At 45.5% G+C, this 144,179-nt stretch overlaps 3 protein-coding genes, 1 long non-coding RNA gene and 1 pseudogene across 4 annotated transcripts; 2 read left to right on the top strand and 3 right to left on the bottom strand.

Annotated features, from left to right (window-relative positions):
• Positions 1 to 52,428: 52,428 nt before the first annotated feature.
• On the top strand, positions 52,429 to 56,214 carry LOC125535032 (protein N-terminal glutamine amidohydrolase). Its single transcript, XM_048698098.1, has 6 exons — positions 52,429 to 52,595; positions 53,381 to 53,486; positions 53,638 to 53,715; positions 54,355 to 54,488; positions 55,403 to 55,527; positions 55,788 to 56,214. The coding sequence occupies exons 1-6, from the start codon at positions 52,474 to 52,476 to the stop codon at positions 55,949 to 55,951; spliced, it is 729 nt and encodes a 242-aa protein (XP_048554055.1). The 5' UTR covers positions 52,429 to 52,473; the 3' UTR covers positions 55,952 to 56,214.
• Positions 56,215 to 73,223: 17,009 nt separating this feature from the next.
• On the bottom strand, positions 73,224 to 75,953 carry LOC125516161 (serine/threonine-protein kinase-like protein At3g51990). The gene has a single exon (XM_048681648.1). The coding sequence runs from the start codon at positions 75,659 to 75,661 to the stop codon at positions 73,832 to 73,834; it is 1,830 nt and encodes a 609-aa protein (XP_048537605.1). The 5' UTR covers positions 75,662 to 75,953; the 3' UTR covers positions 73,224 to 73,831.
• A 24,616-nt stretch (positions 75,954 to 100,569) lies between these two features.
• LOC125516156 lies at positions 100,570 to 101,291 on the bottom strand. The gene is made up of 2 exons (XR_007287255.1): positions 100,892 to 101,291; positions 100,570 to 100,789 (listed from the first exon to the last, which is right to left on the bottom strand). It is a non-coding gene; the product is annotated as an uncharacterized LOC125516156 (long non-coding RNA).
• Positions 101,292 to 101,892: 601 nt separating this feature from the next.
• Positions 101,893 to 103,645, top strand: LOC125516148 (annotated as a pseudogene).
• A 27,488-nt stretch (positions 103,646 to 131,133) lies between these two features.
• LOC125516139 (UDP-sulfoquinovose synthase, chloroplastic) lies at positions 131,134 to 134,911 on the bottom strand. Its single transcript, XM_048681619.1, has 3 exons — positions 134,691 to 134,911; positions 132,572 to 133,645; positions 131,134 to 131,779 (listed from the first exon to the last, which is right to left on the bottom strand). Exons 2-3 carry the CDS (start codon positions 133,604 to 133,606, stop codon positions 131,378 to 131,380), a joined length of 1,437 nt encoding a protein of 478 aa, XP_048537576.1. The 5' UTR covers positions 133,607 to 133,645; positions 134,691 to 134,911; the 3' UTR covers positions 131,134 to 131,377.
• Between the last annotated feature and the right edge of the window lie 9,268 nt (positions 134,912 to 144,179).

The raw sequence follows: 144,179 nt of genomic DNA, 5'->3' as shown, positions 1-144,179 counted from the left end.
AATTGAAAATATTGAATCTGATGATACTGATGAAAGTGATGATGCAGAACCACTTGCTATTCCTAAGGGTTATGTATTTGATCAAGATGCTTCTTTAGCCATTCTAGCTTGCAAAAATAGAACTGAACTTAAAAGATTATTAGCTAAATGGAGTAAGCAATCCCTAAATGATAGAATGAAACCTGACCCTGCTTTGGCTACTTCACCTATCTTTGTTACTGATAATGATTATGAATTCTCTGTTGATCCTGATATAATTACTTTGGTTGAATCTGATCCTTTTCATGGTTATGAATCTGAAACTGTTGTGGCACATCTTACTAAATTAAATGATATAGCTACCCTGTTTACTAAAGATGAGAGAACTCGCTACTTTTATATCCTTAAAATATTTCCGTTCTGATTAAAGGGTGATGCTAAGATATGGTTTAATTCTCTTGATCCTGGTTGTGTGCGTAGTCCCCAGGATATGATTTACTACTTCTCTGCTAAATATTTCCCTGCTCATAAGAAACAAGCTGCTTTAAGGGATATATATAATTTTGTGCAAATTGAAGAAGAGAGTCTCCCACAAGCTTGGTGGAGGCTTATCCAATTACTTAATTCTTTGCCTGATCATCCTCTTAAGAAAAATGAAATACTTGATATCTTTTATAATGGACTAACCGATGACTCCAGAGATTACCTGGATAGTTGTGCTGGTTCTGTTTTTAGGGAAAGAACACCGGATGAAGCTGAAGTTCTATTGAATAATATGTTGGCAAATGAAAATAATTGGACACCTCCGGAGCCAATTCCTGAGCCTATTCCTAAACCAACCCCGAAGAAGAGGGGTATTCTATTTTCTCAGTCTCGAAGATATGCAAGAGGCAAAGAAATCTATGAAAGAAAAAGGTATTAAAGCTGAAGATGTTAAGAATTTACCTCCTATTGAAGAAATACATGGTCTTAATTTACCGCCTGTTGAAGAAACATATAATCCAAATCCTTTACCTATCGAAGAAACTCATGGTCTTGATAACCCGACACAGGTAGTAAAGGTTAATTCTCTCTATAGATATGATCAAGCTGTAATCCCATTTACTAAGTTTGCTAGCCCGTGCTTAGATGAGTTTGATAAATTTATGGCTAAGCAAGAAGATTTTAATGCTTATTTTGGTAGACAACTGAAATACAATTCAAATATGCTTGGACACTTGGGTGATTATATGGCTAATGTTAAAAGTGAACTTAAACTTATTAGTAAACATGCCTCTATGGTTACCACTCAAGTAGAACAAGTACTTAAAGCTCAAAATGATTTGCTCAATTTCTTGAATAATAAGAATAATGATAATGCTGTTAGAGTGGCTACCAGAACTGGTAGAATGACTCAGGAACCTTAGTATCCTGAAGGCCATCCGAAGAGAATTGAGCAAGATTCTCAGAGAAATAATTTAGATACACCTAGTTCTTCTAAAAAGAAGAAAAATAAAAATGATAGGACTTTGCATGCTTCTAGTGATCCTATTGTCGAAACACCTGAGAATCCAAATGATATTTCTATTTCTGATGCTGAAACACAATCTGGTAATGAACTTGAAACTAATGATAATGTTAATAATAATGTTCATGATGATGCCCAACCTAGTAATGATAATGACGTAGAAGTTGAACCTGTTGTTGATCTTGATAACCCACAATCAAAGAATCAATGTTATGATAAGAAAGACTTTGTTGCTAGGAAACATGGTAAAGAAAGAGAGCCTTGGGTTCAGAAACCCATGCCCTTTCCTCCCAGCCATCCAAGAAAAAGGATGATGAGGATTTTGAGCGCTTTGCTGAAATGATTAGACCTATCTTTTTGCGTATGCGATTAACTGATATGCTCAAAACTAATCCTTATGCTAAGTACATGAAAGATATTATTACAAATAAAAGAAAGATACCGGAAGCTGAAATTTCCACCATGCTTGCTAATTATACTTTTAAGGGTGGAATACCAAAGAAACTTGGAGATCCAGGAGTACCCACTATACCATGCTCCATTAAAAGAAACTATGTTAAAACTGCTTTATGTGATCTTGGAGCCGGTTGATAACCCACAAGTATAGGGGATCGCAACAGTTTTCGATAAGTAAGAGTGTCGAACCCAACGAGGAGCTAAAGGTAGAAAAAATATTCCATCAAGTTCTATCGACCATCGATACACTCTACGCACGCTTGACGTTCGCTTTACCTAGAACAAGTATGAAACTAGAAGTACTTTGTAGGTGTTGTTGGATAGGTTTGCAAGATAATAAAGAGTACGTAAATAAAAAGTAGGGGCTGTTTAGATAAAGAAACAATAAAGTAAATATAGCGAGTGTGGAAAAGTGGTGGTAGGAGTTGCGAAATTGCCCCTAAGCAATTGACTACTTTACTAGACCGATAGCAAGTATTATGTGGGAGAGGCCACTGCTAGCATGTCATCCCTTACTTGGAATTCTATGCACTTATGATTGGAACTATTAGCAAGCATCCGCAACTACTAATGTTCATTAAGGTAAAACCCAACCATAGAATTAAGATATATTGGCCCCCCTTCAATCCCGTATGCATCAATTTCTATGCTAGGTTGAAGCTTCTGTCACTCTTGCCCTCCTATCAACATACAACTAACCCTATGGTATGATCCACGCACGCGCTCATATTTTGGGCACCAAAGGACAGCAACATAACCACAAGAAAATTAAATCAATAATAGCAATTCATCAACCACCGATAGGACAACGAAAATCTACTCAGACATCATAGGATGGCAACACATCATTGGATAATAATATGAAGCATAAAGCACCATGTTCAAGTAGAGGGTACAGCGGGTTGCGGGAGAGTGGACCGCTGTAGATAGAGGGGGGAAGGTGATGGAGATGTTGGTGAAGATGGCGGAGGTGTTGGTGAAGATCGCGGTGATGATGATGATGATGGCCACGACGGTGTTCCGGCGCCATCGGAGGAGAGGGGGAGAGGGGCCCCCTTCTTCCTCTTCTTCCTTGACCTCCTCCCTAGATGGGAGAAGGGTTTCCCCTCTGGTCCTTGGCCTCCATGGCATGGGAGGGGCGAGAGCCCCTCCGATATTGGATCTATCTCTCTATTTCTCTCTGGTTCTGCGTTCTCTTCTGGCTCTGTTTCACCGTTTCGTATATATATGGAGATCCGTAACTCCGATTGGCCTGAAACCTTCGCCGTGATTTTTTTCTGAATATTAGCTTTCTTGCAGCAAAAGAAGAGCGTCAATCGCCTTACGGTGGGCTCACGAGGGTAGGGGGCGCGCCCTAAGGGGGGCGCCCCCTGCCTCGTGACCACCTCGGGCACTGGTTCGCGTTGATTTTCCTTCCGAATTTTCCATATTTTCCAAAAATAAGCTCCATCCATTTTTATCCCGTTTGGACTCCGTTTGATATGGATATTCTGCGAAACCAAAAACATGCAACAGACAGGAACTGGCACTGGGCACTGGATCAATATGTTAGTCCCAAAAATAATATAAAAAGTTGCCAAAAAGTATATGAAAGTTGAATAATATTGGCATGGAACAATCAAAAATTATAGATACGACGGAGGCGTATGAGCATCCCCAAGCTTAATTCCTGCTCGTCCTCAAGTAGGTAAATGATAAAAACAGAATTTTTGATGTGGAATGCTACCTAGCATAATCTTGATCATATGTCTAATCATGGCATGAATATTAAGACATGAGTGATTCAAAGCAATAGTCTATCCTTTGACATAAAAATAATAATACTTCAAGCATACCAACCAAGCATTTATGTCTTATTGAAATAACATAGCCAAAGAAAGCTCATCCCTACAAAATCATATAGTCTGGCTATGCTCCATCTTCACCACACAAAATATTCACATCATGCACAACCCCGATGACAAGCCAAGCAATTGTTTCATACTTTTGACATTCTCAAACCTTTTCAACTTTAACGCAATACATGAGCGTGAGCCATGGACATAGCACTATAGGTGGAATAGAATATGATGGTGGAGGAGACAAAAAGGAGAAGATAGTCTCACATCAACTAGGCGTATCAACGGGCTATGGAGATGCCCATTAATAGATATCAATGTGAGTGAGTAGGGATTGCCATGCAACGGATGCACTAGAGCTATAAGTGTATGAAAGTTCTAACTGAAACTAAGTGGGTGTGCATCCAACTTGCTTGCTCATGAAGACCTCGGGCATTTGAGGAAGCCCATCATCGGAATATACAAGCCAAGTTCTATAATGTAAATTCCCACTAGTATATGAAAGTGATAACTCAAGAGACTCTCTATATGAAGAACATGGTGCTACTTTGAAGCACAAGTGTGGAAAAAGGATAGTAGCATTGCCCCCTTTTTTTGCGGGCTTCTTTGGCCCCTTTTTTATTTAGGCTTCTTTGGCCTCTCCTTTTTTTGGGCAATGCTCTAATAATGATGATCATCACACTTTTATTTACTTACAACTTGATACTAGAACAAAGATATGACTCTATATGAATGCCTCTGGCGGTGTACCGGGATGTGCAATGATCTAGCATAGCAATGACATCAAAAAACGGACAAGCCATGAAAACATCATGCTAGCTATCTTACGATCATGCAAAGCAATATGACAATGAATGCTCAAGTCATGAATATGATGATGATGGAAGTTGCATGGCAATATATCTCGGAATGGCTATGGAAATGCCATGATAGGTAGGTATGGTGGCTGTTTTGAGGAAGGTATATGGTGGGTTTATGGTACCGGCGAAAGTTGCGCGGTACTAGAGAGGCTAGCAATGGTGGAAGGGTGAGAGTGCGTATAATCCATGGACTCAACATTAGTCATAAAGAACTCACATACTTAATGCAAAAATCTATTAGTCATCGAAACAAAGTACTACACGCATGCTCCTAGGGGGATAGATTGGTAGGAAAAGACCATCGCTCGTCCCCGACCGCCACTCATAAGGAAGACAATCAATAAACACCTCATGCTCCGACTTCGTTACATAACGGTTCACCATACGTGCATGCTACGGGACTTGCAAACCTCAACACAAGTATTTCTCAATTTCACAATTACTCGACTAGCATGACTCTAATATCACCACCTTTATATCGCAAAACTATTGCAAGCAATCAAACATATCATATTCAGTGATCTACAAGTTTTATGTAGGATTTTATGACTAACCATGTGAATGACCAATTCCTGTCATCTCTCTAAACAGATATAAGTGAAGCAAGACAGTTTAATTCTTTCTACAAAAGATATGCCCACGCTCTGACAAATATAAGTGAAGCAAAAGAGCATTCTGCAAATGGCGGTTGTCTAAGTAAAGAGAAACAGGAAATCCAAACTTCAAATGATATAAGTGAAGCACATGAAGCATTCTATAAAGCCATACTCAAATGATATAAGTGAAGTGTAAAGAGCATTCTATAAATCAACCAAGGACCATCTCATACCAGCATGGTGCATAAAAAATAAAAACCTAAATGCAAAAGACGCTCCAAGACTTGCACATATCGCATGAACGAAACGAATCCGAAAACATACCGATATTTGTTGAAGAAAGAGGGGATGCCTCCCCAGCATCCCCAAGCTTAGACGCTTGAGTATCCTTGAATATTTACTTGGGGTGCCTCGGGCATCCCCAAGCTTGAGCTCTTTCCTCTCTTCCTTCTTCTCACATCGAAACCTTCTCAATCATCGAACACTTCATCCACACAAAACTTCAACAGAAAACTCGGTAAGATCCGTTAGTATAATAAAGAAAATCACTACTCTAAGTACTGTTGCAAACCAATTCATATTTTGTTTTTTCATTGTTTCTACTGTAATATAACTTTTTCATGGCTTAATCCACTGATATAAATCGATAGGTTCATCAAAACAAGCAAACTATGCATCAAAAACAGAATCTGTCTAAAACAGAACAGTCTGTAGCAATCTGACCATTCACCATACTTCTGATACTTGAAAAATTCTACCAAAATTAGGAAAAATAAACAATTTGTATAGGAAGACAGTGCAAAAAGAATCAGAACCATTTGATGTTCCAGCTAAAAATGTAAAATTGCGAACTACAGCCAAAGTTTCTGTCCTGCACCGTACAAACCATCAAGCAAATGTAAACATCCTAAAGGCAAACCTTGGCATATTATTTTTATAATACTGAAAGTGCAACTATCCCTAGGTGGTTTTGGTAATTCATAACAACATATAGCTCATTGAGCTAATGCTATTCCAAGATGACTATTTCAGGAAAGCTCAATGATTGGCATGGCATGGATGTGAAAGTGGAACCCTCAAAATGCTAAGGACAAAGGATTGGCTCAAGCTCAAAAGCTCAAGACTCTTCATTTTATATTTTAGTGATCCAAGATCACATTGAGTCTTTAGGAAAAGCCAATACTATCAAGGAGGGATGAGGTGTTGCTTAATGAGCCTCTTGCTTCATGTGCTTAGTGATATGCTCCAAAACCCTCAACTACTTTCCCATATCCACATATGACCTAAACCCTAAGCCAAACTCGGTCCTACCGATTCTTTCTATCCGGCGCCACCGAGTTTCACTTGTCATAAGCCACTGCCAAACCCTAGCAATTCAGTTCTACCGATAGGGATCTCGGTCTCACCGAGATGGGATTGCAAACTCTCTGTTTCCCTTTCGTAACTTTTCAGTCTCACCGAAAGAGCGAATCGGTCCCACCGAGATTGCAATGTAAACTCTCCGTTTCCCTTTTGTAACTTTTCGGTCTCACCGAAAGAGCAAATCGGTCCCACCGAGTTTACCTGACCAACTCTCTGGTTAGCTTATTACCAAACTCGGTCTCACCGAGTTTGTGTAATCGGTCTCACCAAGATTACGTTATGCCCAAACCCTAACCATATTGGTCCTACCGAGTTGCATGTCAGTCCCACCGAAAATCTCTAACGGTCACTAGGTTTACCTTTTCGGTCCGACCGAGTTTGTTGATTCGGTCCCACCAAGACTGGAAAACTATGTGTAACGGTTGGATTTTGTGTGGAGGCTATATATACCCCTCCACCTCCTCTTCATTCGTGGAGAGAGCCATCAGAACACATACACAATTCCAACTCATATGTTCCGAGAGAGAACCACCTACTCATGTGTTGAGACCAAGATATTCCATTCCTACCATATGAATCTTGATCTCTAGCCTTCCCCAAGTTGCTTTCCACTCAAACCTTCTTTCCACCAGATCCAAATCCTATGAGAGAGAGTTGAGTGTTGGGGAGACTATCATTTGAAGCACAAGAGCAAGGAGTTCATTACCTACACACCATTTGTTACTTCTTGGAGAGTGGTGTCTCCTAGATTGGCTAGGTGTTACTTGGGAGCCTCCGACAAGATTGTGGAGTTGAACCAAGGAGTTTGTAAGGGCAAGGAGATCGCCTACTTCGTGAAGATCTACCGCTAGTGAGGAAAGTCCTTCGTGGGTGATGGCCATGGTGGGATAGACAAGGTTGCTTCTTCGTGGGTGGTTGCTTCTTCGTGGACCCTTCGTGGGTGGAGCCCTTCATGGACTCATGCAACCATTTCCCTTCGTGGGTGGAGCCCTCCGTGGACTCGCGCAACCGTTACCCTTCGTGGGTTGAAGTCTCCATCAACGTGGATGTAGGATAGCACCACCTATCCGAACCACGGGAAAAACATCCGTGTCTCCAATTGCGTTTGAATTCTCCAAACCCTTCCCTTTACATTCTTGCAAGTTGCGTGCTTTACTTTCCGCTGCCAATATACTCTTTGCATGCTTGCTTGAATTGTGTGATGATTGCTTGACTTGTCCTACAATAGCTAAAATCTGCCAAGAACTAAAATTGGGAAAAGGTTAAGTTTTTATTTGGTCAAGTAGTCTAATCACCCCCCTCTAGACATACTTTCGATCCTACAAGATACAATGAAATTGTACAAGGGGATAATTATTTTTGTTGAAAGGTTTCTGTAATTAAGATTCATAAAGTTCCCATGGGCATGAACGAAGTTCAAGGACGTCCCCCACTTTCACAATGCTCGTCTCTCTCACTTTCACTTTTCTTTTTGAAAAAGCTTTGGGTTCCCCTCTTTATTTTTGTTGTTTTTAAACTATATGCAAGCACTCAATAGAAATAAATGACTCTCTAAAACTTCCGGGTTGTCTCCCTGGCAGCGCTTTCTTTAAAGCCATTAAGCTAGGCATATAGTGCTCAAGTAATGGATCCACCCGGATCCCAAGGTATATCAAAGCCAATTTTAATTAGCAATGATTTGTAATTTAGTAGTGAGCACAAAGTAACATATATCAAGCAATTACGAAGTCTAATTCTCTTCCTATGCATCGGCATGTCATAAAAGAACAATTCATGCACACATAGTAAAGGCCAATGCATAGTATAAACAGTTTCTTGCAATTTTATCGTATTGGAAACATAGAGAGGTGGAGATATAGTTCCTCTCTCATAATAATTGCAAGTAGGAGCGGCAAGCACATGCATATTATATTCATCAAAATCATGATGTGTAACGGTAAAAGGCAACCCATCAATGTAATCCTTAATAAGTGCAAACTTCTCTGATATAGTGTAATCGGGAGAATTCAAAAAGATAATAGGACTATCATGCGTGGGTGCAATAGCAACAATTTCATGTTTAACATAAGGAACTATAGCAAGTTCATCTCCATAAGCATCATTCATATTGGCATCTTGGCCACAAGCATAGCAAGCATCATCAAAAAGGGATATTTCAAGAGAATCAATGGGATCATAACAGTCATCATAGCAATCATCCTTCGGTAAGCACGACGGGGAATTAAACAATGTATGAGTTGAAGAGTTACTCTCATTAGAAGGTGGGCACGGGAGATCAATCCACTCTTCCTCCTTTTGTTCTTCGCTCTCCTCCTTATCTTTTTCATCCAATGAGCTCACAGTTTCATCAATTTCTTCTTCCATAGACTCCTACAAAACATTAGTCTCTTCTTGGACAGCGGAGTATTCCTCAATATATTGTTTAACATAGGTATTAGAAGCGTAATTCTCATAACAATATTTAAGTATAGCAAAATTTTCAGATTTTTAAAGAGTAGCATCATACTTTTCAATCAAAGAAGAAATTTCAAAAACACCCTTAAAAGCAACAAATTCTTCAATTTGTTGAACATCATAATAATTATAAACACCCTTAGCATACGAAGATACGATTCCATTATTACTAAACTCACATTGATAGGGAAGGTGTTTCTTAGGGTTTTCAGAACAACAAGTAAATCATATATTTCACATAAATTCCAAGCATAGCATTGTAAACGTTGAATTTGACCCCATAAAATTTTCCCTTTTTCAGATATTCGGTGTCGCACATAACAAGCATGCTCATCTAAAGATTTTCCCTCAACTAAGCTAGTTGGGGTTTCAGCACGAGCACATAGGGATCGAAGATGATCCAAGTAATAAGCTTCACCGGTGTGATAGATTTTGAGTGGTTCTTCAACCATTGGTTCAGTAGGTACCACTATTTTTTTGGTATTTTGCGTTTCCTGCCCATGACTAAAGATAGAAAACAACTAAGAACAGCAAATAAAAATTACTTAGTGATAAAGCAAACAAGCACACACGAGAATATTCACCCCACGCTATTGCTCCCCGGCAACAGCGCTAGAAAAAGGTCTTGATAACCCACAAGTATAGGGGATCACAACAGTTTTTGATAAGTAAGAGTGTCGAACGCAACGAGGAGCTAAAGGTAGAACAAATATTCCCTCAAGTTCTATCGACCACCGATACAACTCTATGCACGCTTGACGTTCGCTTTACCTAGAGCAAGTATGAAACTAGAAGTACTTTGTAGGTGTTGTTGGATAGGTTTGCAAGATAATAAAGAGTACGTAAATAAAAAGTAGGGGCTGTTTAGATAAAGAAACAATAAAGTAAATATAGCAAGTGTGGAAAAGTGGTGGTAGGAGTTGCGAAATTGCCCCTAAGCAATTGACTACTTTACTAGACCGATAGCAAGTATTATGTGGGAGAGGCCACTGCTAGCATGCCATCCCTTACTTGGAATTCTATGCACTTATGATTGGAACTATTAGCAAGCATCCGCAACTACTAATATTCATTAAGGTAAAACCCAACCATAGAATTAAGATATATTGGTCCCCCTTCAATCCCGTATGCATCAATTTCTATGCTAGGTTGAAGCTTCTGTCACTCTTGCCCTCCAATACATAGTCCTATCAACATACAACTAACCCTATGGTGTGATCCACGCGCGCGCTCATATGATGGGCACCAAAGGACAGCAACATAACCACAAGCAAATTAAATCAATCATAGCAATTCATCAACCACCGATAGGACAACAAAAATCTACTCAGACATCATAGGATGGCAACACATCATTGGATAATAATATGAAGCATAAAGCACCATGTTCAAGTAGAGGGTACAACGGGTTGCGGGAGAGTGGACCGCTGTAGATAGAGGAGGGAAGGTGATGGAGATGTTGGTGAAGATGGCGGAGGTGTTGGTGAAGATCGCGGTGATGATGATGATGGCCATGGCGGCGTTCCGGCGCCACCGGAGGAGAGGGGGAGAGGGGGGCCCTTCTTCCTCTTCTTCCTTGACCTCCTCCCTAGATGGGAGAAGGGTTTCCCCTCTGGTCCTTGGCCTCCATGGCATGGGATGGGCGAGAGCCCCTCCGAGATTGGATCTATCTCTCTATTTCTCTCTGGTTCTGCGTTCTCTTCTGGCTCTATTTCACCGTTTCGTATATATATGGAGATCCGTAACTCCGATTGGCCTGAAACCTTCGCCGTGATTTTTTTCCGAATATTAGCTTCTTGCGGCAAAAGAAGAGCGTCAACCGCCTTACGGTGGGCTCACGAGGGTAGGGGGCGCGTGTAGCAACCAGACCTCAAACAGTCTAATCTCTGTGCTCCGGTGTCATCCCTGGATCAGTAATGCTGACACCACACAGTACTCGGAGGATTTATAGCAGAGTAGCAATCACACACCTATTACATCGAGTGTCTCAAAAGAGAACTTATTACAATAAATATGGCTTAAGGCCATCTAATAACGATAACAGCGGAAGGCTTGGAAGATAAGTGAGTCCATCAACTCCAACGGCATCACTGAGTATAGAACCACGACCTAAAACTCCTTAATCGTCGTCTGAAAAGTCTGCAACATTAACGTTGCAGCCCGAAAATGGGTCAGCACATGGAATATGCTGGCAATGTAACACATAGAGAGTAATGGAAAGAAACAGCTATACTATATGCATATTTGGCTGGTGGAAAGCTCCATGGTTACAGTTTTTGCGTAAAGCCAATTTTTCCCTACTTCAAAGGAATAAATTTATTTAACTATCATGGTAGTTGTTAAACATTGAGAATGGTTGACAGCATTCTCAATCCCAATTAAGCATCATCATTAAACATAACCCAGCCAAAATTAATTTAGAGTAACATGTTGAGATTCACATGAAAATCCAGGTACTAGATACTCAAGATGTCCATAACCGGGGACACGGCTAATCATGATTAGTTTATTACACTCTGCAGAGGTTTGCACACTTTTCCCCACAAGACTCGATCGCCTCCGTTTGGTTTCTCGCACTACATGGTGTTTGAGAAGACGGATGACCGAGACATAGTCTTTCAGAAGCGCTAGCACCTTACGATCGGGTAGACCGTACCACCTACATCCCCAACATCTGCTAGTCTACCACTGTAAGAGTTCTCACAACTTAGTCAACTATGCTAGAGCCCATAATAGCTTGTGGCTGCACACGGAAGTTTCTAGTATGAATAGTCTCATGATCCCTTTGAGCCTGGGTGGCGGTCCAAAAGAAATCAGGCAAGTCCTGGAATACCCAGGTGCCTCAATCCACCCAGATGTGTGTTTAAGTTTCCACCTTAGATAAACCATTAATTAACAATCTCACATCTGTCATGGATTTCACTCACCCAATCCACGTCTACTAGCATAGCATGGCATAATAAGCAAACGTAGAAGTAACTCCCAAAGGTTTGAAAATAAACCGGTAATAGGTACTACCTCATCTACTTCCCATCCCACAATTTAATTAGATCCTAATCATGCAATGTGTGAGGATTGATCTAATGCAATAAAACTAGGTAGTAGAAAAGGTATGATCAAAGTGTTACTTGCCTTGCTGATGATCTGGGAAACCTAACGATTCGAAGTAACAAGCGGCGCCCTCTGGGTACTCTATCGCAGACAAACAAACAAGCATACAATAAGTACTCATCTAATGCACAGGTAAAGCTCGAATAAGAGATCTAACCAGAAGGTTCAACTTAAGAACTCTGGTTGGCAAAAAAAGAATCAAATCGAATGAAGCAACGAAACACAAACGGCGAAAGAAAACAACTTTGTTCTAGCAATCTGGATCTAGGGCAAATTTTACAGTAGCAAAATCTTGTTTAAGTTGGTTAAACGGATAGAGGGTTTTGAGACGAAACTCTAGGCGCTTGAATCGCCTGATTCCGATAAACGAGCTAAAAGTTAAACTAAAACGAAAATCGGATCAGGAATCGCGATCAGAAAAATCATGGATTTAATCCGAGAAAAAGAAAAACGAAGAACAGATTAACGAACGAACGTTCGTTATCTGAAACTAAACGATGAACGCGTTCGTTAAAATGAACGAACGAGCGAACGCTCGCTAAATAAAAATAAACCGAAAAAAAGATCTATAAAAAAAACGAAAACTAGGGTTTTCTAAAAAAACCAAAGCGGTTTCTACCTCGGCTCGGGCTCCGGCGAAACTCCGGCGGGGCTCCGGGCGGCGGCGGTGGCTATGCGGGGCAGCGGGGCGACGCAGCAGCGACGGTGGCGGCGGTAGGCGACGTGCGGCGCGCGACGGCGGCGGCAGCAGCAGCGCAGGCGGCGGGGGCGGGCTGCGGTGCGGGGCGGCGGGGTGAGGAGAGGGCGGCGGTGGGGCGGCTATTTAAGAGAGGGAGGGGGGCTGACTTGGGGAAGGGGTCGGGCGGCGGCGAGGCGGCTCCGGCTCGGACTCCTCCCGAGTCCGGCGGCTACTCGAGCGGGAGGCGGTGGCGGCTGGGCCGGCCTAGCTCGGCTGGGCCCTTGGCCCAGTCGGGCGCGGTTTTTTTTAAAAAAAATTCCGCTCGGAAGAAAAGAATAAAAAGAAATACTAAACGGACTCCAAAAATTCCGAAATAAATTTTCACGGGCTTCTAAAATCAAGCCTCACAAGGTGAACATTTATTTGGGACCTAAATGAAATTTTGAAAAACGCACTTTTTTCCTAAATTCAAATAAAACACCGAAAAACTCTGAAATAAAAACTTATTTGATTTTATTATTAAATCCTCAATATTTCTTTATTTTGGGAAAGTCATTTTATTCCCTCTCTCATATTTTTGTAATAGAAATAATTGATGATAAAATAAATAAAATCAAATGATCCTATTCTCAAAATTTGAGAGAACTCAAATCTGAAAATATCGAAATCCCCAACTCTCTCCGTGGGTCATTGAGTTGCGTAGAATTTCTAGGATCAACCAGAATGCAAAAGAAATATGATATGCATTGATGATCTAATGTATAACATTCCAAATTAAAAATTTGGGATGTTACAAACCTACCCCCCTTAATATGAATCTCGCCCTCGAGATTCGGGTTGGCTAGAAAATAGGTGAGAGTGGTCCTTGAACAAATCTTCCTCTCGTTCCCAGGTGGCTTCATCCTATGAGTGGTGGCTCCATTGAACTTTGCAAAACTTGATAACCTTGCTGCGAGTAACTTGGTTGGCAAACTCGAGGATCTTGACTGGCTTCTCCTCATAGGTCAAATCGTTATCCAACTGAATAGTTTCCAAAGGCACTGTATCTCTCAACGGTATGTCAGCCATCTCCGTGTGACACTTCTTCAGCTGAGAAACGTGGAACACATCATGAACTCCTGACAATCCTTCGGGCAATTCCAACTTGTAGGCCACTTCCCCCATACGTTCGAAAACTCGATATGGTCCTACAAATCATGGTGCTAACTTCCCTTTAACTCCAAAACGCTTTGTTCCCCGAAGTGGAGATACTCGAAGATAAGCTCTATCTCCAACTCCGTAAACTGTCTCCTTGCATTTAGAATCTGCATAACTTTTCTGTCTAGACTGGGCTACCTTGAGCCTATCGCGAATCAACTTCACCTTCTGTTCAGACTCTTTAATCAAGTCAGGACCAAACAACTAACGGTCTCCAACTTCGTCCCATGACAATGGTGTCCTGCACCTCCTTCCGTACAAGGCTTCGAAAGGGGCCATCTTTAAACTGGTTTGGTAACTGTTGTTGTAAGAGAACTCTGCATATGGCAAATTATCGTCCCAACTAGATCCATAATCTAGCGCACAAGATCTCAGCATATCCTCCAAAATCTGATTTACCCTCTCAGTCTGTCCATCTGTCTGTGGATGAAAAGCTGTACTGAACTCTAGCCTGGTACCCAAAGTTTCGTGCAACTGCTTCCAGAACTTTGAGGTAAACCGGGTTCCTCTATCTGATATGATACTCCTTGGAACTCCATGCAGACATACGATCCTGGTCATATATATCTTTGCCAACTTAGCACTGGTGTAAGTGGTCTTTACTGGGATGAAATGAGCTACTTTCGTCAATCGATCAACTACAACCCAAATTGAGTCATAGCCTGAACGAGTCCTGGGCAATCCCGTGATAAAATCCATGCCTAGCTTATCCCACTTGCATTCGGGTATCGGCAATGGTTGTAACAATCCTGCTGGCTTCTGATGCTCTGCCTTTACTCTCTGACATACATCACAAACGGCTACATACTCCACTATATCCTTCTTCATTCCGGTCCACCAGAAAATATCCTTCAAATCCAGATACATCTTGGTATTTCCTGGATGAATTGAATATGGTGAATCGTGTGCTTCTTGCAAAATCAACTTCCTGATCTCCGGGTCATTGGGCACGTAAACGCGGTCTTCAAACCATAGGGTGTCGTGTTCATCCTCACGAAATCCTTTAGCTTTTCCTTTGCTCAGTTTCTCCTTTATAGCGGCAATCTCTTTGTCAGTTTTCTGAGCTTCTCTAATTCTATCCATCAAAGTTGACTGAATCTCCAATGCTGCTACATAGCCTCTCGGAACTATTTCCACACATAGTTCACGAAGATTATCTGCTAACTCCTTGGGTATTTCTCCCGTCATTAATGTATTGACATGGCTCTTATGGCTTAATGCGTCAGCTACTACATTAGCCTTTCCGGGGTGATGATGCAATTTCATATCATAATCCTTGATAAGCTCCAACCATCTCCTTTGTCTGAGATTCAACTCCTTCTGGGTGAAAATGTACTTCAAACTCTTATGATCCGTGTACACCTCACAATGATTACCAATGAGAAAATGTCTCCATGTTTTCAAAGCATGCACTACGGCTGCTAACTCCAAATCCTGCGTAGCATAATTCAACTCATGAGGCTTCAGTTGTCTTGAGGCATATGAAACAACTCTCCCTTCCTGCATAAGCACTGCTCCAAGTCCTCGACGTGAAGCGTCGCAGTACACCTCATAATCTTTGGTCTGGTCTGGCAAAATCAACACTGGTGAGGTAACCAAACGTTTCTTCAACTCCTGGAAACTAGCCTCACACTCCTCTGTCCATATGAACTTGGTATCCTTCTTTAATAACTCTGTCATAGGCTTCGCAATCTTTGAGAAATTCTCAATAAATCTCCGGTAGTATCCTGTGAGTCCAAGAAAACTCCGGATCTCTCCAACTGTTGTTGGGGCTTCCCACGTGGTCACGGTTTCAACTTTAGCGGGATCTACTGCTATACCTTCACCAGATATAACATGTCCAAGGAATCCTACTTCCTTTTAACCAAAACTCACATTTGCTGAACTTGGCATATAATTGATGTTCTCTGAGTTTTCCAAGTACCAAACGCAAATGCTCCTTATGTTCCTCTTCATTCTTCGAATAAACCAGGATATCATCAATGAACACTACGATGAACTTATCCAAAAACTCCATAAACACTTTGTTCATCATGTTCATAAAATAGACAGGTGCGTTAGTCAGACCAAATGACATAACGGTATACTCATACAGCCCATATCTGGTAGTAAAAGCTGTCTTCGGAATATCCTGTTCTCGAATCTTCAACTGGTGGTATCCTGATCGCAGATCGATCTTGGAAAATACCTTAGCTCCTTGCAATCGATCAAACAGATCGTTGATCATTGGTAATGGGTACTTGTTCTTGATCGTTACTTCATTCAATCCTCGATAATCAACAACCATCCTTAACAATCCATCCTTCTTCTCCACTAGAAGTACTGGCGATCCCCAAGGTGAAGAACTTGGGCGAATATATCCCTTATCCAGTAACTCCTTAATCTGCTTCTTAATTTCCACCAAATCCTTTGCTGGCATCCTATATGGTCTCTTTGATATTGGCCATGTGCCTGGCAATAGCTCAATCGAGAACTCAATATCTCTATCCGGTGGCATGCCTGGCAACTCTTCTGGAAATACATCAGGGAAATCCCTTACCACTGGTACTTCCTCTTGCACAACTCCTGTTAGGCAATTTACTTGGGCCCTCTTTGGCACATGCCGGGATACATACTTGATCCTTCTCCCTTCTGGGGTAGTAAGCAAAATTGACTTACTAGCACATTCAATATTCCCTTCATACTTTGATAACCAATCCATGCCTAATATCACATCCAATCCTTGAGATTCCAATACTATTAGGTCTGAGGGAAAAACATAGTTACCAATCCTTAATGGTAACCGGTCACACCATAGACTAGCCACATACTCTGCTCCGGGCGAGGTTACTAACATGGGTGACCTAAGGGCTTGGGTTGGTAGGTTATACTTATCCAAAAATCCCTTGAGATGTATGAATGCGATGCACCAGTATCAAAAAGAACTAGTGCAGTAAATGACTTAACCAAAAACTTACCTATTACTGCATCGGGCTGAGCTTCAATCTCCTCCACGCTAACGTGGTTCACCTGTCCCCTGTTGAAAGGGTTCGGCTTCTTCCCAGAACTTCCATTGCCATTTTGGCCTTCAGGACATTCATTGGCATAATGTCCTATCTTCGAACACTTAAAACAAGTGACTTGACTTAGGTCCTTCTTGGCTGGGGTTGAGGGATTGGTGCGGTTCTGGCCGTTGCTTCCTCCATTGCCATTACCATTTTTGGTGCCATTGTGATTGTGCGAGCTACCTCTTCCATGGGTATGCTGAAAGTGTCCTCCCGGTCTAGGGGTAAAACGTGGCTTCTGCTGAGCTCCTAAATTATACTTTCCTTGTCCATATTTCCTCTTGCGATTTTCAATTTGCTGCTGCTTCCCTTCAATCATAAGAGCACGATCTACCAACTCCTGGTAGTTGTTGAAGGTGGCTACCATCAACTACATCCTCAACTCATCATTCAGTCCTTCCAGAAACTTCTCTTGCTTAGCTGCATCCATAGCGACGTCATCTGGGGCATAACGTGCTAACTTACTAAACTCCTCCACATACTGGCCAACTGTCCGTCCTCCTTGGCGCAAGTTACGAAACTCACGCTTCTTCATGCCCATAGTTCCTGCTGAAACATGGGCAGTACGGAAAGCCTGCTAGAACTGGTCCCATGTGACAGTGTCTACATGAAAAGTGGATGTGAAATTCTCCCACCATGATGATGCGGGTCCTTCTAGCTGATGTACGGCAAACTTCACCTTCTCCGCATCTGTGCATCCTGTTGTGGTCAACTACCTAGCTATCTTGCGGAGCCAATCATCTGCTACTATCGGCTCGGTGCTACTGAAAACACTGGTGGATTCAGCCTAATAAAACGGGCTAAGTGGTCAACAGGTGGTGGTGGTGGTGGTGGGTTGTTGTTGTTCCCCTGATTCTGATTTTGGACTACCAACTGCATCAATGTGTTCTGCTGCTGGATCAACTGGGTGAGCTCCGGTGGGAAAGCAAATCCGGGGTCACGTCTCGGAGGCATCTGTGGGTTTAGAAGAGATGAGATCTAAGAATAGAGGGGGTCTAAAGAGAAAACACTACCCATATGCACATGAGGCAAAACAAACAATTCACTTCAATCAATCAAACAAAGGCATACAATCGATCTAACTATCGCAAAAGTGCTTGGACTACTATATTTACATGGTGGACTACTACTACTGATGAGGTGGTCTACTAGAAATATTCTTCGGTTGCAGATTCCATGATATCTGCTCCAGCTTCATCAACATAGTCATCATCGCTACTATCTGCTTCCGAGTCGGTGTCGTCGATGATGATGTAGTCTTTCAGGCTAATTTCCTGGGGTTCTTCGTCTTCATCTACTGGCGTAGGGCCTCCCATAAATATTCCAATCTTCTTGATCAGGTCGTCATTCTTCTGCACCAATACTTCAATTTCTTCTTCATAATCTTCACGTGTAGCCTTGAGTTCTTCCTCCAGTTCCTTGATTCTAGTCTTAGCCTTCTTCAGATCTATCATGTCGGCACACATCTGGTTCTCCTGTCGTCGAATGTGCTGGTTTAATTCCTGGATAAAAGTTGCGATTGATCTATCCTTCCTGGTGCTGATCATCTCCCAGTGTTCATCTCGGCACCCACAAATCTGGTAGATAGTATCCTTGAGATCCTTGCGGTAGACTTCTCCAATGCATCCCATGGCGATGTGAGCTGCCATGCTCTTTCCTAGACTCCAAGTTGGTGCATCAAATGAAAACTCTATGGGCTCAGTGACTGGCATGAACGTCCTGCCTGGAACTTGAACTTGAATCATCCAGCGCTCTTCTTCAGGTAAAGTGGCTTGGTAGGTTCCCGTGAAGCTTGGTACTCCTATGTTCAGGTATCTAGTGACTTCCTTCAAGTGTCGTCCAAAGGTTGTATCTTCATCCGGTTGTGTGAACTTGTTCCTTGCATCCGTCATCCTAAAGAGTAGAAAAGATGAGAAGTCAGAAGAGAAGAGAGTGAATAGTGATCTAGGTCTTTTAGCTTAGTGGTCGTGTCCTACAGTCAGCGTGTGCTCTGATACCATCTCTGTAGCGACCAGACCTCAAACAGTCTGATCTCTATGCTCCGGTGTCATCCCTGGATCAGTAATGCTGACACCACACAGTACTCGGAGGATTTATAGTAGAGTAGCAATCATACACCTATTACATCGAGTGTCTCAAAAGAGAACTTATTACAATAAATATGGCTTAAGGCCATCTAATAACGATAATAGCGGAAAGCTTGGAAGATAAGTGAGTCCATCAACTCCAATGGCATCACTGAGTATAGAACCATGACCTAAAACTCCTTAATCGTCGTCTGAAAAGTCTGCAACATTAACGTTGCAGCCCGAAAACGGGTCAGCACATGGAATATGCTGGCAATGTAACACATAGAGAGTACTGGAAAGAAACAGCTATACTATATGCATATTTGGCTGGTGGAAAGCTCTATGGTTACAGTTTTTGCGTAAAGCCAATTTTCCCTACTTCAAAGGAATAAATTTATTTAACTATCATGGTAGTTGTTAAACATTGAGAATGGTTGACAGCATTCTCAATCCCAATTAAGCATCATCATTAACAAAATTAATTTAGAGTAACATGTTGAGATTCACATGATAATCCAAGGTACTAGATACTCAAGATGTCCATAACCGGGGACACGGCTAACATGATTAGTTTATTACACTCTGCAGAGGTTTGTGCACTTTTCCCCACAAGACTCGATCGCCTCCGTTTGGTTTCTCGCACTACATGGTGTTTGAGAAGACGGATGACCGAGACATAGTCTTTCAGAAGCGCTAGCACCTTACGATCGGGTAGACCGTACCACCTACATCCCCTACATCTGCTAGTCTACCACTGTAAGAGTTCGCACAACTTAGTCAACTATGCTAGAGCCCATAATAGCTTGTGGCTGCACACGGAAGTTTCTAGTATGAATAGTCTCATGATCCCTTTGAGCCTGGGTGGCGGTCCAAAAGAAAACAGGCAAGTCCTGGAATACCCAGGTGCCTCAATCCACCCAGATGTGTGTTTAAGTTGCCACCTTAGATAAACCATTAATTAACAATCTCACATCTGTCATGGATTTCACTCACCCAATCCACGTCTACTAGCATAGCATGGCATAATAAGCAAACGTAGAAGTAACTCCCAAAGGTTTGAAAATAAACTGGTAATAGGTACTACCTCATCTACTTCCCATCCCACAATTTAATTAGATCCTAATCATGCAATGTGTGAGGATTGATCTAATGCAATAAAACTGGGTAGTAGAAAAGGTATGATCAAAGTGTTACTTGCCTTGCTGATGATCCGGGAAACCTAACGATTCGAAGTAACAAGCGGCGCACTCCGGGTACTCTATCGCAGACAAACAAACAAGCATACAATAAGTACTCATCTAATGCACAGGTAAAACTCAAATAAGAGATCTAACCAGAAGGTTCAACTTAAGAACTCCGGTTGGCAAAAGAATCAAATCGAACGAAGCAACAAAAATCAAACGGCGAAAGAAAACAACTTCGTTCTAGTAATCTGGATCTAGGCAAATTTTACAGTAGAAAAATCTTGTTTAAGTTGGTTAAACGGATAGAGGGTTTCGAGACGAAATTCTAGGCGCTTGAATCGCCTGATTCCGATAAACGAGCGAAAAGATAAACTAAAACGAAATTAGATCAGGAATCACGATCAGATAAATCACGGATTTAATCCGAGAAAAAGAAAACGAAAGAACAGATTAAGCGAACGAACGTTCGTTATCTGAAACTAAACGGAATGAACGCGTTTCGTTAAAACGAAGAGCGAACGCTCGCGAAGATCGAACAAACACGCTCGCTAAATAAAAATAAACCGAAAAACATCTATTAAAAAAACGAAAACTAGGGTTTTCTAAAAAAACGAAGCGGTTTCTCTCAGAAAATCGGTGGCGGGGCGGCTACCTCGGCTCGGGCTCCAGCGAAACTCCGGCGGGGCTCCGGGCGGCGGCGGTGGCTATGCGGGGCGGCGGGGCAACGCAGCGGCGGCGGCGGCGGCGGTGGCAGCAGCGCAGGCGGCGGGGGCGGGCTGCGGTGCAGGGCGGCGGGGTGAGGAGAGGGCGGCGGTGGGGTGGCTATTTAAGAGAGGGAGGGGGCTAACTTGCGGAGGGGGTCGGGCGGCGGCGAGGCGGCTCTGGCTCGGACTCCTCCCGAGTCCGGCGGCTACTCGAGCGGGAGGCGGTGGCGGCTGGGCCGGCCTAGCTCGGCTGGGCCCTTGGCCCAGTCGGGCGCGGTTTTTTTTAAAAAAAATTCCGCTCGGAAGAAAAGAATAAAAAGAAATACTAAACGGACTCTAAAAATTCCGAAATAAATTTTCACGGGCTTCTAAAATCAAGCCTCACAAGGTGAACATTTATTTGGGACCTAAATGAAATTTTGAAAAACGCACTTTTTTCCCTAAATTCAAATAAAACACCGAAAAACTCCGAAATAAAAACTTATTTGATTTTATTATTAAATCCTCAATATTTATTTATTTTATTCCCTCTTTCATATTTTTGTAATAGAAATAACTGATGATAAAATAAATAAAATCAAATGATCCTATTCTCAAAATTTGAGAGAACTCAAATCTGAAAATATCGAAATCCCCAACTCTCTCCGTGGGTCATTGAGTTGCGTAGAATTTCTAGGATCAACCAGAATGCAAAAGAAATATGATATGCATTGATGATCTAATGTATAACATTCCAAATTGAAAATTTGGGATGTTACAGCGCGCCCTAGGGGGGGTGCGCCCCCCTGCCTCGTGACCACCTCGGGCACTGGTTCGCGTTGATTTTCCTTCTGAATTTTCCATATTTTCCAAAAATAAGCTCCGTCCGTTTTTATCCCGTTTGGACTCCGTTTGATATGGATATTCTGCGAAACCAAAAACATGCAACAGACAGGAACTGGCACTGGGCACTGGATCAATATGTTAGTCCCAAAAATAATATAAAAAGTTGCCAAAAAGTATATGAAAGTTGAATAATATTGGCATGGAACAATCAAAAATTATAGATACGACGGAGACGTATCACCGGTGTTAGTGTTATGCCTCTCTCTTTATATCGTAGACTTGATTTGAATAAGTTGACACCTATTGAAATATTTTTGAAAATGGCTAATAAATCAACTGCTATACCTATCGGTATTTGTGAGGATGTGCATGTTGTAGTTGCAAACGTTACTATTTTAACGGACTTTGTTATTCTTGATATTCCCGAGGATGATAGTATGTCTATTATTCTTGGAAGACCCTTTTTGAATATTGCATGGGCTGTTATTGATTGCACTAAAGGCAATGTCACTTTTCATGTTAATGGTAATGAGCACACAGTACACTTTCCGAGGAAACAACCTCAAGTTCATAGTATCAACTCTATTGGAAAGATTCCATCGATTATATTTGGAGGTTTTGAATTTCCTCTTCCTACTGTCAAGAAGAAATATGATATTCTTATTATTGGGGAGGTGCATATCCCCGTTGAGGTAACATAGTGTTATTCGAAATTTCTCCGGTTCCATGTTATTCGGAATGAGTTCGTTAACAAGACTTGATCAACCTTGTTAGTGGATTCCTTTTGATGATCATGAGATGGATAAAACTAGAAGGCACAACCTTCTGTACCACACTTTTACTTTCTGTTATTTATATTAAATAAAATAAAAATAAATATTTTTCTGTCTGTTATCTGATTATCCGTGCAATATAAAAATACCTTGAAAATAAAAGTTCTCCAAATGCCCTGAAAATTAAATATGATTTTTTTTCTAGAATATTTGAGGATTTATGCAACAAAGAACACACCAGGGGGGCCAACCACCTTGCCACGAGGGTGGAGGGTGCGCCCCCTGCCTCGTGGGCCCACGGAGGCCCTCCTCCACTTATTCATGCACCCACACACTTCATCTTCCTCCCCCAAACACGAAAAACCAGCTCAAACCCGAGTCCAAGCTCGTTTGCTGCCATTTTCGATCTCCTTGCTCAAAGCACCTCTCACAAAACTGCTTGGGGAGATTGTTCCTTGGTATGTGACTCCTCCATTGGTCCAATTAGTTTTTGTTCTAGTGCTTTATTCATTGCAAATTTTTGCTGCTTAGGTGACCCTGTTCTTGAGCTTGCATGTCAAATTTATATGGTTCCAAGTAGTTTTGATGCATGATATAGGCCCTAGGCACTTGTAGGAGTAGTTGCTATCAATATTATTGAGTTTGGTTTACCTCTATTTTGAAGTTACTAAAAAAATTCAGAATTTTTCAGAGGAAGAAAAATTCTTAGGAAAATTTTCCAAGGTGGTTCTTCAAAGAAGCAAGGACCCAGGCTTGCAATGCGTGATGCTGACAAAGAGCCACCGAGAGACGCTCCAGTGCGTCCTTGTGAGTGGCCTTCTGAAAACTTTATGGATCAAGCGGGAATAAAATAAGAATTCAACGCATATTTGTGTAACGCTGATCTCGTGAGCTTCGAGGAAGAGAAGTGCAGTCAGTATCATGAACTCACTAGCTCCTTTGTGAGGAGGTTTGAATTTTCCACTTCACATAATTCTCCAACTGTCCTGTTTGATCTTTATGATAAATCTTATACCATGGACTTAGAGGATTTTACCACTGCATGCAAACTTCCACAATGGGGTAGTATAAGGGATCCTCGCAAATCTGAATTTAGAGATTTTCTTGCTGATATAACTGTGGGAGAATCTAGAGATATCACACCAGCTACCATAGGGAGCATTCACTTTCCTTCCATACATTATTTTGCTCTCTTCATAGGCAGATGCATAAATGGTAAAGATGAAGCATGTCACGTGTGTGTCCCTGACCTCAGTATTCTTAGGAGTGCTGTGTTAGGAGACAAATCATATAATTTGGGAGCCATTGTTACGCGTAGGTTGCATCTTAATAGACGTAATGGAGATTTCTTTGGTGGAATTTATGCAACCCGCGTAGCTAATTTTCTTGGTATAGATGTGCGTGAAGATGATATTGAATTACCACCTGCTTGTCTAGATTTTAATGCTATGGTTCACCATCAGTTTGTTGAGAGGAACAAATCACCTCTCCAGTATCGACTAATCTTTGACAGACGTCGTGCTGTCTGTATTACTCTCCCTGCTCCTGCTTTCTTTGATTATCAGGCAAGAGGAGGATATACTATTACCAGAGAGGAGGCAGATGAGTACGAGAGGAGAGAGGAGGCCGCTCGTCGCCACACTGCAGCTCAGCAGGCGATAGTTGCTGCATCACAGTACGACCCCAACAACTATTATTATGGATATCCGCCAGGCCAGCCGTGGCCATAGACCAACTTAGGCCAAAAGCCTAAGCTTGGGGGAGTACGTATTTCTCACCGACATTACATTTATGCTCACACACTCATTGCTAGATGTCGGTGCTCATACTTTTTCATTGTATCATCCATTCTAGTTTAATTTCCTTTTTTGTGCTTTCTTCTTGTGTGTTTAATAAACCTTAGGAAAAACAAAAAAATAGTTGTAGCTTTTAATCAGTTTACTTTCCATGCTTGTAGTAGTAATTAAAAAGAAAACCCCAAAAGATTTCATGTTCTTCTTTTGCTTGTTGGGAGCTTTCCCGTGTAAATAGTTTTATTTCTTTTCTTTTCTTTGGGGGTCGATAGGAGAAGATCATAATTAAATTGTTGAGGTGGCTCTTATATGCATTATTGTTGATCTGACAAAAGAGCCCATATTTCCTTGTCTTCTCCTGTTTATTGAATGCTTGCAGATTCCAGCTTAGTCCAATGCACGTGCACTATTATTATTATTCACATTGTTCAGTCGTGCAAGTGAAGGGCAATTATGATGATACATGATGGACTGACTGAGATGAGAAAAGATGGTATGAACTCGACCTCTTTTGTTTTTGTAAATATGATTAGTTCATCGTTTCTGATTCAGCCTATTATGAATAAACATGTTTGCAATGACAACTAGAGATCATAGTTTCTTGTGCCATGCTTGATTAGCTATGAGTTATAATGGTTCACCTTGCGTGCCAACATGCTATTAAAATGGTTATGATGTGGTATGATAGGGTGGTATCCTCCTCTGGATGATTTAAGTGACTTGACTTGGCGCATGTTTACGCATGTAGTTGAAACAAAATCAACATAACCTTCACGATATTTATGTTCATGGTGGATTATATCCTACTCATGCTTGCATTCGGTGTTGATTAATTTTAATGCATGTTCATGACTGTTGTCGCTCTCTAGCTGGTCGCTTCCCAGTCTTTTGCTAGCCTTCACGTGTACTAAGCGGGAATACTGCTTGTGCATCCAAACTCCTTAAACCCCAAAGTTATTCCACATGAGTCCACTATACCTACCTATATACGGTATCTACCTGCCGTTCCAAGTAAATTTGTATGTGTCAAACTCTAAACCTTCAAATAAATATCCTGTTTTGTATGCTCGAATAGCTCATGTATCAACTAGGGCTGTCTGTATCTTCCATGTTAGGCGGGTTATTCTCAAGAGGAGTGGACTCCGCTCCTCACTCACGACATAAATGGCTGGTCACCGGGATGCCCAGTCCCATGCTTTATGCAAATCAAATCAAAATAATTGCAAACAAAACTCCCCCTGGGACTCTTGTTAGTTGGAGGCACTCGTTGTTTCGAGCAAGCCATGGATTGATGCTCGTTGGTGGAAGGGGGAGTATAAACTTTACCATTCTGTTTGGGAACCGCCTATAATGTGTGTAGCATGGAAGATATCGCCATCTCTTGGTTGTTATGTTGACAATGAAAGTATAACGCTCAAAATATTATTCACCTATGTTTCAAAACCGAGCTTTGGCACCTCTACAAATCCCTGCTTCCCTCTGCGAAGGGCCTATCTATTTAATTTTATGCTGAGTCATCATCCTCTTATTAAAGAGCACCAGTTGGAGAGCATTGTTGTCATTTGCATTCATTATTGTTAGTTTACATTGAGTATGACTTGACTGGATCTCTTTTACCATGAATTACAATGTCTAGTCAGTCCTTGGTCTTTAAAGGTGCTCTACATTTATGTTTTGCGGTCTCATAAAGGGCTAGCGAGATACCACCTTGTTATATCATATTATGATTGCTTTGAGAAAGTGTTGTCATCTGAGTTTTATTATTATGGCTCGCTAGTTGATTATGTTATTGATATGAGTAAACTTGAGACCTATGCGTTATTGCAAATGTGGTTAGTTATAATATTTGCTGAAAACTTGAATGCTGGCTTTACATATTTACAACAACAAGAGCAAACAGAGTTTGTAAAAGTTTTTCTTTATCACTTTCAGTTTGTCAACTAAATTGCTTGAGGACAAGCAAAGGTTTAAGCTTGGGGGAGTTGATACTTCTCCAACGTATCTACTTTCCCAAACACTTTTGCCCTTGTTTTGGACTCTAACTTGCATGATTTGAATTGAACTAACTCGGACTGACGATGTTTTCAGCAGAACTACCATGGTGTTATTTATGTGCAGGAGCAAACGTTCTTGGAATGACCTGAAACTTCACGGAGACACTTTTCATAAAATAAGAAAAATACCTGCCAAAGATGAAGGCCAGGGGGCCCACCACCTTGCCACGAGGGTGGGGGGACGCGCCTGCCCCCCTAGGACGCGCCCCCTACCTCGTGGGCCCCCTATTGCCTCTCTGACTGCAACTCCACCTCCATATATTGAGTTTCGATGAGAAAAAAATCAGAGAGAAGAAATCATCGCGTTTTACGATACGGAGCCGCCGCCAAGCCCTAAAACCTCTCGGGAGGGCTGATTTGGAGTCCGTTCGGGGCTCCAGAGAGGGGAATCCATCGCCATCGTCATCACCAACCATCCTCCATCACCAATTTCATGATGCTCACCGCCGTACGTGAGTAATTCCATCATAGGCTTGCTGGACGGTGATGGGTTGGATGGGATCTATCATGTAATCGAGTTAGTTTTGTTAGGGTTTGATCCCTAGTGTCCACTATGTTCTGAGATTGATGTTGCTACGACTTTGCTATGCTTAATGCTTGTCACTAGGGCCCGAGTGCCATGATTTCAGATCTGAACCTATTATGTTTTCATCAATATATGAGTGTTCTTGATCCTATCTTGCAAGTCTATAGTCACCTATTATGTGTTATGATCCGTTAACCCCGAAGTGACAATAATCGGGATACTTACCGGTGATGACCGTAGTTTGAGGAGTTCATGTATTCACTATGTGTTAATGCTTTGTTTCGGTTCTCTATTAAAAGGAGGCCTTAATATCCCTTCGTTTCCGTAAGGACCCCGCTGCCACGGGAGGGTAGGACAAAAGATGTCATGCAAGTTCTTTTCCATAAGAACGTATGACTATGTTCGGAATACATGCCTACATTATATCAATGAACTGGAGCTAGTTCTGTGTCATCCTAGGTTATGACTGTTACATGATGAACCGCATCCGGCATAATTCTCCATCACCGATCCATTGCCTACGAGTTTTCCATATGTTGTGCTTCTCTTATTTACATTTCCGTTGCTATTGCTATCATCACTACAAAATACCAAAAACATTGTTTTTACTACTGTTACCTTTTGCTACCGTTATCACCACTATCATATTACTTTGCTACTAAACACTTTGCTGCAGATATTAAGTTTCCAGGTATGGTTGAATTGACAACTCAGCTGCTAATACTTGAGAATATTCTTTGGCTCCCCTTGTGTCGAATCAATAAATTTGGGTTGAATACTCTACCCTTGAAAACTGTTGCGATCCCCTATACTTGTGGGTTATCAGTTGCGGAGGTAGAAATCAAGAAAGAGCATCAAGTGTTGATGGTCAACAAGACCACCAGTTTCAAGTAAAAGGGCAAGGGAAAGAAAGGGAACTTCAAGAAGAATGGCAAGCAAGTTGCCACTCCCATGAAGAAGCCCAAAGCTAGACCCAAGCCTGAAACTGAGTGCTTCTACTGCAAAAGAAATGGTCACTGGAAGTGGAACTGCCCCAAATACTTGGCGTATAAGAAGGATGGCATACTGAACAAAGGTATATTGGATATACATGTTATTGATGTGTACTTTACTAGTGTTTATAGCAACCCCTCGGTATTTGATACTGGTTCAATTGCTAAGAGTAGTAACTCAAAATGGGAGTTGCAAAATAATCAGAGACTAGTTAAGGGCGGTGTGATGATGTGTGTTGGAAGTGATTCCAAGGTTGATAAGATCACCATCGCATACTCCCTTTACCTTCGGGATTAGTGTTGAACCTAAAATAAATGTTATTTGGTGTTTGCGTTGAGCATGAATATGATTGGATCATGTTTATTGCAATACTGTTATTCATTTAAGTCAAAGAATAATTGTTGTTCTATTTACATGAACAAAACCTTCTATGGTCATATACTCAATATAAATGGTTTATTGAATCTCGATCGTAGTGATACACATATTCATAATATTGAAGCCAAAAGATGCAAAGTTAATAATGATAGTGCAACTTATTTGGGGTACTGCCGTTTAGGTCATATTGGTGTAAACGCATGAAGAAACTCCATGCTGATGGGCTTTTGGAATCACTTGATTATGAATCACTTGATGCTTGTGAACCATGCCTCATGGGCAAGATGACTAACACTCCGTTCTTCGGAACAATGGAGCGAGCAACTGACTTATTGTAAATAATACATACTGATGTATGCAATCCGATAAGTGTTGAGGCTCGCGGCGGGTATCATTATTTTCTGACCTTCACAGATGATTTGAGCAGATATGGGTATATCTACTTAATGAAACATAAGTCTGAAACATTTGAAAAGTTCAAAGAATTTTAGAGTGAAGTGGAAAATCATCGTAACGAGAAAATAAAGTTTCTACGATCTGATCGCGGAGGCGAATATTTGAGTTACGAGTTTGGTCTTCATTTGAAACAATGTGGAATAGTTTCGCAACTCACGCCACCTAGAACACCACAACATAATGGTTTATCTGAACGTTGTAATCGTACTTTGGATATGGTGCGATCTATGATGTCTCTTACCGATTTACCACTATCGTTTTGGGGTTATGCATTAGAGACAGCTGCATCACGTTAAATAGGACACCATCTAAATCCGTTGAGATGACACCGTATGAACTATGGTTTGGCAAGAAACCAAAGCTGTCGTTTCTTAAAGTTTGAGGTTGCGATGATTATGTGAAAAAGTTTCAAAATGATAAGCTCGAACCCAAATCGGAGAAGTGTCTCTTCGTAGGATACCCAAAGGAAATTGTTGGGTACACCTTCTATCATAGATCCGAAGGCAAGATATCCGTTGCTAAGGATGGATCCTTTCTAGAGAAGGAGTTTCTCTCGAAAGAAGTAAGTGGGAGGAAAGTAGAACTTGACGAGGTAATTGTACCTTCCCCCTTATTGGAAAGTAGTTCATCACTGAAATCAGTTCTAGTGATTCCTACACCAGTAAGTGAGGAAGCTAATGATGATGATCATGAAACTTCTGATCAAGTTACTACCGAACCTCGTAGGTCAACCAGAGTAAGATCCGCACCAGAGTGGTACGGTAATCCTGTTCTGTGCTACCTCTTGAGCACTGCGTTGGTTTTCCCCGAAGAGGAAGGGATGATGCAGCAAAGTAGCGTAAGAATTTCCCTCAGTTTTTGAGAACCAAGGTATCAATCCAGTAGGAGGCTATGCGCGAGTCCCTCGTACCTGCACAAAACAAATAAATCCTCGCAACCAACGCGAATAGGGGTTGTCAATCCCTACACGGCCACTTACGAGAGTGAGATGTGATAGATATGATAAAATAATATTATCGGTATTTTTGTGATAAACATGCAAAGTAAAATAAAGGCCAAGTAAAAATCAAAGGAAATAACTAAGTAGTAGGAGATTAATATGATAAAGATAGACCCGGGGGCCATAGATTTCACTAGTGGCTTCTCTCGAGAGCATAAGTATTCTACGGTGGGTGAACAAATTACTGTTGAGCAATTGACAGAATTGAACATAGTTATGAGAATATCTAGGTATGATCATGTATATAGGCATCACGTCCGAGACAAGTAGACCGACTCCTGCCTGCATCTACTACTATTACTCCACTCATCGACCGCTATCCAGCATGCATCTCGAGTATTAAGTTAAAAACAGAGTAACACCTTAAGCAAGATGACATGATGTAGAGGGATAAACTCATGCAATATGATGAAAACCCCATCTTGTTATCCTCGATGGCAACAATACAATACGTGACTTGCTTCCCCTACTGTCACTGGGAAAGGACACCGCAAGATTAAACCCAAAGCTAAGCACTTCTCCCATTGCAAGAAAGATCAATCTAGTAGGCCAAACCAAACTGATAATTCAAAGAGACTTGCAAAGACAACCAAACATACATAAAAGAATTCAAAGAAGATTCAAATATTGTTCATAGATAGACTTGATCATAAACCCACAATTCATCGGTCTCAATGAACACACCGCAAAAAGAAGATTACATCGAATAGTTCTCCACAAGAGAGGGGGAGAACATTGTATTGAGATCCAAAAATAGAGAAGAAGCCATCTAGCTAATAACTATGGACCCGTAGGTCTGAGGTAAACTACTCACACTTCATCAGAGGGGCTATAGTGTTGATGTAGAAGCCCTCCGTGATCGATGCCCCCTCCGGCGGAGCTTCGGAACAGGCCCCAAGATGGGATCTCGTGGATACATAAAGCTGCGGTGGTGGAATTAGGTTTTTGGCTCCGTATCTAATCGTTTGGGGGTACGTGGATATATATAGGAGGAATGAGTACGTCGGTGGAGCAATAGGGGGCCCAGGAGGGTGGAGGGCGCGCCTGGTGGGGGTAGGCGCGCCCCCCTACCTCGTGGCCTCCTGTTTCCTTTCTTGACGTAGGCTCCAAGTCTCCCGAGTCTTGTTTGTTGAGAAAATCACGTTCCCGAAGGTTTCATTCCGTTTGGACTCCGTTTGATATTCCTTTTCTTCGAAACCCTAAAATAGGCAAAAAACAACGATTCTGGGCTGGGCCTCCGTTTAATAGGTTAGTCCCAAAAATAATATAAAAGTGGATAATAAAGCCCAATAATGTCCAAAACAGTAGATAATATAGCATGGAGCGATCAAAAATTATAGATACGTTGGAGACGTATCAAGCATCTCCAAGCTTAATTCCTGCTCGTCCTCAAGTAGGTAAATGATAAAAACAGAATTTTTGATGCGGAGTTCTACTTGGCATAATTTTAATGTAATTCTTCTTAATTGTGGTATGAATATTCAGATCCGAAAAATTCAAGACAAAAGTTCATATTGACATAAAAATAATAATACTTCAAGCATACTAACAAAGCAATTAGGTCTTCTCAAAATAACATGGCTAAAGAAAGTTATCCCTACAAAATCATATAGTCTGGCTATGCTCTATCTTCACCACACAAAATATTTAAATCATGCACAACCCCGATGACAAGCCAAGCAATTGTTTCATACTTTTGACATTCTCAAAAAAATTTCAATCTTCACGCAATACATGAGCGTGAGCCATGGATATAGCACTATAGGTGGAATAGAGTGGTGGTTGTGGAGAAGACAAAAAGGGAGAAGATAGTCTCACATCAACTAGGCGTATCAACGGGCTATGGAGATGCCCATCAATAGATATCAATGTGAGTGAGTAGGGATTGCCATGCAACGGATGCACTAGAGCTATATAGGTATATGAAAGCTCAGAAAGAAACTAAGTGGGTGTGCATCCAACTTGCTTGCTCATGAAGACCTAGGGCATTTTGAGGAAGCCCATCATTGGATATACAAGCCAAGTTCTATAATGAAAGATTCCCACTAGCATATGAAAATGATAACATGAGAGACTCTCTACTATGAAGATCATGGTTCTACTTTGAAGCACAAGTGTGGTAAAAGGATAGTAACATTGTCCCTTCTATCTTTTTCTCTCATTTTTTTATTTGGGCCTTTTCTCTTTTTTATGGCCTCTTTTCTTTCTCTTTTATTTGGGCTTATTTGGTCTCTTATTTATTTATTTTCATCCGGAGTCTCATCCCGACTTGTGGGGGAATCATAGTCTCCATCATCCTTTCCTCACTGGGACAATGCTCTAATAATGATGATCATCACACTTTTATTTTTCTTACAACTCAACAATTACAACTCGATACTTAGAACAAAATATGACTCTATATGAATGCCTCCGGCGGTGTACCAGGATGCAATGACTCATGAGTGACATGTATGAAAGAAGTATAAATGGTGGCTTTGCCACAAATACGATGTCAACTACATGATCATGCTAAGCAATATGACAGTGATGGAGTGTGTCATAATAAATGGAACGGTGGAAAGTTGCATGGCAATATATCTCGGAATGGCTATGGAAATGCCATAATAGGTAGGTATGGTGGCTGTTTTGATGAAGGTATATGGTGGGTGTATGATACCGGCAAAAGGTGCGCGGTATTAGAGAGGCTAGCAAAGGTGGAAGGGTGAGAAAAGTGTGTATAATCCATGGACTCAACATTAGTCATAAAGAACTCATATACTTATTGCAAAAATCTACAAGTTATCAAAGCAAAGTATTACGCGCATGCTCCTAGGGGGATAGATTGGTAGTAAAAGACCATCGCTCGTCCCCGACCGCCACTCATAAGGAAGGCAATCAAAAAATAAATCATGCTCCGACTTCATCACATAACGGTTCAACATACGTGCGTGCTACGGGAATCGCAAGCTTCAACACAAGTATTTCTAAAATTCACAACTACTCAACTAGCATGACTTTAATATCATCATCTTCATATCTCAAAACAATTATCAAGTATCAAACTTATCATAGTATTCAACACACTCATAAGAGATTTTTTTTTTATTCTTGAATACCTAGCATATTAGGATTTAAAGCAAATTACCATGCTATTAAGACTCTCAAAATAATCTAAGTGAAGCATGAGAGATCAATAGTTTCTATAAAACAAATCCACCACCGTGCTCTAAAAGATATAAGTGAAGTACTAGAGCAAAACTACATAACTCAAAAGATATAAGTGAAGCACATAGAGTATTCTAACAAATTCCAAATCATGTATGGCTCTCTCAAAAGGTGTGTACAGCAAGGATGATTGTGGCAAACTAACAAGCAAAGACTCAAATAATACAAGACGCTCCAAGCAAAACACATATCATATGTTGAATAAAAATATAGCTCCAAGTAAAGTTACCGATAGAACTAGACGAAAGAGGGGATGCCTTCCGGGGCATCCCCAAGCTTTGGCTTTTAGGTGTCCTTAGATTATCTTGGGGGTTCCATGGGCATCCCCAAGCTTAGGCTCTTGCCACTCCTTGTTCTATAATCCATCAAATCTTTACCCAAAACTTGAAAACTTCACAACACAAAACTTAAAGTAGAAAATCTTGTGAGCTCCGTTAGCGAAAGAAAACAAAAGACCACTTCAAGGTACTGTAATGAACTCATTATTTATTTATATTGGTGTTATACCTACTGTATTCCAACTTCTCTATGGTTTATAAACTATTTTACTAGCCATAGATTCATCAAAATAAGCAAACAACACACGAAAAACAGAATCTGTCAAAAACAGAACAGTCTGTAGTAATCTGTATATAGCGCAAGATCTGGAGCCCCAAAAATTCTAAAATAAATTTCTGGACGTGAGGAATTTATCTATTAATCATCTGCAAAAATAATTAACTAAATAGCACTTTCCAAATAAAAATGACAGCAGTTCTCGTGAGCGCTAAAGTTTCTGTTTTTTACAGCAAGTTCAACAAGACTTTCCCCAAATCTTCCCAACGGTTCTACTTGGCACAAACACTAATTAAACACAAAAACACAACCAAAACAGAGGCTAGATAAATTATTTATTACTAAATAGGAGCAAAAATCAAGAAATAAAAATAAAATTGGCTTGCCTCCCAACAAGCGCTTTTCTTTAAAGCCTTATAGCTAGGCATTGACAATTTTAATGATGCTCACATGAAAACACGAGAATTAAATAACAAAGAGAGCATCATAAAACATGTGACAAACACGCTTAAGTCTAACATACTTCCTATGCATAGGCATCTTATAGGCAAACAAATTATCAAGGCAAGCAAAAACTAGCATACGCAAGGAAGCGGAAAGAAACAATAGCAATCTCAACATAATGAGAGGTAATTTAGTAACATGAAAATTTCTACCACCATATTTTCCTCTCTCATAATAATACATGTAGGATCATAAGCAAATTCAACAAAATAGCTATCACATAAAATATTTTCAACATGATCCACATGCATGCAAAGTTGACACTCTTCCAAAATAGTGGGATTAACATTAACTAAAGTCATGACCTCTCCAAACCCACTTTTATCAAAAACTTCATAAGATTGAACATTCTCCAAATATGTGGGATCTAAAGTTGACACTCTTCCAAACCCACTTTCAATAATATTGCAAACACTATTATCAATCTCATATTCATCATGGGGCTTAAATAAATTTTCAAGATCAAAAGAAGAATCACCCCAATCATGATCATTGCAACAAATAGTAGTCATGGCAAAACTAGCATCCCCAAGCTTAGGGTTTTGCATATCATTAACACAATTGACATTACAAGAATTTATAATAACATCATTACAATCATGCTTTTCATCGAAGGAACTATCAAGTATGGGTGCAATAGCAACGATCTCATGTTTAACATAAGGAACTATAGCAAATTCATCTTCATAAATATTGGCATCATGGCCACAAGAATAGCAAGCATCATGTTCATCAAGGGATATTTCGAACAAATCATCAGAATCATCATTATCTATAGATTCATGCATATCATTATTTTCTTCCAAAGCAACGGTCATTCTTTCAATAAATTCTTGGACATAGACATTATGAGAAAAGTTTTCATTGCAATATTTAAGTATGACGGAGTTTTCAGATTTATTGAGAGTGAAATCATACTTTTCAATCAAAGAAGAAACTTCATGAGCACCCTTAAAAACGACAGATTCTTCAATTTGTTCGATATCATAATAACTATAAACACCCTTTGCATAAGAAGATAAGATTTTATTATCATTGAACTCACATTGGTAGGGAAGGTGTTTTTTAGGGTTGTTAGAGCAACAAGTAAACCACAAATTTCACAAAGATTCCAAGCATAGCATAGCAAACTATTTATATGATACCATAAGAGCTTCCCTTTTTCAGACAAACGATGACGCACAAAATGAGCATGCTCATCTAAAGATTTCCCATCAACTAGGCTAGTTGGGGTTTCAGCACGAGCACATAAGGATCGAAGATGATCCAAGTAGAACACTTTAAGTGGATCCATATCAATAGATTTTTAGAAAGCAAAGATGCAAGAAAATAGAAGGCACATGGAAACACAAACAATGATAGATACGGGAAAAAGGCAAACAAAAGAGGAGGAAAATAAAACGGCAAGGGTGAAGTGAGGGAGATGAAAACGAGAGGAAAATGGCAAATAATGTAATGCGGGAGATAAGGGTATGTGATGGGTACTTGGTATGTTGACTTTTGCGTAGACCTCCCCGGCAACGGCGCCAGAAATCCTTCTTGCTACCTCTTGAGCACTACATTGGTTTTCCCCGAAGAGGAAGGGATGATGCAGCAAAGTAGCGTAAGTATTTCCCTCAGTTTTTGAGAACCAAGGTATCAATCCAGTAGGAGGCTACACGCGAGTCCCTCGTACCTGCACAAAACAAATAAATCCTCGCAACCAACGCGAATAGGGGTTTTCAATCCCTACACGACCACTTACGAGAGTGAGATATGATAGATATGATAAGATAATATTTTTGGTATTTTTGTGATAAAGATGCAAAGTAAAATAAAGGCAAAGTAAAAAAGCAAAGGAAATAACTAAGTAGTAGGAGATTAATATGATAAAGATAGACCCGGGGGCCATAGGTTTCACTAGTGGCTTCTCTCGAGAGCATAAGTATTCTACGGTGGGTGAATAAATTACTATTGAGCAATTGACAGAATTGAGCATAGTTATGAGAATATCTAGGCATGATCATGTATATAGGCATCACGTCCGAGAAAAGTAGACCGACTCCTGCCTGCATCTACTACTACTACTCCACTCATCGACCGCTATACAGCATGCATCTAGAGTATTAAGTTAAAAATACGGTAACACCTTAAGCCAGATGACATGATGTAGCGGGATAAACTCATGCAATATGATGAAAACCCCATCTTGTTATCCTCGATGGCAACAATACAATACGTGCCTTGCTGCCTGATACGTCTCCAACGTATCTATAATTTTTGATTGCTCCATGCTATATTATCTACTGTTTTGAATGTTTATGGGCTTTATTATACACTTTTATATCATTTTTGGGACTGACCTATTAACCAGAGGCCCAGCCCAGATTTGCTGTTTTATGCCTATTTCAGTGTTTCGAGGAAAAGGAATATCAAACGGAGTCAAAACGGAACGAAATCAACTGGAGAAGTTATTTTTGGAAGGAAACCTACCGGATAGACTTGGACCCTACGTTAGAAGATGAAGGAGGTGCTCACGAGGGTAGGGGGAGCGCCCACCCCCCTGGGGCGCGCCCACTGCCTCGTGGCCCCCCCTTCGGTCCACTGACATACCCCTTGTACCCATATATACCTACGTATCGTAAAACTTCCAGGGAGCACAATAGATCGGGAGTTCCGAACCGAAAACCAATCTAGACCCATTCCAGCACCCTGCCGGAGGGGGAATCCCTCTCCGGTGGCCATCTTCATCATCCCGGTGCTCTCCATGACGAGGAGGGAGTAGTTCTCCCTCGGGGCTGAGGGTATGTACCAGTAGATATGTGTTTGATCTCTCTCTCTCTCGTGTTCTTGATTTGGCATGATCTTGATGTATCGCGAGCTTTGCTATTACAGTTGGATCCTATGATGTTTCTTCCCCCATCTACTCTCTTGTAATGAATCGAGTTTCCCCTTTGAAGTAATCTTATCGGATTGAGTCTTTGAAGATTTGAGAACACTTGATGTATGTCTTGCCGTGGATATCTGTGGTGACAATGGGATATCACGTGATTCACTTGATGTATGTTTTGGTGATCAACTTGCGGGTTCCGCCCATGAACCTATGCATAGGGGTTGGCACACGTTTTCGTCATGATTCTCCGGTAGAACTTTGGGGCACTCTTTGAGGTCCTATGTGTTGGTTGAATAGATGAATTTGAGATTGTGTGATGCATATTGTATAGTCATACCCATGGATACTTGAGGTGACATTGGAGTATCTAGGTGACATTAGGGTTTTGGTTAATGTGTGTCTTAAGGTGTTATTCTAGTACGAACTCTAGGGCTGTTTGTGACACTTATAGGAATAGCCCAACGGATTGATTGGAAAGATAACTTTGAGGTGGTTTCGTACCCTACCATAATCTCTTCGTTCATTCTTCGCTATTAGTGACTTTGGAGTGACTCTTTGTTGCATGTTGAGGGATAGTTATATGATCCAGTTATGTTATTATTGTTGAGGGAACTTACACTAGCGAAAGTATGAACCCTAGGCCTTGTTTCCTATCATTGCAATACCGTTTACGCTCACTTTTATCATTAGTTACCTTGCTGTTTTTATAATTTCAGATTACAAATACCTTTATCTACCAACCATATTGCACTTGTATCACCATCTCTTCGCCGAACTAGTGCACCTATACAATTTACCATTGTATTGGGTGTGTTGGGGACACAAGAGACTCTTTGTTATTTGGTTGCAGGGTTGCTTGAGAGAGACCATCTTCATCCTACGCCTCCTACGGATTGATAAACCTTAGGTCATCCACTTGAGGGAAATTTGCTACTGTCCTACAAACCTCTGCACTTGGAGGCCCAACAATGACTACAAGAAGAAGGTTGTGTAGTAGACATCAAGCTCTTTTCTGGCGCTGTTGCCGGGGAGGTGAGTGCTTGAAGGTATATCTTTAGATCTTGCAATCGAGTCTTTTAGTTTCTTGTTTTATCACTAGTTTAGTTTATAAAAAAACTATAAAAAATGGAATTGAGTTTGTCTCATATGCTTCACCTTTTTAATATCTTTCGTGAGTATGATGGAAAGGATAATTGTGCTCAAGTGCTAGAAGAAGAAATCTATAAAATGTTTGGCACTAAATATTTGAATGATGAGCATGATTGCAATGTTGTTAGTATGAATTCCTTGAATATCCATGATGCTAATGATATGCAAAGCCACAAGCTTGGGGAAGCTATGTTTGATGAAGATGGTATTTTTTGTCCCCCAAGTTTTGATGAGCAAATCTATTATGATGAAAGCATGCCTCCTATCTATGATGATTATTGTGATGACACGTATGCTTTAAAGAACAATGATAACCATGAAACTTGTCATCTTGATCTTAATTTTCAATCACATAATAGTTATTTTGTTGAGTTTGCTCCCACTATTATTCATGAGAAGAAATTTGCTTATGTGGAGAGTAATAAATTTTCTATGCTTGTAGATCATGAAAAGAATGCTTTAGGTGCTGGTTATATTGTTGAATTCATTCATGATTCTACTTAAAATTATTATGAGGGAGTAATATATGCTTGTAGGAATTGCAATAATATCAAGTTTTCTCTCTATGTGCTTAAAGTTTTGAAGTTATGCTTGTTTTGCCCTCCTATGCTAGTTGATTATTGTTCCCATAAGTTGTTTGCTCACAAAATCCCTATGCATAGGAAGTGGGTTAGGCTTAAATGTTCTAGTCATATTCTTCATGATGCTCTCTTTATGTTTCAATTCTTATCCTTTATGTGAGCATCATTGTCATTATCATGCCTAGCTAGGGGCGTTAAACGATAGCGCTTGTTGGGAGGCAACCCAACTTTATTTTTGTCCCTTGCTTTTTGCTCCTGTTTAGTAATAAATAATTCATCTAGCCTATGTTTAGATGTGGTTTTACACTTTTAATTAGTGTTTGTGCCAAGTAGAACCTTTGGAAAGACTTGGGGAAAGTCTTGTTGATCATGCTGTAAAAAACAGAAACTTTAGCGCTCACGAGAATTGCTGCCATTTTTATTTGGAGAGTGCTATTTAGTTAATTCTTTTTGAATATGATTAATAGATAAATTACTCAGGTACATCAATTTATTTGAGAATTTTATGAGTTCCATAAGTATACGTTTGATCCAGATTACTACAGACTGTTCTGTTTTTGACAGATTCTGTTTTCGATGTGTTGTTTGCTTATTTTGATGAATCTATGAGTAGTATCGGAGGGTATGAACCATAGAGAAGTTGGAATACAGTAGGTTTAACACCAATATAAATAAATAATGAGTTCATTACAGTACCTTGAAGTGGTCTTTTGTTTTCTTTCGCTAACGGAGCTCACGAGATTTTCTACTTTAAGTTTTGTGTTGTGAAGTTTTCAAGTTTTGGGTAAAGATTTGATGGATTATGGAACAAGGAGTGGCAAGAGCCTAATCTTGAGGATTCCCAAGGCACCCCAAGTTAATATTCAAGGATAGCCAAGAGCCTAAGCTTGGGGATGCCCCGGAAGGCATCCCCTCTTTCGTCTTCATTCATCGGTAACTTTACTTAGAGCTATATTTTTATTCGCCACATGATATGTGTTTTGCTTGGAGCGTTAATTTATTTTGTTAGTATTTGCTTTCTGTTATTTAGAAAAAAAATTTGAATCTTTTATTTCAATAAAAGTGGCCTTGATAGCCTTTACTATGCCTATGTTACAAGTATACATGTTGCTGTTTGAAAACAGAAAGTTTACCGCTGTTGCAATAATTCCCTAGAAAACTCAGAATGTGATAAAATGTTGAAACCTTTTGCATATTAAGCTCTGATAAATTTACTACAGTGGTAATTTTATTTCATAATTTTTGGAGCTAGGGAAGTGTGGATGTTGCTGTATTCTTTACAGACTATCCTGTTTAGGCAGATTGCTGTTATGTTTGCATTGTCTGCATATGTTTGCTTCTTTAATGTTTCTATTTGAGGATAGGACTATTAAATATGCAGATGCATTTAGTATGCAATGTTTAATAATAATTTTAGTGATTTGATACAGTAGAGTATGATAAGGTTTTGGCAATGGTTTATACTAACTTATCTCACGAGTCCTTGTTGAGTTTTGTGTGGATGAAGCTTTTGAGATTTAGGGAGACCGTGATATGAGAGGAATTAAGGAGACACAAAAGCTCAAGCTTGGGGATGCCCAAGGCACCCCAAGATAATATTTCAAGAAGTCTCATGCGTCTAAGCTTGGGGATGCCCCGGTTGGCATCCCACCTTTCTTCTTCAACAACTATCGGTTAGTTTCGGTTGATCCTAAGTTTTTGCTTCTTCACATGATGTTTGCTATTCTTAGATGTAATTTTATTTAGTTTTGCTTGCTGTTTGAATAAAGTATCAAGGTCTGAAATTATTGAATGGGAGAGTCTCCACATAGTTGCACAATTATTCGACTACTCATTGATCTTCAGTTATATCTTTCAGAGTAGTTTGTCATTTGCTCTAGTGCTTCACTTATATCCTTTAGAGCATGGTGGTAGTTTTATTTTGAAGAAATAGATGAACTCTCATGATTCACTTAGATTATTTTGAGAGTCTTAAATATCATGGCAATTTGCTTAAAATCCTAATATGCTAGGTATTCAAGAATAATAAAATTCTCTTATGAGTGTGTTGAATACTATGAGAAGTTTGATACTTGATAATTGTTTTGAGATATGGAGATGGTGATATTAGAGTCATGCTAGTTGAGTGGTTATGAATTTGAGAAATACTTGTGTTGAGTTTGTGATTCCCGTAGCATGCACGTATGGTGAACCGTTATGTGATGAAGTCGGAGCATGATTTATTTATTGATTGTCTTCCTTATGAGTGGCGGTCGGGGACGAGCGATGGTCTTTTCCTACCAATCTATCCCCCTAGGAGCATGCGCGTAATACTTTGCTTTGATAACTTGTAAGATTTTTGCAATAAGTATATGAGTTTTTTATGACTAATGTTGAGTCCATGGATTATACGCACTCTCACCCTTCCACCCTTGCTAGCCTCTCTAGTACCGCGCACCTTTCGCCGGTACCATAAACCCACCATTTACCTTCCTCAAAACAGCCACCATACCTACCTATCATGGCATTTCCATAGCCATTCCGAGATATGTTGCCATACAACTTTCCACCGTTCCGTTCATTATGACACGCTCCATCATTGTCATATTGCTAGCATGATCATGTAGTTGACATCGTATTTGTGGCAAAGCCACCGTTCATAATTCTTTCATACATGTCACTCTTGATTCATTGCATAACCCGGTACACCGCCGGAGGCATTCATATAGAGTCATATCTTGTTCTAAGTACCGAGTTGTAATTCTTGAGTTGTAAGTAAATAAAAGTGTGATGATCATCATAGAGCATTGTCCCAGTGAGGAAAGGATGATGGAGACTATGATTCCCCCACAAGTCGGGATGAGACTTCGGATGAAAAAAAAGAGGCCAAAGAAGCCCAAAAAAAAGAGGCCATAAAAAAGAGAAGGCCCAAATAAAAAAAATAAAAAATGAGAGAAAAAGAGAGAAGGGACAATGCTACTATCCTTTTACCACACTTGTGCTTCAAAGTAGCACCATGATCTTCAGGATAGAGAGTCTCCTATGTTGTCACTTTCATATACTAGTGGGAATCTTTCATTATAGAACTTGGCTTGTATATTCCAATGATGGGCTTCCTCAAAATGCCCTAGGTCTTCGTGAGCAAGCGAGTTGGATGCACACCCACTAGTTTCTTTTGTTGAGCTTTTATATACTTATAGCTCTAGTGCATCCGTTGCATGGCAATCCCTACTCACTCACATTGATATCTATTGATGGGCATCTCCATAGCCCGTTGATACGCCTAGTTGATGTGAGTCTATCTTCTCCTTTTTGTCTTCTCCACAACCACCATTCTATTCCACCTATAGTGCTATATCCATGGCTCACGCTCATGTATTGCGTGAAGATTGAAAAGGTTTGAGAACATCAAAAGTATGAAACAATTGCTTGGCTTGTCATCGGGGTTGTGCATGATTTAAATATTTTGTGTGGTGAATATGGAGCATAGCCAGACTATATGATTTTGTAGGGATAGCTTTCTTTGGCCATGTTATTTTGAGAAGACATGATTGCTTAGTTAGTATGCTTGAAGTATTATTATTTTTATGTCAATATTAAACTTTTGTCTTGAATCTTTTGGATCTGAATATTCTTGCCACAATTAAGAAGAATTACATTGAAATTATGCCAAGCAGCACTCCGCATCAAAAATTCTGTTTTTATCATTTACCTACTTGAGGACGAGCATGAATTAAGCTTGGGGATGCTGATACGTCTCCAATGTATCTATAATTTTTGATTGCTCCATGCTATATTATCTACTGTTTTGAATGTTTATGGGCTTTATTATACACTTTTATATCATTTTTGGGACTGACCTATTAACCGGAGGCCCAGCCCAGATTTGCTGTTTTATGCCTATTTCAGTGTTTCGAGGAAAAGGAATATCAAACGGAGTCAAAACGGAACGAAATCAACTGGAGAAGTTATTTTTGGAAGGAAACCTACCAGATAGACTTGGGCCCTACGTCAGAAGATGAAGGAGGTGCTCACGAGGGTAGGGGGCGTGCCCCCCTGCCTCGTGGCCCCCCTTCGGTCCACCGACGTACCCCTTGTACCCATATATACCTACATATCGTAAAACTTCCAGGGAGCACAACAGATCGGGAGTTCCGCCGCCAGAAGCCTCTGTAGCCACCGAAAACCAATCTAGACCCGTTCCAGCACCCTGCCAGAGGGGGAATCCCTCTCCGGTGGCCATCTTCATCATCCCGGTGCTCTCCATGACGAGGAGGGAGTAGTTCTCCCTCGGGGCTGAGGGTATGTACCAGTAGCTATGTGTTTGATCTCTCTCTCTCGTGTTCTTGATTTGGCATGATCTTGATGTATCGCGAGCTTTGCTATTATAGTTGGATCCTATGATGTTTCTTCCCCCCCTCTACTCTCTTGTAATGAATCGAGTTTCCCCTTTGAAGTAATCTTATCGGATTGAGTCTTTAAAGATTTGAGAACACTTGATGTATGTCTTGTCGTGGATATCTGTGGTGACAATGGGATATCACGTGATTCACTTGATGTATGTTTTGGTGATCAACTTGGAGGTTCCGCCCATGAACCTATGCATAGGGGTTGGCACACGTTTTCGTCGTGATTCTCCGGTAGAACTTTGGAGCACTCTTTGAGGTCCTATGTGTTGGTTGAATAGATGAATTTGAGATTGTGTGATGCATATCGTATAGTCATACCCACGGATACTTGAGGTGACATTGGAGTATCTAGGTGACATTAGGGTTTTGGTTGATGTGTGTCTTAAGGTGTTATTCTAGTACGAACTCTAGGGCTGTTTGTGACACTTATAGGAATAGCCCAACGGATTGATTGGAAAGATAACTTTGAGGTGGTTTCGTACCCTACCATAATCTCTTCGTTCGTTCTCCGCTATTAGTGACTTTGGAGTGACTCTTTGTTGCATGTTGAGGGATAGTTATATGATCCAATTATGTTATTATTGTTGAGGGAACTTACACTAGCGAAAGTATGAACCCTAGGCCTTGTTTCCTATCATTGCAATACCGTTTACGCTCACTTTTATCATTAGTTACCTTGCTGTTTTTTTAATTTCAGATTACAAATACCTTTATCTACCAACCATATTGCACTTGTATCACCATATCTTCGCCGAACTAGTGCACCTATACAATTTACCATTGTATTAGGTGTGTTGGGGACACAAGAGACTCTTTGTTATTTGGTTGCAGGGTTGCTTGAGAGAGACCATCTTCATCCTACGCCTCCTAGGATTGATAAACCTTAGGTCATCCACTTGAGGAAAATTTGCTACTGTCCTACAAACCTCTGCACTTGGAGGCCTAACAACGTCTACAAGAAGAAGGTTGTGTAGTAGACATCACTGCCCCTACTGTCACTGGGAAAGGACACCGCAAGATTGAACCCAAAGCTAAGCACTTCTCCCATTGCAAGAAAGATCAATCTAGTAGGCCAAACCAAACTGATAATTCGAAGAGACTTGCAAAGATAACCAATCATACATAAAAGAATTCAAAGAAGATTCAAATATTGTTCATAGATAGACTTGATCATAAACCCACAATTCATCGGTCTCAACAAACACACCGCAAAAAGAAGATTACATCGAATAGTTCTCCACAAGAGAGGGGAAGAACATTGTATTGAGATCCAAAAAGAGAGAAGAGGCCATCTAGCTAATAACTATGGACCCGTAGGTCTGAGGTAAACTACTCACACTTCATCGGAGGGGCTATGGTGTTGATGTAGAAGCCCTCCGTGATCGATGCCCCCTCCGGCGGAGCTCCGGAACAGGCGCCAAGATGGGATCTCGTGGATACAGAAAGTTGCGCCGGTGGAATTAGGTTTTTGGCTCCATATCTGATTGTTTGGGGGTACGTGGATATATATAGGAGGAAGGAGTACGTCGGTGGAGCATCAGGGGGCCCACGAGGGTGGAGGGCGCGCCTAGTGGGGGTAGGCGCGCCCCCCTACCTCGTGGCCTCCTGTTTCCTTTCTTGACATAGGGTCCAAGTCTCCCGGGTCTTGTTTGTTGAGAAAATCACGTTCCCAAAGGTTTCATTCCGTTTGGACTCCGTTTGATATTCCTTTTCTTCGAAACCCTAAAACAGGCAAAAAACAGCGATTCTGGGCTGGGCCTCCGGTTAATAGGTTAGTCCCAAAAATAATATAAAAGTGGATAATAAAGCCCAATAATGTCCAAAACAGTAGATAATATAGCATGGAGCGATCAAAAATTATAGATACGTTGGAGACGTATCATTCTGGAAGTCATGTTACTTGACCATGACGAACCTACGAACTATGAGGAAGCGATGATGAGCCCAGATTCCGCAAAATGGCTTGAGGCCATGAAATCTGAGATGGGATCCATGTATGAGAACAAAGTATGGACTTTGGTTGACTTGCCCGATGATCGGCAGGCCATAGAGAATAAATGGATCTTCAAGAAGAAGACTGACGCTGACGGTAATGTTACTGTCTACAAAGCTCAACTTGTTGCAAAAGGTTTTCGACAAGTTCAAGGAGTTGACTACGATGAGACCTTCTCACCCGTAGCGATGCTTAAGTCCGTCTGAATCATGTTAGCAATTGCCGCATTTTATGATTACGAAATTTGGCAAATGGATGTCAAAACTGCATTCCTTAATGGATATCTTAAAGAAGAGTTGTATATGATGCAACCAAAAGGTTTTTTCGATCCAAAAGGTGCTAACAAAGTGTGCAAGCTCCAGCGATCCATCCATGGACTGGTGCAAGCATCTCGGAGTTGGAATATATACTCTGATAAAGTGACCAAAGCATATAGTTTTATACAGACTTTTGGAGAAGCTTGTATTTACAAGAAAGTGAGTGGGAGCTCAGTAGCATTTCTGATATTATATGTGGATGACATATTGTTGATCGAAAATGATAGTGAATTTCTGGATAGCATAAAAGGATACTTGAATAAGAATTTTTCAAAGAAAGACCTCGGTGAAGCTGCTTACACATTGAGCATCAAGATCTATAGAGAGAGATCAAGATGCTTGATAAGATTTTTCAATGAGTACATACCTTGACAAGATTTTGAAGTAGTTCAAAATGAAACAGTCAAAGAAGAAGTTCTTGCCTGTGTTGCAAGGTGTGAAGTTGAGTAAAGACTCAAAACCCGACCACAGTAGAAAATAGAAAGAGAATGAAATGTCATTCCCTATGCCTCAGTCATAGGTTCTATAAAGTATATTATGTTGTGTACCAGTCCTATTGTATACCTTAGCATGATTCTGGTAAGGGAGTACAATAGTGATCTAGGAGTAGATCACTGGACAGCGGTCAAAATTATCCTTAGAGGACTATGAAAATATTTCTCGGTTATGGAGGTGATAAAAGAGTTCGTCGTAAAGAGTTACGTCGATGCAAGCTTTTTACATCGATCAAGATGACTCTAAGTCTCGATCTAGATACATATTGAAAGTGGGAGCAATTAGCTAGAGTAGCTCCGTGCAGAGTATTGTAGACATAGAAATTTGCAAAAATACATACAGATCTGAATGTTGCAGACCCATAGACTAAACTTCTCTCACAAGCAAAACATGATCACTCTTTGGGTGTTAATCACATAGCGATGTGAACTAGATTATTGAATCTAGTAAATCCTTTAGGTATTAGTCACATGGAGATGTGAACTAATCACATAAAGATGTGAACTACTGGTATTAAATCACATGACGATGTGAACTGGATTATTGACTCTAGTGCAAGTGGGAGACTAAAGGAAATATGCCCTAGAGGCAATAATAAAGTTGTTATTTACATTTCCTTATATCATGATAAATGTTTATTATTCATGCTAGAACTGTATTAACCGGAAACTTAGTACATGTGTGACTACATAGACAAACAAAGTGTCACTAGTTTGCCTCTACTTGACTAGCTCGTTGAATCAATGATGGTTATGTTTCCTAACCATAGACATGAGTTATCATTTGATTAATGGGATGATCGTTTAGTTTGTTGCTATTGCTTTCTCCATAACTATACATGTTCCTATGACTATGAGATGATGCAACTCCCGAATACCGGAGGAACACTTTGTGTGCGACCAAACGTCACAACGTAACTGGGTGATTATAAAGGTTCTCTACAGGTGTCTCCGATGGTGTTTGTTGAGTTGGCATGGATCAAGATTAGGATTTGTCACTCCGATTGTCGGAGAGGTATCTTTGGACCCTCTCGGTAATGTACATCACTATAAGCCTTGCAAGCAATGTAGCTAATGAGTTAGTTACGGGATGTAGCATTACGGAATGAGTAAAGAGACTTGCCGGTAACGAGATTGAACTAGGTATTGAGATACCAACGATCGAATCTCGGGCAAGTAACATACCGATGACAAAGGGAACAACGTATATCGTTATGCGGTTTGACCGATAAAGATCTTCGTAGAATATGTAGGAACCAATATGAGCATCTAGGTTCCACTATTGTTTATTGATCGAATACATGTCTCGGTCATGTCTACATAGTTCTCAAACCCATAGGGTCCGCACGCTTAACGTTCGATGACGATCGGTATTATGAGTTTATGTGTTTTGATGTACCGAAGGTAGTTCGGAGTCCCGGATATGACCACGGACATGTCGAGGAGTCTCGAAATGGTCGAGACATAAAGATCGATATATTGGACGGCTATATTCGGACAGCGGAAGTGTTTCGAGTGATTTCGGAGAAAACCGGAGTGCCGGAGGGGTTACCGGAACCCCCGGGGAAGTATTGGGCCTTAGTGGGCCTTAGGGGAGAGATAGGGCAGCAGCCCAGGAGGTGGCGCCCCCCCAAGGGGAGTCCGAATAGGACTAGGGGAGGGGGCGCGGCCCCTCTTTCCCTCTCCCTCTCCCTCTCTCTTCCTTCCCCCTTCCTCCTTCCTAGTAGGACTAGGAAAGGATGAATCCTACTCCTACTAGGAGGAGGATTCCTCCTCTCCTTGGGCACCACTAGGGCCGGCCGGCCTTCCCCCTTGCTCCTTTATATACGGGGGCAGCGGGGCACCCTAGGACACACAAGTTGATTGTTCCAAGCCGTGTGCGATGCCCCCTTCCACCATAATCCACCTCGATCATATCGTAGCGGTGCTTAGGCGAAGCCCTGTTCCGGTAGCAACATCATCACCATCATCACGCCATCGTGCTGACGAAACTCTCCCTCGAAGCTCTACTAGATCGTGAGTTCGCGGGACATCACCGAGTCGAACGTGTGCAGATTGCGGAGGTGCCATACCTTCGGTGCTGGGATCGGTCGATCATGAAGACGTACGACTACATCAACCGCGTTGTCATAACGCTTCCGCTTACGGTCTACGAGGATACGCGGACGATACTCTCCCCTCCCGTTGCTATGCATCACCATAATCTTACGTGTGCGTAGGAATTTTTTTGAAATTACTGCGTTCCCCAACAAACATGGCCAAAGAACCACCGCACCGCTAGCAGTAGCCAAACCACCAGCTCCAATCAAGCCACAACGCAACGACCGCAACCCTTCAGCCCCAGATCGGTAGCAACAAGACCATGCTAGCCATGCGCCCCAGATCCAGACGACATCTTTGTCTCTCTTATCCTCGTACCTGCTGATCTCTTCGAGAGGGAACGATATTTTTAGGCATGAGAGCTCCTAATTATCGCCCTTTGCGCCAGTTACCGACCCAGCTCTCACGCGCCCTTCTTGCCTGGGTCGGCCCTGTTGGGGAACGTAGCATAAATTCAAAATTTTCCTACGTGTCACCAAGATCTATCTATGGAGTCATCTAGCAACGAGGGAGGAGTGGATCTACATACCCTTGTAGATCGCGCACGGAAGCGTTCAAGAGAACGGGGTTGATGGAGTCGTACTCGTCGTGATCCAAATCACCGATGATCCTAGCGCCGAACGGACGGCACCTCCGCGTTCAACACACGTACGGAGCAGCGACGTCTCCTCCTTCTTGATCCAGCAAGGGGAAAGGAGAGGTTGATGGAGATCCAACAACACGACGGCGTGGTGGTGGAAGTAGCGGGATTCCAACAGGGCTTCGCTAAGCGCTGCGGGAGGAGGGAGATGTGTCACGGGAGGGAGAGGGAGGCGCCAGGCCTTAGGTCTCGTTGCTCCTCCTTTTCCCCACTATATATAGGGCCAAGGGAGAGGGGGGAGGCGCAGCCCTTGCCCCTTCCTCCAAGGAAGGGTGCGGCCAAGGGGGGGGAGGAGTCCATCCTCCCCAAGGCACCTCGGAGGTGCCTTCCCCTTTTAGGACTCTCCCCTTTTTCTCTTCTCTTGGCGCATGGGCCTCTTGGGGCTGGTGCCCTTGGCCCATGTAGGCTAAGGCGCACCCCCTACAGCCCATGTGGCCCCCCGGGGCAGGTGGCCCCACCCGGTGGACCCCCGGGACCCTTCCGGTGATCCCGGTACAATACCGGTGACCCCGAAACTTGTCTCGATGGCCGAAATAGCACTTCCTATATATAATTCTTTACCTCCGGACCATTCCGGAACTCCTCGTGACGTCCGGGATCTCATCCGGGACTCCGAAAAACTTTCGGGTTACCGCATACTAATATCTCTATAACCCTAGCGTCACCGAACCTTAAGTGTGTAGACCCTACGGGTTTGGGAGACATGCAGACATGACCGAGATGACTCTCCGGTCAATAACCAACAGCGGGATCTGGATACCCATGTTGGCTCCCACATGTTCCACGATGATCTCATCGGATGAACCACGATGTCAAGGACTTAATCAATCCCGTGTACAATTCCCTTTGTCTAGCGGTACGATACTTGCCCGAGATTCGATCGTCGGTATCCCGATACCTTGTTCAACCTCGTTACCGGCAAGTCTCTTTACTCATTCCGTAACACACATCATCCCGTGATCAACTCCTTGATCACATTGTGCACATTATGATGATGTCCTACCGAGTGGGCCCAGAGATACCTCTCCGCTTACATGGAGTGACAAATCCCAGTCTCGATTCGTGCCAACCCAACAGACACTTTCAGAGATACCTGTAGTGCACCTTTATAGCCACCCAGTTACGTTGTGACGTTTGGCACACCCAAAGCACTCCTACGGTATCCGGGAGTTGCACAATCTCATGGTCTAAGGAAATGATACTTGACATTAGAAAAGCTTTAGCATACGAACTACATGATCTTGTGTTAGGCTTAGGATTGGGTCTTTGTCCATCACATCATTCTCCTAATGATGTGATCCCGTTATCAATGACATCCAATGTCCATGGTCAGGAAACCGTAACCATCCATTGATTAACGAGCTAGTCAACTAGAGGCTTACTAGGGACATAGTGTTGTCTATGTATCCACACATGTATCTGAGTTTCCTATCAATACAATTATAGCATGGATAATAAACGATTATCATGAACAAGGAAATATAATAATAACTAATTTATTATTGCCTCTAGGGCATATTTCCAACAGGCCCAACAAGTGAGCAATTCGCGCTGCCAGTAAGAGAAAACTTCACTCGATCAACGGTTGGTGGTCGACCGTTGACTTTTGAAAAAGGTTCACAAATTTGGAAAAAGAATTTGTGGGTTTGAAAAAAGCTCATGGATTTTAAAAACTTCACAGATTTTTTAAAAGTTCGCGCATTACAAAAAAATGTGAATTTGTAGAATGTTCATGAATTTGGGAAAGGTTGTGAATTTGAAAAGGTTTCATGAAATTTGTTTTAAAACACAAAATTCAAAAAAAAACTCATGAATTTGAAAAAAAAAATCATATTTTGGTGGGAAAAGTTTATGAAATTAAAACCCTCAATTCCGGATCATCCTCCACTACCAACATGGCCAAAGAACTGCCGCACCGCTAGCAGTAGCCAAACCAGCAGCTCCAGCCAAGCCACAACGCAACGACCGCAACCCTTCAGCCCCAGATCGGTAGCAACAAGACCATGCTAGCCCTGCGCCCCAGATCCAGATGGCATCTCTGTCTCTCTTATCCTCGTACCTGCTGATCTCTTCAAGAGGGAACAATATTTTTAGGCATGAGAGCTCCTAATTGTCACCCTTTGCGCCAGTTACCGACCCCGCTCTCACGCGCCCTTCTTTTCTGGGTCGGCCCAACAAGTGAGCTATTCGCGCCGCCAGTAAGAGAAAACTTCACTCGATCAACGCTTGGTGGTCGACCGTTGACTTTTGAAAAAGGTTCACAAATTTGGAAAAAGAATTTGTGGGTTTGAAAAATGCTCATGGATTTTAAAAACTTCACAGATTTTTTAAAAGTTCGCGCATTACAAAAAAATGTGAATTTGTAGAATGTTCATGAATTTGGGAAAGGTTGTGAATTTGAAAATGTTTCATGAAATTTGTTTTAAAACACAAAATTCAAAAAAAATCATGAATTTGAAAAAAAATCATATTTTTGTGGGAAAAGTTTATGAAATTAAAATAAGTTAATTTAAAAATCATGGGTTTATTTATTTTGCAAATTTTAAAAAGGGTTCACTAACATGAAAAGGTTTGCAAATTTTTAAAAAGAACAAAAATGAAAGAATACAGACCAAGAAAACCAAAAGAAAACCGTCCTGGAAGAAGACTAGCATGGACCGGTCCATTTATCATGTAGCGAAAAGCTTCCTGTGCGCCGAAATCACTAATTAAAGAGTATTCGTTGCAAAGAACACTCCACTTCCCCATGTTGCGACAAGTGGCGCACACGCAGCGCGCCACTTGTCGCAACCTGAGAGTTTTCCCTTTTTTCGTAGATCCGTTTATTCAAAACGTTTTATCTTTTAAACCGTGCGTCCAAATCTCGAACCGTTTTCATCATTGGATTCCTCGCGTCGAGATCTTCAAAACTAGATCCTATGTTAATAGGTTTTGATGAACTTTTTTATGAAAAAAATCGAAGGAAAATAACCAACCGAATCGGGAGCACGGTTTTTTTCCCTTTCCAAAAGAGGCACGTCTGTGCCTCTCGTGAAATCACACCCGTGCCTCTTGTGAAAGCAATACCGTGACTCTTGTGTAAGGAAAAAAATAAAAAACACGCTTTTTTCGTTTCCGAGAGGCACGACCGTGATTCTCACGAAAGCACAACTGTGCTCTCGCGGAAAGCAAAACCATGACTCTCGCGAAATAAAAAAAACAGAAAACGCGTATTTTTTTTCCCTTTCCGAGAGGCACGGCCGTGGCTCTCGCGAAAGCACAACCGTGCCTCTCGCAGAAGCAAAACCGTGACTCTCGCGAAAGAAAAAAAAAAGAAAACGCGCTTTTTTTCCATTTTCGAAAGGCACGGCCGTGACTCTCGCTAAAGCACAACCGTGACTTTCGCAGAAAAAACGTGTTTTTTCGTGCAAAAAAATTTCAAAATTTTTTATCGAAAAGCTAAGGAAGACCGGGAGAAAACCAAAACATCGAAAAAACCCAGAAAAAATCCGTTTAAAAAGTCGAAAACGCATGCAGAAAAATAAAAAAATATAAAATCCGGAGGGAGCGTCTAGAGCGCGGCACGTGGCGAATGGCTGAGAGCGCGCTAAGTGGCGCTAATCATTGCGAGGCTCCCGAAGGAGCGCTCGTTAACTAGTTACTCCCCCTGTGCGCTCTGTACCAATCTAACCAGCTTCTGAAGCGCTAATATTGTTTTTTTGAGAAATTCTGAAGCGCTAAATTGGGATTAGAACAGTTGCTGGGCCCGAATAAGCCCATAGTTGCCTTGACACCCCCCAGCCCACGAGCGACAAGCCCTTATTCTTCTTGGCTGCCGCCAAGCACTCGCGTCTCTATGGCTGACGACGGAGCAGCCGCCGGCGTAGACCCCTCTCCTTCCTCTCCCCCTATCCATCCGGCGGCACCGGACAACCCGCCCATCGATGCCGCATCCTTCACCCACACCCCGTACTACTGGTAATCGATCTCTCCGCCCTGATCCATTCTTGCTCAGATTGGGTACAACCATGGCTCCAACACATATTGTTAATTCTTCCTGCCGTGCTCGGCCACAGGAGATTCTGGGCAGGAGGTGGAAAGGTTTCTTAATGATGAGGATAGACCTTTCCTACCCAGTTATTTACCTGTATAAAGATTTTACTGATTCTGTTGAAGATGCTTGAGTGTGTGAGTGATGTGCTGAATGGGAATGGAGACTAGGGTTGAGATATAGGATTCAGTTCATATTTCTCGTTCTAGGCTTAAAACCTTGACTCTTAGAGTGAAATCATATTTGAAGTTGAATGAGGCACTTGCTAGGAACAAGATCGTGCTGAAGCTTGTAACCATAAACTACTCTAGTTGCTAATTGCTAGTACCTACAAGCAAATATGCAATTTATTTTGTGTGCAATTGGAGATTAGATTGATTTAATTAATTATTAGCTTTACTTAGTGATTCAACATTGCTTTAAAAGTCACCCTTTGGAAGAAGCTTGTACACAATGAGGATGATTCAACAACTACAGTGGTTATCTTGTTATTGGTTTATTGCATGCCACTTCTCCTAAACCATCATATATAATGTGCAATGGGCAGATTTCCTTATTTATTTCACGTGTGTTGAATTATCGATTTTCGTTCTCTTGTTTTACTCTCTTCTAAAGTGTGTCTCTCAAGCTTATACATACCACAGTCAAAATTCAAGTATTTTTTTTATTTTTATTCATTGAATAACGGTTGCGTTTAATTTTCACTGTGTAGTGAAGAAAATGTGTACTTGCTATGTAAGGAACTGATTAGAGCTGGACTTGCTGATCCTGCGGGCAATGACCTTTATGCTGTTTTCATATCAAATGAGGAAAAGAAGGTGATTTTATCTTATATTCTGTACTATGCTTCTATTCTTTTAGTGTGTGTATTTGTTGCTTTTGTTAGCTCCATTTTAGTTCGTAGTGCAGATATTTTCCTTTTTTATATTGATTTTTATGGTTTATGTTGTATTTTCCTTGGAATTTCAGATTCCCCTCTGGTATCAGAAAGCAAGTCGTACTAATGATGGATTTGTCTTGTGGGATTACCATGTAATCTGTATCCAGGTAAAAGCTATATTAGATAAGTGTCGCTTTTCTCTATAGCTTGGTATTATGATTGAGCTCTACGAGAATTTAATTGTTTTTTTTGTGAATTGTGAGAGGTTTTAGATGAAGTAAGAGACCTTAATTGTGAGAAATAAATTAGAAGTAAGGGCATGTTTGGATCTTCGCGCACTTAGCCCCACAAATATAGGCTAGCATGACTATTTGGGCAACGATTTGGTTTACCATAACATGTTTGGCATGCCAAAGTTGCTTAACACCATGGTTTACGTGTCAGACACGGTTACTAGCCAAGAGTTGCCTAATCTATTTGTGATGGCCAACCAATTATCCCATTTACCATGTTTTGTTTCTGGTTTTACAAATGAAACTTATCCTAAGTAAGAATGGTAGGCTTTGGAATCTAGATTTGTTTTCATGTATGGGTTCCCATATGTTTTTATTATGCTTTATTGATGTCTATAAGATGAAAAATGGACAGTAGGGAGATGCTGTGATCAATGTGGCATTCTGATACATCATTGTTAGTACTCAGCTTTGATATATGCATTGAGATTTGCATTTATTGCTTATATAAAATCATTGCTTTTGTATGAGTAACATTTCATGGTACCTAATCATTTGGTGTGCATATGAAAGTCTAGGCGAAACAAAGGAGATGTTCTTGATCTTGTTTGGGATTTGGACTCCAGTCTTCCTTTCCCTTCTCCATTCCTCCAGTACGTTGCTGATGCCATTCAACCACTAGCATTTGGCGACTCCATCTATGCAAGGTAAGGTTCTGTTGCTCTAGGTGTAACATTGGTGAGATAAAATTGTGATGGTGTCCATGCAAGATTACTCTTAAACAATGTGTCAATCTCCTCATATAGGCGAAACCTGATGCATATTAGTTCGGAATTACTCTTTTTTGTATGCAATTGTTTTATTGACTGATGCAGGACATGATAGCCTGTGTTAGTTACACTGATACAAGATAGTGTAGATGGGACGTGAAGTTTTTGCACGCGAGCTCAAATGAGCTTGGGTGAACAGTAAATTCGAAAAACATTTAAAAAATGTTCAAAAAAATCTGAATTTTTTTTATGGTAAACTTTGACAAATGTTCTAAGAGCTTGCAAAGTTTCATCATGAAATCACATTTGTGGAAGTCGTGGCAAAAAAAACAAAGTCTATATACTCTGAAAAATGCTACTTTCGAAAGTATTTTGGAGCACTGATTTAGTTTTTTTTTTTTGCCATGACTTCCACAAATGTGATTTCATGATGAAATTTTGCAAAGTCGTGGCAAAAAAAACAAAGTCTATATACTCTGAAAAATGCTACTTTCGAAAGTATTTTGGAGCACTGATTTAGTTTTTTTTTTTTGCCATGACTTCCACAAATGTGATTTCATGATGAAATTTTGCAAGCTCTTAGAACATTTGTCAAAGTTTGCCATAAAAAGTTCAGATTTTTTTGAACATTTTTTTAATGTTTTTCGGGTTACTGTTCATTTGAGATCAGGTGTAGAAGGGGACTTTCATGTTACTTATGTTCTCATCCTTGGTTAGAACCATTCTGCTCCGCTATCTGTGTAAATCCCAATAGGGATACATGTCTGCGTTGAAATATAGGGGGGCATGAATGATAGTTTGTTTTGGGGGTTGAAAATCAGTACTAACTATCTACCAGCTACTGTTTACAGACTTTTCCGTGTAGTTCATGGTCCGGTATTTCTTCGATCATTTGCATCAGACAGAAGTCACATGAAGGACCCCGTGGGGAATTGGATTGAGTTACCCCCAAAATATGAACCAATTGTTGCGGAAGGTATCAGATTGTATGCCTGAACCATCTTGTTGTGAAAATTCATTGCACCATCATATTCTCCTAGTCATCAAGTAGTTCCCGGAACAATCAGTCGTGCATAGGAAATTTACATGTCTAGACACACAATGAGAAGCAGTAACAAAGTTATTAGAAACTGAAAATTATCTGTGGTAGTATGTTGAATTTATATAGCTGCACGGTATCTTTCCAGTTCATAGTTTGGAACACGTTTACTCATTTGTACTTCCAACCTGTTTCAGATGGAAGCACAAATAACCTGAATGAGTACATTGCCATGACTAATAATGATGTCGGAGACCTGGAAAGCATGGTTAATGATGTCTACCACAAGAAACATGGAGTGGTGATAAACGAAACGTTGCTCCCCATGTTCTTCTCCCGGTTGCCTGAATGGCATCCTTAAGAGGAGCCCTTTGAGATATCTTGATTGGCTTGTCCCAACGGTTGAGTACTTGGTAGTGAATTGAGATCTTATGAACCAGACGTACTGCCTATCTGGAGTTTGTTAATCAAACAGTATCGCGCTTGTCTAATGATGTTGTGATAGGCCATATATTATTTCGAAGTTATTATTACTGGTGCTGTTGAGTTACTCAAACCTGAAATGATGAAACTGTTTTGTCAGCATTGTTTGATTACTGAATATCAAGGACCCTATCTACCGAACTTTTTTTTGGGGGGCGATGAATATCAACCAAACTGATTGATTGCGCCGTTTTTATATATACGTGTCCGACTTAAAAAAAATCTCTGTGCTCTGAATAGAGTGTATAAATGAGAGAAACATGCGTCTCAACAGCGCCAGCTGCGCTCTTCTAACAACCAGAATAATACTATCTTATCCCTAAACCACCACGTTAATAATAGCTGTAATGAAGAAGAAGGACGGTCATTGATCGTGCCTTGTTCCAGCAGGATGATCTTTCCACATCACGCCAGGCAGGCCGATCATCACCTGCTACTTCCTGAGATGGGATCTCTGCTTGACAAAAATAAGATGCGACTCATGGATCACGGTTCGATTCTATCAAATCATAGAATTGCGAGGACATCCAACTCTAAACGTACCAAACGGGCCAATAATTCCCGTCCGCTTTCTCCAACGCACTGGCGAGTGACAACTCGGTGGCTCACCCCCGGCTTGATTGTACGCACAGAACCAGCTGCAACGATACAAAATTTCAGACATGACAAGAATATGAAGTACACGTACGCATGGAGCCAGCTACGACGATCCAAAATTTCAGACATGACAGGAGTATGAAGTGCACCCTTTGTATTTGCCGTTTGGTCACTACTAGTAAGATTATTGTTAAAGTGTTATGATGGAATTTTTCATTTTTCCAGTTTTGGGTAGTCAATAAAAGAGACCTTGTCATAAAAAAGGAGGCTTCTTTGCACATGAAGTGTGAAAATGATCAATCATAAAAGCAACAAAAGGCTAAGTATGTAATCGTGACCATGAGGCGATGAACCATACATAATTTGAGATTTGTGCTCACTTCTAATAAGGATGCAAAAGGAAAAAAGTGCATGGCATTTACAATGGTGGATACATATTGTTTTCATCACGCTTGTGGAAAAATAGAAATTAAATTATATGCAGCATTTATCAAAGGTGCTCTAGAAAACATATTTTGACTTGTTCAATGTGTTGAGTTGATCCTTGTAGGGTACACACGGAATAAAATATAAGGGAGAGTGATTTAGAGTACAAGACCTCCCTTCAATCCAGATTAATTGTCGTTGATTCTAGTACAAAGTTAGTACAACTTTATACCAAACCATCGACAATTAATACAGATCGAGGAGAGTACTTGGTTTAAACCATCCTACCTTTGTTTCTTTATCTCTAACTTAAACCCAATCATATTCTAACAGTTAGATTAGTGAGCGGGCTCATTCATGATTGATCTCCCTACAGTAAGTGATGTGACATGAGACAAACAATCAGTGATCTTCGAATCGTTCCGAGACCGGGGACTGTTCCAGCGAATGCTTGTGTTGTTGATCACCCATCACCCACTAATCTTTTGATGATGACAATCATTCTAGTAGATGATAATACGAGAGGACAATAGACAACATTCACGGACTCTCCGATTCAAAGGATTTTTCTTTTTCCATGCTAACGTCACTTAGATGAGACTCGTTAATTCTCGTCTAGACGAGAGCTAGCCACACCCACGGGGGTGGTTGATTTGTGGGGTTTCAGTTTTATTTTCGCCTCCGAACTACTTTTGCTCTAGCTTCCAGATAAGAATCTGGAAGAGATATGTTTGGTGCCACCAACTTCTATCCCATCATGTTGGACGCAAGAGGTCCATACAATTTAATCTCAGATTTTTCTTGTTTGTGCCTTCTAAAATGCCACGAATCAAAGGCTTTTCATATTTGTTCAACACTATCCTTGTCGAAAAATTTGATCAACACTACGGAATGGTTGCAAGGCCTACCACTGGCTTCAGTTGTCCTCCATGACACAAATGTAATAGGCATACAGTGTTAGGGTACAAAGTATCATGCATCATGTTCCTACTTCCCATGCTCACTCTCACCCACTCTTGTACCACCCCACCCCCCATATACATGCACTTCTTCCACAGAATTACATTGCTGATTTGACAAAGATACAAGGTAGATCTTGATCAAGCTAATAAGACTGTAGTGTTCATAACCTCTTCTGCTGGCCGGCAAAAGCAATACCAAGAGTGAAGAGAGCATGTACTGCCCTGCTATGAACAAACCAATAAACCCCCAAACTTCTGGGCATTTCTGAGATAATTATATCCTATAGATGCCCCATATGCACATTAAAGAATGCATCGAGTCCATATGACGACGCAGACAGCTGGGCAAAACATTCATATGGAAGCAAGGACGGCAATGTTCAGTTGTCCCACACATTTCATGTGATGAATATATTGGCAATGAATGCACCAACCAAATTCAAAATAGATAAGAACGACGCGCCCAATCAAAACCTGTTGAAGGATGCTCAGGAAAAGACTAGCCACCATCCGCCATGCGTTCCATCTTCAAACCAAACAGGACACTTGTAAAGGTTTAATACATTCATAAATACTACTTCCTCCGTTCCTAAATATTTGTCTTTTTGAGATTTCAAATGGATTACCACATACGGATGTATGTAGATATATTTTAGAGTGTAGATTCACTCATTTTGCTCCGTATGTAGTCACTTGTTGAAATCTCTAAAAAGACAAATATTTAGGAACGGAGGAAGTAAAAATAAAAGAAAAGAATGCCTACTCTCTCATGCCTTATCACAAATGCAGCAACAGGGAGAATGAAGTATTAATGAACACAATGGTTGAATTGTTTCTTCCCCAATTTGACCAGAAATCCTGGTAGAGCCTTCATTTGAACAGTATGATTACGCACATCCTATTGTAAAGACAAATCACACACTGCAGCTGCTCATTTTTGGAAGAGGTATTGGTCGATAGATTTTTTTGTCCAAAAGGACCCCCTGCCGAACGCTATTGACAAAAAAGACTACCTACGGATAAAATTGTCAAAAAAGACCCCCTCTCTAGTGGCGGCAGGCGCGGCAGGTGACACGTGTCACCTGCCGCCACACCACGAGGCGGCGGGCCCGGCCGCCACGGCAGAAGGCGGCCACGCGCGGTATAACGGATTCGGCACAGTGCGACGTAACGGGCGAGGCCAGGTGGGCCACGCCGCCATTGACTGAGGCGGCCGCTGCTGCCCATGCCGCGCCCAGGCCGACAGCAGCATCTTCACGAAATGCGAGGCGCGGGCCCGGCCGCCACCGGGTGAGGCGGCAGCGCGCATGCGGCCCGACAGCCCCTGACGGCGCTGATTTCTATGACAGCGACCTGACGGCGCTAATTTCGACGGCCTGCTGCAGCGCGTGATTTTCGCAGATGCTTTGTAAATTGGAATCTGATTCCCGCAGCCTGCCTGCGTGATTTCCGCTTCTTGCCGACACCCGAGAGCGGTGTAGTTGCTGCGTGTGATGAGACACCGCGATGCTGGAATCCGAGGCTGCGGTGGGTGAGTGTACCTCGTTCTGCCGACAATACAATGCTCCTCCTCTTTATATACGCACAACCGCGGCTGCGCATACACTCTCTCGAATATCTCTCGTTGCCTTCACTGCCTCTCTGCTCTGTCTAAGTCTACAAGAATACACAGAAGGAAATACTTGGTAGCCACTTTCACTCGTGATTTTGGCCGATTTAGAGTTGGTTTTTGAAGATGGTGAAGTTGAAGAAAAGATAGATTAAGGTAAGATCTATCCATTTTTGTTGGTTTTGTTTGCATGCATGATGTTTTTGTTCTGTTTGATTAGTTCCTAAGTGTGTACTCTATGTTGTTTTAGGCATTATTTCAGCACTTGGAGAAGTCATTTTGAGTTTCTGGAGTAGGATTTTCCGTGCTAAGTGAAGTACGAAGGGGGAGATCAAGGTATGAGCTTTGCAATACATGGATTTTTTTTTGTGATGCACGGTGGTAATTAGTTAGTCATTTAGCTCGTCATTAGCTATGTGATGTTAGTGCTTAGAGGTTAGGAAAAAATTCAAACGACGGATACAACATTTAAACTATTTTTTTGATAAGAGTAGGTTGAAGATGTTGTATCAATGTTAGTTGCGTACATTTGTATTGACATGCGAGAAGCTCTTAATACGGTAATTAAGAAAAAAAATTATATGTTCATTGCATGTGGTATGCTATTTCTTGTGGTATGTTTATTAATAAGTTTATGGTTAGGAAACCGTAGGTCTACTTTGTTATGTCACAATAATCTAAATTTTATATGTTAAGATTAGGTGGTAATGTACTTAATGATATATGTAATTAGGTAAAATAATTCATCTTAGTAGCAAACAAGGAGGAGATGACGTGATTGAAGAAATTGTGTTACCATCTTCGCTATCCCTTTTGAGATGATGACCACATACATGCAAGTGCTATTTTCATACTTTTGATAGCAGAAAGAAAAATCCGTGTTTAATATTGATGTTCATGTGATAATAGGTTGACTCCGTTCATATATTACTGGTGACGGATATTTATTCAAACTATTTGGACGCTTAATTGCATTTGCAAGCACATCCATATTGGACCTAAGGTATAAAATGACGCCGTAATTTTGTTAATATTTTTTATATTGATGTACTGTCATGCCGCTGCAAATATTATTATTTGTAAATAAATGAATTTTATCGTATGATATAAAAACATTATATCATGCCGGAAGAAATTAGATATTTTACTCATATGATATTAAAATGTTATTATCGTAATATTATGTTTAGTGGTTGTTTGGATAGCAAGTACTTATGTAACACCCTCGATGCGACTATATCTCCCACGTGTCGAGGCACAACTTGGAGGCATAATCGCATTGAAGGCATATGTCGCAAGTGAGGTAATCTTCACACAACCCATGTAATATAATAAGGGAAAGAGATTACATAGTTGGCTTACAATCGCCACTTCACACAATTACAGGAATAAAGCATTACAAGAACCAAATATAATCATGGCCCGACTATGGAGCCAAAATAAAAGAAGAACCCCAAATGCGACAAAGGTCCCCGATCGACCCCAACTGGGCTCCACTACTGATCAACTAGAACGAAACACCACAAATGACAAGATCTTCATCGAGCTCCTCCTGAGCTTGGTTGCGTCAACTGCACAGTCTCATCGGCACCTGCAAGCTGGTTTTGGAAGTATCTGTGAGCCACGGGGACTCAGCAATCTCGCACCCTCGCGATCAAAACTATTTAAGCTTATGGGTAAGGTAAAAGGTATGAGGTGGAGCTGCAGCAAGCGACTAGCATATATGGTGGCTAACATACGCAAATGAGAGCGAGAAGAGAAGGCAAGGCACGGTCGAGAAAGTATGATCAAGAAGTGATCCTGGACTACCTACGCCAAGCATAACTCCAACAACCGTGTTCACTTCTCGGACTCCGCCGGAAAGAGACCATCACGGTTACACACACTGTTGATTCATTTTTTAATTAAGGTCAAGTTCAGGTTTTCTACAACCGGACATTAACAAATTCCCATCTGCCCATAACCGCGGCACGGCTTTCGAAAGTTCAAATCCCTGCAGGGGTGTCCCAACTTAGCCCATGACAAGCTCTCACGGTCAATGAAGGAATAGACCTCCACCCGAGACATTCCGATCAGACTCGGTATCCCGGTACAACAAGACATTTCGACAGGGTAAAACAAGACCAGCAACACCGCCCGAATGTGCCGACAAATCCCGATAGGAGCTGCACATATCTCTTTCTCAGGGCACACTCAGATGAGCAAGACGTCGGGTAAGCCAGCCCAGAGTTGCCCCTGGTAGCCTCGAACATCGCTCAGTTGGACCAACACTCAGAGGAGCACTGGCCCGGGGGGTAAAATAATGATGACCCTCAGGAGCGCGACTCCCAAGGGAAAAGAAAAGGCTAGGTGGCAAATGATAAAACCAATGTTGGGCATTGCTGGAGGAGCTTTACTTAAGGCGAAATGTCAAGGGGTTCCCATTATAGACCAATCGCGTGAGGAACGCAAAATCCGGGAACATAACACCGATATGACGGAAACTAGGGCGGCAAGAGTGGAACAAAACACCAGGCATAAGGCCGAGCCTTCCACCCTTTACCAAGTATATAGATGCATTAATTAAATAAGATATATTGTGATATCCCAACAAGTAAATAAATGTTCCAACAAGGAACAACATCTCCATGTTTCAACAAGGTACAAACTTCAAATCTTCACCTGCAACTAACAACGCTATAAGAGGGGCTGAGCAAAGCGGTAACATAGCCAATCAACGGTTTGCTAGGACATGGTGGGTTAGAGGTTCAACATGGCAATTGGGAGGCCGACAAGCAAAAGGTAGGCATCGTAGCATTGGCATAGCAAAAGAGCGAGCAAACTAGCATAGCAAAGATAGTAGTGATTTCGAGGGTATGATCATCTTGCCTGAAATCCACAGGGAAGAAGAACGAGTCCATGAAGAAGACAAACGGACGTAGACGAACGGGTCCTCACAAACTCGACGTTAACGGAACCAACCCGAAGAAGCAATCACCGGAAAAAGAAGCACACAACATAGTAAACAACCATCGCATAACATGGCATGATGCGCAAAACAAGTATGATGCATGTCCGGTTTAAAGAAGCATGGCATGGCAAAGTGCACAAACAATCCTACAAATTAAGTGGAGCTCAATATGCAACGAGTTGCATATTGACGGAGCACCACATCAATTATTTAGTTCGATCTCGTTTATGTACCCAACCATATTAAATGTTGTTAAACATGGCAAGAGGGGAAACAAATGAAAACTACCTATCTAGTCAAGGTTAAATGAGGCCGGAAGCAACGAACAACAATTTCGGTAAATCCCCATATGCATTAGCAATTTAATGCAACAACAATTTTAAGCATTTTAATTGTTGTTATCATGATGCGGATGACATGAACAAGTTTATGCAAGTTTTTAAGAAAATGTTGATAAGAGCTTTATGAAGCATTTGTCACCGTGGTGGAAAGAAAAGGGGTGCCACGGCAACGAATCCAAAAATGATGCCACGGCAACATATCGGTTCCGGTAACTCGATTGAGATCCCGGTGCAAAAGAAAATGCGACGGGGAGCGTGACATGCGATAGAATGTGGGGTGCTCTCGAATACCGAGTTCCCACATGTCGGTGGCAAGGCAAAAGAGGGGCGACGTTATCGAACAAGGGTGCATCTCATACAACATGCATTCATTTACGGGCATCGTCTCGGGGTTATACCTTCGAAGCGTGTGTTATCGGAACGGACCGAGTTCGGCGGTAGGGGTACACGTGTCGAAGGGGAAGTAGTTGTTCACGGGGTCGTCGTGGGAAGTAGGGGTACATGACGACGTAGAGGTACTCGCGACGGTAGTGGCACACGTTTTCGTAGATGTCCGGGGTCGTCGGTAGTTGTACCCATTCGTTGTTGGACTTGGCGGATCCGATGTCTCCGAACGTAGTGGTACATGCTCGTTTTTCGGAGAGGTACTTGACGGGTCCGCATCCCTTCGGGGTTGTCGTGGTACTTGCGGTCTCAGCGATGGTAGTCGTTCACGTTCGGAGAGGAACTTGGCGTTTCCATGTTCTTCGGAGTCATTGTGTAGTCGTTTGTGTCGTAGTCGGACTTGACGAAAAACACACCGGCTGTAGTGGTACACGGCTCGTAGATGTCCGGATCACCGGAAGAGGTACTTGGCGTCCACGGAAATTAACAGCGGAGGCCACGGGTCTCAAGTCTCGGGTCTTGGTCATGGCCATGCCAGGCGACAACAGTGGCATAGCCGGCTTGGTGGTTGGCCTGTGGTGGAGGTCATCCCGACGGGGACGGGCCACTGGAGTCAGATTCGGCCGGTGAGGCGCCGAAGATGGCCGGGGGCTGAGCTAGTTCAGGTCGGGGAGGCAAGGTAGCAGTCCGGCGGCGTGGTTGGATGGCGAGGACGCGCAGGGCGGAGCAGAGGAGGTCGGCCGAGCTGCCGGAGAGCAGCTGCAGGGGAGGCAGAGGGGAGACACTCCGGCGACGAGGTGCAGCAGCGGAGCTTCGAGCTCAGCCGGCAGCGGCCATGGAGGACGGCGGCGCGGAGGCCATGGCGAGGTCGAGATGGTGGCGGGGCAGGCACTTATGGAGAGGGACTTGACAGGTGCGGCGGCCGCCATGGACGAAGGAGGGGAGCTGCTCGCGGCGCGGGGACGAAGGCGTGCGACAGCAGCTTGCAGGGTCGTCGGCGCGGGGTAGACTTGGAGGCGGGGCAGCGGCGTGATCCTGGTGGATCTCGCGGCAGGAGGCGCTCGGGCTCGCGGGTCCTGGTGGAGGTTGGCGGCGCGGGAGTGAGATGGGATCGGGAGAGGGCCTGCGAGCGGGTTCGAGAGGAGGGGATCGAGGGAAGGAGGAGGTCGGGAGATGGGTTCGATCCTCTCTCTCTGGCGGCGCTAGGAGGGAGAGAGGGATCGAGGGGGAGATCGGGCCAGGGAAACGAGCTAGCTAGGTTAACCATGGGGCGCGGATGGGCCTTGGCCTTGGGCCGGCGCGGGAGGTTGGGAGGCCCAGGCTGCTGGGCTCCTTCTCTCTCTCTCTCCAAAACTCTTTTCCAAACGGAAAATAAAGAGAAAGAAAAAGGAAGAAAAGAAAGGTTAGAGAAAGAGTTGGGCACGGGGATAATTTTTCCAGAGTCATAAAAATATGAGGAATTTGACAAAAAATGGCCTGATGATTTTTGGAAGAAGTAAAATCCACACCCGCTGGATTTAACTCGGTAAGTTCGAATTTCGAAACCCATTCAAATGAACTCCAAATGGGTTGAAATTATAGGAGGTGACCCTACACAATATATGTGATTTATGGGCAGATTTGGGACATTTATGGGTAAAGTAAAATTGCCACTCAATTTTACTAAAAGGCCCCAAAGGAAGAAGGGGAAGTTGAGAAGGATAAAAGGAAATTTGAAGAACGGTGCATATGTGTTTGTGGGTGATTCCAAGCCAATGGAATGGTTTAATATAGCTCCCTAAATATCGGGAGGGTATGTTATAAAGAGAAGTCATCCTTACCTCGATTTAAATGGATCGAAGATCCATACGATTTATTTAGTTGAGATGCAAAAGATTTATGAGATGATGGCATGATGACATGATGCAATGCACATGATGCAAAGATTAAATGCAACGGACCAAAAAAACTCACATGACGAAAAACCCGGAAACCCTGGAAGGCATCTGAAACTCCGGTCTTGGGGCGTTACAACTTACCCTCAGTTTTGTCATAACCTGCTGTAAGAAAATTATGTAGAAAACCATATTTTACTAATAGTCGTTTCTCCAGAAGCTATGTTTTTGCATGTTACGAGAACTATTTTAGGATATTTTTGGGGTAGTTAGAGAAAAGCAAACAGAGTTTAAGTTTGTTACGCTCGTAGACAAGTTTGAGAAAAATAGATGTTTAAATACCCGTTAACCAAACAACCCCTTAAAGTCTAAGCAAATGATTCTAAAAACAAACTGAATAATTATAACGAAAATACGGTTATTATTTTAGTCATAAGATATGTAAATGTTGTCATCGTTACTAAATGTTCAGTTACTAATTATTTGAAATGTAAACATGTATGTTGGTTAGGTACTATGGAAAATTTAGTAGTGTACTATGGGAACGTTTACGCGACGGTCCATTCGGGGTGGATGTGTCCTTGTGCGAGTCGACTACAGTTGTGGTGAGAGACATGGTCAACGTGGGTTACGCAGCTGTTAGAAGGTGCATCCGAGCGGTGTTTGGCCCAGTGATACAGGAAAAAAAAATGACAATGGTGGCCTTCATCATTGACGGAGGAAATGATGGGACAGTTGCCCGTTGGGGTTTGCGGCCTGTCACAGGTGATCGGTCGTGGGGGTCGTACATGAGGTTTGCAAGCAATCTCAATAACTCAATGTATGGTCAGCCGATGGTGTATGTGGAGTTCATTTCAGTCACTGATATTGCCGGATGCAGTAGCAGGGGTGGTGAGGTCGAGTTGGCCATCACATCAGCCCCTAGCATCGGCCCATCGGAACCGACGGGTGGCCAGCCTGTGTATGACACAGGATATTGGTCGGCGGCCGTTGACATGAGCGAACACGTGGAGGGATTGCCGGAGGCGCTAGATGATGATGATCATTCTTCTGCGTCTTCGGAGTCAAGCGGAGAAGAAGATGTTCCTCCTCAGAGGGCGGTCGCGGCGGCACTGCAACCTGGGTTTTTACAGGATATGAGCATCACCAACGAATTTCACTCTGCTTCTGGCCTAGGAGCGGGAAGCCTGGATGTTGGGCAAGTTTTCCCAGATAAGAAGTCTGCTTACCAGGCAATGGGTAGCTATGCAATCGGCATCCACCGCCAGCATAGAGTGAAACAGTCTGATAAAAAAGAGTTGAAGGTCATATGCATCCACACCGCGAAAGGTTGCCGCGGAAGAGTTCTCGCTAGACTGAAGCCTGGGGTATGTCAGTCATGGCATATCACAAAAATAGTGGAGCATACCTGTGAGCAAACTGGGACTCTTTCAGATCACTGCAATGTGACAGCAAAATTTGTGGCACAGACGATGGAAACAATTGTGCAGGGAAGTCTCAACATTAGTGTTAGGGCTCTACAAAAAGATGCAGAGGATCTAATTGGATTCCCTGTTAGCTACAGCAAGGCTAGGCGTGCGAAGGAAAATATATTCAAGAACTTGTATGGTACCTATGAGGAGGCATATTCTTATGCCCCTAGAATGCTTCATCAAATAGCAAGTGCTAATAGGGGGACTCAAGTTTGGCGGAGAGAACGTCCAAACCCAATGAACCCGGGTGAGCTGATCCTGGACCGCTTATTCTGGGCATTCGCCCAGACTATACAAGCCTTCAGGCACTGCCGCCCGGTATTATCTGTTGATGGTACCTTTCTCACTGGAAAGTATAAGGGCACACTATTGGTGGCGATTGCAGCGGATGCAAATAATCAGCTTCTTCCTATTGCATATGCATTGGTCGAGAGCGAGAACAAAGATAGCTGGTTGTGGTTCCTGAGCTGCGTGAAGATTGGTGTCGTGAAAGAGCGTAAAGGTGTTTGCATCATTTCTGATCGCAACACTGGATTATTAAGCGCTCTTGAAATAATTAAGGCATCGGAAGAAGAGTGGGGCTGGCCCGATCTAGAGGGAAGGTGGTGCATGAGGCATTTGGCAGCAAACTTTTACTCCAAATTCAAAAACAAGGATTGGTTCAAGTTATTCAAGAGGATGTGCATGTAAAAAACTGAAGCCAAAATGAATGCGATATGGGCAGGTATCAATGGTGAGATCGACCGCGCGGCCTTGCCGCAGAGAGAAGACCAGAGGGGTCGTAGGACGGCCATAAATTTGAGCCAGTGGATCACCGAGAATTGCCCTCATTTGGAGAAGTGGGCGCAGGCTCACGACACCGGGGCTCGGTATGGAATAATGACCAGCAACATGTCAGAGGTGTACAATGGTGTTCTTAAAGGGGTGCGAGCACTGCCTATCACAGCCCTAATTGAAGAAACTTGGAACCGGACCCTGTTATACTTTGCAGACAGGGTCACCGTCGCCAAAGCACAAGTTGAATTGAACAAGCCATGGTCCGAGAAGATGCAAAGACATCTGGACGAGAAAGCAAAGAAGTCCCAAAGTCATGGCTGCAGGAAAGTGGACGCACTTAGGAATAAGTGGGAGGTCAATGTGCGAGCCAAGTACGTTAAGGGTCACCACAGAGGATCAAAAAAGCAAGCTGTCACCCTTGGCTCAACCTCCTGTGAGTGCACTTGTAACAAGCCCAAGCTTGAGGGCTACCCTTGCAGTCATGTGCTCCGGGCGGCTGCTGTTCAAAAAATCAGCGTCGAGCAATACATATCGCCGTACTTCAACATGTACAATCTGTACAACACTTGGAACGGTGAGTTCTGGGCTTGGGGCATTGATATGAACTACAAAATGTTGTGGCCAGATGGGCCGAAATGGGTTCCGAACACCGACTTGATGAGAACCGCAAAGGGACGATGTCAGTCTAGGCGTCATCGCAATGACATGGACCATAGCCAGATGGTAGAACCAAGGCGATGCCGCGTTTGGAGGTGTCCTGGACATTCACGCAAAGACTGCCCGTATTGAGCCAACAACAACGCATGATGTTGATATATATGTACTCGCCATGTCTATTTGTATTTCTACCCGTTATGTGTACTTATATTAAATTTAAATTGATTCTCTTTGTATTATTGTACTCCTCATGTTAACTTCAGATAATTAATGTAAATCGTATCTCTTTGTATTGTTTAAGTTAATTTTGATTTGCATTTGTATTTCTGTCTTCCTCGTAATTTATATTTGTATGTTTGTGTGCAGGTTATGGGTGAAGTGCCAGTGCTTTTGCAGGGGCCCCATGACACCGGCCACCGTTGCCACCTATTTTTGAAACCAAATAGTAAGCATGATTATCGGCCTTTCAGACTTCGAACCATAAAGAAAACATGGCCAATACACAATCAATTCCTTGCTCACCTTGACGCTTATGGACTACAAGGTTTTGCTAGGCTCACATCATGCAACGACCAAGTATGTTCGGACCCATCCCTTTTGACATCCCTCGTTGACCGGTGGAGACCTGAAACCCACACCTTTCACTTTCGTTTTGGGGAGCTTACACCTACACTAAAAGATGTTTCTATGATCACTGCTCTACCAATTAGAGGTGAGCCGGTAGTCTCTCCACGAGTGTCTCCATCTTGGGCATTAGATATAGCAGCCCGTCTTGGGATGGAAATGCCAGAATCACAACGTTCTGGTAACCCTCGGGGCATCCCACTCGTCTGGCTTCGTGATAACTTTCTTAATTTTTCTAGCTTCGCCAATGAGGAGACGAGAAAAAGACATCTGTTTGCGTATTTGTTGTGGCTCCTCGGGAATCTATTTCCAAATTCACATGGGGACATTGTTGTCCCTGGTCTCATCTACATTGCAGAGAATATGGTAGATGAACCTTTACCCGAGCAGCCAAAATACAGCTTCGGTTCTGCCATGCTATCTCATACATACAGAGGCTTGTGTGATGCCACGCAAAAAACCTCTTCCGCACAAAAAGCTCCATTACTTTGTGTCGCCTATGAGTTTCTACAGTTGTGGTCCTGGGAATACCTCCCTGTAGGACGACCTCGTATAGTACAACCCATATACCCATACGACTTTAGCGAGGGTGCTTGCGCAACTATGGCCACCAGGTGGACAAAGGCACGGAAACGTTGGTCTCCAGATATTGCGAAAAATTGTTACCCTATGTACCACCAGCAGTTTGAGATACTTGATGAGGCAGAAGTCACATGGAACCCGTGGACTCAGGACCAGCTAAAAATGGTCTTTGATGCTCGACACTTCACACCTGGCATGTTGACCGATAGTGCATTCTGGCTGACTCGCTGCAACTTATTGTTTCTGTGGTGTGTTGAGCCTTACAACCCAGAGCGTGTAATGAGACAGTTCGGTCTCTATCAAGAAATTCCACCACCTTTTCCCAGACGTATCGACGAGGAAACACATAAGTAAGATGTGACATCCCTAAATAGTTAGTGTCATTTTTAATTTACTAAACTCACACTTTGTTACATAATTTGCAGGCTAACCAATATGGGCAAGGGTTGGAGTTTATACGATTGGAGGGAAGAGAACATTGAATGGGTACACAAGTGGGAAAATGAAGCGCTAGCAGATATAGTGCATCAACTTAGGTATATTTTATGTACATTATTTTTTTACGATGATCATACAATGCGTGAAGATGCTTTGCTTTCATCACAACGGTTTATGTAATTATTTAATTTTGTAGACCGTACGATGGAAGTACAGATCAAGCGTACAAGCAGTGGTACTGCATGAACACACGTGCTAGCCTGGCCAGCCAGCCAGCTAATATACCAACACATCTCACACAAAAGGAGCAGGCGCGGAGACATGTTGAGCTGCATGCAGCTTACTATCGTGACCAGATGGTAATCACTTGTAACTTTTGTAGGTCCATCATTTCATAATCATTTGAACTAAATAACATCCAAATATTGTTCAGCTTGAAAATGTCAACGAAGTAGGGCATATGGCTACGGATAGCATGCCGGCCCAGGGCCCATATCGCAAGACATTCCAGAAACTTTTGCAACAATTCGTGGCAAAGAAGTTCAGATGCGGTAGAGGCGACGACGTTGTCACTGGAGCATACATGCTGGTAGCGAGGTCAGCCAGACCGAGTGCGGCGCAGTCGTCCAGACCGAGTGCGGCGCAGTCGTCCAGACCGAGTGCGGCGCAGTCGTCCAGACCGAGCGAGGCGCGTACGAGCCATGAGCAATGGGGGGAGGGTCCGAGTACTAGAACGACATTGCCACGACATGACTCATCTCTGCCACTGCATCGCTCTTCTTCGATGCAGCTACGTCAGGGGCAGACATCTCAGGGGCATGGCACGGGCTTGGATTCGATGCCTGAGCAGTTTCTTTCCCCTAACCCATATGCGTACACAGGATATGATGCATACACCCAAGGTGGGGGATCTCAGCCGTATCTCTCCACGCGAGGGATCCCCATGCCCGAGGAGACTCGTGTACCAGATTTAAACCAGCACCACGTACAATGGCCAGACAGTATAGGAGAGGGATATGCTCAGGTAGTCATGTTTACATTTCAATGCATTTACAATGATATCATATATTATCCTCTAACAGTTTGTTTAAAATGTTTCTATGTGCAGGACACACCTGATGTTAATTGGGGCGATGAGAACACCCAACGCGGCGTCAACACAGGCCTCCGGGGAGCATCACATGATCATGGCGTCAACACATGCCTCCGGGGAACATCACATGATCTTGGCGACCCGGTTACATCATTAGTTACAGAGTTTTTCGGAGGGGACGTTATTGGCCCATCTTTTATCCCCGCGGAGTCACAACCATACGCCTACAATTACGCTTCAGGTTCGCAACAAGGATTCGCGACTCCACCACCTACGCAGGACTCGCAGACACATGAAGCCGAATTAGAGTACGGCCGCGGTCTTCGTGTGACCCGGCCACCTAATCGCTTGTCGCCTTCCGGTCGTAAGGAAAGGCCAGGTGGTCGTCGTAAAGTAGGGTGATTCATCTATGCACGTGCGCGACCCATTGTACCGTTTAATTCAGATGTACTTGCATTATTAGTTTGTACTCTCTTATTGTAAGGCATTATGTTCTATCTTAATTTCATTTTATAGTTGTTGCACGATGTTCAATAATTAGTGGAGGGAAAGAAAATGCCACTACTTTATTCTAAAACTATATATTTTTTCCATCACGACAAGGTACAACTGAAAATAAGATACAACACGACAAGGTACAACTGAAAATAAGATACATCGTAGAATTTAAATAAAGCTACATTTAACTACTGAAATGAAGCTACATTAAACTGCAGAAATAAAGATACAAATGATTGCAAAATTTAAAATACTACCACAGGAATCTACTGAGTCCAACGTGGATATTTTCCTTTTCCATCGCCACCTTATTCTGCTGCCTTGGCCTGACGAGCCCTTTCTTTCTTTCTCTGCCTCTCCGCCTCACGAGTCTCCTTTCGCTGTCGTTCCTGCTCCTCCATGCGACGAGCCTCTTCCCTGTTTTTCTTTCCTAAATCCTGAAAAAACCAGTGTTGCTCCGCATAGTATTCTTTTAACTCTCTCTCTTGCTCTGCTTTCTCCTCAGCTTCCGCCTTCTCGCGCCGCTCTTCCGCATAGAAACTATTCCACGCAAGGCGACTTCTTTCACGAATCTCAGTCACTGCCCAAGCCGGCATCTCCGTGTCAATCCAAGGATAGTACATGCACAGAGGCGGAGGAGACTACAACGAAAAACCAGAATGTTATTAAAGAATCTATCAAAATACCAACAATATCTATTTGTGATGGTTAAAGCATACCGGAGGCTTGTCGTACTCTGAAATAGCTATGGGTGGATCTTCCTCATAATTGGCGCACATGAAAAACTTCATGCCCAACCAATCTGAAAAATCCGTAACCTCCTTCACCTTGTAAAGATCGCCACACCAACACCGCAGGATTGCCACCCCCGGAGGCAAACTTGCATTCTTCATTTTCCTCGGCCTAATGCTTTGATCCGAGCAAGGCAAACTCATACCGACTGAAAAAATGTGTTACACACTTTGCGCAGTGGCGATTTCAAGGATGGCTGGACGAGAGCCTCGGTGTCTCCTTTTATAAGCCCAGACGATAAATAATGGCGAGAAAATTAAGCGGTAAATTTTAGGATCCCTGTAGTGTCGGCACAACAGCTTCCCGCAGTATTGGATTCCCGCAGCGAGTGACTGATGCCGTCGCATCCGCTCAAGCAATAGCCAGAGCGATTCTCACAGTGCGGTCCTATCCGCTGAGGCAAAAGAAGCTAAAGCAGGACTGATTCTTGGGCGAAAGAAGCATCAGCGTGCATTTTCCCGCTCGTGGGAATCACCGCCGTCAGCGTCGCTGTTGCACACGGGAATCAGCGCCATCTGCAACAGGAAAATGCGTCGGGAGTGAAGAAAGATGCCGCCTCCTCCGATGGCGGCCTGGCCCACGCCTCGGCCTGCGCGCAGCTGAGGCTGTCGGACGGGGAGCGACAGCGGCAGAGCTCGCCGCCTCACCTAGTGGCGGCCGGGCCCACCGCTCCTGGCCCGTTCCGTCCCAGCTACTGCACTGTGCAAGAACCCGTTGTGCACCGCGCGGCCGCCTCCTGCGGTGGCGGCAGGGCCCGCCGCCTCCTGGCGTGGCGGCAGGTGCCACGTGTCGCCTGCCGCGCCTGCCGCCACTAGTGGGGGGTCCTTTTTGACGTTTTTATCTGCAAATAGTCCTTTTTGACAACAGCGTTCGGCAGGGGGTCCTTTTGGACAAAAAATCTTGTTCGGCAGGGGGTCCTTTTGGACAAAAAATCTTGGTCGACACAGGCAATAAAATACAGCACTGCCATTAGCAGTATAACACTGTAGCACACTGCACGCCGAGCACATGGAAGAGTAAGAGCATAGCAGGGTGGCAGTTCTTTATGTACCTCCTCAAGATAAGATGGAAATGTCAAAATAATTTTTTTTCCCTCTTAACATCCACTTCATCAGCCGTCCTGTTTACATACAAATCAATCAATGGGGCACTTGTTGATTCTTGTACGCAGACACAGGAAAAAGAATCAAGGAAGCTGCACAAAAGCTACAACAACAATCTATTTCAACTAAGGCATGCATGCCTTCAACGGATGTCCATTTTGAAGCTCCACATGATTTGATCTGAAGCGGCAAAATGAACATCAGTTGCTTACACGTAGTGTGGATTGCATTAACAGCACCCAAGTGCTGTATCATCATCTCACGACGTGCTGGACTGTGTTGTCGTTCAGGCTTCAGAGTTTTGACAGTACCAGTACCATGTGACCTTTGATAACATTGCTGGCACAGTGGTAATGCTGCAAATGACGGACCACCTAGCTAGGATTTGAATTCCTAGGTCTTACTGGTGAATCATCACAAGTCACAGCCAGGCCATCCTATTTGGATGGATCAGATATTACCATCCCAGCACCAGAAGAGTAAGATTGGTGGTGGTACCTCATGACTTGATGAGCTTTGTCCTTGAGATCGACTGCCAACAATAATTCATCAAGCTGGCCTCAGAATAATTGTGTGATTTTAACTTTGTTTCAACTTGCATTGGATCTTCTCTGCTTTGTCTTGGATCTTCTCCACATTGTGTTGGACTACCTCCGTGTGCTCTTGGATTTTTCTTTCATTTTCTTGGACTTTCTCCGGCGTGCCTTGGATTTTCTCCGCTTTGTCAAGGATCTGCCCTGTCTTTTCTTCGATTTTCTCAGCTTTGTCAAGGATTTGCCCCGTCTTTTCTTGGATATTCTCAACTTTACCAATTTCCCCTGGATTTTCTTGGATTTTGCCTTCCTTCTCTTGGATTTTCTCTGCTCTCTCTTGCACTCCATCGGCCTTGTCTTGCATTTTCTCTGGTTTCTCTTGAAATTCTTTTGCAGGTTTATGCTTGATGCTTGCATCTAAACACGAAACCCTTTCAACTTTACCGAGTGCCTCTGATTCAACCACTCTTACGGTTTGGTTCCTCCTCAGGATCAAGACTGCATCCTTTTGTATAAGATCACTAGTGCCGCGCACTGTTCTTGCCCGACTGATGCCAAATCTTTGGCCAGCAACACCATCAATCCGAGCCATCAGCTCCAATAGATTTCTCCTCTCACCATCCCCTGCCTCAGAGAACACCTTTCCGTTCTTCAACGGTCGTGGTGGTTTCTTGGCACCCACCAGCGGCACCAGCTCCTCCAAGGTCGCATCTGCCTCCTTATCATCATCATCAAATGCCAATGCTGAAGTCGATTCCTTCTCCGATGCAGCAGCTCGCTTCGAGATGGTCTTCTGAACATCAACAATGGCGCAAGGGTTCCCTACCACCGCCATCCCGTTCCACACCTTGGCAGACACCGCCTTGCTGATGACGGCGAGCCGCTCAACAATGTCAGCCATTGAAGGCCGTCGCTCCCGGCAGGACCGCACACAGCTCGCCGCCAGCGAAGCCAGGTCCCTCCGAGTGACTGGGTCGCGGGGCGGCGCCACCCGTGGGTCAAACAGCGCGACGACCTTCCCCTTGCGTAGCAGGGGCACCGCCCACTCGACGACGGAGGGCGGCGAGTACTGAACGTCGATGGCCTTGCGTCCGCTCATGATCTCCAGCAGCAGGATCCCGAAGCTGAAGACGTCGGTCTTGGTGCTGAGGCTCTCCGGGGTGACGTAGGCCGGGTCGAGGTAGCCGAGCGTGCCCGCGGGCGCCGGCGTGGCGGCATTGCCGGGGCCGCCGTCCCGCTTGGGGACGCGGAGGGCGAGGCCGAAGTCGCCGAGGTGCGCGTCGAGGTGGGCGTCGAGCAGGACGTTGGCGGACTTGACGTCGCGGTGGATGACGGCGGGCTCGGCGTCATGGAGCGCGCGGAGCGCCCTGGCGGTCTGCAGCGCGAGGCGGACGCGGCGGGGCCAGCCGGGCGGGCGCGGGTTGGAGTGGAGCAGGTCGTAGAGCGTGCCGTTGGGCATGTACTCGACGACGAGCAGGCGCGGGCGGCGCAGCGGGTCGGGGCCCGGGCCGGGGTCGGAGTAGCCGAGGAGGTTGACGAGGCGCGGGCCGCGCACGGAGGAGAGGATGCGGATCTCGTTGTCCACCTCGGCGCGGCGCGGGGAGGGCCGCTTGACGGCGACGGCGCGGCCCGAGGGGAGCACGGCCTTGTAGACGGCCCCGTGGCTGCCCCGGCCGAGCAGCGCGGCGTCGGCGAAGCGGGACGTGGCGGCCTCCAGGTCGTCGTACGCGAAGCGTTCGATCTCCGGCGGGGCGGCGGGCGGCAGCCCTGCGGCGGCGGGGGGCCGTGAGCGGCGCGAGATGGGGAGCGGCGAGATGGCCGTGATGGAGCGGCACGTCGCCGCGGACGAGTCCGCCCGGCAGGAGAGGTACCCCATCCGGGGGACGGGCCGGGCGGAGGCGTCGCGCGCCGCGGCCGAGGGCGGGAGGAAAGGAAAGGGGATCCGAGGCGGGGAGAAGAGAGGAGAGGAGAGGAGGAGAAGTGTGGAGTTGGAACGGTAGCGCGGAGGGGGCTGCGTGTTTTTGGAGAATGGTGGGCGCTTGGTCTCCGTGCGGAGCGGCGCGGCAGCGGGGCCCGGGTCGGGCTCGCCGGACCGGCGGTGGTAACTTTTGAACCGGGACGGCCATGGATTTTGCCCAATGATGTGCGGGATACGTACAGTGATTCGTAATGGCGTGGTGGAAGGGCATCTACGATCACAAATTTTCTCCGGCGTCCGTCCATCTCAACAAAGGGGTACCATACATTTCAACTATCGTCCAGACTAAAAGCAACTCCAACGGGCCGATTTAAACGAATAATGATTTTGTTTGCTTTTTGTCTGTTTGGATCGACCAGACGGACACAGATGCCCGCTTTCTCATTTGGATCGTGCGCCCAACACTGGCCTGAGACCCATTTTAACGCCGCCAAAAAAATAAACGCATGCATATTAAAAAAAGAAAAACAACATTAATTAAACATTAAAGTCGGCCACGAAAGCGAGAGTCCACGCGTCCACATTTGCATTTTAAAAAAAGAAAACAGCCTAAATTACGAGGCGGCGCGTTGCCCTAGGCGGCGGCGGCGTCGTCCTCGGGATCCGTGAGGTCGATGAGCGTCGGCGCCGGCCCGACACAGACGAATGCCGTGTTCCAGAGCGCCGTCATGTCGTGCTGTGCCGGCGCAGTCAGTGCCGGCGCGGGGGGTGTGCGGCTGCCTGTGCAGCCGCGGCTTGGCGCGCCTCCTCCTCGGCCTCGCCTAAATTGGACAAAAATCATGTAAACATGGGCAGCTTTCATTCAAAGTTACATATAATTTACAAAAGCGGGCGACAGTCATGCAAACATGACATGTTTTCATTACATTTAGAAGGAAAAAAAACAACGGCGATCGACGACGTCCAAGTCCTTGTTGTTCCCTTCCTACACCACCCCCTCCATTTGTCGTCTCCATGAGAGTTCGCGATAAGACTCGTGAAGTGAAGGTGCGGTCTCCAGCGAGGAAAAGTAAAATATAGGAGACCGACCGACCTACATGAGACATAAGCCATGTCGCCTCCCATGCCCTACTCCTCCTCGAGTAGTCCGCGATCTGTCCGTCACCGGTGGACGTGAGGTCTGCGATGGAAATGGTGCCACCCGCACTATTATCGTCCCACTGGGCCGTCGGGTAGTTCGGCGGCGGCGCGTATGAGGCGCAGCTGGCGTTGTTCTCCTCCACGACCATCTAGAGCCGCGCCTCCGCGGTGGCCGCTTCCTGGCGAGTGGCAGCTTGAGCGCGGCCGGCCTCGTAGACCACACGTTGCACCGCGATGAAGTTGGGGTTCACCGCAGCCATGCCCACCGCAACCTCCTCGCTCATGTGTTCATCGTCGATCTGGCCCTTTGCGAGCCGGTGCTGCTCCAGGAGGAACAAGTTGTACTGCTGTTACTTCTGCGCCTGCTGCAACAACGACATATAGGTGCTGGCGCTGGCTGCACCTCCACCATTGGCGACGTTTAGTGCGCATGCGTCTGCTCCACGGTGAAGCTGGCGTGCACGGGCGAGGGCGTCGGTGCGTTGTCATCGGAGCCCATCTCCATCATGGGGTTGTCCCTGTCGTCGGAGACCTCAGGCGAGTTGGGGGCAAGCCGGCCTCGATCCGCCTGGCACGACTGCTTTGCCAGGCGACCGCAAGGCCGGTCATCTCGTGCTTCATCTCTGTGGAAAGGCTATTCCACAGAGCTTCGCCGCCCGCAGTCATGGCGGATGTGGTGTAAGGAAGGAGGATGGGGAGCGACTTATGTTGTGGTGTGGAGTTACCCAGGTGTGCCCGCCTTTAAATAGCAGATTCTGTTGAGGCTAGGAGTCTGGGTGTGTCAATGTGTGGCGCCGCAGTGGGTTTCTCGGCCGGCGGGCCTATTTAATGACGGCATACAAACGGACAGGGCATTAAACGGAGGTGGTAGATATTCGTATGTCCCGTCCAGTAACGTATCTCCGGCATTGAACAGACGCGGACACCAAGGACACTTCATGGGCGGCGCCCTCGGCCGGCGCGCCGCTTTAATGACGGGGCAGTGAGAGGCCACGTCTTCTCTAGGCCGGCTTCAATGTGGAGCTGCGAGGGAGGAGGGGTTCGGGTGGGTCTGGGTGATCAGAAGTGGGCGTGGATGTTGTCCGAACGCTGCAAAACCCCATGTTTGTCTCCGCTTTGCAAAAGAAAGTGCATCCTACTGCCTACGGACAGATACAAATCCTTGTTGGATAGCTTTCGTGGTCCGGACCCTGCGATCCAAATTTAAGCGGGCGATTTGAGGATCGGGCTAAGAGAATCTCTAGCGATTCGGCCCCCAAGGGCTTGGAATAGCGCCTCTTGGGGGCTAACCGGCGATATTATCGGTGTGTGTGTGGTGGGGGGGGGCTCCGGTTCCCAGCCGTCCCCCAAGTTCGCCCCCAGCCGCCGAGTTCAAACTCAAATTCAGCCCAAATTCGGCACACTTCGACACAAATTCAACAAAACTATTTTTTATCACATAGTTCATCACAGAAATCAATACAAATCAAATAGTTTAACGAAGCAAGCTCATAATTCGAACACAAATTAAAACACATTGAACTAGGCGTTGCCCTTGAGCCTCCACAGGTGCTCCACCAGATCGTGCTGCAGTTCTTGATGCATGTGTGGGTCTCGGATCTCCTGACGCATATTGAGGAAGGCAGCCCATGCTACCGGTACTTGGTGATCAACAATTGCAAGAGGACCTTGCCTGAAATTGGTTCAATGTTAAACACTGGCTCTTCCTGCTCACTCTCAATGATCATGTTGTGCAAGATGACACAAGAATTCATCACCTTCCATATCTGAGATTTCGACCAGGCCAGAGCGGGGTACCGGACGACGGCAAATCGAGATAGGAGCACACCAAATGCCCGCTCGACATCCTTCCTGCAAGCCTCCTGACACTTAGCAAAGTAGGAGATCTTACCTCCTGGCATAGGGTTTGAGATAGTCTTCATAAATATGGACCATCTCGGATAGATGCCATCTGCTAGGCAGTATTCCTTGTTGTAGCCCCATTGATCTCGAAGTTCACCGGAGGAGCATGACCTTCAACAAGCTTGGCAAAGACATTCGAGCATTGCAGTACGTTGATGTCATTGTGAGTTTCTGGCATACCAAAGGAGTGTCAAATCCAGAGGTCCTGTGTAGCCACTGCCTCAAGTAACACACTGCAAAGCTCCTTTGGCGCCTTTGTACATCCCCTGCCAATCAAATGGACCATTTTTCCATCCCAATGCATATAGTCGATGCTTCCAAGCATCCTAGGAAATTCTCTTGCTGCATTATGTGCTAGGATCTGAGCAATGTCTTCAACATTGGGTGATCGCAAATATTATGGTCCAAACACTTTCATCATTGCTCTACAGAACTTGTACAAAAACTCAATGGTGATGGACTCGGACATGCGTCTATAGCCTTCATGTATATCACCGGGAGCTCCATATGCGCATGTGGGTGGCGCCGGGATCGGCATGGCAGCAAAAAGGGAAGTGTCGTCCCGCCGCGCGTGGGTCAAATCTGAGCAGGGAAAAGGCTTTTCTCACCTGACAGTGGTGGCCCACACGCCACTTTTTCTTCCGCCGGAGCCCCCAAATGCCCTCTAGTGCGCTGGGTTCGGCCTGGGGTCGCCGGGCAAAAAAAGAGCCAAACTGGCGTAATTCGGCATTCTGGGGGCGTGACCGGGGGATTTCTTTTTGCGCTGGCGGAAGAAAAGACGTCTTGGGAGCCTGTTGAGGGTGTGGCTGAAGATGCTCTATGGTATTTTCCTGGTTTGAAACTAGTTTTTTTCTTCGATAAAGGACATTTCGTTGAATAGATATATCGAGGTGATACAATCGCATCGAAAGAAAGCCCGGCCTCTGCATAGCTTGATGCACACAGCCAAAAAGTCCAAAGTACCCAAAAGTAAAATTCGATTCACGGCTAAGAAAATAAATCAGGTCCAGCCTAAGGAGTGGCAGATCCTACCGGAGATCACACCGCCATCCATGGGAGTAGAAAACCTCCCTGCCTGTACGCTCCAGCCGTGTAGACGCCATCATAAAAAGGTCCATGTCCTCCGGGCTCTGCAGGATAGACCAAGTACGGAGCCATCGTGTACAAATATGAATAATCTGCATAGGAGATGAGACACATTTATTATTAAAAATCACATCATTTCTGGTAAGCCACAATGCCCGGCATAAGGCAGCCGCCCCACAAGAATATGTGTAGAAAATTGTTTATCAATATCCCGCAACCAGTTGCCGAACATGTTACGTGCACTACGTGGGGGGTATAAATTTTAAGCTACTTGAACTATGGCCCAAGCTGCCCGAGCGAACTTGCACTCAAAAAATAAGTGTTTAATAGACTTGTCATGTTGGCAAAAGACACATGTCTTGGTACCATGTCAGTTGCATCGTGCCAGATTATCTCTAGTTATGATGACTCCTCTATTTAGAAACCAGAGGAATATCTGTTGGAAATATGAGCAAATTACTACGAGATTTAATCCGAATAAACAGAAGATAAATCATGACCACAGCAGCAGAGATTAAACTAATCATGCGAACTAGCATAGCAGATGAACATATCACATCTAGGGCACATACTAGAAGCATGAATTCTACCACGATCTTGAACAGGAAGGATAGAATCACATACGGTGCAGCGGGTGCAGCACCGCCGGTGTTGACGTTGTCGCCCATGTCGTCGAGGACGAGGTTGCCGAGGTCGGGGAAGAAGTCGTCGCTGCCAGCAGTCGCGTGAGTGCGCTCCCCAAAAACCTGATCGCCCCTCTCCCGTACAGGATCACGAGAGGCGGGGTTCCAGAGGCCTGCTGTCCCTTCTCGCGGTGCACACCGGAAGGAGGGATGGAGAAGACTTGCTTGGCGGCGCAATGATCTGAAACGGTGGTGAGAAACCAGACGAAGCGGTGACGGCTAGGGTGGACGTCTGCCTGACTATATAGTGCGGGCCGGGTAGATCGTGGGAGTAAACCCCACGTCCGAGTCGTCACGATCCAAAAGAATCGGAAGTAATTAACGCGTCCGTTAATTATTAATTAATGACTCATTAATTTTCCCATGCAGCAAAAATATAGACAACGTGCATAGCTCTGTCCTCGGCTCGGCTCAATCCCGCAACCCGCGTCGCGTTGCGTCGTGACGAGGCGAGGCGTGGCGTGGCGTGGCGAGGCGAGCGAGGAGGAGGAGCGCGCGTGTAGGTCTCCTCTTCTCATGCTCATACAAGTGGTAGAAGAGCTCACCTTATAAAGAGGTGCAACTCTCTCTCAACTTTCGGGGTGGGACTAAACTTTAGCCTCACTCACTTCACTCACATGTGTGCATGAATGGGTCAAGAGAATTTCAAAATTTTAGTTAGGCTTTGGGCCAAAGGCCTACTAGCAAAATTTCAACAATCCCCCCCAAAGTCTCATTGGCACATCTCATCATTTAGTTCCAAAACATTGTTTTATATATCGGTGCTTAGTGGAGACTATAAAGTTGAACTTCCACTTAGAAATTTATACTACACTAGATCACAACTTGAATAGTGGACTATGCCTTGAACTACAAGTTTTCTGTGAAACTAGTTTCACACAAATTCTTGACCGATACTGGACTGCCGCAAGGCTTCCCCGCGGGTGGAGCGTATACGTCATGCTCCAGGACCTTTCATGAATTTATTAGAGAACACCCAATTCTCACAGACTGCGACGTTAACAGTCAAATTCATATAGGTGTGTTCCTCAAAAGATGTTCTGCAGGACAACAGGACAACATCTCTGCTTACCCGAATAAGCCACTTGGAACACATTAAGATAAGTATCAACCTGCCATGCAGATCAGGAGAGTATTGCATCTTCACGGAGTGGGATAATTAATATAGGATACTCTCCTCCCAGCTGACCAACAGTTTGTCTCCCACTTCTACTTCACGGGATCTCCGATCACATAGAGTGGTTTACCACTATGGACAACTCATGCGGTGGGTCTCAAACCCATATCCATCAATACATTATCTATCACATTAAGTGATAGACCCTTTGTGAAGGGATCTGCCAAGTTTTTCGACGTTTGGATATAATCCAACGTAATAACTCCGAAGTTCCTCAATTTTCTGACAGATTTTAGTCTCCTCTTCACATGCCTTGAGGACTTCATATTGTCCTTAGAACTGTTTATCTTGACGATCACAGTTTTATTATCACAGTTCATCAGGATAGGGGGTATTGGTTTTTCAACCATAGGTAAGTCCATCAAGAGTTCACGAAGCCACTCTGCTTCAACAGTGGCAGTGTCTAATGTTGTGAGTTCTGCTTCCATAGTTGACCTCGTTAAGATGGTCTGCTTGCAAGACTTCCAGGAAACAGCGCCACCACCAAGTGTAAAAACATAACCACTTGTGGCCTTAATCTCATCAGCATCAAATATCCAGTTTGAGTCACTATAACCCTCCAGTACCCTTGGATACCCGGTGTAGTGAATCCCATAGCTCGTGGTGCCTTTCAAATAGCGCATAACTCTCTCAAGCGCATGCCAATGATCATCTCCCGGTTTTGACACAAACCGACTCAGCTTGCTCACAGCAAAAGAGATGTCAGGCCTCGTGGCATTCGCCAAATACATAAGTGAGCCAATAATCTGAGAATACCTCAGTTGATCTCTAGCAATCCGTCGATTCTTTCGAAGCAACACACTAGCATCATATGGAGTTGGAGAAGGCGTGCAGTCGCTATACCCAAAACGACTCAAGACCTTTTCCACATAATGAGACTGAAGCAGTGTGATCCCACCATTCTCATCTCTCAACAGCTTGATGTTTAAGATAACATCAGCTACTCCTAGATCCTTCATCTCAAAACATCGAGATAAGAAATCCTTAACCTCCTTGATTAAATCAAGTTTGGTTCCAAAGATCAATATGTCATCGACATACAGACAAAGAATAACCCCTTCGCCCCCACCATAGCGATAGTACATGCACTTGTCACCATCGTTTACTACAAAGCCGGCAGCAGTTAATGTTCTTTCGAATTTCTCATGCCACTCCTTAGGAGCTTGTTTAAGGCCATATAAAGACTTTAATAACTTGCAGACCTTTCCTTCTTGACCAGGTACTACAAAACCATCTGGCTGATCCATGTAAATTTCCTCCTTCAACTCTCCATTGAGGAAAACCGTCTTAACGTCCATTTGATGAACGAGAAGACCATGTGAGGCAGCCAGTGATAGTAGCACCCGAATTGTGGTCAGTCTAGCCACGGGTGAGTAAGTATCAAAGAAGTCTTCACCTTCTTTCTGGGTATAACCCTTGGCCACAAGCCATGCCTTGTACTTTTCAATCGTACCATCAGGTCTAAGCTTCTTCTTGAACACCCACTTACATCCTACAGGTTTGCACCCATAAGGACGGTCAGTGATCTCCCAGGTACCGTTAGCTAAGATGGAATCCATCTCGCTACGTACAGCTTCCTTCCAGTAGTCAGCATCAGGAGATGCATAGGCTTCCGAAATAGTCCTGGGTGTGTCATCCACGAGGTACACAATGAAATCATCACCAAAAGACTTTGCAGTCCTCTGTATCTTACTCCTCATAGGAGTTCCGTTGTTACCCTCAACAGGATTCTCAACGTGTTCTATCGCAATGGTGCGTTCAGGAATTACAGTAAATTCCTCACTAGATGGAGTAGGTATCTCCTGATTTGATGAACTCGACATATCCTCCATAGGAAATATGTCCTCAAAGAAAGTTGCATCATTTGATTCCATAATCATACTAACATGCATGTCGGATACCTCAGATTTTATTATCAAAAATCTATAGCCGATGCTATGAAAAGCATAGCCCAGAAGAACACAATCCACGGTTTTTGGTCCAAGTTTGCGCTTCTTGGGAATTGGTATATTGACTTTCGCCAAACAACCCCAAGTACGTAGGTAAGAGAGTTTCAACCTTTTCCTTTCCCATTCCTCAAATGGAGTCATGGTCTTATGCTTTGTGGGAACTCGGTTTAGGACATGACACGCAGTCATTAGCGCCTCCCCCCACCATTCCTTGGATAGACCCGAAGTGTCTAACATGGTGTTAACCATATCAGTTAGAGTTCGGTTCTTTCTTTCGGCTACCCCATTTGACTGGGGTGAGTAGGGAGGCGCCCTCTCATGGATTATACCATGTTCCGCACAAAACAGATCAAATTCATTGGAAAAATACTCTCCACCACGATCGGACCTAAGCCGTTTAATTTTTCGATCAAGTTGGTTCTCTGCCTCAGCTTTATAGTTTTTAAAGAAAGTCAAAGCCTCATCTTTTGATTTCAGAAGATACACATAACAATATCTAGTGGAGTCATCAATCAAGGTCATGAAGTATCTCTTTCCACCTTTTGTCAACACGCCATTCATCTCACAAAGATCAGAATGTATAAGCTCTAGTGGCGCCAAGTCTCTTGCCTCTGCAGTCTTATGGGACTTGCGAGGTTGCTTAGCTTGCACACATACTTGGCACTTGAAGCCTTTGACAGTAGAGATTTTCGGAATTAAATTCATATTGGCTAACCGCGTCATGCAACCAAAGTTAATATGACAGAGTCGTGAATGCCAAATATCAGACTCATTATTGTGGCAAACATTATTAATAACTTTAGTGCAAATATCTGACAAAGATAGGCGGAAAAAGCCTCCGCACTCATAGCCTTTTCCAACAAATTGTCCACACTTAGAAATTACAACTTTATTGGATTCGAAAACCAACTTAAAACCATCTCGACATAAACGGGAACCGCTAACGAGATTTTTATTGATGGACGGCACATGATGAACGTTCTTCAGACGCACAGTCTTCCCCGAAGTAAACTTCAGATCGACCATACCAACACCTCGAACGATGGCATGTGACCCGTTCCCCATCAGCACGGGTGAAGTCCCTATTGCCTGGTAAGAAGAAAACATGGAGGCGTCAGCACAAACATGTACATTGGCACCGGTGTCAATTAACCAATCAGGGGATTGAAATACTGAAAGAATGGTAGGAAAAATACCGTACCCTGATTCCTTCATATCAGTATCATCGATGACAACATTAGCGGACTTGTCGCTCTTCTCATGTTCGCGCTCCTCAAAGCGGTTAGGACACTTCGGAGCCCAGTGATTAGGATCACCGCAGACATGGCAAAGTCCCTTCCCCTTCTTATGAGAATTCTTCTTGAAATTGGTAGAATGTGATGGCTTGTTCTTTGTATCAAACTTGCCTTTGCCCTGAGTTTTGTTCTTATTGTTTTTGAACTTGTTGGGCTGGGAGTTCTTCTTTTGTACCATGTGGGCACTAGAACCTCCCTCAGCAACTCGAGCACGTGTGTCCTTTGCTCTCGCCTTCTCTTCAACATCAAGAGTACCAATGAGATCCGCAACGGAAAACTCCTGTCTCTTGTGTTTCAGGGAAGTAGCAAAATTGTTCCACGAAGGTGGAAGCTTGGCAATGATGCCTCCGGCAACAAATTTGTCCGGCAACACACACTTGAAGTACTCAAGTTCTTTTGCGAGCGACTGTATCTCGTGAGCCTGCTGTACAACAGGGCGCTCATCAGTCATCTTGTAGTCATAGAATTGCTCCATGACGTACAACTCGCTGCCGGCGTCCAAGGCACCAAACTTGGCCTCGAGCGCAGCCCACATGTCCTTGCCGTTGTCAAACGACATATACGAATCCACAATGGAGTCATCAAGAACACTCAGAAGAGCGCCTTTAAAGAGGGTATCGATCTTCTCAAAAGCTTCCAGCTGTGCTGGATTAAGATCACCCTCAGGCTTGCCCTTGGTGGCATCATAGTAGCCCATGGTCTGAAACCAGTAGACTGCTCTCGTGCGCCACCTCTTATATTGCGCCCCCTTAAAGGCAGGCGGCTTCAGATGCGCAGCAAAACCACTCGGAGTAAATTGCCTATAATCAGGTTTTTGGATTGTTGGAAATATGAGCAAATTATTACGAGATTTAATCCGAATGAACAGAAAATAAATCATGACCACAACAGCAGAGATTAAACTAATCATGCGAACTAGCATACCAGATGAACATATCACATCTAGGGCACATACTAGAAGCATGAATTCTACCACGATCTCGAACAGGAAGGATAGAATCACATACGGTGCAGCGGGTGCAGCACCGCCGGTGTTGACGTTATTGCCCATGTCGTCGAGGACGAGGTTGCCGAGGTCGGGGAAGAAGTCGTCGCTGCCAGCAGTCGCGCGAGTGCGCTCCCCAAAAATCTGATCGCCCCTCTCCCGTACAGGATCACGAGAGGCGGGGTTCCAGAGGCCTGCTGTCCCTTCTCGCGGTGCACGCCGGAAGGAGAGATGGAGAAGACACGATCCAAAAGAATCGGAAGTAATTAACGCGTCCGTTAATTATTAATTAATGACTCATTAATTTTCCCATGCAGCAAAAATATAGACAACGTGCATAGCTCTGTCCTCGGCTCGGCTCAATCCCACAACCCGCAACCCGCGTCACGTCGCGTCACGTCACGTCGTGACGAGGCGAGGCGTGGCGTGGCGAGGCGAGCGAGGAGGAGCGCGCGTGTAGATCTCCTCTTCTCATGCTCATACAAGTGGTAGAAGAGCTCACCTTATAGAGAGGTGCAACTCTCTCTCAACTTTCGGGGTGGGACTAAACTTTAGCCTCACTCACTCCACTCACATGTGTGCATGAATGGGCCAAGAGAATTTCAGAATTTTAGTTGGGCTTTGAGCCAAAGGCCTACTAGCAAAATTCCAACAATATCTTCACTCTTAGAGAAATTTTGAGCTTCCACAATTTCCTGTTATCTACCGGAACATCCCAACGAACCATTGCATCGTACGTGAATTTGACTGAAAATTTGCCATTCTGATGCAAATTGCATCGAAAAATCTCCGGCTCACCTGATAGTTGAATGTTCTCCAGACGAGTGAGTAATTTATTCCATGCTGCCTGGCGAGGGCCTAAAAGGTCCCTGCAAAAAGAAATATCATGGTTTTCTTATCTAAAACTTGTTTGATCGTTACAAATTTATGTCTGACAATCCTGTACAAGCTCGGGTATTGCACCATGATTGGGTTGTTCCCTAGTCTTCTCAGAATCGAACCTGAGAACCGTCCCTAACCGGGAAGGTTCCAAATTGGAAAAAGAATTCCTTCACCTTCATCACGCCACATAAAAAAATATGAATCCCCATAACTTGAGAAATGGCATTGGATTTCACATATTTGTTATGAATAATTTTCTGCCATACTCCATTCTCAGTGAAACTAGTTGTCGCTCAGATGAATATATCTAGCGGAAAGCGTAGTGGTTTTGATACGGGCGGCGCCCATGTGGAGACGGTGATCGCCTGATCGACGACGGGTCAAGACGAACGTGGCGGTCGCTGTTGTTGGCCTCGCCGGAGGAAAAGGGGGCCGGCTGGGGCTGTGTTTCTGTCTGCGTGTCCGGTCCCGGCTCGCACCTAGGACAGGTAGATACATACCAGCGGCGCCGGTACGCATGCCATCTTTGCTCTTTCGACCTTTCCCCTCGTCGTCGTCTCTCTCAGATGCTGCTTTGTGTTTTTGTTTCTTCCCAGCCCTTGATGCCTACCTGCACCGCTCCATGATCCGCACCAGACGGACGGAGGCTGAACACACCGACAACCAGTCACACGCGCGCGCAAATTACAGGGGAGCAGCAACTGTAAAAGAGGAGTATTTAACAAAAACCACCACATTTCGTGGAACCGTGTCTATAAACTATCACTTTATAAATTTATGCGAAAACTATCATTTTTTGTCTAATCTTTGACTAAAAACTATCATATCGGGAAAGTGCCCAAGTTGACTCTTCTAAACACCTCTCTGACAGGATGGGCCCGCCTGTCAGCATTAATCTTCTTTCTCCTTTCTCTGGCATTTTCTCAAACACCTCATGTGCACTTCGCCGCTCTGCCCCGCCGGCCGGCGAGCCCCGCCACCTGCGCCGCCCTCCTTCCTAGCCCAGCCGCCTGCTCGCCTTAGCCATGGCGGCCGCCATCGTGCCAAGGCCTCGCCTATCCCCTTCGCCGGGGGGGGGGGGGGGAACGGGACGGGAGAAGGAGGGCGTAGGTCAGCGCCCCCGAGCAGCGGCAAGCAGTAGCAACGAGCTCTCCTTGGTCTACTTCTCTTCTCTCTAGCCCCTCCTGCTCCTAAACTGCCCCATGCTCCCGTCAGGCGACGCCGAGAAGCAGCCAGCAGCAACGGCAAGTAGCAGCAGCAAGCGGCGGCATGCAACAGCAGCTAGCGGCGACATGGGGTAAACAACAACAGCTAGTGGCAGCCGGCAGCATGCGGCAGCGACAGCGGCAAGCGGCAAACAGCTCCAGCTGGCCGTTGTACGCGCGTGAGCTAACTAGGCCATCGGCGGCGAGGGACGTCGGCGGAGCTGTCTGGCAGGCTGCCATGGCCTCGACTGGGAGACCAGCGCCGGAGAGGTGCTTGGCCGGGCTCGCCGGCCGGCAGGGCAGAGCGGCGGAGTGCATATGAGGTGTTCGAGGAAATGCCAGAGAGAGGAGGAAGAAGATTAATGCTGACAGATGGGCTTATCCTGTCAGAAGGGTGTTTAGAAGAGGCGAATGGGACACTTTTCCGACGTGATAGTTTTTAGTCAAAGATTAGACAAAAAGTGGTAGTTTTCGGCACAAATTTATAAAGTGATAGTTTGTAGGTACGGTTTCACGAAATGTGTAGTTTTTTCTTAAATACTCTTAAAAGAGAAACATTTTACGCCTTCCGTCCCATTTTAACCGTCGGTTCAGAGAAACCAGATTGTTTTCAGAAATACTAGCAGCAATCAAACCGGTGCGCCTTCGCGGTCACGGGAATGTGGCCGCTGTGCTGTGGCTGAACGGATCGGAGCGGCCGTACCGCCACTCCTTAATTTATTGGTGGGCAGGCAATAATTAATCAATCGATTGGATCAAGTTAATGTAATCTCAGTCAGTGCACCATGGCGCATGTGACAGCAACCCGACTAGTACGCCACCGTACTAGTATATAATTGAGCCGGAAGAAGCAGAACATAAGATAGTGGAAGCGATCAAGCCAGTTCCCTCTCTGACGTGGGGATGGGATTTGGAACTAACCTAGTCCTAGCCGGCACGCGACGTACCACTGGGCGCTCCATCCGGCCGGCGACCCCCCTCAGCTCACGTGCCCGCCATACGGCTAATCTGACACTACTATATTTCTTTCTGACAAAAGGAACATATCATGGGCTAATCTGGCCTTTGGTGGTTAACTCTTTTCAATTTTCATAGTTCCTGCCAGTGCACTGCTGGTACTTCTTCTGGCCGGTCACAAGTTCAGTCATTTTTTGCCGTCGAGCTCCTGCACCGGACGAAATGGTTTTTTAACGGCATGAATTTACCAAGTTGACTTCAGAGATTCTACTCTAGACTGTCTTGTCAGCACCGGTAAGGTTGCGGCTTATTTTACGAGCGGTGGCCGTGAGACGATTTGGCAATGGGTTGTTGGAAGCAACTCAAAGAAAAAAAGTTGTTGGAAGAGTCCATCACGACTGGCGTGGCGAGCCGCCGATCGATCAGCCGGTGACATCCCGGGCCCTGCGAGGGTACGGCGTAGGCGTAGGCGTTGTGCGTGCGTCGACACGAAAAGGGCCCTCCGTCCGTCTAGATGAGGCCGGAGCACAGTTGCGCCCATGGATTTTGCGGGTGGTTCATCTGCTCCCATGCACGCCTGTACGTGGATGGCCTACCCGAAATGACACGACCCCGCGGCGAGGCCGTACAAAACCGGGTGATCTGATTGATCTGCCGTCCCATCGTACTCCTAGTTGCGAAGGAAACTATACCGCTTCTTCCTTGCGATCGAAGTTCAAAGTGTGTGTGCGCTTCCCGCAGCAACAACAGGCCAAGTGGGTATGATTGTTGTTCATAATAGTGACAGCAGGCCAAGTGGGCTCGGTTTTTCTTTTTTCGACAAACGATAATATATCAATATCAAGATGATAAAATACACCCGGGCTCTGCAACAACTCAATGCCACGAGCAACTCGAGGCATCAAGGATGCACATAGTCAAAAAAAAAAGGAAAAATAACAAAAGCAAAACACGAAGATCTAAGGCACGCCGTAACCCACAACGATACCAAGCACTACCGTGACAACACACGGGCTGCGAGTAGGTTCTTCAAAAGCAACGTCTTCAAGAAGATAAGGACACACAAGTGTCACCGTTGCCGGATTCAGTCAAATACTAAACCCCGAGTTTTCATCCTAAGAGAATAACTGAGCAACATCATGTAATGCCTTCAACAAGGTAACGATATCAAAATATCGCCATTGCCAGGTATAACCGACGAAGGACACACCATGGGTTTTCATCCTGAAACTCCAGTCCTGGTACTGAAGTAGCACCACCAAACGCAACCATGAAGCGTTGTTGCAACCGCTGGAGCACCCCCTTCATTCCTTCAATTCTTGACAATGCCGAACACAGACAAACGCCCACATGCGTAGTGTTCTAGACCACTCGACAATGAATATGCATAATCCTCGTGCACAAGGACCATGGAACATCACATCTCAGAACGTCTTCAGCCTGAATGTTTGGCAGTCCAACCATTGTCCATTGCTCACACTGTCACACACACAGTTCTGATGGGAAAAGTCGTGCTCCTATGAGCTTGTTGACGGGCGACGACGCATCTGCCAGGAGCCACCGAAACCCACGATAAGGGCACCTTCGGCAGACCCATGCCATCCTCGCCATCAGCTGATGACGAACTTGGGAAAAGGATCCCTTCAGTTGTCCAACTGCAGCCGTGGTCGTCCATGTCCCTAATCTGCATATTGGAATCAGATCGGATCACAGTCATACTGCAAGTGACCACCGCCGCCATGGATGGCATCTCCGTCTTCAAATCTTGATCTAGCGCCGCACAAGTCGCCGCGACCAGCACCACCTAGATCCATAGGCGGCCGCCGTGCTGCCCTCGCAGCCGCTCCAGCCATGCCACCCCCAGAAGGTTGAGGCCACCGCCCCGTTTTCGAGCTCCGCCAAGCGCCAATGTCGTCTAGGGCGGCCCCCAGGCAAGACCGGAGGTCCCCTCGGCAGGAGAGGGCGAGAGCCCGCCACCGCCGTCCACCGAACGGGTCTTACCCGTTGGTTTCCTCCGGCGGCGGCGGGGTGGATGGAGGAGAGGGGAGACGGGGGCGGCGGCTAGGGTTTCACCCGGCTGCTATTCGTTGGCCCATAGACTCAGAGTGAACCAGTCTATTCGTTGGTCCATAATACTTCATTGATATTCAGTAAACAATGAAGTATTGTTATTCTAAAAAAGGAGTGAATTTTGGTTTTTAACCCTTAATTTAGCATTTTTGACATTAGTTATCTCATTTAACAAATTTTCATCCAGATTACCCCATTTAGTGACAATCTTGACTGTTTTTGCCCCTTTTAATTTGTAAGTGTCTTCTTGCAAATATCGTGTTTGTTGGAAATATGCCCTAGAGGCAATAATAAATTGATTATTATTATATTTCCTTGTTCATGATAATCGTTTATTATCCATGCTAGAATTGTATTGATAGGAAACTCAGATACATGTGTGGATACATAGACAACACCATGTCTCTAGTAAGCCTCTAGTTGACTAGCTCGTTAATCAATAGATGGTTACGGTTTCCTAACCATGGACATTGGATGTCATTGATAACGGGATCACATCATTAGGAGAATGATGTGATGGACAAAGACCCAATCCTAAGCCTAGCACAAGATCATGTAGTTCGTATGCTAAAGCTTTTCTAATGTCAAGTATCATTTCCTTAGACCATGAGATTGTGCAACTCCCGGATACCGTTGGAGTGCTTTGGGTGTGCCAAACGTCACAACGTAACTGGGTGGCTATAAAGGTACACTACAGGTATCTTCGAAAGTGTCTGTTGGGTTGGCACGAATCGAGACTGGGATTTGTCACTCCGTGTAAACGGAGAGGTATCTCTGGGCCCACTCGGTAGGACATCATCATAATGTGCACAATGTGATCAAGGAGTTGATCACGGGATGATGTGTTACGAAACGAGTAAAGAGACTTGCCGGTAACAAGATTGAACAAGGTATCGGGATACCGACGATCGAATCTCGGGCAAGTATCGTACCGCTAGACAAAGGGAATTGTATACGGGATTGATTAAGTCCTTGACATCGTGGTTCATCCGATGAGATCATCGTGGAACATGTGGGAGCCAACATGGGTATCCAGATCCCGCTGTTGGTTACTGGCCGGAGAGTCGTCTCGGTCATGTCTACGTGTCTCCCGAACCCGTAGGGTCTACACACTTAAGGTTCGGTGACGCTAGGGTTATAGAGATATTAGTATGCGGTAACCCGAAAGTTGTTCGGAGTCCCGGATGAGATCCCAGACGTCACGAGGAGTTCCGGAATGGTCCGGAGGTAAAGATTTATATATGGGAAGTCCTATTTTGGTCACCGGAAAAGTTTCGGGCTTTATCGGTAACGTACCGGGACCACCGGGAGGGTCCCGGGGGTCCACCAAAGGGGTCCACCTGCCCCGGAGGGCCACATGGGCTGTAGGGGTGTGCGCCTTGGCCTATATGGGCCAAGGGCACCAGCCCCAAGAGGCACATGCGCCAAGAATCAAGGGAAAGGAAGAGTCCTAAAGGGGGAAGGCACCTCCGAGGTGCCTTGGGGAGGATGGACTCCTCCCTGGCCGCACCCTTCCTTGGAGGAAGGGCCAAGGCTGCGCCCCTCCCCTCTCCCTTGGCCCTATATATAGTGGGGGAAGCAATACCTAAGCCCTGGCGCCTCCCTCTCCCTCCCATGACACATCTCCCTCCTCCCGCAGCGCTTGGCGAAGCCCTGTTGGAATCCCGCTACTTCCACCACCACGCCGCCGTGCTGCTGGATCTCCATCAACCTCTCCTCCCCCCTTGCTGGATCAAGAAGGAGGAGACGTCGCTGCTCCGTACGTGTGTTGAACGCGGAGGTGCCGTCCGTTCGGCGCTAGGATCATCGGTGATTTGGATCACGACGAATACGACTCCATCAACCCCGTTCTCTTGAACGCTTCCGCGCGCGATCTACAAGGGTATGTAGATCCACTCCTCCCTCGTTGCTAGATGACTCCATAGATAGATCTTGGTGACACGTAGGAAAATTTTGAATTTATGCTGCGTTACCCAACAGTGTTTTACTCGTGAGTCAAGACTAAGTGCCCACGCATGCATTTCTATTAAAACAAAAGATCTCATCCTATTATGTTAATAATTGGTACTACTAATTTTAAATGGACACACATCATTGGAGCTCAACTAAGAAACACATGTTCGACAATAGCACTGCAGACATGTAAAATAGGATGTGATGTTTTTATTTGACGATCTCCTAAAGTGTAAAATAAATGCTTCCTCCGATGTTCTGCGTCAAAGAAAAAAACTAAACTATCATCACATTAAACCTACGAACCACAACCCATAATGCAAAATTCAACGTACCTGACCGCTCAAGATAATTGTTCGTCTTTCCCACGATCTGGTGCACACATACACCTGATAGCCATGAGAAAAAAAAGCAGGTGCGGCTAAACCAAGTGATCGGTTCACGCAATGGAAAAAAACACCATGAGGAATCTGATGGCGGGGAGTTAGCTCGTAGATCTCTCAAAAGAATTACCGGGTAAAACCTGGCAAGACTTTTGCTAAATGGGGTAATCTGGATGAAATTTAGTGTCAAAGATGTTAAAGTCAGGGGTAAAAACTGGAAACTCTAAAAAAAGTGTCACGAGCTATACTTGTAACTTACCCCATGACTCCCAGCCGAAGGTAGGATATCAAGTAGAAATGCCAAACAGCGGTGGTGCTACATTGTGCCCGTGAGACCGTGATGTCGAGTGGAATCACATGATTTGGATGTAAGTTCTTAACTGCACTAATACACTAGTGTTTAGGTGAAGTTTGTCTGCGTGTAAGCACATGAAATATAGCTTTGGCATCGCTTGTTCCGACTCCTAGCGCTGTCACTGGTGCCAATGACACATCATAGTTTATGTTATCATGTTAGTTATGACTTGCGAGCTTTTCCACCATTAATTGCGCTCATCACACATCTTAACCTTTGATCACGCACTGGGTGACTCACGTAACGTGAGGACGTTCATGCAGCCTACTAGCTAGTTTCAGCAGTACCATGTACAGTGCACCAGTATATAAAAACAGAAGGAGTTGATCAATTGTCCTTAATAATGGCATAAAAGCGCCAGCGAATTCACCATCTACGGGTACTCCAAATGTCCAAATCTACTCGCGCTAGCTGTTGTCAAGCTCAGATCGTAGCTAGGCCAGGCCATGCCAGGTAGCGAGGCAAGAACAGTATAAATCACTCTCATAGCACATCGTAGCACAAAGTCCAAAACTCATAAGTCAAGAAAGTGATCGGACACACGGAGTACTCGACAAAATTCTGGCAATTATTGCTCCTCGCGCACCTTACTTCGCTTTGAAATCCAATCAAGTCACATTCCATGCTACACCCATGTGGGCTTCGTGTTGCTGCCGCGATGAGCGTTTGGAGTGGAGCTATGGCCGACGACGACGCTTAGGCCAACTCCACCGCGCGACCTCATTTTGTCTGGCCTCGTTTGTTTAAGGTAAAACGGACAAATGAGGCGGCCCAGCACACGACGGTCCGAAATCATCTGGTCCGTTTTGTGTCCGGGCCGACTTATTTTGAACGCAAACTTGCACCGGATTTGGGTCAACGCGGACACCGAACGGACGCGCCGCTCGTCCGCGTCTGGCCGCGTGGCGGGGGCGGCCACCTACCTCCCATCCGCCAACATCAATGCGCACGGACGGCTGGCCCCACCTGTCACCGGCCCAGTGAAAGGTCGTCGTCCTTCTTAAATGGGGAATCAGTGGACCGGTCGTCGTCCAGACTGCCCCACTTCATCCCGCGGCCTCCTTGAAACCCGACAGCGCAAAACCCTAGCCTCCCCCGTCCCCGAGCTCGCCGGCCGGCCACCTCGAAGCCATGGGCTTCTGGAACTGTAAGGGGAAGCACGACCGCGAGGCCGGCTACTCGTTGGAGCGCTGCGCCGGCTCCGTGAAGAAGGAGGAGCCCGCATCACCACCACGCCGGGCCCCCGCGCCGCCCGCGTTCTCCATCGCCCCCACGTCCGCCGACGAGCGCGGCCGGCACTACATCCGCGTGGAGGTGTGCCGCCGTTATTGGGAGACGAGGACGCTGCTCCTCTGGAGCGACGTCCACCTCCCCAACAACTAGCACCTGTCCGCTGATCGTGTGTCGATCCCGCCGGTCCTGGTGAGCGGCCGTGCACGCCGTGAAGAGATCGAGCGCCGCCGCCTCCTCCTCCCCGACAACTTGTACTACGACGATAGATACACCGCGGACTCCGTCCTCTGAGACACCTGGCTCAGGGACGAGCACGCGTGCGGAGCACCTCCTTCTTCGCCGACACGGCGTCTGGTAAGCGGCGGCCACGTCAGGAGCGCACGGCGCCTGCTCCCCAGGAGCGCGGGCGTAGGCTGGTGCGCGGCCTCACGCCCACGCCGTCGCCTTCGCCTTCGCCATCTCCATCTCCCCCACCACCTCCTCGCATGACAGTGGAGGAGGAGGCCCGTCTCATGGCGCGTGTCATGGAGGACTCCATATACACACACGATGAGCGTCAATGGGAAGGCCTCGAGGAGATGATGGCCCGCTCCGCCACCGGCGAGGTTGCCATCCCTGAGCTGGAGATGGTGGCCGCGGAGGAGGCGATGGAGGAGGAGCCGGTGGCCGCGTTCCACCCGAGCCTGGTGGGCCAGGGTGGGGCTGATCGTGCACTGCTCCGGAGATGGCCGCCGCCATGGGCGTGAACTGGTGCATCACTCTGCCGCGGTCACCGGAGCGGGAGGCGTCGCCACGGGAGGAGGTCGTGCAGGCACCTCCTGCCGTCCAGCCCACCCCCGTCTACCATGCACCGTCGGCCCACCTCTGGACGCCGCCGGCCTACGTCGACCTCGTCAACGACGACGACGATGCCGGCAGCCACTGAAGACGGCGACGGCGACGACATCGACGGGCACCGGCAGGAGCGCGCTGGCGGCGGCCGCTTTTTATTTTCTTTTTTTATGTTTGATTATGTCAAGTTGGACGTGAAACAGGGCGGTCTTGTGGCCATGGACCCTAACTTAAGTTTTAAGTTTTTTAAACTGTGTTTTTTAAGTCATTTTATTTAAGTTTTTATGTTTTTTTAAACACGTCCAACACGTATAAGATTTAGGGTGCGGCCGCGCGCTGGGCGCACCCACGATCCATCGGACAGACTTGGATATGAACGAACCTATTGCCGTCCCAAAGAGACAAAATCCGGCTAAACCGAATGTTCATTTAGGATCGTGCGATGGAGTTGGCCTCATAACCTCATACGATGGCTCTCTTTTCGGCGGAAATGTACTCAGGCCGGTCGACGGTGAAAACCGGCTGAGCTTTTCTAATGAACTGAATAATTCTGTTCTTTTCAGTTGGCGCGTTTGAACCCCGGTTTTCAAACCTCAGTTCAGCTCGGACGCTTTCCAGCAGCCTACAAAAGGCGAAGCTGCTTTCCTAGCTTTGCCATCTCTCGCGCGCCTTTTGCAACTCAAAAGGCATCAGGCGCGACGCTGCGGGTGCACCACCCTAGCCGAAAACGAAAAGCCATGGCTGCCAAAGGCGACCGCGGCGATGTCGGGCGGGCGCCGGCCAGCGCGCGTGCTGTATCGGCCGTGCGACCCGTACTGCTGCCACTACAACTACACGCACGCATGGCCGACCGCGGGCATGAGGGCTAGCCGAGCTATGAGCTGCTGATGCTCCCGCTCGAACCGGCCGGAAGTATGTGTGGTTTGGAGATGTAGTGGCAAAGAAGAAAATGTCGCATTTCCCTTCCCCAGTCACGAGCGGCTTGTGGAATGGTGTCAGTGTGGATCTGGCCTCTCGGCGTCTTGTTGGGAACTTGGATCCCTTGCTTCGGCTGCAGCTGCTGATCGCTGCACCTGCGCGCACCGTCGTGCTCCGGCGCCGCGCCCACCACGTCGGCCGTTCTGGAAGGGGTCAAGTCTCCAGTGTGCTGCACGTTCAGCTGCTTGCTCGCCGACCGCTGTCCTTGTCCAAAATGCATGCTGCGTGCCCCAACTCGTTTGTTCTATCTCAAGAAAGAAGCTCGTCTGCTTTTGTTCTATTTGCTCCGTGATGAATTGTACGCTGTTGAACTTCTACTGCACATTTGCGCAACCTGTATATACGACACCATCATCGCTGTACCAAACCGGATCCACATTACATGCATTCGTTAATCTTTTTTTTAATCTTGCTGGAGAAAAGTCTAAAGGGTCACTCTATCCTCGTCACGGCCCAGTTTAGTTTGGTTTTTCTGATTCTTCTAACTTGGGTTTCTCTCGTGCAGTTTTTTGTGTTGGCTTGCGTTTGGTCTTTTCTGTTGGTTTCTCTGGCTTTATTTTTTCCTTTCTTTAAAAAAATATTTTCTTCTTATTTTCGCGTTTTCTGGTCATTCTTCCTATTTCTGTGCCTTTTTCTGTTATGTTTGCTTCTTTTATTCTTCTATTTTAAAAATGTGCAAACACTTTTCAAAATGCACTAAAAATTTGTTAAAACATGTGAACGCATTTTTAAAAATTACATGAATTATTTTTCGTTGACCGGACACTTTTTAAACTACACAATGAATGATTTATAGTACAATATAAAAAAAATTAATCCACTTTGAACAATGTTTTAATACGCAATAACATTTTTAAATGCATGACGACATTTTTTGAATACGTGAACTTTTTTATTATACGATGAACATTTCAAGATACCAGTTAATATTTTTATGAAATTAGTTCAATCAAACATTTCCCACATATGTATTTACAATATATTTTTCAAAGAGTACAATAAATAAAATTTAGAAAAGGTAAAAAGCACCAGCAAAACCGTAGGTACGTACGCTACACCCAAAGCGTATCAAACAGTCCAACGGACGTGCGGTTACGCGGCACGTTAAATTATTTTTTAATGCTGAAATAGCATTTTTCTTAGCGCGCACGAGGGCGTTTGCTTTACCAGGCGCTGTAGCCAGCAGGCGCTGCAAATCCAGTACGTAGGAGCAGCCGATGCTTGGAAAAATTGAAGCAACATATACGAAAAATATGAAACAACACATAGATTAAATTCATAGCATAATTCAAGCCCAACATCACAAGCTAGTCCATATGATACAAATAAAACTAGATAAAAACAAGGCTACGATGCAAATATAGTAGATAAACGTGTCAACGATAAACTAGATAACTACTACTCATCTTCCTCGGTGGTGTAGTTCGATGACAGAAACGCGTCGACCCATCGAGGATCATCTTCGTCCCAGGTCGACGCGGGTCCCAGGTCGCACTGGGCTTCCGCCAGTGCCTTTCACTCACGCCTGTCCGCTCGACGCGCGGCTCGCTCCGCCCTCCTCTGCGCTCAGAACTCGTTCTCGGCGGCGACATCCTACGGGAAGCGCTCGCGCCACACCAAGATGGCGTGCTCATCCGACTTGGCGCTGAGGAGGCGGCGCTCCCGCCTCCGCTAGATGTGGCGGTCCTCGGCGGTGATTAGTCGCGGGGGAGGCGCGAGTTCCTGTGCCTGCTCGCGCATCCGCACGTCGAAGAAGTTCATTTGCGCCTGTGGCCTTCCGAGGCGCCACGCCGCCGCGTCACATGCGCGGGCGGCCTTATGGGCGGTGTCGAACGTTCCGAGCCCGAGGATCATCCTCGTCCAAGGTCGACGCAGGTCCCATGTCGCACTGGGCTTCCGTCACTGCCTTCCGCTCATGCCCGACGCGTGGCTCGCTCCGTCCTCCTCTGCGCTCAGAACTTGTTCTCGGCGGCGACATCCCGCGGGAAGTGCTCGCGCCACACCGCCATGGCGTGCTCATCTGCCTCGGCGATGAGGAGGCGGCGCTCCCGCCTCCGCTGGATGCGGCGGTCCTCAGCTGTGATTAGTCGCGGGGAAGGCGCGAGTTCTTGCGCCTGCTCACGTGTCCGCACGTCGAAGAAGCTCATTTGCACCCCTGGCCTCCCGAGGCGCCACGCCGCTGCCTCATATGTGCTGGCGGCCTCGTGAGTGGTGTCGAACGTTCCGAGCCCAAGGTGTATATCATCAAAGCGAATCTCCGCATAATACACGCTGGAGGGATGGAGGCGGACGCCGCAGAAGCCCGAGTTGCCGCGGGTGCGCTGGAAAACATGGGGGAGGGGTGGGGGGAGAAGGCACAACGACGGCGGGCGCTAGAAGAAGTGGCGGAGAAGGCGTAACGGCGACGAGGTGCCCGCACGCGGTTTTTATCCAGCGCGCTGGACGATGCGCGCCAAAACTAACGCGCGACGCCGCTTTTTCCGACGCGCACCGAATTTTTCACGCCCCAAACTTTCACGCGTGTGCTGGAGTGCGCCAAACGGCTAATCTGTTGAAGATGCTCTGACGCAAACCTCTTTTTACCGTTCCCGGGATGTACCGGTGGTTCTCCAACCAATAAAATCCTGCCACATCAAAAGTGGTTACAAGTTGTATCTCTGTATTCCCCACATATCTTTATTTAACCTCCTGTATTTCACCAGCTGGACCCCACCCACATGATTTGACCAGCTGGGTCTACCCACGTGATTTCAGCCACGGCCCTCGCTTTACACGTATGCTGAAGCCAGTCTCACTTCACACACACATACAGTAATGTCAGCTTATTTTTCAAAGGATAAACCTCTCTCACTTTAAATTGATATGAAATCTGTTAAAACATATATGAGAATTTGAAAACTTATTAAATTCATTTCAAATGAAACTCTTTCAAAAAATGCAACAACACATTGAAATGTCAGTTTCACATTTTTTGTCCACAGCTCATCTACAAATAGCTATTTCAATTAGTATCTAACTGAAATAGCATTTCAACTCTTTCAAAAAGCATTGCAATCATTTTCATAAATATATAACACTTCCACCAGCTAAAATGATCCGGTTTCACCACATTGAAATATAAATTTCACATATCTTGCACAAACCATTACACTTAAATTAGTTTAACAACTCGTAACACCACATTGAAATATATTTCTAGAAAGTAATTACATATTTTTCAGGAAAGTAATTTCACATATTTCAATACATATCTCACTGATATAACAAGTTACAGATGTGACAAATAGCAGTTTCATATTTTTCAGAAAAGTAATTTCATATATTTTCACAGAAATTAGTTTCACAACTTGTAACAACACATTTAAATATATTTCAGGGAAGTAATTTCATATTTCCCAATACACATCTCACTTAAATAACAAATACCAGATAAGAGAAACAACAGTTTCATATAATTCAGAGAAGTAATTTCATATATTTTCCCAGAAATTAGTTTCACAACTTGCAACACCGCATTGAAATATATTCCAGGAAAGTAATTTCTCAATACATATATCACTGAAATAACAAATGACAGATAAGAGAAATAGCTGTTTCATATATTTCAGAGATATAATTCCATATATTTTCACAGAAATTAGTTTTGCAACTTGCAACAACACATTGAAATCCCAGTTTCACATTTTTTTGCACATCTCAACTACACATAGCTATTTCAATTCAAATCTCACTGAAAATCATTCCAATCTCACTCAAAATCATTACAAATCTCACTGAAAATCATTCAAATCTCACTTCGACATACTGAAGTAATCCAGTTTCACCAGATTGAAATATAAATTTCACATTGTGCCACAAACCATTTCACATTACTTTGTTTCACAACTAGCAACACCGCATTCAAATATATTACAGGGAAGTAATTTCATAGATTTTGGTCTCTTTCAAAAAACTACAACACATGCTCTCTGTCACAAACATTCAAAAATCCTGAAATTGAAGTAGCAGAGGAGGCCGACGATCTGGTGGTAAAGAAACATAGAGTGTTCAAATCATGCTAAATAAATCAGAAATCGTGAAATACATATGGAGAGAGGTTAGGGGAGACGGGATTCATTACTCACCAGATCCGCTGGTAGTCAGGCTTGGTGTCGCCGGATCCGGCGACAACCTTGCGTGATGACCCGTCATGGTGCCCGTGCTGAACGGAGACACCAACGGCGACCACGGCTGCCGGTGGACGGGCTTCTGGTTGGCGGGATCGAGGAACCTCGCCGGATCAGCCACCCCCCGACGGCCAGTGGATCCGGCCCCCGCTCCACGTCGGCCTCATGGTACCGCCGCGCCGCCGCCGGCCTTCTATGTGCCCCCCGTGGTAGGTGCCGGCGGTGGAACCCTGAATCCGGTGCCGGATGTTGCTGGAGAAGGCGGATCTCGCGGCGGCCATAGCCGGGATTTACGACGGAGCCCCATGGAACGAACTGACGAGAGATGGGGTGGGGAGAAAGGAGATCGATGCGGGAAGGAGACAGCGGCGTGGGGTTGATATCCTCTCTTTCGTGGGGCCCATCACGTATTTGCAGTTGTATACAGCTTGTATCCTGGAATCTGAGGTGAAAATAAAAAACTAGTAGGGTCCACCCGCACGGATATAGAAGCACCGAGGGATGGTGGATTGAGCACCGGTACATCCCGCTCCGGTAAAAAAACTTATTCGAGGCGGGGAATATCTGCGTCGCATGCATGCGCCTGCGCTGCGCTGCTCACCTTCTCTTCTCCCTTTTTTTCCCTCATCAATAAAAAAAAGAAAAAGAAAAACCTGACGCCTCTTCCCCGGTCGGCATCGCTCCACTGCATTGAGACCGGGACGGACGACGTCGCTGTGCATACGCGGTACGTGTGCCGTGCCGATGGAGAGCACATGTTTCACGGCCGTGCAACAGCCATCGCTGAATGTGATTCGTCCGATCCGAGCTGCCGCCTGCCCGCAGGGTCTCTGTCCGTCGCCATCCTCGCGCTCGCTTCCGTGCGCGACTCTGCATGCGGCATGCCACTCCGCTAGCTCCTTCCTCCCGCCACCGTGCCGGCACGGTCGTTCCTCAGCCGTATCTATCCATCAGGCAACCCTTCTCTTCCGCGGACCCCTCCCTATCCTACCCAATCCACACGCACACACACTAGCCAACGGCACGCACCGACGCACGTACGCCTTAAGTTCAGCCCGATCTTCTACGTGGCCATTCCACACACGTGCTCGAAGGTCAGAATCATGGCGCTCATGGCCTCTCTTCAGCTCGATTCTACCGTGGCAGTGCTCTGCCTCGCCTTCGTAGCCTCTTGCATCTTCCTCGTTGCTAGAAGCCGCAAGGCCGGCGCACGCGGATCACCGCCACCTTCGCCTCCGGCGCTGCCCGTCATCGGCAACCTGCACCAGCTCGGCCGGGGCCGCCACCACCGGAGGCTGCAAGCCCTCGCGCGGCGTTACGGCCCGCTCTTCCTGCTCCGCCTCGGCTCCGTGCCCACCGTCGTGGTCTCCTTGCCCTCCCTGGCCGAGGCCGTGCTCAAAACCCAGGACCACGTCTTCTGCAGCCGGCCGCAGCCGCGCACCGCCCGCGGCACGCTCTACGGCTGCCGCGACATGGCCTTCAGCCCCTACGGCGAGCGGTGGCGCCAGCTCCGCCGCATCGCCGTGCTGCACCTCCTCAGCGCGAAGCGGGTCGACTCCTTCCGCTCCCTCCGGCAGCAGGAGGTCATGGGCTTCGTGGAACGTATCCGCGCCGGCGCCCCGGAGGGAGCAGTCAACGTGACCGAGCTCGTCATCAGCCTGACCAACACCGTCATCTCCAAGGCGGCGTTCGGGAACAGGCTCGGCGGCGTCGACCCAGGGGTGGTCCGCCAGATGATGAAGGAGCTCACCGAGCTGCTCGGGACCATCGCCGTTAGCGACGTGTTCCCGCGGCTCCGGTGGGTGGACTGGGCGACGGGGCTCGACGCGAGGATCGGTAGGACGACGGCTGAGCTCGACAGTGTCATCGAGAAGACGCTCGCGGAGCACGAGGGGAGCCGAGCAAACGACGGTGAGGAGGTGCATGACCTCCTGGACGGCTTGCTCTCGATCTTCAAGGATGGTGATCAGGGGTTTAGGCTGGACCGGACTGATGTCAAGGCGCCCATCTTGGTAATTCGATTAAGAACCACGGCCTACTACTCTGCTACTCCCTCCGTAAACTAATTCGATCAAGAATCACTATAGTGATCTAAACGCTTTTATATTAGTTTACAGAAGGAGTACTGTTGTAACCTAGCACCACTAGCAATAGCCCACGTGTTAACACGATCGATCCTTCTCCACATTGCAGGACATGTTTATAGGAGGCACGGACACGATCTATAAGGCGATAGAATGGACGATGGCGAGCTTGTTAAAAATCCAACAGAAATGGAGAAGGTGCAAGCAGAGGTGAGACAAGTTGCTGCCGGTACGCAGGGAGGAGTGCTTGAGGAGGAGCTGGAGAAGATGAGCCTCCTCCACGCTGCCATGAAAGAAGCACTACAGCTACATCCGCCCATACCCCTCTTCCCGCACGAGTCGATTCAGAACACCCGGCTGCACGGCTACGACATCCCAGCCAAGACCCGGATCATGATCAACGCATGGGCGATCGGAAGGGACAGCGAGTCGTGGGAGGACGCCGATGAGTTCCGGCCAGAGAGGTTCATGGACAGGGCCATGGACTACGGCGGTAATGTGACGCCCCCGATTTAATCGTACACTAATCATACACGCAAACGTGTACGATCAAGATCAGGGACTCACGGAAAGATATCACAACACAACTCTACAAATAAAATAAGTCATACAATCATCATAATACAAGCCAGGGGTCTCGAGGGCTCGAATACAAGAGCTCGATCATACACGAGTCAGCGGAAGCAACAATATCTGAGTACAGACATAAGTTAAACAAGTTGCCATAAGATGGCTAGCACAAACTGGGATACAGATCGAAAGAGGCGCAAGCCTCTTGCCTGGGATCCTCCTAACTACTCCTGGTCGTCGTCAGCGGGCAGCACGTAGTAGTAGGCACCTCCGGTGTAGTAGGAGTCGTCGTCGAAGGTGGCGTCTGGCTCCTGGGCTCCAACATCTGGTTGCGACAACCAGGTAGGAGGGATAGGGGGAAAAGAGGGAGAAAGCAACTGTGAGTACTCATCCAAAGTACTCGCAAGCAAGGAGCTACACTACATATGCATGGGTATCAAATGGAATAAGGGTATCATATGTGGACTGAACTGCAGAATGCCAGAATAAGAGGGGGATAACTAATCCTTTCGAAGACTACGCTTCTGGCAGCCTCCGTCTTGCGGCATGTAGAAGAGAGTAGACTGAAGTCCTCCAAGTAGCATCGCATAGCATAATCCTAACCGGCGATCCTCTCCTCAATGCCCTGTTAGAGAGCGACCACCGGGTTGTATCTGGCACTTGGAAGGGTGTGTTTTATTAAGTATCCGGTTCTAGTTGTCATAAGGTCAAGGTACAACTCCAAGTCGTCCTGTTACCGAAGATCACGGCTATTCGAATAGATTAACTTCCCTGCAGGGGTGCACCACATAACCCAACACGCTCGATCCCATTTGGCCGGACACACTTTCCTGGGTCATGCCCGTCCTCGGAAGATCAACACGTCGCAGCCCTACCTGGGCACAACAGAGAGGTCAGCACGCCGGTCTAAATCCTATGGCGCAGGGGGTCTGGGCCCATCGCCCTTTACACACCTGCACGTTGCGAACGCGGCCGGAAGCAGAACTAGCCCCCTTAATACAAGAGCAGGCTTACGGTCCAATCCGGCGCGCGCCACTCAGTCGCTGATGTCACGAAGGCTTCGGCTGATACCACGACGTCGAGTGCCCATAACTGTCCCCGCGTAGATGGTTAGTGCGTATAGGCCAGTAGCCAGACTCAGATCAAATACCAAGATCTCGTTAAACGTGTTAAGTATCTGCGAACGCCGACCAGGGCCAGGCCCACCTCTCTCCTAGGTGGTCTCAACCTGCCCTGTCGCTCCGCCTCAAAGTAACAGTCGGGGGCCGTCGGGAACCCAGGCCCACCACTACCTGGATGGAGCCACCTGCCCCTTCAGCCCCCATCTCCGAACAGTATCACAGGTAAGGTAACTGTGTAAAGTATATAGTATATGCCCATGATCACCTCCCGAAGTGATCACGGCCCAGTAGTATAGCATGGCAGACGGACAAGAGTGTAGGGCCACTGATGGAACACTAGCATCCTATACTAAGCATTAGGATAGCAGGTAAAGGTAACAACAGTAGTAGCAAGGACAGGCTATGCATCAGAATAGGATTAACGGAAAGCAGTAACATGCTACACTACTCTAATGCAAGCAGTAGAGATAAGAATAGGCGATATCTGGTGATCAAAGGGGGGGCTTGCCTGGTTGCTCTGGCAAGAGAGAGGGGTCGTCAACTCCGTTGTTGTACTGGGTAGCAGCGGCGTCGGTCTCGGTGTCTAGCGGAAGAAGAGGGGGGAAGAAACAATAAATATAATGCAAACAGATGCATAACGATGCATGACAAGGCAAGTAACGGTGCTAGGGGTGCCCTAACGCGGTATTAGGTGATACCGGTGAAGGGGGATAACATCCGGGAAAGTATCCCCGGTGTTTCGCGTTTTCGGACAGATGAACCGGAGGTGAAATGTTGCAGGTTCACTATGTTAGGGATGCGTGGCGGACGAACGGGCTGCGTATCCGGGTTCGTCTCGTCGTTCTGAGCAACTTTCATGTTGAAAATAATTTAATCCGAGTTACGGATTAAAAGATATGATTTTTTTTAAAGATTTTATTAATTTCTGGAATTTAATTAATTATTTAATTTAATTCGAAATTTGGATTTATGACATCGGCATGATGTCATGCTGACGTCAGCGGTCAACGGGGGTTGACTGGTCAACCTGACCAATGGGTCCCACTGGTCAGAGACACATGTTAATTATCCAAATTTAATTAATCTAATTAGTATTAATTAGGGGGTGGACCCCACTGTCATACTAATTAATTAGCTAATTAACTAACCAGGTTAATTAGATAACTAATGTTTAATTAGTTTAATTATTTGATTAGTTTAATTAATCAAAATTAATTAAGTTAATTATTTCTTTAATTAATTATATTTTTATTTTATATATTATTTTTAATTCCTTTTCTTTATAAACGTTCTAGGGGCAGGGCCCCACATGTCATAGGCCAGAGGGGCCATAGCGGGTTACGGGCGCTGGGCGCTGGGTCATGGGCGTGCGGTTTTCGCCCGAACGGCGAGCGGTGCGGGGCTAGCGGCAGGGAGGCGGCGACGGGCAGCAGTGGAGGCAGGGCGGCGCTAAGCAGCGGCGGTGGCGGCAGGTGCAGCGGCAGGAGCGGGCGACCGCACGGGAGGGCACGGGCGAGCAAAGGCGGCCGCGGCAGACAGGGCAGCGGTGCGAGCGCCGGACGGAGCTGCGGGACGGGGAGGAGGAGGACCAGGACATGTGGGCGTGGTGCGGTGTGGCGAGGGCGGCCAGGAGCGTGAGCTCCGGCACGCGGGCGCTGCGGGGTGGGGGGAAACGGCGCCGGCGACAGAGAAGGGAAGGAAGGGAGCTCACGGTGGGGAGTAGGGACCGTGGCAGTGGGCTCGACGGAGGTCGGGGGAAGTCCGACGAGGGAGATCCGGCGACGGGCGGCGTTAGTCCGGCGACGACGGGGTCCCGAGCTCGTGCTCGTGGTCGAAGAGGAGGTAGCAGACGATGGCGCCGCGGGCGGAGAGGAAGGAGGCCGAGAGGAGCCGACGAGGACGAGGCATGGTCGAGGCGGCGAAGGGGCTCCCGTGTCGAGCGGCGTCCCAGGCGGCGAGGTCGAGGTCCAGCGGCGTGCGCGGTCGGGCCACGATCCGATCTGGATCGTGGGGGGAAGGGGAAAGCGAGTGGGGGGAGTGGCTGTTCGGTTAGGGTTAGGGGAAGTGGGGGGAAGAGGGTAAGGGAGTGGGAGCGCGGCCGGTTGGGCCAGGTGGGCCGGCCTGGGGAGGTGGGCTGCCTGGTCCAGTGGGTGGGGGGGGGGTTCTCTCCTTTTTTTGTTTTGGTTTTGTATTTTCTTTTCTTTTATCTATTTACTTTTCTGTTTTTAAATCATGTTAAATTATTTAGGCATTTTATAAAAATGTGTTTACTACACCATAATTACCCTTGTAATATTCAGCACCGCCCGAACATTTTTGTTTCAACTTTTGAAAACTTTTGTTGTTTGACCTACTTTGAATTTAAATATTGAAACGGTTTCGAATCATCGCGAGGTTAGCAACAGTAACCGAGGTGACGTGGCATGATTAGCGTGGGATTACTGTAGCATGATTATCCGGGCGTCACAAATCTCCTCCACTATAAGAAATCTCGTCCCGAGATTTAAGAGGTGGTGTAAGGGGGAAATTTGTGGTTGTGAAATTCTAACGGATCTTCTTGGTCTTGGTTGCTCTTCTCGAAGAGGTCGATCCCTTACATGGACGTCTTCATTTCTCTGCTTCATCGCATCATGATGAAATTGTCGTCCTTTCTTCAGGATCTCCATCGTTCTTACGAAAGAATAAAGGGTGGTTATTCCGAGAGAGCAGACCTCTACAAGGTTGACTACCTGGTCGATAACATCGGGGAAGGTGGTAGAAAGTAACTCTCGAATTGAAACTGAAGAAAATATCGAGAGCAAGGTACGAAGGTGCAATAAGAAGTCTCAAGTGGATAGGCAATCATTTGTTGCCTGATACGAAATGTGAAAGGGGTTCAGAGCAATGGGAATAAGTATTGCGCCTGATACTAGAATGGATCACTAGGCAGGTGGCCCGTGAATTACATACGAAGTCAAGCGTGGGGAATAAGTTTGACAACAGGGTGTACAGGAGAGTCAGGTTTCGATCCTGTGGAACTGTGGGTTATGGGCCCACCATGCGGTTAAAAGTAGGAAGGTCGGTGACATCTTGCACGATCATGTAAGCAAGGCATGTCAGGGGATAGTCTGTTGGTCCGGCAACAACGTCGGTACCAAGGGCGAGGGACGAAGAGAACCATTTTTCCTGCTCGTGGATCGAGGCAGACCAATAGGTAAAGTTCTCGTTCATCGGTGGCTACCGAAATGTCATCAACAATAGCAACAGGGTCTTACTGACAGAGTGGTACAACGAGGTGTTTACATAAGCAGGGAAATATTACTGCTTATATAATATAGATCACAAGGAGGTTTAAACAAACCCATGGAAAGGAAAATAAATTATCAGGTTTAAACAGAACAATGGAAAGGAAAATGTGTATACAGACATATTTCAAGGGTATATCCTTCCCAAGGACAAGCAGAGCATAATATCCATGACATGATATAATGTAGAAAACTCTTTGAAATATGTTCCAACCATCATATCTGACCGGGGTTCAGATCTGATTGGTGTCAGGATACCTCAGACTCGGGATGAGAAGAAGAGGTGCAACACATTGACGGGATGGCGTTGCAAGATTCTCGTGAAATGAACTATGAAGGCAAGTCCTGAATCATGAGTTCACCATTTAACCAAGGAGAGGATGAAGGGGTGGCTAATGAACTCAGCGACAATTCATTGAGATTTTCCAATGGATGGATTTCCACAATTAGGTGAACAAGGGGACGACAATTGTCAGTTAAACTGATACAATGAGGTATGCTCGAGGAAACATACCCATTTAAACATTGGTTGAAAGGTGCACCCGAAATATGGGCTGGGTCGCACGAACAATGTTAAAATGGTGACTTAATGAACAAAAGAATTTAGAATGAAACTATCGATCATTCACTCCAAGCAATGGGGTTGCTAGAAGTTTTGAATTCACACCTCAAAGTTCAATTGCCGGTATTCCGATTAGAATCGACACGGGGACCAAGAATTAATGGTGATGGTGAAGTATCACTTATATCAAGAATTCTCAAGAGGTGGTGAAATTCTCACAACATCCTTGACATCAAAGATGGTAATACTCCAAGGTAAAGAAGAATAATTACTGGATAGCACGGATCTCCAGGTATAACACAAAACATGAACAAGTTTGTGTTGGAGGGAAAGCAATAATGTTGTCGGTGATAACACAAATCATCGAGGGGCAAGGATGGTACTTCTCACCATGAATTCGACCGATATCTTGGAAGACCTGAAAATGTTGATGATGATCACAACACAGTTGTCGAGAGGTTTCAAAAAGATGTAACCGGTCGGCGATGACATCAAGTCAACGGAATGATGAAGCGAAAATTATTGGAACCACGAGTACGACACAAACTTGAAATCAAGCTTGTTGTTCAAGGCGAATGATATGACGAGGAAAATCGATGTAAGCTTAGCTCATCGTCAAAAGTGGTGCTCCGGAGATAAGGACCAGGTAGCACAGTGAAAATCACCACGACAATGATATAGCCATACAGGCTAAGAATGGCTTGGTCGGGTACAAACTCGTACTTAAAGAAGATTATCAAGTGTCGTTGAACCGTAGTGCAGGCTCGGTTCAGTTATCGGTGTTTTTGAGTGTTTAATGACTCAGAGCCCGTGAAAACTTGGAATTAGTGGGAATGTAGCACTTGATGAAGAACTCATAAGAAGCTATGCAGTTCCATGACAATCTCGAGGTACCAGGGGGTAATACTCGACGACAGATCAAAGTAGAGGTTGGACTGGGGTATTGCTCTATAGAAGACAGGTGCTTAAACTTGCACGAGAAATGGTATTTAAAGGAGATCATGGTCGGAACCACGATTGCCAAAGGCCAGATCCCAGATATAAGCTGAACTTATACCAAGGGAGTAATTAATTTAAGAGAAGCTTTAATGATAAGATCTACATCGTGTCCATGGGCATGAACACAAAGTTCAAGGTCGACTCCCACTTCTTCAATGCATAACCTTACATTTACCTCCCCTTTTGGAAGTTGTAGTGCTGAAAAGTTATCTGACAAAGCGTCAGCAGGGTATAACCCGCATAACTTTCAAGGTCACACAAATTAAGGAAGGCATAGGTTCAACCCGTCAGGGTATCGTGGAAACATATACCACAAGCTTTGAGAGTAAATATTACCAGCTCGAAAGCAGAGCATGGTTGGCAAAAGGAGAGGATACAAATTACCAAAGGCATTATGTATCGGAGAAAGAACTCACAAGGTGATTAATTATGAAGGACATTGTCGGATAATAATCCAACAGTGGATATGGTGATCCACAATGGAGCTGATGTGAGTATCGATACCCAATCAGAGGAAGAAAGAATGCAAATGCATCGTTTTACAGAACATCTGAATAATTCAACGTTTAAATAACAAAGGATTTATGATTTTCAAATGAAGGGATCAGGAGCAAACGCTCTGATCAAGGACGGACAAGTTGAATAGACTTAGGGGTACAATCGATGGCAATCTGATTGGCCGAGGACCAGCTCACGTTTTAAATGACATCTGAGCTGGAAGGATGAATTCTATGATCTGAGTGAGGATTGCGAGCATTCGCAACATATTGAGTCAATGGACTCAAAATGATATTGACAAAGGTTGCCAATAAGATTACTATACTTATGGGATTAACCATAATGCAAGCAAGCAAGAATTTCAGGAGCAATAGGTTGCTCAGGATTTTTGGAAGACCGAATGGTATTTCGAAGAATTTTGTGAACTGCATGAATATCTAGGGATGAGCGGATACTCGATAAATGCGAGTAATTATCCGTAGTGGTATGCATGTGGCAAAGAACTGCAAGGCAGTAGGCACAAAGTATTCTCGGGGTATCTTATAATAACAAGATCGACTGGGAATAAAAGTAAGCACGACAGGTCTAAATACTTACCCATAGGGATATTTCGGTGGTAGGGAATTGCAAAAGCAATGGCATAAGGTTTTGGGAGAACATCGGAGAATATTGTCAGAACCTTCTGTTGAAGCGGTCGATCATCTATAATGAAGGGGCTCTTCGGCAGGAAGTGGTAACGAGAACCTAGAGTTAGATTTTAGCAAAATCATTTAACCCGAGTAGGAGAGAGTCAGAATCCCAGAGTATAGACGAGGAATAAAAGATCCTAATACCACCCAATGGCGACGTGGGCCCGTAAGGCACACAGCCATGTTAGTAAAAGTTTTGTAATGACTAGACTCAACTTCGGCCAAGGAGTGTGGAAGGGGAATTCCTACAGGCAGTCGGCTCTGATACCAACTTGTGATGCCCCCGATTTAATCGTACACTAATCATACACGCAAACGTGTACGATCAAGATCAGGGACTCACGGGAAGATATCACAACACAACACTACAAATAAAATAAGTCATACAAGCATCATAATACAAGCCAGGGGCCTCGAGGGCTCGAATACAAGAGCTCGATCATACACGAGTCAGCGGAAGCAACAATATCTGAGTACAGACATAAGTTAAACAAGTTGCCATAAGATGGCTAGCACAAACTGGGATACAGATCGAAAGAGGCGCAAGCCTCTTGCCTGGGATCCTCCTAACTACTCCTGGTCGTCGTCAGCGGGCAGCACGTAGTAGTAGGCACCTCCGGTGTAGTAGGAGTCGTCGTCGAAGGTGGCGTCTGGCTCCTGGGCTCCAACATCTGGTTGCGACAACCAGGTAGGAGGGATAGGGGGAAAAGAGGGAGAAAGCAACCGTGAGTACTCATCCAAAGTACTCGCAAGCAAGGAGCTACACTACATATGCATGGGTATCAAATGGAATAAGGGTATCATATGTGGACTGAACTGCAGAATGCCAGAATGAGAGGGGGATAACTAATCCTTTCGAAGACTACGCTTCTGGCAGCCTCCGTCTTGCGGCATGTAGAAGAGAGTAGACTGAAGTCCTCCAAGTAGCATCGCATAGCATAATCCTAACCGGCGATCCTCTCCTCAATGCCCTGTTAGAGAGCGACCACCGGGTTGTATCTGGCACTTGGAAGGGTGTGTTTTATTAAGTATCCGGTTCTAGTTGTCATAAGGTCAAGGTACAACTCCAAGTCGTCCTGTTACCGAAGATCACGGCTATTCGAATAGATTAACTTCCCTGCAGGGGTGCACCACATAACCCAACACGCTCGATCCCATTTGGCCGGACACACTTTCCTGGGTCATGCCCGGCCTCGGAAGATCAACACGTCGCAGCCCTACCTGGGCACAACAGAGAGGTCAGCACGCCGGTCTAAATCCTATGGCGCAGGGGGTCTGGGCCCATCGCCCTTTACACACCTGCACGTTGCGAACGCGGCCGGAAGCAGAACTAGCCCCCTTAATACAAGAGCAGGCTTACGGTCCAATCCGGCGCGCGCCACTCAGTCGCTGATGTCACGAAGGCTTCGGCTGATACCACGACGTCGAGTGCCCATAACTGTCCCCGCGTAGATGGTTAGTGCGTATAGGCCAGTAGCCAGACTCAGATCAAATACCAAGATCTCGTTAAACGTGTTAAGTATCTGCGAACGCCGACCAGGGCCAGGCCCACCTCTCTCCTAGGTGGTCTCAACCTGCCCTGTCGCTCCGCCTCAAAGTAACAGTCGGGGGCCGTCGGGAACCCAGGCCCACCACTACCTGGATGGAGCCACCTGCCCCTTCAGCCCCCATCTCCGAACAGTATCACAGGTAAGGTAACTGTGTAAAGTATATAGTATATGCCCATGATCACCTCCCGAAGTGATCACGGCCCAGTAGTATAGCATGGCAGACGGACAAGAGTGTAGGGCCACTGATGGAACACTAGCATCCTATACTAAGCATTAGGATAGCAGGTAAAGGTAACAACAGTAGTAGCAAGGACAGGCTATGCATCAGAATAGGATTAACGGAAAGCAGTAACATGCTACACTACTCTAATGCAAGCAGTAGAGATAAGAATAGGCGATATCTGGTGATCAAAGGGGGGGCTTGCCTGGTTGCTCTGGCAAGAGAGAGGGGTCGTCAACTCCGTTGTTGTACTGGGTAGCAGCGGCGTCGGTCTCGGTGTCTAGCGGAAGAAGAGGGGGGAAGAAACAATAAATATAATGCAAACAGATGCATAACGATGCATGACAAGGCAAGTAACGGTGCTAGGGGTGCCCTAACGCGGTATTAGGTGATACCGGTGAAGGGGGATAACATCCGGGAAAGTATCCCCGGTGTTTCGCGTTTTCGGACAGATGAACCGGAGGTGAAATGTTGCAGGTTCACTATGTTAGGGATGCGTGGCGGACGAACGGGCTGCGTATCCGGGTTCGTCTCGTCGTTCTGAGCAACTTTCATGTTGAAAATAATTTAATCCGAGTTACGGATTAAAAGATATGATTTTTTTTAAAGATTTTATTAATTTCTGGAATTTAATTAATTATTTAATTTAATTCGAAATTTGGATTTATGACATCGGCATGATGTCATGCTGACGTCAGCTTGGTCACTCCGTGTAGAACGGAGAGGTATTTTGGAAATATGCCCTAGAGGCAATAATAAATTGATTATTATTATATTTCCTTGTTCATGATAATCGTTTATTATCCATGCTAGAATTGTATTGATAGGAAACTGAGATACATGTGTGGATACATAGACAACACCATGTCCCTAGTAAGCCTCTAGTTGACTAGCTCGTTGATCAATAGATGGTTACGGTTTCCTGACCATGGACATAGGATGTCGTTGATAACGGGATCACATCATTAGGAGAATGATGTGATGGACAAGACCCAATCCTAAGCATAACTCATAGATCGTGTAGTTCGTATGCTAAAGCTTTTCTAATGTCAAGTATCATTTCCTTAGACCATGAGATTGTGCAACTCCCGGATACCGTAGGAGTGCTTTGGGTGTGCCAAACGTCACAACGTAACTGGGTGGCTATAAAGGTACACTACGGGTATCTCCGAAAGTGTCTGTTGGGTTGGCACGAATCGAGACTGCGATTTGTCACTCCGTGTAAACGGAGAGGTATCTCTGGGCCCACTCGGTAGGACATCATCATAATGTGCACAGTGTGATCAAGGAGTTGATCACGGGATGACGTGTTACGGAACGAGTAAAAGAGACTTGCCGGTAACGAGATTGAACAAGGTATCGGGATACCGACGATCGAATCTCGGGCAAGTGTCGTACCGATAGACAAAGGGAATTGTATACGGGATTGATTAAGTCCTTGACATCGTGGTTCATCCGATGAGATCATCGTGGAACATGTGGGAGCCAACATGGGTATCCAGATCCCGCTGTTGGTTATTGACCGGAGAGTCATCTCGGTCATGTCTGCATGTCTCCCGAACCCGTAGGGTCTACACACTTAAGGTTCGGTGACGCTAGGGTTATAAGATATTAGTATGCGGTAACCCGAAAGTTGTTCGGAGTCCCGGATGAGATCCCGGACGTCACGAGGAATTCCGGAATGGTCCGGAGGTAAAGAATTATATATAGGAAGTGCTATTTCGGCCATCGGGACAAGTTTCGGGGTCACCGGTATTGTACCGGGACCACCGGAAGTGTCCCGGGGGGTCCACCGGGTGGGGCCACCTGCCCCGGGGGGCCACATGGGCTGTAGGGGGTGCACCTTGTCCTATATGGGCCAAGGGCACCAGCCCCAAGAGGCCCATGCGCCAAGAGAAGAGGAAAAGGGAAGAGTCCTAAAGGGGGAAGGCACCTCCGAGGTGCCTTAGGGAGGATGGACTCCTCCCCCCCCTTGGCCGCACCCTTCCTTGGAGGAAGGGGCAAGGCTGCGCCCTCCCCCTCTCCCTTGGCCCTATATATAGTGGGGGAAAGGGAGGACAATCCAATCTAAGGCCTGGCGCCTCCCTCTCCCTCCCGTGACACATCTCCCTCCTCCCGCAGCGCTTGGCGAAGCCCTGTTGGAATCCCGCTACTTCCACCACCATGCCGTCGTGCTGCTGGATCTCCATCAACCTCTCCTCCCCCCTTGCTGGATCAAGAAGGAGGAGACGTCGCTGCTCCGTACGTGTGTTGAACGCGGAGGTGCGTCCGTTCGGCGCTAGGATCATCGGTGATTTGGATCACGACGAGTACGACTCCATCAACCCCGTTCTCTTGAACGCTTCCGCGCGCGATCTACAAGGGTACGTAGATCTACTCCTCCCTCGTTGCTAGATGACTCCATAGATTGATCTTGGTGACACGTAGGAAAATTTTGAATTATTGCTACGTTCCCCAACAGTGGCATCATGAGCTAGGTCTATGCGTAGTTTCTATGCACGAGTAGAACACAAAGTAGTTGTGGGCGTTGATTTTGTTCAATATGCTTGCCGTTACTAGTCTTATCTTGATTCGGCGGCATCGTGGGATGAAGCGGCCCGGACCGACCTTACACGTACTCTTACGTGAGACCGGTTCCACCGACTGACATGCACTAGTTGCATAAGGTGGCTAGCGGGTGTCTGTCTCTCCTACTTTAGTCGGATCGGATTCGATGAAAAGGGTCCTTATGAAGGGTAAATAGAAATTGGCACATCACGTTGTGGTCTTTGCGTAGGTAAGAAACGTTCTTGCTAGAAACCCATAGCAGCCACGTAAAACATGCAAACAACAATTAGAGGACGTCTAACTTGTTTTTGCAGGGTATGCTATGTGATGTGATATGGCCAAAAGGATGTGATGAATGATATATGTGATGTATGAGATTGATCATGTTCTTGTAATAGATGATCATGGAGCCCCAAGATGGAGATCAAAGGAGCTATATGATATTGGCATATCATGTCACTATTATTTGATTGCATGTGATGTTTATCATGTTTATACATCTTATTTGCTTAGAACGACGGTAGTAAATAAGATGACCCTCATTACAATTTCAAGAATGTGTTCTCCCCTAACTGTGCACCGTTGCTAAAGTTCGTCGTTTCGAAGCACCACGTGATGATCGGGTGTGATAGATCCTTACGTTCACATACAACGGGTGTAAGACAGTTTTACACATGCAAAACACTTAGGGTTAACTTGACGAGCCTAGCATGTGCATAGACATGGCCTCGGAACACAGAAGACCGAAAGGTCGAGCATGAGTCGTATGGTAGATACGATCAACATGAAGATGTTCACCGACTTTGACTAGTCCGTCTCACGTGATGATCGGACACGGCCTAGTTGACTCGGATCATGTAATCACTTAGATGACTAGAGGGATGTCTATCTGAGTGGGAGTTCATAAGATGAACTTAATTATCCTGAACATAGTCAAAAGGTCTTCGCAAATTATGTCGTAGCTCGCGCTTTAGTTCTACTGTTTAGATATGTTCCTAGAGAAAATTTAGTTGAAAGTTGATAGTAGCAATTATGCGGACTAGGTCCATAAACTAAGGATTGTCCTCATTGCTTCATAGAAGGCTTATGTCCTTAATGCACCGCTCAGTGTGTTGAACCTCGAACGTCATATGTGGATGTTGCGAACATCTGACATACACATTTTGATAACTACGTGATAGTTCAGTTAAACGGTTTAGAATTGAGGCACCGAAAACGTTTTTGAAACGTCGCAAAACATATGAGATGTTTCGAGGGCTGAAATTGGGATTTCAGGCTCGTGCCCACGTCAAGAGGTATAAGACCTCCGACAATTTTCTTAGCCTGCAAACTAAGGGAGAAAAGCTCAATTGTTGAGCTTGTGCTCAGATTGTCTGAGTACAACAATCGCTTGAATCGAGTGGGAGTTGATCTTCCAGATGAAATAGTGATGGTTCTCCGACGTCATTACCACCAAGCTGCTTGAGCTTCGTGATGAACTATAATATATCAGGGACATATATGATGAATCCTTGAGATATTCGCGATGTTTGACACCACAAAAGTAGAAATCAAGAAGGAGCATCAATTGTTGATGGTTTGTGAAACCACTAGTTTCAAGAAGGGCAAGGGCAAGAAGGGATACATAATGAAACGGCAAATCAGCTGCTGCTCTAGTGAAGAAACCCAAGGTTGAACCCAAACCCGAGACTAAGTGCTTCTGTAATAAGGGGAACAGCCACTAGAGCAGAATTACCCTAGATACTTGGTAGATGAGGAGGCTGGCAAGGTCGATAGAAGTATATTGGATATACATTATGTTAATGTGCACTTTACTAGTACTCCTAGTAGCACCAGGGTATTAGATACCGGTTTGGTTGCTAAGTGTTAGTAACTCGAAACAAAAGGCTATGGAATAAACGGAGACTAGCTAAAGGTGAGCTGACGATATGTGTTGGAAGTGTTTCCAATGTTGATATGATCAAGCATCGCACGCTCCCTCTACCATCGAGATTGGTGTTTGCGTTGAGCATAGACATGATTGGATTATGTCTATCACAATACAGTTATTCATTTAAAGAGAATAATGGTTACTCTGTTTATTTGAATAATACCTTCAATGGTCTTACACCTAAAATGAATGGTTTATTGAATCTCGATCGTAGTGATACACATGTTCATGCCAAAAGATAGTAATGATAGTACCACCTACTTGTGGCACTGCCACGTAAGTCATATCGGTATAAAACGCATGAAGAAGCTCCATGTTGATGGATCTTTGGACTCACTCGTTTTTGAAAGGTTTGAGACATGCGAACCATGTCTATTGGTGTATATGCATGAAGAAACTCCATGCAAATGGACCGTTTGGACTCACTTGATTTTGAATCACTTGAGACATGCAAATCATACCACATGGGCAAGATGACTGAAAGCCTCGTTTTCAGTAAAATGGAACTACAAAGCAACTTGTTGGAAGTAATACATTTTGATGTGTGCAATCCAATGAGTGCTGAGGCATGTAGTGGATATCGTTATGTTCTTACTTCACAGATGATTTGAGTAGATGTTGAGTATATTTACTTGATGAATCACGAGTCTGAATTATTGAAAGGTTCAAGTAATTTCAGGGTGAAGTTGAAAGATCGTCGTGACAAGAGGATAAAAGATCTATGATATGATCATAGAGATGAATATCTGAATTACGAGTTTGGCACAAAATTAAGACATTGTGGAAATTGTTTCACAACTAATACAGCCTGGAACACCATAGTGTGATGGTGTGTCCGAACATCATAACTGCACCCCATTGGATATGATGCATACCATGATGTCTCTTATCGGATTACCACAATAGTTTATGGGTTAGGCATTAGAGACAACCACATTCACTTTAAAAGGGGCACCACGTAATTCCGATGAGTTGACACCGTATGAACTATGGTTTAGAGAAACCTAAGCTGTCATTTCTTAAAAGTTTGGGGCTGCGACGCTTATGTGAAAAAGTTTCAGGCTGATAAGCTCGAACCTAAAGCGGATAAATGCATCTTCATAGGACACCCAAAACAGTTGGGTATACCTCCTGTCTCAGATTCGAAAGCAATAAGGGATTGTTTCTAGAATCGGGTCCTTTCTCGAGGAAAAGTTTCTCTCGAAAGAATTGAGTGGGAGGATGGTGGAGACTTGATGAGGTTATTGAACCGTCTCTTCAACTAGTGTGTGACAGGGCACAGGGAGTTGTTCCTGTGGCACCTACACAAATTGAAGTGGAAGCTTATGATAGTGATCATGAAACTTCAGATCAAGTCACTACCAAACCTCGTGGGATGACAAGGATGCGTACTACTTCAGAGTGGTACGTAATCCTGTCTTGGAAGTCATGTTGCTAGACAACAATGAACCTACGAGCTATGGAGAAGCGATGGTGGGCCTGGATTCCGATAAATGGCTCGAGGCCATAAAATCCGAGAGAGGATCCATGTATGAAAACAAAGTGTAGACTTTGGAAGAACTACTTGATGGTCGTGAGGCTGTTGAGTACAGATGGATTTAAAAGGAAGACGGACAATGATGGTAAATGTCACCATTAAGAAAGCTCGACTTGTCATTAAGAAGTTTCCCGACAAGTTCAAGGAGTTGACTACGGTGAGACTTTCTCACTCGTAGCGATGCTAAGAGTCTGTTGGAATTATATTAGCGATTACTGCATCATTTATGAAATCTTGCAGATAGGATGTCAAAACATTGTTTCCTCGACGATTTTCTTGAGGAAAGGTTGTATGTGATACAACCGGAAGGTTTTGTCAATCCTGAAAGATGCTGATAAGTATGCAAAGCTCCAGCAATCCTTCTAAGGACTGGAGTAAGCATCTCGGAGTTGGAATGTATGCTTTGATAAGATGATCAAAGTTTTGGGTGTATACAAAGTTTATGAGAAACTTGTATTTCCAAAGAAGTAAGTGGGAGCACTATAGAATTTCTGATAAATATATGTTGACATATTGTTGATCAGAAATGACGTAGAATTTCTGGAAAGCATATAGGGTTATTTGGAAAGTGTTTTTCAATGGAAAACCTGGATTAAGCTACTTGAACATTGAGCATCAAGATCTGTAAGGATAGATCAAAACGCTTAATAGTACTTTCAAATGAGCAGATACCTTGACATGATCTTGAAGGTGTTCAAGATGGATCAGTCAAAGAAGGAGTTCTTGCCTGAGTTGTAAGGTATGAAGTTAAGACTTAAAGCTCGACCACGGCAGAAGAAAGAGAAAGGACGAAGGTCGTCCCCTATGCTTAAGACGTAGGCTCTATAGTATGCTATGCTGTCTACCGCACCTGAAGTGTGCCTTGCCATGAGTCAGTCAAGGGGTACAAGAGTGATCCAAGAATGGATCACAGGACAGCGGTCAAAGTTATCCTTAGTAACTAGTGGACTAAGGAACTTTTCTCGATTATGGAGGTGGTAAAAGAGTTCGTCGTACAGGGTTACGCCGATGCAAACTTTGACACTAATCCAGATTATTCTAAGTAGTAAACTGGATTCGTATAGTAGAACAGTTATTTGGAATAGCTCCAAATAGAACGTGGTAGCTACATCTAGGAGATGACATAGAGATTTGTAAAGCACACACGGATCTGAAAGGTTCAGACCCGTTGACTAAAACCTCTCTCACAAGCATAACATGATCAAACCCAGAACTCATCGAGTGTTAATCACATGGTAAATGTGAACTAGATTATTGACTCTAGTAAACTCTTTGGGTGTTAGTCACATGGGGATGTGACCTTGAGTGTTAATCACATATCGATGTGAACTAGATTATTGACTCTAGTGCAAGTGGGAGACTATTGGAAATATGCCCTAGAGGCAATAATAAATTGATTATTATTATATTTCCTTGTTCATGATAATCGTTTATTATCCATGCTAGAATTGTATTGATAGGAAACTGAGATACATGTGTGGATACATAGACAACACCATGTCCCTAGTAAGCCTCTAGTTGACTACCTCGTTGATCAATAGATGGTTACGGTTTCCTGACCATGGACATAGGATGTCGTTGATAACGGGATCACATCATTAGGAGAATGATGTGATGGATAAGACCCAATCCTAAGCATAGCTCATAGATCGTGTAGTTCGTATGCTAAAGCTTTTCTAATGTCAAGTATCATTTCCTTAGACCATGAGATTGTGCAACTCCCGGATACCGTAGGAGTGCTTTGGGTGTGCCAAACGTCACAACGTAACTGGGTGGCTATAAAGGTACACTACGGGTATCTCCGAAAGTGTCTGTTGGGTTGGCACGAATTGAGACTGCGATTTGTCACTCCGTGTAAACGGAGAGGTATCTCTGGGCCCACTCGGTAGGACATCATCATAATGTGCACAGTGTGATCAAGGAGTTGATCACGGGATGATGTGTTACGAAACGAGTAAAAGATACTTGCCGGTAACGAGATTGAACAAGGTATCGGGATACCGACGATCGAATCTCGGGCAAGTGTCGTACCGATAGACAAAGGGAATTGTATACGGGATTGATTAAGTCCTTGACATCATGGTTCATCCGATGATATCATCGTGGAACATGTGGGAGCCAACATGGGTATCCAGATCCTGCTGTTGGTTATTGACTGGAGAGTCATCTTGGTCATGTCTGCATGTCTCCCGAACCCGTAGGGTCTACACACTTAAGGTTCGGTGACGCTAGGGTTATAGAGATATTAGTATGCGGTAACCCGAAAGTTGTTCGGAGTCCCGGATGATATCCCGGACGTCACGAGGAATTCCGGAATGGTCCGGAGGTAAAGAATTATATATAGGAAGTGCTATTTCGGCCATCGGGACAAGTTTCGGGGTCACCGGTATTGTACCGGGACCACCGGAAGTGTCCCGGGGGGTCCACCGGATGGGGCCACCTGCCCCGGGGGGCCACATGGGCTGTAGGGGGTGCACCTTGGCCTATATGGGCCAAGGGCACCAGCCCCAAGAGGCCCATGCGCCAAGAGAAGAGGAAAATGCAAGAGTCCTAAAGGGGGAAGGCACCTCCGAGGTGCCTTGGGGAGGATGGACTCCTCCCCCCCTTGGCCGCACCCTTCCTTGGAGGAAGGGGCAAGGCTGCGCCCTCCCCCTCTCCCTTGGCCCTATATATAGTGGGGGAAAGGGAGGACAATCCAATCTAAGGCCTGGCGCCTCCCTCTCCCTCCCGTGACACATCTCCCTCCTCCCGCAACGCTTGGCGAAGCCCTGTTGGAATCCCGCTACTTCCACCACCACGCCATCGTGCTGCTGGATCTCCATCAACCTCTCCTCCCCCTTGCTGGATCAAGAAGGAGGAGACGTCGCTGCTCCGTACGTGTGTTGAACGCGGAGGTGCGTCCGTTCGGCGCTAGGATCATCGGTGATTTGGATCACGACGAGTACGACTCCATCAACCCCGTTCTCTTGAACGCTTCCGCGCGCGATCTACAAGGGTACGTAGATCTACTCCTCCCTCGTTGCTAGATGACTCCATAGATTGATCTTGGTGACACGTAGGGAAATTTTGAATTATTGCTACGTTCCCCAACAACTAATTAATTAGCTAATTAACTAACCAGGTTAATTAGATAACTAATGTTTAATTAGTTTAATTATTTGATTAGTTTAATTAATCAAAATTAATTAAGTTAATTATTTCTTTAATTAATTATATTTTTATTTTATATATTATTTTTAATTCCTTTTCTTTATAAACGTTCTGGGGGCAGGGCCCCACATGTCATAGGCCAGAGGGGCCATAGCGGGTTACGGGCGCTGGGCGCTGGGTCACGGGCGTGTGGTTTTCGCCCGAACGGCGAGCGGTGCGGGGCTAGCGGCAGGGAGGCGGCGACGGGCAGCAGTGGAGGCAGGGCGGCACTAAGCAGCGGCGGTGGCGGCAGGTGCAGCGGCAGGTGCAGCGGCAGGAGCGGGCGACCGCACGGGAGGGCACGGGCGAGCAAAGGCGGCCGCGGCAGACAGGGCAGCGGTGCGAGCGCCGGACGGAGCTGCGGGACGGGGAGGAGGAGGACCGGGACGTGTGGGCGTGGTGCGGTGTGGCGAGGGCGGCCCGGAGCGTGAGCTCCGGCACGCGGGCGCTGCGGGGTGGGGGGAAACGGCGCCGGCGACAGAGAAGGGAAGGAAGGGAGCTCACGGTGGGGAGTAGGGACCGTGGCAGTGGGCTCGACGGAGGTCGGGGGATGTCCGACGAGGGAGATCCGGCGACGGGCGGCGTTGGTCCGGCGACGACGGGGTCCCGAGCTCGTGCTCGTGGTCGAAGAGGAGGTAGTAGATGATGGCGCCGCGGGCGGAGAGGAAGGAGGCCGAGAGGAGCCGACGAGGATGAGGCGTGGTCGAGGAGGCGAAGGGGCTCCCGCGTCGAGCGGCGTCCCAAGCGGCGAGGTCGAGGTCCAGCGGCGGGGTGGCGTGCGCGGTCGGGCCACGATCCGATCTGGATCGTGGGGGGAAGGGGAAAGCGAGTGGGGGGGGGGGGGGGGCTGTTCGGTTAGGGTTAGGGGAAGTGGGGGGAAGAGGGTAAGGGAGTGGGGGCGCGGCCGGTTGGGCCGGCCTGGGGAGGTGGGCTGCCTGGTCCAGTGGGTGGGTGGGGGTTCTCTCCTTTTTTTTGTTTTGGTTTTGTATTTTCTTTTCTTTTATCTATTTACTTTTCTGTTTTTAAATCATGTTAAATTATTTAGGCATTTTATAAAAATGTGTTTACTACACCATAATTACCCTTGTAATATTCAGCACCGCCCGAACATTTTTGTTTCAACTTTTGAAAACTTTTGTTGTCTGACCTACTTTGAATTTAAATATTGAAACGGTTTCGAATCATCGCGAGGTTAGCAACAGTAACCGAGGTGACGTGGCATGATTAGTGTGGGATTACTGTAGCATGATTATCCGGGCGGCACAGGTAAGGATCCCCGGTTCATACCGTTCGGTGCGGGGAGGAGGGGATGCCCTGGTATCGCCTTTACGCTGCGGCTGGTGGAACTCACACTAGCGAACATGATGTATCATTTTGATTGGGTGCTCCCGGATGGCAGAACCCAGAGTCATTCGAGGTCGTTGAGTCCAACGGCTTTGCGCCTGCGCTTAAGTTCCCTTTGATCCTTGTTGCAAAACCTTTATAAGCATGCATGGTGTCGACGATGAATGTACCACCGATCTTACTACCGTATATTATCGTTGTTTTGGCTATGATACCGAAGGCTCTAGGGCGAAGGATAGAGCACTTCTTGGGTGGGCTTACTTATAGTTAGTCACGTAGAAGTATGAAGTATCCATAGGGGGAGGGAGAAGGAGAAGGAGGTTGGAGCCCCAGGGGAGCTCATTAGTGTGACGTCCGGATAATTAGGCTACAGTAATCTCACGATAATGATGCCACGTCACCATGGTTACTATTTTTAATCTTGCGGTGTATCACGTTCCTTTCGAATTCTAACTTAAAATAAAGTTAAACGATAAAAGTTTTCTAAAGTCAAATCTAAAATGTTCAAAGTGTAGCAAATAAATCATATATGATCAGGGTGGTGAACCCAAAATTTTATAGAATGCTTAGATGCACTAAATGATAGAAACAATAGCTAAATTATTTATTTAATCGTCACTTAAATGATTAAATTATTGAAAACTACTTTTAATAAATAAAAGGATAATTGTGGCAGTAATATAATTACTACCACTAATTTAGGTGCTAGAATTATATTTCATAAAACAAAAATAGTATGAATTAAAACCGTAAAAGAAAAATGTTATAAACAGTTAAACAAAAAAAAATAGAAGATCCCCCCCCCGCTGGACCATGGCCCAGCAGGCCATAGGGCCACCAGGCCGGCCCACCCCACTCCCCTTAACCCCCCGTCGACCGAACCCTAACCACCCCCGTCCCCCCACTCGCTCGATCCCCACGCCGCCCGCTCCTCCTCGATCTGAATCGGGATCGCCCCGATCCCGCCCCACCCGCGACCTCGACGACGGCGCCCGTCGCCGGCGCCGCCCTGCTGCCGCCCTCCTCATCTCCGCCTCGCCATTCGCCGCCCTCCACCTCAACCTCCCCCGCGCGTCTCCCTCGCCCCTCCCCGATCTAGATGGAGGGAGACGGCGCCTCGGCCCCGCCGCCTCACCCCTGCGCCCGATGCAAGCCGGCGTCGGCGCCGCCCCTCCCGGACTCCTCGCCCCTCCTCTCCCTCGCGCGGCGCCCAGCTGAAGCCGCCGCCTCGCCTCGTCGTCGACCCGACGCCATTCGCCGTCGCTGCCACCTCGCCCCCGTCGTCGATCTACCTCGTCGGACCACCCCGAGCCCGCTGTCCGTCCCTACAACATCGCTGTGAGCTCCGCCACCCCCCCTGTGCCTTCCCGAGCTCGGATACGAGCTCCTGCATGTCCTCCCCACCACCCGTAACTCCGGCCACCGCTCCCCTCGCAGCCTCCGCCGCGTTTGTCACCGTCCCCTGCCCGGCGCCACTCCGGCCTCCTCACGGCCCGTCGCGTCGCTGCTCTGGCCGCGGCCACGAGCCACGCGCCGCCCCCCCTTCCGCCTCCCCTCTCGCCTGCAGCCGGCGCCCAGCCCGCCTCGCCGGTGCTGGCCCGCGCGCCTGCAGCGGCTGCCCGAGTTCGCCCGTTAACGGGTGGCGCCCGCGGCCTGCACCCAACGCCCGCAAGGCCCCCCTAGGCCAATGACGTGTGGGGCCTAGCCCCCACAGAACGTTTCTGTTAAAAAAAAGAGATAAAAAATATATATATATTAATAATATTAATATTAAAATTAATTAATTAAATAATTAATTTAATTAACTATGATTAATTTAACTAATTAAGTATAATTAACCTAATGACTAATTAACCTAGTGAACTACTGATTATTAACTAAACAGTGAATGACAGGTGGGTCCCACTGGACCCACACAGTAGGTTGACCAGGTCAACGGTCAACGTTGACTGCTGACGTCATGCTGACGTCAGCATACACTATTCTGGATAATGTTGATTTAATTAATTAAATAAATCCTAAAAATGATTTAAATCTTTAGAAAATCATATATTTTAATCCGTAATTCGGATGAAAATATTTTATACATGAAAGTTGCTCAGAACGACGAGACGAATTCGGATACGCAGTCCGTTTGTCCGCCACACACCCCTAACCTATCGAACCCACAACTTTCCCCCTCCGGCTCCTTTGCCCGAAATCACGAAACACCGGGAATACTTTCCCGGATGTTTCCCCCCTTAACCGGTACCACCTCATACCACGTTAGGGCACGCCTAGCATCGTTACTTGTCATGTCATGCTTCACTATGCATATGCTTGCATTATATTTATTGTTTCTTCCCCCTCTTCTCTCTCTAGACACCGAGACCGACGCCGCTGCTACCCCGTACGACTACGGTGTTGACGACCCCTCTCTCTTGCCAGAGCAACCAGGCAAGCCCCCCCCTTTGATCACCAGATATCGCCTACTCTTCTCTATACTGCTTGCATTAGAGTAGTGTAGCATGTTACTGCTTCCCGTTAATCCTATATTGATGCATAGCCTGTCCTTGCTACTACTGTTGTTACCTTTACCTGCAATCCTAATGCTTAGTATAGGATGCTAGCATTTTCATCAGTGGCCCTACATCCTTGTCCGTCTGCCATGCTATACTATCGGGCCGTGATCACTCGGGAGTTGATCACGGGTATATACTATATGCTTTATACATGATACATGTGGTGACTAAAGACGGGTCGGCTTGTGGAGCACCCGCGAGTGATTCACGGATTGGGGGCTGAAAGGACCTTTGTCCCAACAGCCCTCTGTGTGGATCTTTGAGGCGGAGCGACAGGGCAGGTTCCGACCACCTAGGAGAGAGGTGGGCCTGGCCCTGGTCGGCGTTCGCGAATACTTAACACGCTTAACGAGATCTGGGTATTTGATCTGAGTCTGGCCATTTGGTCTATACGCACTAACCATCTACGCGGGAGTAGTTATGGGTATCCCGGCGTCGTGGTATCAGCCGAAGCCTTCTTGACGTCAGCGAAGGAGCGGCGCGCGCTGGATTGGACTGGAACGCCACTAGGCTAGGTCTGCTTCCGGCCGCCCACGCAACGTGCAGGTGTGCTAAGGGCGATGGGCCCAGACCCCTGGGCGCTTAGGTTTAGACCGGCGTGCTGACCTCTCTGTTGGTCTAGGTGGGGCTGCGACGTGTTGATCTTCCGAGGCCGGGCATGACCCAGGAAAGTGTGTCCGGCCAAATGGGATCGAGCGTGTTGGGGTATGTGGTGCACCCCTGCAGGGAAGTTAATCTATTCGAATAGCCGTGATCTTCGGTAACAGGACGACTTGGAGTTGTACTTTGACCTTATGACAACTAGAACCGGATACTTAATAAAACACACCCTTCCAAGTGCCAGATACAACCGGTGGTCGCTCTCTCACAGGGCGACGAGGGGAGGATCATCGGTTAGGGTTATGCTATGCGATGTTACTTGGAGGACTTCAGTCTACTCTCTTCTACATGCTGCAAGACGGAGGCCGCCAGAAGCGTAGTCTTCGAAAGGACTAGCTATCCCCCTCTTATTCCGGCATTCTGCAGTTCAGTCCACCTATGATAGCCTTATTGCAGTTGATACCAATGCATACATATGTAGTGTAGCTCCTTGCTTGCGAGTACTTTGGATGAGTACTCACGGTTGCTTTCTCCCCCTTTTCCCCCCTTTCCTTTCTTCCTGGTTGTCGCAACCAGATGTTGGAGCCCAGGAGCCAGACGCCACCGTCGACGACGACTCCTACTACACCGGAGGTGCCTACTACTACGTGATGCCCGCTGACGACGACCAGGAGTAGTTAGGAGGATCCCAGGCAGGAGGCCTGGCCTCTTTCGATCTGTATCCCAGTTTGTGCTAGCCTTCTTAAGGCAAACTTGTTTAACTTATGTCTGTACTCAGATATTGTTGCTTCCGCTGACTCGTCTATGATCGAGCTCTTGTATTCGAGCCCTCGAGGCCCCTGGCTTGTAATACGATGCTTGTATGACTTATTTTAATTGTAGAGTTGTGTTGTGATATCTTCCCGTGAGTCCTTGATCTTGATCGTACACATTTGCGTGCATGATTAGTGTACGGTCAAATCGGGGGCGTCACAATTGGAGACTATGAAGACACAAGTTTTCGCAGGTTAAGGCCGCCCCTCCCTCCTCGATGGGTGATGGACCTACATCCTATTATTCATGTATTGATATGAGACAAGAGTACAAGAGCTAGATTGGACCTACAAGCTAGGTTTCGAGGTGTTAAGTCTTCACAAATGGCTCGAGTCTTTGGCATGGGACCTTGGGTACTCATGTACAGGCATTTTATTCGTCGGTAAGTCATCGGTCTCTAGTGTAATACAATATAATCTGATCATGCTCCTGGAATCATCGCGGATGTCCTTATCTCCTCCAAATGCAAGCCTCGGGGAATATATGCACCAATAGTTTGATACGATCTATTCTCACCCAGATGGTATACCTTTTCAGTATTAATGCACTACACACCCACAAGACCCTCGCCATTATGCGAAATTAGGTTTGTGACCACTGGAAATGAAATCAAATGTAAACCTTTAGTCCGCCACCTTTCAGATCCTCCTGACAAGATATCTTTGGTTAGGTTTCGAGAAGCAGTTGGACAATTTAGTCAGGCTCACGGGGCCCTTCTAAGTCATCGAGAGCTTACTTGAGGCAACACCGTGCTCTAAATAAGATATCCCTAGTCCAGAATGTGAAACATCCCACACACTCCAAAAAATTTGGATGGCCAACCACTGTCATTGTGGGTGGTGATGACAAAACATACACACCTTAGCTAACCTAAAGGTCATCATCGATGGACCCAAGCATCAGAGATAATTGAACGATGTGGGAATTCCTACTTTCAATCACGCACCCATATTATCAATCATGCAGAAATAACGGGTTGCGAGAATGATTGGGCCGATCGTCGTCGATGTGACCCTTCAAGGCGTGAGGGGTCTATAAAGGAGTGGACAAATGGAGCCTGGATCTCAAGCCATTTTCGCCATTTTGGCGCCGCTTTGGAGTAGAGTTCTTCAAGATATCCGAGTAGTCTAATGTGGAGGCACCGTCATCAGACTGGAAGAAGAACTTGTGCGGTGCGACCAATTTGAAACTCCTGATGCAACAATGGTTGTTGTTGCCCTCTCACATAACGGGGGTAAAAGCCAATGTAGCGTGAAGCCACCCCACCCGGCCCCAAGAGGTGTGGACTATGGTCATGATCAAGTTCTTCAAGTGCGGGCTTTGCGCTTCCACATTCTAAATTCTTCAAAGAAGGAGTACTTGAGTTTTACCACATCGAGCTTTTGGGTGATGATTATCATGTTTTATTCATGCACTTGGACACTGTAATGTTATGTTCGACTTAAAAAAAGGGTTTTATTTATCATTTATGCCACTGGTTGTGTCTCACTGCTCAGGTTTGCCACTAGGAATTTCAACTGGTCAAAAAAAACCATCGCTTCGTTAGGCGCGTGCTTAAAAATGCCACTCGACACCATGATTGTCAGCTCAAATCTCGTTTGCCATGTCATAATGAGCAAAATACCTATAGACCTACATGTCAGCTCCCCTTCTATCTCACTACAATAAAATGTGGGTCCCACTTGATCCCAACAACGTTCTTATTTTCTCTAAAATTATTCGCTTACTTACTCCTAACAAGTGGGGTCCACACTTATCATTGTGAGATAGAGAGAGCTGGCAGGTGGGTATAGGGGTATTTTTGTCATATAACATGGTCAACGAGTTTGACCTGATAATAATGATGTCTAATGGCATTTCTAAGCAAACATTTAATGGAACGATGTCATTTTTTATATATCTAATGACATTTTTGGGAAAACATCTCATAGAACGATGGTATTTTTGAGCAGTTGTAATTTTTAATGGCAAAACTGAGTAGTGAAACATAACTAGTGGCATAAATGATAAAAACCCAAAAAATAAAAATTATGGATTTGAAATGTTGTTGAGTTGTCTGATGTTGAAACACGAAAAAAGCGCGCGCAGGAGAAGTGGAAAAGAAAATACAGAGACTACCATTTTAGGGAACCTAAGAAAGCACCGAGCTGACAAACCTTAAAATGGTTTTAGAGGGAGCCCTTTAGGAAATGAGTATGCTAGAGTTGCTGTTAAGTCGAAGAGAGTACCAATGATATGGCGTAAACAATGGATCATGTGGGCATTATGGCTAGTGAGATTTCCACCATTAATTGTGCCTTCACCTCACATGTTTAATGCTTGATCACAGTGCAGTCGCAACCAAAAATTGACGCAGCCTACTATAGCTAGTTTCAGCAGTACCAAGTGTAGTAGTACTAGTAAACAGCAAGCTCATGATCAATTGTCCTTAATGGCATAAATAAAGCGCCAGAATTCAGACGACCAGTGCACGAGGATGAATCCCAGCCACCGAAACTCTGTCCACAGCCCACACTCTGTTCACTGGATTTATTGTCGTTCATGGATCGGCCACATGATGTCGTGTGTGGAGCAATTCCGTGCAAATCTACTCGCGCTGTTGTCAAGCTCAGATGGTAGCTAGGCCAGGCCATGCCAGGTAGTGATCGAGGCAATAACATAGGTGCGCTAGCTCACCCCCGTCGGCACAAAACACAAAGGCAGAACATGGACAGGTTTGACACAACGCCGGCGATTATTGCCTCTGTCGCGTGCCTTTTGGTAACACGACCGGCGCGTCCCAAAAAAGCATCAGGCCGGCACAGCCCAATGCTGCGACTGCGAGCGTGACGACTGACGAGCAGGCAGCGGTGTCTCATCAGCCGCGCGACCTGGCCTGTGTATCCCGCACCGCACGCGCCCACGGCCGGCCACGAGCATATGCACTAGGCCATGAAAATGAAACACAGCTGCTCGGACCCGGCCGGAAGCATACGGTCGGGTGGTTATCGGCTCGACGGTGGTGAAGATCTGGCGTCCAGCCAGCGTCAAGGGTGTCGTATAATTTTCTTGTATGCTTACATCTTCGTCGTCGATCTGTCACGACCGAGCTGCTTGTGGAATGAATAGTGGGTCTGGCGCCTATCGGCGTCCTGCTGGATCCGGCGGTCCTGCTTCGGCTGTCGCTGTTGATCGATCGCTGCACGTACCGCCGTGCTCATGTGCCCACCAGGGCGGTCGTTCCGGGAGGGTCCAGTCCAGTGTGCTGCACGTTCGGCTGCTTCCCTTGCCGACCATTTTCCAACAAAAAATGCTTCAGTTCTTTCTGGGTCTCGAGGGAAATGCTACTGTTTACTTTTCTTCTCTTTGCACCGTGATGATGTATTGAGCACCGTTGCATTCCCACTGTGCAACGTGCATGTACAACACCGTTAGGGCAGCATCATAACCAGTGCTACATCAGGTGCAAGAATCTGCAGCTCACCTCCTCTTCAAGTGCAGGTTCTCTACTAGAGTTTGGAATGAGGTGTTTGCCTAGCTTGGTCTAAATATCCCCACGACTCCTTGGCTCCAATTTAACACGGTCAAATCTTGATGGGATGCGCTACTCACTAATAATAGTCAACCCACGAAAGCTCTGTCTTCCCTTCTCCTTCTTGTGGGATGGGAACTTTGGAAGGAAAGGAATGCGCTTGTCTTCAGGAACAAGGCGGCACCGCTGGCGATCATCATGCAATGCATCAAAGAAGAAGTGTCCATTTGGACCATTGCGGGCGCCAAACATTTGCATAATGTAATGCCGCGAGAGTAATTGTTTTGCCTTTTGACCGCTTGGCGGTCTGCTTGTAACGAAATCTCTTCCTAATTAATGAAAATAGCAAATCTTTTGCCTTGTTTCAAAAAAAATAACCAGTGCTACGTAGCTGCAAATCTGCAGTAACACCCACTCGAGCTAAAATCGCTAGTCAGAAATAATAAGAGTAAGGATCTGTCTAGGACACATTTAGATGTGACATAATTATATTTGTGGTCTGTTTTTTGTTCTAGCTTTTTTTCGTTCCTCGTTGCTACGTTATTTGTGGAAGCTTAGATGTGACATTCTTAAAAAACATCTAAATGTGAATTAGACAAACTGTAAGAGTAATATACTGCACAGCTGCTGTTCAATTGCAGTTACCGTCCGTGTAGGACAAAAATAAAATCTAACAACTTCCACACCTCACTACAGCGTGCATCAAACTACTATCGCTACATTATTACTGCTACATTACACACAGCAACAGGATACAATGTCAATGCCATTGTTGACATCATACGCCACACAACAAAGGGGAAGGAAGCTCCCTCCCCTCCCTCCCTCCCTCGCTCTATACAGAGACCGTCTTTGGCTTGGCCCCCATCTTCTTCCATGACACGCTGGGCATGATCTGCGCCGTGTCTACCCGGTCCTTGTACTGGACGGCGAAGTTGAGCAGCGAGTCGAGGAGCGAGTCCGACAGCAGGTGGGGCACCAGCCCGAGCTCCGACAGCTTCGAGTGCTTGGCGTTGTAGTAGTGCTCCTCCGCCTCCACGCGCGGGTTGGGCACCGACTTGGTCTGCACGTCCAGCCCCAGCTTCGCTCCCGCGGCGGTCACCAGCTTGGCTAGCTGGTTGACCGAGAACTGCTCCGTGAACTGGTTGAAGACTCTGAACTCGCCTGGTTTGGCTGGGTTTGCGATTGCTAGCTCCACGCATTGCACGGTGTCCCTGATGTCCAGGTATCCACGGGTCTGGAGAATGGCACAAGAAATTTGTTCAGTAAATTGTATGTATGTCAGATGATGATGGCCTAAGAAAATTATTTGGACACGTAACTAGAAATACATGATCGAGTTGAAACCTGAACCGACTACACAATTGCTAGTAGTCCATGAAACAATTCCATTTCTAGCTGGTAATCAAATTATAGTGTTTGAAAGTGAAGAAGATAATGCTCCTTAGTTTTTCAATTCAACAGTGCGGTTGACAAAATTATAACAAAAAGGTAACCCCTAAGATTGGTCGCAGGCTTAAAACAGTCTCCGACCAACACACAAATACATGTCTATATGGCATATTGCAAGTTGTGATGATTACATATTGGAGCTGTTGGGTCATCAGAAAAAAAAATATAGTACTCCCTCTAGAAAGAAATAAAGAGCGTTTAGATCACTCTTATATTTGTTTATAGAGGGAGTATATGCAAAGTGTTCAATATCAGTACAGAATTATCTGCAAAGCTTACATGATTCACTCTCCAATTTTATTCATGAAAATCACGAGGAAATGCAAATGGTGGCGATTAGCTCTGACTTCCTGAGGCTCCAAGGTAACATAAGCTACTTCACTGGTATTTTAACTTCCAAAGAGGAAATGAAAACGTATAGTGAATACTAAAAGTTCTAGTTATAAGAATAGTACTGAATCACATTAAGTAATTAAGAAAGGAGAAACTTTATACAGAGAAGTGTGTATAAAGCAAGACAAACACCAAACAGGAAATCCTCCATATTGCACTACTAAGGCAGACAAGAAATACATACCTGACCGCCTTTTCCATAAACTGTAAGCGGGTGACCTACAGCTGCCTGAACACAGAACCTATTTAGTGCTGTTCCAAAGATTCCATCATAGTCCAACCTATTGGACAGCTCTTCATGCATAGCAGTTTCATCTGTTCTGATTCCATAGACGACGCCTTGGTTAAGATCTGTGGCCCTTATACCCCAAGCCTTGCAAGTAAATGCTATGTTGTGAGAGTCGTGCACTTTACTTAGATGATAGAAGGAGCTTGCTTGCTTTGGGTAAGGTAAGGTATCAGTTCTTCCATTATGAGTAATAGTGAGGAATCCCTCTTCAATGTCAATATTTGGAGTTCCGTATTCACCCATAGTTCCTAGTTTAACCAAATGACACTCTTCACTAAACTCCTTCATGGCAAACAATACGTTAAGTGTTCCAATAACATTGTTGTTTTGTGTATATACTGCTCGTGAACGATCAATCATAGAAAATGGTGCTGATCTTTGTTCACCAAAGTGGACAGCAGAATCTGGCTCAAAAGACTTGAAAGCTTCTGAAAGGAATTCAAAGTCACATATATCACCAATGAAGAGCTGAATTGTCTTCCCCGTAAGAGATTTCCATCGGCGAATGCGATTTTGAATGGAAGCTATGGGAGTAAGTGAATCAAGGCCAAGTTGATGGTCAAAAAGGCGTCGAACAAGATTATCAACAATAGCAACCTCATAACCTTTGTTGGACAGATGAAGTGCAGTTGCCCAGCCACAGTACCCATCTCCACCAATAACCATAACTTTTTTGGGTTTAGAGGATGATTGCCCAGATGCTTGCTGACTACCAGTAAGAGGTGTTTGTGTCTGTCCTTGTACAGCAGTACTAGCACAAGTAACATATAACTTATTTGACCTCTTGGAAGATGATTTGAGGTTCAGACTTGAAGTTGAAGATTTCGAATTTTGTAATCGGATGAAATTGTGGCCATAACTTGGTGAGTTGCAGTGTGCCTTAACAGCAGGAGATGGACTGAAACCACAGTTGGTGACCAAATTTGCCATTCTCACTATCCTTTCTATAATGGAGATACCCTACAAAAGCTAGCATATAACAGTTAGTAATTAAACAAGATATGAATTCATTCCAGCCTGGTAAGAAGATGAAGAGCATAGGTAGGGGGAAATGTAAAAACAGCTAATTAGTCAGATTGCTAAATTTCAAACGTTAACCATACGCCATAGCTAACTGATGGTATTGTATCTTTAACGAGGAAAGGGTAGCGAGGACAGGCAAAGAAATTAGTTTATTAGTTGTGTAGATCTTCCATATTCGATGAAAGCCAGCAGCTCTATGCATTTATGTTGATGAGAAATATTACAGGATCAAGGGGTGTTCAAAAGCAGTTGCATCCAAACCATGGATATAGTGTGTGTTTTCTTGCACTAGCTCTAGCTGTCTTGTGAGTTTCAGACAAGGAAACAAAATGAATTAGCAACGGCTTGCCAGTTCTAGCCAGGTTGACATGAAAAAGTATTTGAATAGGTTTAATTAAATCGATTATCTATTAGCTATTTGATTTCTCCCAAAGTTAGTCTACAAGAATTCTATCGCAATTGGTAATCATTTGTGCTGGGCCAGGTTCAATGCTGTGTAATTGCATAGAACTTGATCAAATATTTTCCGTGAATCAGCGGCCTGGATTTTACTGTGATGTTGCACACCACATACAAATACAAAAGCGAGCATTTACCTCGCAGACGACGAACAAAGGTTTCTACAAGACATGAAATGCACACTGGAGATCAGGACAGGTTTAAGTAAGATATCGGCAGATATTCCTGTTGCGGCCATTCCTATATGGCTATCATCACAGATCCCATAATGAATATATGCATCCCAGTGACATGATGGATCTTCATCCCAAACACCAAGGTTTCATCCCATGTACGATTTCACCTCTGTGGAGTTCGTTGACTGTATATTTTCCCCACAAAAACAAGTTTGTAGAACAAAACAAAGTCAAGCTTGCAAGACATTATCTACTTATGTCCCCTTCCTGTGGAGCTAACACCTGAACACACAGACCGAGCACAGCAATCCCAGCCGTAAGGTAGAGGAAGATGGGGGAAGGAATCGAGTTCTCACCAAAACTGCTCGAGGAATCTGCCGCGTCGCTGGGACACAACCGCCGGCGGCCCGAGGCTGAGGCGCTAGACCCGAGCGAGCGGCCTCCTCTGGCCGTGCCGCGAGACGGGGAGGAGGACGGAGGGTGAGGTAGAGAGAGCGGGGGAGAGAGAGTGGCGAAGGAAACAACGAGCGGGATTGGATAGCAAAGCAAGCAGCGGGAGGGAGGCAGAGGGGATGGGGGCTGGGATATTCGGGCGGAGGGATTCGGATCGGCTGCGACCAGCGCGCTCCGGCAGTGGTGGCAGATCCTGGCCGCTCACGTGTCAGGCCACACCCTGTGCTGCTGCTGCGTCCGTCCGGTCCGGGTGTGAGACCAACTCCAGTGCACGACCTCAAACGGACGTCTGGTTTAGTCTGTTTTCGTTCGTTTAAGGCGGTAATGGGTCGCCTATGTCTGCTTAGGGCTGTTGAGTTGTCAGTGTCCCAATGCGTGGTCACACCCAAATCATGTCCGGGGTGGACGTGATTAAAAAACACAAAAACAAAAACAATATAAAATAAAATAAATGCAAGCGTAAAAACATAAAACATAATTAAACATCACGGCCACAAAACGGCCCAGTTCCACAGTTCACATAGACATAATTTAACATAAAAAACAAAAGAAATCCGCCGTCCGCGCGCTCCTGACGTGCCCGTCGATGTCGTGGCCATCGCCGTCTTTTCAGTGGCCGCCGTTTTCGTCGCCGCTGACGAGGTCGACGTAGGTCGGCGGCGTCCACAGGTGGGATGGCGGTGCCTGGTACACGGGAAGTTGTCAGAAGGCGGGAGGTGCCTGCACCACCTCCTCTCATGGCGACGCCTCCTGTTCCGGTGAACGCGGAGGCGTGGCGCACCAGTTCACGCCCCCCACGGCGTCGGCCATCTCCAGAGCCGTGCACGACCAACTCCACCGCTAGCCCACCAGGCCCAGGTGGAACGCGGCGACGGGCTCCTCCTCCAGCACCTCCTCCCTCCTCACCATCTCCAGCTCCGGCACGGCCACGTCGCCGGCGGCAGAGAGGGCCATCATGGTCTCCGGGCCCTCCCACTGGCGCTTGTCGTACGTGTTCATGGAGTCTTCCATGACACGTTGAAGGAGCCGGGCCTCCTCCTCCACTGTCATGCGAGGAAGAGGTGGTGGCGACGGAGAGGGTGACGGCGACGACGTCGGTGTGATGCCGCGCACCATCCTATGCCCGCGCACTTGGGGAGGGCTCAGAGCGCGCGCACGGCGTTCACGTGGCCGCCGTGGCCCCAACGAGGTGCCGACGAAGATGAAGGTGCACGCGTGTCGTGCTCATCCCGTAACCACGTGTCCCAAAGGTCGGAGTCGACGGAGTACCTGGGGTCGTAGTAGAGGTCGTCTGGCAGGAGGCGGCGGCGCTCGATTTCCTCGCGACGCGCACGGCCGCTCGTTGGGACCGGCGGGATCGCCACCCGGTCGGCGGAGAGATGCCAGTTATTAGGGAGGTGCACGTTGAGGGAGTCCTGGACTAAGGGGTCCTCGAGTGTCTGGGCTGTGTGATATGGGCATGGGCCGTTAAGATACAAGGTAGAAGTCCTTCCCCGTGTCCGGATAGGACTCTCCTTTGCGTGGATGGCAAGATTGGCATCCGGATGTATAATTTTCTTCCTCCGTAAACCGACTCTATACAACCCCAGGTCCTTCCGGTGTCTATATAAACCGGAGGGGTTAGTCAATAGAGGCTACCAGAATTCATACAGGCTAGACATCTAGGGTTTAACTATTACGATCTCGAGGTAGATCGACTCTTGTAACCCCTATACTCATCAAATACAATCAAGCAAGACGTAGGATTTTACCTCCATTAAGAGAGCCCGAACCTGGGTAAGCACCGTGTTCCCTGTGTTCCTTGTTACCTTCGATTCTCAGACGCACAGTTCGGGACCCCCTACTCGAGATCGGCTGGTTTTGACACCGACATTGATACTTTCATTGAGAGTTCCACTGTGTCGTCAGCAGAAGGTTCGATGGCTTGTTCGGTCGACAACAACGATGTTGTCCTCGGTGAAACTTTTCTCCCTGGTCAGCTTTTGTGTTCGGCGGCTTCACTCTGCAGGCCAATTCGATTGGTCACCTTGAACAGATTGTTAGCTACGCCCCCGGTCATCAGATCAGATTCGGGAGCCTAAATTATGTCGCTGATATCCGAGGAGACTTGATCTTCGAAGGGTTCACGGCCTTGGCCACTACTCCTCACCTCAAGGAAGGAAACCCATCGGATTCACCATCAGGCACCGTCCAAAGACCAACCATCATCCCTGCCCTGGCCCTAGATCCAGGCCAGGCCACCTCATCCGAAGATGGGAGTTTTAAACCCATCGGACTCTCTTCAACTATAGAGCCCTTTGCCGGAGATCCAGAGGCGACCACATCGTCGGCAAGCCTGGAATCAAGCAGGACTCTTCCTATCATCGGAGAACCGATCTCGCCCCTGGAGGCTAGCTCCGAACTATCAAGGACTGCGCTCATTGAGCACGACCAGGTGTCATATACCATGCCTAGCTCCGCGGGACCTCAGTTCCTTATCCGGCCTTCGCTCTTAAACGAGGCCTGATGACCCACAAGTATAGGGGATCAATTGTAGCTCTTTTCATAAGTAAGAGTGTCGAACCCAACGAGGAGCAGAAGAAAATGACAAGTGCTTTTCAGTAAGGTAATGTCTGCAAGTGCTGAAATTGGAAGTAGCAGAGTAGTTTGATAGCAAGACAATTTGTAACGAGCAAGTAACGATGGTAGTAACAAAAGTGCAGCAAGGTAGCCCAATCCTTTTGAGGCAAATGATAGGCCAAAACGGTCTCTTATGATAAGAAAAGCGTTCTTGAGGATACATGGGAATTTCATCTAGTCACTTTCATCATGTTGGTTCAATTCGTTTTCGGTACTTTGATAATTTGATATGTGGGTGGACCGGCGATTAGGTGTTATTCTTACTTGACAAACATCCTACTTATGATTAACCCTCCTGCAAGCATCCGCAACTATGAGAAAAATATTAAGAATAAATTCTAACCATAGCATTAAACTTTTGGATCCAGTCGGTCCCTTATGGAATAGCGCATAAACTGGGGTTTAAGTTTCTGTCACTCTAGCAACCCATCATCTAATTGCTACTCCACAATGCATTCCCTTAGGCCCAAATATGGTAAAGTGTCATGTAGTCGACGTTCACATGACACCACTAAAGGAATCACAACATACATACTATCAAAATATCAAACACATATCAAATTCACATGATTACTTGCAACATGATTTCTCCCGTGACCTCAAGAACAAAGGTAACTACTCACAAATGATAAACATGTTCATGATCAGAGGAGTATTAAATAGCATATTGGATATGAACATATAATATTCCACCAAATAAACCATATAGTAATCAACTACAAGATGTAATTAACACTACTAGTCATCCACAAGTACCAATCTATAGTTCTGGTAACAAGATTGAACACAAGAGATGAACTAGGGTTTGAGAGGAGTTGGTGCTGTTGAAGATGTTGATGTAGATTGCCCTCCACAAGATGGAAGAGTTGTTGGTGATGATGATGACAATGATTTCCCCCTCCGAGAGGGAAGTTCCCCCGACAGAATCGCTCCGTCGGAGGGCAAAAGTGCTCCTGCCCAAGTTCCGCCTCGAGGCGGCAGCGCTTCGTCCCGAAAGTCCTCCTCTTATTTTCTCTAGGTCAAAATGACTTATATACCAAAAGATGGGCAACCGGAGGTGGGCCGAGGAGAGCACAACCCACCAGGGCACGCCCAGGTGGGTTGTGCCCACCTGGTGGGCCCCCTCTGGTACTTATTGGCTCCAATAATTCTTATATATTCCATAAAAATCCTCATGAAGTTTCAACTTGTTTGGAGTTGTGCAGAATAGGTAGCCTGACGTAGCTTTTCCAGTTCCAGATTTCCATATGCCGAAATTCTCCTTCTTGGTGTGTTCCTTGCAAATTGTGAGAGAAAAGGCATTAGAATTACTCCAAAAAGCATTATTATGGATAAAAACATTATAAATAATAGTAAGAAAACATGATGCAAAATGGACGTATCAACTCCCCCAAGTTTAGACCTCGCTTGTCCTCAAGCGAAAACCGAAATCGAAAAACATGTCCACATGCTTTGAGAGAGAGGTGTCGATAAAAGCAAAATATGGACACAGGAGCATCATGTTGATTATTATAATAGCAACAAAATTAAACATAGGACTTTTATCATAGAACTTTTATCATATACTTCTCATGAATAAGTAATAGTTCATCACACAATTGAAGTATAAAGCAAAAACTCTATTAGAAACCAACAAACTATGTTCTCAGTCAACTTTGCAACTACAATTCATCATCTTTTCAGAAAGGGTCACGTGTCGGAGCCTTTAGGCAAGTCCACATACTCAACCATCATATAGTCTTCTATGATTGCTAATACTCACCGCGTACCCATGAGAAAAACGTTTCAACCAGACACGCAGAAAGATAGGGGCTTATAGTTTCGCCTCCCAACGTACTCACCTCAAGGGTGATGTCAACAATAATAACTCATGCCACCCATATTCAACTGGACATATGTGCCTAGATCTTTCCTCACCACATGATGCTTGCCAAAGGAGAAAAATAAAAGGAAAAGAGATAAAAACTTTGACTCTTGCATAAAAGTAAAAGATAGGCCCTTCGCAGAGGGAAGCAGAGATTGCCATGCGCTTATTTGTTTGTATGCTCAACCCCTTAGTGCAAAAGAACGTCATGTTACATTGCCCCTTGTGATAGCGACCTTTATTATGCAGTCTGTCGCTTTTATTCTTCGCCATCACAAGTTCGTGCAACACTCAATTTTCTCTTACACTAAATGATCTCACACTTTTAGAAGCAATTTTTATTGCCTTTTTGCACCGATGACAACTTACTTGAGGGATCTTGCTCAATCCCTAGGCAGGTATGGTGGACACTTGAAAATAATATTTGGGTTAAGGGTTTTGGATGCACAAGCAGTATCTCTACTTAGTGCGGAATTTTTGGCTAGCAAAGATAGGGGGCAAGCACCACATGTTAAAGGATCCATGAAAATATGACTTCTATGTGAATATGAACAAACATAAATCATTAAGTTGCCTTCCTCGTCCAACGTCAACAATTTTGGCATATAATATTTTGATGAGGGCTTACAATCATAAAATATTTCTAGGATAGTATATTTATATGTGAATCTTCTCTTCCCTTATTAATTCTTTCATGAGTTGCATCATTGACTAATGCTATGTTTGTCAATCTCTAATAAAATTTTCTACTTATACTTCTCCTTATGTGGCGCCATCACATACCATAGGATTAGTATATTTTCTCTTGTTCTTTCTTTATTTCTTTTCTTTTATTTGCAATATGAAAGTAAAGAAAGCAAAAACTCAAACTAAACTTTATTATATAACTTGCACATGATTACAAAGATAGATCACTAAGCAAACTCTCAAAGAAGAAAGGAACAAACTAAACTTTTATTTATCTAAAGCAAAAGATCGCACTAAAATAAGTAAAAGCAAAAGGATAGTGGGATGATACGATACCAGGGCACCTCCCCCAAGCTTGGTGGAAGCCAAGGGGAGTGCCCATACCCGATACTCAATTCTCCTTTGGTGGTGAAGAAGATGATGGTGGTGATGAAGCGATTCTATCCTTAAGGATCAAAAGATTCTCCAATCGACGGATGACGCTCCGGAGGTGGGTGATGTGCTCTTGATGCAGAATATTTTCATGGGTGAGATACTTATTTTGTATGCAAACTATTTCAATGATGCAAAAGGCTTCAATCTTAGTAGGAGTAAGATTAATAAGGTAAGGTTTAAGGATATCTTCCTCCTCCTCCTCAGCTGGCAGTGCTTGTTCGAAGACCGGAGGCTGATCTACGGTAACCTCCTTGCTCTCATCTCCTCCGACGGCTTCCGCGGGCTCTTCACTATTCAGCTCGATCTTCATCAGCCAAGCATCCTCTTCCATGTTGTTGGAGGAAGAAGACAACATGATGCCTGGCTCAACAGATCTGACAGAAATCAACAAGAAAAGAGAACAGAGGATTTCTTCGCGATATGATGATCAACGGGTTCGGGAAGTGTATATAGATTTTTTATCTTGGAGGACAAGTATATGGTAGAAAAACGGAGTACGGAGCCTGGCGCACCCTGGTGTCTTGTCCCACCAGGGGACGCTTCCTGGAAGTTTCTTTATTTCCAAAATTCTTAAACATTCCAAAACTGATAAAAAATATTTTTGCGGATTTTTCGGAGTCCGTTTACTTACCGTATCACATACCTCCTTATTTTCACGATTCTGGAGTGTTCCGGAAGGACTCTTTTATGTGTTCTTCTGGTGTCAAAGTTTGGATAATATTACTTTCAACATTAATAGGCATACCTAAGATATAATGCTTTATTCGTTGCCCATTGACAACCTTCGGGTTTGTACCTTCGGAATTATTTATTTTGATGGCTCCAGACTGGTAAACCTCCTCGATGACATATGGGCCTTCCCATTTTGAGAGGAGTTTTCCTGCAAAGAATATGAAACGAGAGTTGTACAAAAGAACATATTCTCTAACTTTAAACTCACGCTTTTGTATTCTTTTGTCATGCCATATTTTAACTTTCTCTTTGAATATTTTTGCATTTTCATAAGTGAAAGGATCGATATGGTTGACTAAAGGGGGGGTGAATAGGCAACTAACAATTTTTAGCTTTTCTTTAACAATTTAAACTTTGCATCAAAGTAGGTTGTCTAGATATGCAACTAGGTGAGCAACCTATATGATGCAACAAGGATAGGAACACAAACAAGCAAGAGAAATGAAACAAATAAGCTTGCTCAAATAAAGGCACGAGATAACCAAGAGCGAAGACGGTGGAGACGAGGATGTGTTGCCGAAGTTCCTTCCCTTTGAGAGGAAGTACGTCTCCGTTGGAGCGGTGTGGAGGCACAATGCTCCCCAAGAAGCCACTAGGGCCACCGTATTCTCCTCACGCCCTCACACAATGCGAGATGCCGTGATTCCACTATTGGTGCCCTTGAAGGCGGCGACCGAACCTTTACAAACAAGGTTGGGGCTCTCTCCACAACTTAATTGGAGGCTCCCAACAAAACCACGAAGCTTCACCACAATGGAATATGGCTCTGAGGTGACCTCAACCGTCTAGGGTGCTCAAACTCCCAAGAGTAACAAAATCCACACAAGAAAGTATGGGGGAAGCAAATATCCTTTGGTGGAAGTGTAGATCTAGGTCTCCTCCTTCAATCCCTAGCAAATCAACAAGTTTGAGTGGCTAGAGAGAGAGATCGGGCAAGAGAGCTTGAAGTGCATTAATGGTGGAGTGAGAGAGGTAAGAGGTGACAGTGGTAGGTGGGAGAAGCTCTCTTAAATACCAACCCTAAAAATCCAGCCGTTACTGCGTTTTCAGCCCCGCAGCGGTACAACCGGTCCTTGTCCCGGTACAACCGGGACTCACGGTGTAGCTGCAGAACCCTACCAAGCGGTACAACTGGGCCACTAGGCGGTGGTACCGGTTAAGAGAATGGCCAGACCAACCGCCCAGCCACCGCACAACTACCGCCTCGAAACAGAGACGAGACCGGTACTTGAGCGGTGCAAGACCGGAACAACCGCATGGCCTTGAGCTCTTGGACATCGAAGTTCTGAGCGGAAGAACCGCTTAGACCACCGGTGGTACCGGTCATCGAGGATCGACCGGATCAACCGGGCCACCACCGCCCGAGAACCGCATCAAAACAGAACCTTGAGCGGTACTTGAGCGGTGCATGGCCGGAATCACCGCCCTAGCCTTTGTTGAGCAAGGTGGCGGTACCACCGCCTGGAGGCAGCGGTACAACCGCTCGGTCAAAGCCGGAGAGCGTCAAGGTCCAGCGGTACAACCGCTCCAGGGAGCGGTACAACCGCTGGGAAGAGCAGAAACACAAAGGAAAGACAGGGGGAACTCTCTCTCTGTAGGATCGAAAGTATGTCTAGAGGGGGGGTGATTCGACTACTTGACCAAATAAAAACTTAACCTTTTCCCAATTTTAGTTCTTGGCAGATTTTAGCTATTTTAGGACAAGTCAAGCAATCATCACACAATTCAAGCAAGCATGCAAAGAGTATATTGGCAGCGGAAAGTAAAGCATGCAACTTGCAAGAATGTAAAGGGAAGGGTTTGGAGAATTCAAACGCAATTGGAGACACGGATGTTTTTCCCGTGGTTCGGATCGGTGGTGCTATCCTACATCCACGTTGATGGAGACTTCAAGCCACAAAGGGTAACGGTTGCACGAGTCCACGGAGGGCTCCACCCACGAAGGGTCCACGAAGAAGCAACCTTGTATATCCCACCATGGCCATCGCCCACGAAGGACTTGCCTCACTAGCGGTAGATCTTCATGAAGTAGGCAATCTCCTTGCCCTTACAAACTCCTTGGTTCAACTCCACAATCTTGTCGGAGGCTCCCAAGTGACACCTAGCCAATCTAGGAGACACCACTCTCCAAGAAGTAACAAATGGTGTGTTGATGATGAACTCCTTGCTCTTGTGCTTCAAATGATAGTCTCCCCAACACTCAACTCTCTCTCACAGGATTTGGATTTGGTGGAAAGAAGATTTGAGTGGAAAGCAACTTGGGGAAGGCTAGAGATCAAGATTCATGTGGTAGGAATGGAATATCTTGGCCTCAACACATGAGTAGGTGGTTCTCTCTCAGAACATATGAGTTGGAAGTGTAGATGTGTTCTGATGGCTCTCTCCATGAGTGAAGAGGAGGTGGAGGGGTATATATAGCCTCCACACAAAATCCAACCGTTACACACAATTTACCAATCTTGGTGGGACCGAATCAACAAACTCGGTCGGACCAAAATAGTAAACCTAGTGACCGTTAGAGATTTTCGGTGGGACTGACATGCAACTCGGTAGGACCGATATGGTTAGGGTTAGGGCATAACGTAATCTCGGTGAGACCGATTACACAAACTCGGTGGGACCGATTTGGTAATAAGCTAACCAGAGGGTTGGTCAGGCAAACTCGGTGGGACCGATTCGCTCTTCTCGGTGAGACCGAAATGTTACGAAAAGGAAACCGTGAGTTTACATTGCAACCTCGGTGGGACCGATCCGCTCTTTCGGTGAGACCGAAAAGTTACGAAAAGGAAACAGAGAAATTGCAATCCCATCTCGGTGAGACCGAGATCCCTATCGGTAGAACCGATTTGCTTAGGGTTTGGCAATGGCTATGACAAGTGAAACTCGGTGGCGCCGGGTTGAAAGAATCGGTAGGGCCGAGTTTGGCTTTGGGTTTAGGTCAAATGTGGATATGGGAAAGTAGCTGAGGATTTTGGAGCATATCATTAAGCACATGAAGCAAGAGGCTCATTAAGCAACACCTCATCCCTCCTTGATAGTATTGGCTTTTCCTATG

Source organism: Triticum urartu, chromosome 1 (assembly GCF_003073215.2).
Source record: "Triticum urartu cultivar G1812 chromosome 1, Tu2.1, whole genome shotgun sequence".
Lineage (NCBI taxonomy): Eukaryota > Viridiplantae > Streptophyta > Magnoliopsida > Poales > Poaceae > Triticum > Triticum urartu.
Note: the sequence above shows the minus strand (reverse complement) of the source record. Positions and strands in the feature narration are given on the sequence as shown.

Coding starts and splice junctions, on each gene's coding strand:
- LOC125535032 (XM_048698098.1), top strand. CDS start 52,474: ATGGCTGACGACGGAGCAGCCGCCGGCGTAGACCCCTCTCCTTCCTCT. Junction 54,489..55,402: donor GGCGACTCCATCTATGCAAG/GTAAGGTTCTGT, acceptor TACTGTTTACAG/ACTTTTCCGTGTAGTTCATG. Junction 55,528..55,787: donor TGAACCAATTGTTGCGGAAG/GTATCAGATTGT, acceptor AACCTGTTTCAG/ATGGAAGCACAAATAACCTG.
- LOC125516161 (XM_048681648.1), bottom strand. CDS start 75,661: ATGGGGTACCTCTCCTGCCGGGCGGACTCGTCCGCGGCGACGTGCCGC.
- LOC125516139 (XM_048681619.1), bottom strand. CDS start 133,606: ATGGCAAATTTGGTCACCAACTGTGGTTTCAGTCCATCTCCTGCTGTT. Junction 131,780..132,571: donor TTTATGGAAAAGGCGGTCAG/GTATGTATTTCT, acceptor GCCATTCTCCAG/ACCCGTGGATACCTGGACAT.